The sequence below is a fragment of the Paroedura picta genome, unplaced genomic scaffold (genome assembly GCF_049243985.1).
Source record: "Paroedura picta isolate Pp20150507F unplaced genomic scaffold, Ppicta_v3.0 Ppicta_v3_sca21, whole genome shotgun sequence".
Taxonomy (NCBI): Eukaryota; Metazoa; Chordata; class Lepidosauria; order Squamata; family Gekkonidae; genus Paroedura; species Paroedura picta.
The window spans coordinates 3,559,368-3,699,637 of NW_027518618.1; the positions used below are offsets into that span (position 1 = coordinate 3,559,368).

The 140,270-nt window shown below is 55.3% G+C and overlaps 2 protein-coding genes across 3 annotated transcripts in view; one reads left to right on the forward strand and one right to left on the reverse strand.

The window, feature by feature from the left end:
• Positions 1–4,526: 4,526 nt before the first annotated feature.
• Positions 4,527–80,941, forward strand: LRFN1 (leucine rich repeat and fibronectin type III domain containing 1). The gene is made up of 3 exons (XM_077318509.1): positions 4,527–5,024; positions 67,875–69,275; positions 78,929–80,941. The coding sequence occupies exons 2-3, from the start codon at positions 67,900–67,902 to the stop codon at positions 79,806–79,808; spliced, it is 2,256 nt and encodes a 751-aa protein (XP_077174624.1). The 5' UTR covers positions 4,527–5,024; positions 67,875–67,899; the 3' UTR covers positions 79,809–80,941.
• Positions 80,942–129,453: 48,512 nt separating this feature from the next.
• Positions 129,454–140,270, reverse strand: part of LOC143828286 (leucine-rich repeat and fibronectin type III domain-containing protein 1-like protein) — a 30,955-nt gene continuing 20,138 nt past the window's right edge. The window contains exons 3-6 of one of the 2 annotated variants that reach the window (XM_077318602.1): positions 136,457–137,073; positions 134,428–134,554; positions 133,071–133,246; positions 129,454–129,759 (exon numbers count right to left, since the gene is read on the reverse strand). In XM_077318602.1, coding sequence (XP_077174717.1) covers positions 134,487–134,554; positions 136,457–137,073 — 685 coding nt within the window. In that variant the 3' untranslated portion in view covers positions 129,454–129,759; positions 133,071–133,246; positions 134,428–134,486. The remainder of the gene's footprint in view (positions 129,760–133,070; positions 133,247–134,427; positions 134,555–136,456; positions 137,074–140,270) is intronic. The other variant, XM_077318603.1, reaches the window with a different exon arrangement.

Below are 140,270 nucleotides of genomic sequence, written 5' to 3' on the forward strand. Positions count from 1 at the left end.
ATGTAACGCCATGAACAGCAGAATGTACCATAACATGGAATGGTGGACTGGAATGCAGGGGGGAGAACTCTCAATTGCCCCTCCGATGGAGAAGATGTTGTAAAGATGCTTCTGTGCTCGAGAGGAGACGGATGGAGCATCAAGGCAGGATCTCAGTTAATTACTCTCAGCATTCCAGTTAGGAGACATCTGCCCATTAATCTCCAATCTGGACCTAAGTATTTCCTTCACTATGCGCCCCCCCCCCCCCCATTTAACTCAAACAAACAGTCATCTTCTTGTAAAATAAGCTTGTTATTCCACTTTGGTTCCTGAACCTATTAAACACCTTCAGCATGCTGTATGCCAGGGGTAGTCAAACTGCGGCCCTCCAGCATTCGCTGGCAGGGGGCTCCTGGGAATTGTAGTCCATGGACGTCTGGAGGGCCGCAGTTTGACTACCCCTGCTGTATGCTAACTGACTGCTCCCTGCGGACTGGTAATTCCCACTTCATTGTATCTGAGGAAGTGTGCATACACGTAGCAGCTTACAACTTGAATAAGACGCAGACTTTGTTTCGCAAAAATCCGGTGGGCTTCTGAGCTGCTGCGGAACTCGAATCCAGCTCCTCTACTGCAGACTAACACGGCTGCCCTCCAAAACGGTCTTTGTGAAGCAGCACATTCTGGTGAGGCATGGAAGGGCTCCTGGCCGGGGGGCTGCCATTCATGAGCTGTGACTCTGAGATGATTTTTACAGCAGGAGGGGCCAATTGTACCCAGATGTTCTCTGGAAGAACAGGGCTACTCCTTTGTTCCACTGATTGGCCGTATGGCTTGGAGCCCTCCTCTCTACCCAAGGAAAACAGAAGAACCCTGCTGGTCCAAGCCAACAATCTAGCCCGCTCTCCTGTTTCCCACACACAGAAAGCTGCCTTTACTGAACTGGCTGATCCACCAAGATCAGTATTGCCTGCTCAGACTGGCAGCCGCTCTCCAGGGTCTCCGGCGGTGGTCTTTTAACTGGAGATGCCGGGGATTGAGCTGGGGACCTCCTGCCTGCCAAGCAGCAGCCCGACCACTCAGCCACGGCTCCTCTCACAAAGGACCACCAGATGCCCCATGAAGCACGGAGGCTGCTGCTTGGCTGCTGTGGCTGCACCCCCTTTGGTATTCAAAGACAGACTGCTCCTGTACATGGAGTCCCCACACTGTGGCTTTAAAACCATCAAAGCGACCGGTTTTCACGTGGCAGTGAGTCCTGCAGTTCAATCCTACATGGCACCAAGTACTTTATTATTTATTTGTTTACAGTTGTAGATAGCCCCTCTCGAACCTGTCGGTTGCTTGACATTTAATTGTCCCCCAAACTGGCTGCCCCTCCCTCAGGGTTTGCAGAGTTCCTCCTTCTGAAACCGGGGGGGGGGGGGGGGGGTTGTCCCCTAAGCCCTCCAGAGTGCAGCTGCCTTGGGGTGGGGGGCATTGTATTCCACTTCTCTCCCCCTTGCGATCTTCCTGCTTGGTTGCTTGTTGGCATTTCTGCCTGTTTGAATGGTTGCCTTTCTCAAGCTTCCTTCTCTCCAGGGATCCGTCCAGGGCAGGGGTAGTCAAACTGCGGCCCTCCAGATGTCCATGGACTACAATTCCCAGGAGCCCCTGCCAGCGAATGCTGGCAGGGGCTCCTGGGAATTGTAGTCCATGGACATCTGGAGGGCCGCAGTTTGACTACCCCTGGTCCAGGGTCTGATTGTTTGGGGTTGCCGGATGGTCAAAGCCAACCTCTCCGACAACTGCAGGAGCCTGAGCATTCTGCAGCTTTTCTGGGGGGAGTGCCGTCCCAGGGGGGCAGCGGCCTTCAAAGGTGACTTGCCTGCCGTTATTGATTGCCTAATGGAGGAACCCCCCCCCCCCCCGACTCCCGATAAGTTCTCGAGAAATCTCAGGATTCCCTGGAAGGCAGTTTGGAAGGAGCTGGGCCACACTGCAGGAGGGTTGTTAGAGGACCTGGGGGAACCGCTGGGGGGAAACGTCGCCTGGAGAACGAGGGGCCTGAAATGCTGCAGAGGAGCAGCCCGTGTCTGGCCACCCCGAGGGCGGCCTTCCTCAACCAGGGTTTCGTGGCTTTTCTCGATGGCCCTGGGAGGGTTTCCCAAAGGGGTGGGAGTAGAAGATTTAATATCTCTTCGAAAATGCGATAAACATTTCTCAAGTGATATGACCATATATGCTCATGCCAATCCACCTACCCCCTCTTCAAATGGCCTGCAGGGGGTGGGAAGGAGGGGCCCTGGGGAGGGAATGATACTGGCAGTCTTCAAGCAAAGGTTGGATGCACACTTTTCTTGGCTGCTTTAGGATGCTTAGGGCTGATCCCTGTGTTGAGCAGGGGGTTGGACTAGATGGCCTCTATGGCCCCTTCCAACTCTAGGATTCCATGAATGAACACAGCGATGCCTCCCAAGTACACCCTGCACAATCGCACCACTTCTGGGGCATCTCAGATCCTGAGGAATGTTTCTGGGGTTCCTCAAGGGTAAAAACGGTGAGGAAGGCTGCCCTGGGGTTTCCAGGCAAGAGATGGACGGAGGTGGTCGGCCCTGGCCTGCCTCTGCACAGCAACCCTCGGCTTCCTTGGCGGTCTCCCATCCAAATACTAATCAAAGCAAACCCTGCTTAGCTTCTGAGATCTGACAACAGGGGGCCAAGCAAGGCCACCCAGGAGAGGGAACACATTTTATACTGACTTTATAGTCCGCCTTTATCACAGGGACTCAAGGCAGATTACGCGGAGTGAGGCAGGCCACCCTGGTTAGCTTCTGAAATCTCATGAGACTGCCTGGTCCCAGGCAGCGAGGAGAGCCTTTCTCTGCCCAGCCCCACACTGACCAGCAGCTGGCCCCTGGGAGAAATGGGAGGCAGGACTGGATGGGCCCTCCCTGGTCTGACCCAGCAGGGCTCTTCTGAGGGTCTTCTCAAGGGAAGGCCTCGGCCTCTCTGCCCTGTGGCTGGCCCTGCAGAGGAACTGGCTGGCCCCTGGGTGAGACGGGAGGCTGGACCGGATGGGCCCTCCCTGGTCTGACCCATCAGGGCTCTTCTGAGGGTCTTCTCAGGGGAAGGCCTCGGCCTCTCTGCCCTGTGGCTGGCCCTGCAGAGGAACTGGCTGGCCCCTGGGTGAGACGGGAGGCTGGACTGGATGGGCCCTCCCTGGTCTGACCCAGCAGGGGTCCCCTGATGTCCTTAGGAAGGCCTCGGCCTCCCTGCCCTGTGGCTGGCCCTGCAGAGGAACTGGCTGGCCCCTGGGTGAGACGGGAGGCTGGACTGGATGGGCCCTCCCTGGTCTGACCCAGCAGGGCTCCTCTGATGTCCTTAGGAAGGCCTCAGCCTCCCTGCCCTGTGGCTGGCCCTGCAGAGGAACTGGCTGGCCCCTGGGTGAGACGGGAGGCTGGACTGGATGGGCCCTCCCTGGCCTGACCCAGCAGGGCTCTTCTGAGGGTCTTCTCAGGGGAAGGACTCGGCCTCTCTGCCCTGTGGCTGGCCCTGCAGAGGAACTGGCTGCCCCCTGGGTGAGACGGGAGGCTGGACTGGATGGGCCCTCCCTGGGCTGACCCAGCAGGGCTCTTCTGTGGGTCTTCTCAGGGGAAGGCCTCGGCCTCCCTGCCCTGTGGCTGGCCCTGCAGAGGAACTGGCTGGCCCCTGGGTGAGACGGGAGGCTGGACTGGATGGGCCCTCCCTGGGCTGACCCAGCAGGGCTCTTCTGTGGGTCTTCTCAGGGGAAGGCCTCGGCCTCCCTGCCCTGTGGCTGGCCCTGCAGAGGAACTGGCTGGCCCCTGGGTGAGACGGCAGGCTGGACTGGAGGGACCCTCCCTGGCCTGACCCAGCAGGGCTCTTCTGAGGGTCTTCTCAGGGGAAGGCCTCAGCCTCTCTGCCCTGTGGCTGGCCCTGCAGAGGAACTGGCTGGCCCCTGGGTGAGACGGGAGGATGGACTGGATGGGCCCTCCCTGGCCTGACCCAGCAGGGCTCCCCTGATGTCCTTAGGAAGGCCTCGGCCTCCCTGCCCTGTGGCTGGCCCTGCAGAGGAACTGGCTGGCCCCTGGGTGGGACCGGAGGCTGGACTGGATGGGCCCTCCATGGCCTGACCCAGCCCCCCCCCCCCACAGGGTCTCCTTGGAGGAGCATCCTGGGATCCGGCCGGTGGGGTGGGCAGTGGGGGCGATGGGTGGCCGCCGTGTGGCCTCTGCAGAGCGCTGACTCAGGCGGGCAGGCGCGGAGGCCTCCGTGGTGCTGTCCGTGGTGCCGTGCCGGGATCGTGGCCCTCTTGTCCTGCCTCCGGGGAGGGTCGAGGCCCCTTCCGCCGGCGGCGGCCTTGGCGAGGGAGGCCTTTGGGCCCTGGTGGTGGGGGTCGAGCTCTGGGGCCGCCGCCCTCGGCCGCCCGTCTCAGCCGCAGGAAGGAAGGAAGGAAGGAAGGAAGGGAGGACCCCCGCCGCTCCCCGCCCTCCTCCTCCTCCTCCTCGTCCGGTGGGGCTCGCGCGCTCGGAGGTGGGGGGGGGGGTCTCGTCCGGGGCGCTCCGGTGTGCCCGCCCCACTGCGGGCGGCGCTTGGCTCCGTCGCTCCGCCTCCCCCGGCCCAGCCCCGGTTCTGCGGGGCCGGGAGCAGCCAGAGCCAGGCGCGCCCCCTCCCTCTCCCCCTCCTCCCTCCCTCCCCTCCCTCCCTCTGCCCCGCTCTCGCCCGTTCGCTGCTGCCTGCCTGGCTGGCTGGCTGGCTGGCGCTGCACCGGCCCGGCCGCCCCCTCCCTCCCCCCCTCCCCATGGCCGAGGCGCCCAGCTAGGAGCCCCCGCCCCACCCCCCCGCGCTGCGGATCCCGCCGGTGGAGTCCGGGGAGGCGGCCGATGGGCGCCGCGGGGGGGAGCCGGGCGGGGCGGGGTCCCTGGAGAGGGGCCCGAGCGGCAGCCTGAGCCCGCGGGCACCTTGGCGCCCCCACCGCCCGCCCCCCGCCCCCCGCCACCATGAGCCCGCCCGTCGGCTGAGCGCCAGCTGCACCCCCGCAGGTAAGCCGGGAGGCGCGGGGGAAGGGGCCGCGAGGGGAGGGGAGGGGAGGGGGGGAGGGGCGGCCGGGCGCCGAGAGGGCTTTGCGCAGGGGGGGAGGGAGGGAGGGGGCGCCCGGGGCGGGAGGGCCACTCGCTGGGGGGCTCGGCCTGTCTGGGGGCGGGGGCCGGGGGGGCCCTCGGGGGCCGGGGGGTTCTGCGCCTCCTCCTGGGGCGGGGGGGGGCTCCTGCGGCGATGCTCGCCGGCCATTTGCGGGCAAGCGGGCTCTGCCGGGGCGGGCGGGGGGGAAGGCAGCGGCCCCTCTGCGCCAGGGGCTCTCCCGGCCGGGCTGGGCTGGGCTGTGCGGCTGGCCGCCCTTGGCCCCAAGAGCAGCGGACCGGGGTGTGTGTGTGGGGGGGGGGTTGGGGGTCTGGCGTGGAAGGAGGGAGGGGGCGGCGGAACACCCGGGCGGGGGGGGAGGATCTGTCGGCCAGGCTGGCGGCGCTTTTGGGGTCTCTCCCCTCCCGGCGGGGGGGGGGGAGGGGGTCGGTCTCCGAGGGCTTCCGGGCGCTGCGTGGCCGCGCCAGACTCGGGAGGGGGCGGCTGGTGGTTGGGGGGGGGGAGCCTCGGCGGCTGGACTCGCCTGGGGGCACCTGGGCTTCCCCCCCCCTCGCCGACGCCGCCCGCGCCTCCCTGTTGCTGGATCGCCCAGCGAGGGGCGGCTGTCGGACGGGCCGGCGGGAAAGCGGCGCCCCCGTATTGGGCTGAGCCCTGCCTGGCTGGGGAGGGGGGGGGAGGGAGGAAGCCCCCTTTCCCGCCACATCCTTGCTTGGGGGGACCTCGATGGGGCTGGGCACCAGACCAGCCCTGCCCCCAATCGCCTCCCCTCCCCTCACCTCCCCTCCCCCCCTCCCTCCCTGCCAGCGCCCGCGGCTTGCGCGGGGAATTGCGAGGGCCTCGGGGCAATTATGGGATTAATGTCGGGTCTCGATTGGGCGATTTACTCTCCCCCCCCCCTCCGCGCATCCGCAGGCGCGCACCCCGACGCCGGGCTCCCCCCGCCCCAGCCCCCCCCGCCCCGGTTCCAGTGGCTGCAGCGCGGAACTGCAGGCGGCGCGCGCCTCTCTCGCTCCCCCCTCCCGCCGCCGTTGGTCTCCCTCCGGCCCTCAAGGTTTGGGGACACGCGCTGCAGGAGGGCCAGCCCGGGCTCCCCGGGGAGTCGAGCCGGAGCCTGACATTGACACTTGGGCAAATGCGCACCCCCCCCCCCCAGGCCTCTGGAAAGAAAGAAGGGAGGGAGGGAGGGAGGGAGCACCCGCGGGTGCCGCCGCCGCCGCCAGCTGTGCGCCAAGACCTGCGTGTCGCCTGGGGCTGGGGGCTGCGGCCGGAAGCGCGCTTGGTGGGGGAGGGCGGCTGGTGCCCAGGCAGGAGGCTCCGGTGGGCCAAGGCTTGCGGTCCTTACAGGGAGGGAGGGAGGGAGGGAGGGAGGGGCATGGAGAATCCCCCAAGGGCCCCCTCTCAGCCAGGGTTATGGAGGCAGCTGCCCAAGGACAATCTCTCAGAGGAGAGCCAGGGGGGGGGGGCTTGTACACTGCCATCCCCACACTCACCTCCCTTACCATGACTGAGCTCAAAGCCTGAGCCCGTGTTCGGGCTGAGTAGCATCTTCAAGGCCCGTTCCCGCACACCCTACTAGGGGGGCTCACATGCCCCCTCCCCGCACATTACACGGACACATTTTGAGCAGCCCACTGATCAGGTATCTCCGTACTCTTTGACGACAGCCCAGGCGCCCGCGGGGACAGGCTGTGCCTCCGTGCCTTGACTCTGCTTGGCATGTCGGGGGGGCCGGGTCCAATTCGTGGCATCTCCTTCGAAGGAGGGAGGGAGGGAGGGTCCGGCAGCTTCAGGTGTCCCTGGAAGAGAGTCATGATGCAAGCACAGGAGAGGCAAACAGACCCGTCCTTTCCCCTGCAGGCCTGGCGAAGAGCTGACAGCTGAGAAAGACCCGTTCACAGCTCATGGTCTTGACCACGTATCGGTCATAGCCTCTCTTGCCGTTCTTCTAAGGAGCCCAGGATGGCCTGTGTGGTTCCTCCCCCTCCTCCGTGTTATCCTTACAACAACCCTACAAGGTAGGACAGGATAGGAGACTGGCTTCCTGGAGATTGGGACCTTGTTCTCTCTAACCAGGGGTGTTCAAACTGCGGCCTTCCAGATGTCCGTGGACTACAATGCCCATGAGCCCCTGCCAGCATTCGCTGGCAGGGGCTCATGGGCATTGTAGTCCACGGACATCTGGAGGGCCGCAGTTTGAACACCCCTGCCTCAAACCCTCGCCTGACAGTCCAGCCGCTGGATCTCACTGCTAAATCGCCAGCACCCATCTTGAATGTCCATCCACGCACCTCACCCTTTTGCGCTAGGAGACACCCCTCCCCCCCCCGAAGTACTCGAAATGTCAATCCCCGGCTTTCTCGAAAAGGTAGTGGAGTCCACAAGTGGCAGATCCGTGACCCGAGCACCATTCAAGCCACGTCGTCACTGGCAACGGGCCACGCTCTCCCGAAAGGCCAGGGGAGATATATGTCTGTGTGTCACAACAGTTTGCAAATCAGCTCAGCTATTTCCTTTCCTCCCGGGGAGCTCAGGGAGACATGGAGAGATGATTCCCACCCCCTTTCTCCTTCAGCATTCTCTGCACCTGCAGAGGGGCCAGGAAGCCGGGAGAAAGCGGCTGGCCCCAGTCAGGCTTCTGGGTGGGGTCTGGATTCGGGTCCAGCGTGTGCCCTGCTGCCACTCTAGACCTGGGTGGGGGAGGGGGTGGATGCTTGGGGGAGTGTCACCTGCCTTTGGAGGGTGAGCTTACGACGCCTGTGCGTCTGTAAGGCTAACACAACAGTCTGGAACAGCACAATCTGTTTGCATTTTGCTGTTGGAGGAGGGGGAAAGCAGCCAGGGGGGAGGGAGGGGGCTGTCACGCAAATCTCTAGTTTATTTGCCCATCCGTCCTCCCTTACTACCCAGTGGGGACCCAAAGCGGCTTCCCTCCTCCTCTCCTCCATTTACCTTCTCAACAACCCTGCGAGGAAGTGGAAAAGAATGAGAGTCCATGGTCACCTGCAAGAGGAAGAAAAGTTGTGGCGAAGTTGCTGTTTCTGTTTCCTTCTGCTGCAAAGCAAAGTTTCGCCCCGTGGCACCTTGAGGACAAACAAAGTTGTATTCATGGGATAAGCTTTTGGGCGCACATGAACATTGTTGGCCTTCAAGGTGCCACTGGGCTCAAACTCTGCTCTGTGTACCACACAGCCTCCCTAGCCACGCTCTGCTCTCATGTATGTATTCATTCAATCATGTCCGCCTTGCCTTGCCTTGCGGTTCACGGCAGCTGACGAGAAAATTTGGAATCATAGAATCGTAGAGTTGGAAGGGCCCTCCTGGGTCATCTAGTCCAACCCCCTGCACTGTGCAGGACACTCACATCCCAATTGCTCATCCACTGTAGCCTGACACCCCCTTGAGCCTTCACAGAATCAGCCTCTCCGTCAGGTGGCTCTCCAGCCTCTGTTTAAAAACTTCTAGAGAAGGAGAACCCACCACCTCTCGAGGAAGCCTGTTCCACTGAGAAACCGCTCTAACTGTCAGGAACTTCTTCCAGATGTTTAGATGGAATTCAAAGAGTTGGAAGGGACCTCCTGGGTCATCTAGTCCAACCCCCTGCACTGTGCAGGACACTCACATCCCAATCGCTCGTCCACTGTCACCTGCCACCCCTTGAGCCTTCACAGAATCAGCCTCTCTGTCAGATGGCTCTCCAGCCTCTGTTTAGAAATTTCCAAAGATGGAGAACCCACCACCTCCCGAGGAAGCCTGTTCCACTGAGAAACCGCTCTGACTGTCAGGAACTTCTTCCGGAGGTTTAGATGGAATTCAAAATCATAGAGTTGGAAGGGCCCTTCTGGGTCATCTAGTCCAACCCCCTGCACTATGCAGGACACTCCCGACCCTATCGCTCCTCCACTGTCACCTGCCACCCTCTTGAGCCTTCACAGAATCAGCCTCTCCATCAGATGGCTATCTAGACTCTGGTTAAAAATCTCCAAAGATCGAGAACCCACCACCTCCCGAGGAAGCCTCTTCCGCTGAGAAACTGCTCTGACTGTCAGGAACTTCTTCCGGAGGTTTACATGGAATTTCTTTTGAATTAATTTCATCCCATTCATTCTGGTCTGTCCCTCCAGGGCAAGAGAGAACAATTCTGCTCCATCCTCCATACGGCTCCCTTTCAAATACTTGATGGTTATCAGATCAGTTAAAGACGTGTTCCGTTCAAACCCAAAATAGAAGAGTTGGTTTTTATACCCCACTTTCCACTACCCAAAGGTAGTCTTAAAGCGGCATACAATAGCCTTCCCTTCCTCTCCTCACCACCGGTTGGTGGGCCTGAGAGAGCTGTGAAAGGGGTGCTCTGTGAGAACAGCTCTGACAAGACTGTGACTGGCCCAAGATCACCCAGCAGGGTGGGTGGGAGGAAGAGCAGGGATTCCAACCCAGATTGGAAACCGCCGCTTTTAACAATGGCACCAGGAGAACAGCACACTCCAAATCTCTCTCCTTTAAAAGAAGCCTGTTGTTCATACCCTCTCAAAGGCCCTGGCAAACAGGCTGGTCCTACAGCACATCCTGAAGATCTCCCCCCTAAGAAGCCCGTTCCCCAGAGCTGGATCCACCAGGGGAAAGGCCCCGGCTCTGGCTGATGCCTCAGGACAGGGGTAGTCCAACTGCGGCCCTCCAGATGTCCATGGACTACAATTCCCATGAGCCCCTGCCAGCGGATGCTGGCAGGGGCTCATGGGAATTGTGGTCCATGGACATCTGGAGGGCCGCAGTTGGACTACCCCTGCCTCAGAGGGTGGGACAGCTGTCGGACGGCTGTGGTTGACCCAGCGGGACATATCGAAGGAGCTGGCCGGGACTTCTAACTAACAACCGCACTGGCCTAGGACCGCCAGCTCACAGCTCGAGCGTCAGGAAATGCAATCCAATTTCTCAGTTCACCAGTTTCACGCTGGAGTCTCCCTTTGAAAGCTTCTCCCGTTGAAAAATGGGGACTTGGAGTTCAGGGAAGGAGCATCCTGGGGAAATCCCGCTGCATTCGACCAAATTGGCTGCTTCTCTCGGAGGACAGAAAGGTGGCTGCACATCTGGCAACCCCCTGCGTGGCTCGTGTGCTGGAGCAGGAGAGGTTGTGCGCCCGTCAGAAGCAGGAAGCCGCCTTAAGATCAGAATTGTCTACTCAGACTGGCAGCAGCCTCCAAGGGTCTCAGGTAGAGCAAGGTCTTTCCCATCAGCTGGTCCTTTTTACCTGGGGAGGCTGCCGGAGATTGAACCTGGGACCTTCTACATGCCAAGCAGAAGCTCAGCCACTGAGCCGCAGCCCCTCCCCAAACACAAACAACTCCCCAAACAAGAATCAAACCCTTGGACCCTCCAGGGATTGTCTTATTCTCTAGGGGTCTCAGGCTAAGGTCTTTCACACCATCTATTGCCTGTTCCTCAACTGGAGATGCCGGGGATTGAACCTAAGACCTTCTGTATGCCAAACAGGGGCTTTGCCACTGAGCTCCAGTCCCTCCCATGGCACTCCAGGGCCTCAGGCAGAGGTCTTTCCCATCACCCCCTGTCTGGTCCTTTTATCTGGAGATACCAGGGATTGAGCTTGGGACCTTCTGCATGCCAAGCAGAGAGCCAGTTAGGTGTAGAGGTTAGGAGTGTGGACTTCTAATCTGGCATGCCGGGTTCAATTCTGCACTCCCCCACATGCAGCCAGCTGGGTGACCTTGGGCTCACCACAGCACAGATAATGCTGTTCTGACCGAGCAGTGATATCAGGGCTCTCTCAGCCTCACCCACTCCACAGGGTGTCTGTTGTGGGGAGAGGAATGGGAAGGCGACTGTAAGCCCCTTTGAGCCTCCTTCGGCTAGGGAAAAGCGGTATATAAGAACCAACTCTTCTTCTTCTTTCTTCCCTCCAGGGGCAAAGGGCCCTTTGCAGGCCCACAGTCTGTCACTTGCTCCGTGTCTTGTTTTAGCGCCGTGTCCTCCACAGCGCATGGCTTTATCTGTGAGTTTCTGCCACAAGGTCTTCTGCTCAGGCCACAGCTGGCCAAGATTTGACCTTCAAGGACCTTGGGAGGATTGACTGGCCGGGTGTGGAGCCCTGGCATGTCACAAAGGATTCTGGGAAGGATGGTTTAATTTGTGGAACTCTGGCCAGGGTGTTTCTGCAGCAGGACTCCCAAATGAAATCTGTGCCCACAAATCTCTCTGGCCAGATGCCGCGTGTGAACTATTTTTCGGTGACCCTCGTCCACAGTTATGCACTACAGCCTTGTTCACATCTGGATCAGGGGCCTGCCTGTAGAGGCCCTTTGGGGTGGGGTGCCCTGGGAAGGATCTCTGGACCCAGACCCCCATGGGAGCGACTTGATCCTCCAGCAATGGATCCATTGCCCAAGTTCTCTCTGGTTCTTTTTGTTGGCAGAGTTTCCATTCGCAAAGAGGGTGCAGCAGAAAAACCTGTTTCGAAAGACACGTACAGTTGCCAGATCTGGGTTGAGAAATACCTGGAGACTTTGGGGGTGGAGCCGGGAGTGAGTGGGATTTGGGGCAGGGAAGGGCCTCAGTGGAGGATGAAGTGGTGGAGCCCGCCCTCCAAAGGGGAACTGAACTCCGTCAGCTGGAGATGAGCCCTCCTGCCCCCTCTCGGCCTCCTCTTCTCCAGGCGGAACATTCCCAAGGCCTTTGGCCTTTCCTCACAGGGCTTGGTCCCCATTATTTGAACAATATCAGGATGTCCCTATTCCCTCTATGCTAAAAGCACAGCTCCTCCTGCAGGACGTTCTTCATATGCCTCGGAATCGTGCACCAAAGTGCTGGTCTTGGCCTGGAAAGCCTTCAGTGGCTTGGCACCAGACTCAAGGGGCTCTGTGATTTTTGGTGGGGGGGATGAAATTGGGGTCACTGTGGGTGGGCAGGTAGTTGTGAGTTCCTGCACTGTGCAGGGGGTTGGACTAGATGACCCTGGAGGGCCCTTCCAACTCTATGATTCTACTTGCCTGGGATTGATACATTGATTTGATTCACTTGGACTCTGCCTTTCCTCCCAGGAAGCTTACCTTGTTTCTCCTCCCCTCTGTTTTATCCTCACAACAGCCCTGTGAGGTAGGTTAGGCTGAGAGAATGCACCTAACTCAAGGTCACAAGCAGGGATCTTCCAGATCTGAGATCCACTGTGTTGGAAATCAACCTGGTTGGATTACCACGAGGCCATGAAATGAGCAGACTGGGGACTTGAACTTGAGCCTCTACCGATCGACACGTGCCACGCCTACATTTGCCTAATGTTGTGGCCAGACTACTACAAGGTGTCTTGCCTGGGGCTGCCCTAGAAGACAGCTCGGAAGCAACAATAGATAGGAAACGCAGCCGCTGAGTCATTGAGACTGAGAGAAGTAGGTCTGGTTGCATAATGGGGATTTTGAAACATCGGCCTTGGCTGCCAGTCTGTTTCCAGGTTCATCTCAAAGTGCTGGGATTGTCGTTTGTGGTTTAGGACCTTGTACGGTGGACGGCCCAGTGAAGCGAAGCCCGTAATATCTTTGGCACTTTCTTTTGTCAAGGTGCCAAGCTGGCCTCTTTCGGGGAGATTTTGTCTGAAGGCCCAGGTGGCTCCATTCTGTTCTGAGCAACTCCTGTGTTTGTTGGTGAAGATGCTGTTTTTGCTGGGAGAGCGGGGTTAACAGTGGCGGAACAGACAGCGAGGAACCCAGTGGAGAACTGGGTTGGATTCCCCCCTCCTCATATGCAGCCAGCTGGGTGACCTGGTTCTCCTAGAGCTCTCTCACCCACACCTCCCTCACCAGGTGTCTGCTGTGGGGAGAGGAAGGGAAGGCGATTGTGTGCCATTTTGAGAGTCCTTTGGGTAGCAAAAATCAGGGTACAAAATCACCAGCTGTTGTTGTTGCTGTTGTTGTTGTTGTTGTTGTATTTGATGCTGTTTTAGTTGTGGAGCCTGTTTCAGGGACTGGATGCTTGAGCAAGGTGGAAAAAGGGTGTCAAAATATCTGAAATAAATCGGAGGAGGCCAGGGGTGGGGGTGATGAATGAACTCTCTTACGTGCTCCTTCGAAAGCAGAAAGGTGAAGTCCGTGTGATAAAATCACCAATAATCTCTTACAAGCCGCCGGGGAAACCCTTGGGTCTCACGAATGCTGCTGCGGGGGGGGGGGGGAGGGGGCTGTGGCCCAGTGGAAGAGCTTCTGCTCTGCACACAGAAGGTCCCAGGTTCAATCCCCGGCATCTCCAGGGAGAAAGGGCCAACCAGGCAGGAGGGGAGGGGAAAGACCTCCATGGAGAGCCCTGGAGAGGGGGGGGGGTGGCTCAGCGGCAGAGCCCCTGTTTAGCATGCAGAAGGTCCCGGGTAGAATCATACCATTGGAAAGGGCGATCCCGGCCATCTAGTCCACCCCCTCTGTAGAGCAGCTGCCAGCCTGAGCAGACAATGCTGCCTTGAGGGCCTGAGGGCCAGATTCAGCATAGGGCAGCTTCAGGGGTGTTTCTGGACAGCCTTCCCGTCCCGCTCTGCTCATCCAACCCGGCCTCAGCCTTCCCTAGAGAGCGTCCTGGGCCCAGCCTGGGGTTCTGGAGCCAGGGAAGGCGGGAGCTGCCTCTGTGAGGTTCTTTGCCAGCCCGTTTAGTGTTCTTTCTTCTGTGCCTTGGAACGGGGGCACTGTGAAGGCTGACAGCTTTCGGTGCCAGGAGTAGCTGCCGTGGCACGCTTTCAGTCGGGGTGGGTATCGAGCACGTATGGTCGCTGGCCAGCTCTGGATTTGACTGCAATTCGTGTTGTCCTACGGTTTGCTTGGGTTGCTTTTTTCCAGGTTGTGTCTGTGTGTGTGTGTGTGTGGGGGGGGGTGTCTCTGAATGAAAAGGCACATGTGCAGGAGGAAGAGTCTTCTTTTGTTTCTCCCCAGTAGATCCTCCTCCTGAGAATCGCTGCCCCCTAAAGAGGGAAGCCCTGACTTTTCTGCAGTAGAACATCTCAATTTGAGCTCAGTAACATCTTAGAGCAGGGGTAGTCACACTGTGGCCCTCCAGATGTCCATGGACTACAATTCCCATGAGCCCCCGCCAGCGAATGCTGGCAGGGGCTCATGGGAATTGTAGTCCATGGACATCTGGAGGGCCACAGTTTGACTACCCCTGCCTTAGAGACACAAACTTTGTCTGGTGACAAAGTGGGCTTTGACTCTCAAAAGCGTACACCCCCAAAATCGTATTGGTCTCCTAGGGGGCTGCTAGACTTAAATCTAGTGGTACCACCGCATAAAAACATCAGGAGAGACCCATTTGGTCCAGCCACAAGGACCAGCTAGTCCAGCAGCCTGTGACCTGCAGTGACCAGGTAGAAGGAGGGCAGTTCCCAATCTCCAGGCGGCAGCTGGAGATGGCCTGGGATTATAACTGACTTCGAGGTGACATGGATCAGTTTCCCGGGAGAAAATGGCTGCTGTGGAAGGTGGGCTCTCTCCCATTCGGAGTCCCCCCTCCCCAAACCCTGCCCTCCTTAGAACCCCCAACCCCCAAATCTCCAGGCAACTCCCAATCCAGAGATTCCAGCTCATTTCATCTGGCCCTTCGGCAGTGCTCTTAAGGAGGTGATGCTCCGGGATGCTGCACACCTTCGTATTTTAGTCCCTGGCAGCTGGAAGCAGTCTTTGTGCCTTTCATGCGAGACGCAGCCCCTCCCACCTTCCGGGCCTGCAAGAATTCCGAATCGAAATGGCTCTTGTCTTTCAAGCCACGCAAGGGGAAACCGTCAATCACGGAACGTTGACGGGGTACGAAACCTCTTTGGAAATGCCTGTGGAGTGACAGAGTAACACAAAACAGCCCTAAACACATTGCATAAGTCCGGGAGCACGACGGGAATATTTTCTGCAGCACCAGGGCGGTTCTCCCCTGCCCTGCACCAACAAATGCATCCGAGCCCTGACAAGTCTCTGGCACAGACAGGAGTCAGTTCCCATGCAGCCCCAAAGCCAGGAAAGTATTGCCAAGCCTCCTTTGGGGAATCTGACGTTGTTGCCATGCGGAATATGGGGGGTGAGGGGGTCACGCCAAGGAGCTGCACTTGGTTGACAATTTGTGGGTGATGCTTCCATCCAGTCCAGCCTCCCGTCTCACCCAGGGGCAAGCCAGTTCCTCTGGAGGGCCAATAACAGGGCAGGGAGGCTGAGGCCTTCATAAGAACCTCAGGAGAGCCCTGCTGGATGAATCATAGAATCATAGAATAATATAGTTGGATGGGGCTTCATGGGTCATCTAGTCCAACCCCTTGCACTATGCAGGACACTCACAACCCTCTCGCTCACCCACTGTCACCTGCCACCCCCTTGAGCCTTCACAGAATCAGCCTCTCTGTCAGATGGCTATCCAGCCTCTGTTTAAAAATCTCCAAAGATGGGAGAACCCACCACCTCCCGAGGAAGCCTGTTCCACTGAGAAATCGCTTTGACTGTCAGGAACTTCTTCTGGATGTTTTGATGGAATTTCTTTTGAATTAATTTCATCCCATTCATTCTGGTCTGTCCCTCCCGGGCAAGAGAGAACAACTCTGCTCCATCCTCCATATGGCACCCTTTTAAATAGGAAGATGGTTATCAGATCCCCTCTCAGTCGTCTCCTCTCCAAACTAAGCAGACCAAGCTCCCCCAACCTTTCTTCATACGTCTTGGTCTCCAAACCCCTCACCATCTTTGTTGCCCTCCTCTGGACACGTTCCAGTTTGTCAACATCCCTCTTCAACTGGGGTGCCCAAAACTGAACACAGTACTCCAAATGTGGCCGAAACAGAGCAGAGTAAAGCGGTACCATCCCCTCCCGTGATCTGGACACGATACTCCGTTTGATACAGCCCAAAATCCCATTTGCCTTTTTAGCCACTGAGTCACACTGCTGACTCATGTTCAATGTATTTATTTGTTTGTTTGTTGGGATTTTTATACCGCCCATTCTTTACAGTTCTGGGCGGTTACTACTAGGACTCCTAGATCCTTTTCGCACATGTTGCTGCAAAGACAAATCTCCCCCATCCTAATGGTGTATTTGGCTTTTCCTACCTAAATGCAGAACTTTACATTTGTCCCTATTGAACTTCATCTTATTCAGTTTAGCCCACTTCTCGAGCCTATCAAGATCATCCTGTACTCTGTTGCTGTCTTCAGTTGTGTTTACTACCCCTCCCAGTTTAGTATCGTCTGCAGATTTAATAAGAATCCCCTCTAATCACTCATCCAAATCATTTATGAATATGTTGGACAACCCAGGCCCCAGGACAGATCCTTGGGGGACTCCACTTGTCACTCTTCTCCAAGAAGATGCTGAACCATTAACAAGTACCCTCTGGGTAAGATTTGTCAACCAGTTATCGATCCACGTGACAGAATTAGGATCCATACCGCATTTTACCAACTTGTCAACAAGAACATCATGTGGAACCTTATCAAAAGCCCTACTGAAATCCAGCTAAACTATGTCCACGGCATTCCCCTGATCCAGCAAGGTAGTCACTTTCTCAAAAAAAGAGATAAGGTTGGTCTGACATGACTTGTTCTTGTGAAGTCCATGCGCAGACCTGTGAATCTTTATGCAGCGGTCATCGAGCCATTTTTGTGGAGTGGACATAACTCTGCCTAATCTGCCTTGAGTCCATGAGATAAAGGTGGAATATAATGATATATGGCCCGGGCTATGCTGATTCTAAGAGCCTCTTGTGGCGCAGAGTGGTAAGGCAGCCGTCTGAAAGCTTTGCCCATGAGGCTGGGAGTTCAGTCCCAGCAGCCAGCTCAAGGTTGACTCAGCCTTCCATCCTTCCGAGGTCGGTGAAATGAGGACCCAGCTTGCTGGGGGGTAAATGGTCATGACTGGGGAAGGCACTGGCAAACCACCCCGTATTGAGTCTGCCATGAAAACGCTGGAGGGCGTCACCCCAAGGGTCAGACATGACTCGGTGCTTGCACAGGGGATACCTTTACCTTTACCTTTTTATGCTGATTCTGTCAGATCTCGGAAGCGAATTGGGGGGAAACCTGGTGAGTACGTGGTCCGGAGCCCCCAAGGAGGTCTTGGGTCACTCTACAGAGGCAGGCTATGACCAACCACCTCTGAATGTCTCTGGCCTTGAACACCCCACACCTCCAAAAGTCAGCCGCAATGTGGTGAGACTTTAAGCACCCAGATATACCTACTCTTTGAAAATCCAATAGACACTGCCGTCGGATCTGAAGCGAAGCCTGACACAGGGAGAAACACGAGGCCTGAAGTGATTCCAGAGGAGGAATCTTGTTCCGGCAACTGACAGTACATGTTCACGGCCTGCGGCGGTGACCTCGATGGCCCAGGATCACCTGATCTTGTCAGATCCCGGAGGCTAAGCATGGTCGGCCCTGATCAGAATCTGGATGCGAGACCCCGAGGACAGCCCAGGGTCATGATGCCCCTGGGGCTCATGGGAATGGTAGTCCATGGACATCTGGAGAGCCACAGTCCGGTCACCCTAACTCAACTGTGTCTTGGTGGCCAAAAGCCCTGAGTGGTATACCAGAGAGTGTGTGGGGGGGATTTATACAAAGGGATTTATACAAAGGCCAGCCTACGGGGGTTTAGAAGGGGGTCCTGGGCTCTGAAATGGGAGCCCTCCGTAGGTGACGTCTGCTTGCCTCCCTCCTTCCACTGAGGCTCCCTCCTCGATGTCCCCGCGACCGTTCCAGCTCACACACTCCACTCCTCACTCTGTCCCTTCCCCAAACACGGCAGCAGGCAGCACAAGGGACGCTGGACAGGCGGAGTGGACAGGTGGTGCGTTCGGCAGGTGTCCGGATCCTTGTCCAAATGGCGCCACGGCCCCTCCAGGTTAGCTGGGGACAGGCTGCAGGCCTGTGGATGGCGGTTGGGACGCGGGGGGAGCTGGGGGGGGGGCGCCTGCTGCTTGAAGAAGGCCGGAGGAATAGGAAAAGAGAGGGAGACCCACCTTGGAGCCAGCCCACTCCCCCACTCCCCTCCCCCGTGAGAGCTGGAGCCACATTGGCAGCCTACGTTTGCCCTGCTTTTTGGTCTGCTGGTTTCCTGGCCTCGGACTCCTCCACAGTTCTCCTCTCCCCTTCCACAGCTCCTGATCCTCCCGGGAATTTCTGTAGTGACCATTTAGTCCCTCTGTCTGTAGAAGTGGCACCCAAGGTTCACGCCTCCCGCACTCCCACACAGCTGGAATGTTTGTGGATACCCCATAACATCACGGCCTCTTAGGCCACCCTCCTGCAGCTGGCTTAGTTAAGGAATCTGACCCAAGGATATCTGTTAGTCACAGGAGAGGGCGAGAGCCCATTTGGCTGCGCTGGAGCTGGGGTGGGAAAGTCCCAAGCTCCGGTCCGTGAAAGACAGGCTGCCCTGAGTGGTGGGAAAGAGAGCAGATGGATGCCTGAGAACTGTAGAAACTCCACATCCAGAGGCACTCAACCTCTGAATCCCAGAGCCAGGAGACAACACCAGGGGAAGGCCTCAGCCTCTAGGCTTCATTTCTAGACCCAGAGGAACTGCTTGGCCCCTTTGAAAGACAGGAGGCTGGACTAGAGGGCCCATAAGACTATTCCATCTGTGTCCTTACCATGTTCTTAGGAAGGCCTCCCTGCCCTGTGGCTGGCCCTCCAGGCAGGCCCCTGGGTGAGATGGGAGGCTGGACTGGATGGGCCCTCCCTGGTCTGACCCAGCAGGGCTAGCCTAGAATCATAGAATCCTAGAGTTGGAAGGGACCTCCAGTATCATCTAGTCCAGCCCCCTGCACAATGCAGGAACTCACAACTACCTGCCCACCCAATTTCATGCCCAAGTGATCCCTCCAGCAACAATCTCCAGAATCCAGCCTGGCCTGGAGGAAATTCACCTCCCATCACACAGAAGCAATTGGCAATTCCCTGGGCATGCAAGGAAGGGCCCCAAGAGACAAACCCTGGCACATCCCTTCCTGCCCACCACACACTCCCCATCTGCCTAAATTAATGAAATCAGCATTTCTGTCAGAGGACTCTCTAGTCTCTGCTTAAAAACTTCCAAAGAAAGAGAACCCACCACCTCCCGAGGAAGCCTGTTCCACTGAGGAACCGCTCTCACTGTCAGGAACTTTTTCCGGATGTTTAGATGGAACTTCTTTTGAATTAATTTCATCCCATTCGTTCTGGTCTGACCCTCTGGGGCAACAGAGAACAACTCTGCTCCATCTTCTGTATGACAGCCCTTCAGGTATTTGAAGATGGTTATCCTATCCCCTCTCGGTTGTCTTCTCTCCAGGCTAAACAGACTGAGCTCCCTCAACCTTTCCTCATAGGACTTGGGTCTCCAAACCCCTCCCCATCTTCATATCCCTCCTCTGGACATGCTCCCGTTTCTCTACATCTTTCTTCAGTTGTGGTGCCCAAAAACTGAACAAACTGAGGTCTAACCAGAGCAGAGTAAAACAGTAACATTACATTGCGTGATCTGGACACTTAATACAGCCCAAAATCCTGCTTGCCTTTTTAGGTAAAGTCACACTGCTGACTCATGTTCAGTGTCTGGTCTACTAAGACCCCCAGATCCTTTTCACACGTGCTTCTGCCAAGACAAGTTTCACCCATCCTATAGGGATGTATTTGATTTTTCCTACCTAAATTAACTTTGAATTTATCACTACTGAAATTCATTTTAGCCCAGTTTTCTAGCCTGTCAAGATCATTCGGTATCCTGATTATGTCTTCTGGTTTGTTTGCTACTCCTCCCAGTTTAATAAGCACCCCCTCTACTCTTTCGTCCAAATCATTTATGAATATCTCTGAGACATTCCACTTGTCACTCCTCTCCAAGAAGATGAGGAACCATTTCCAGCACCCTTTGGTTACAATACGTCAACCAGTTCTCGATCCACCTAACAGTAATAGGATCCATACCGCATTTTACCAATTTGCCAGTAAGAACATCATGGGGAAACTTATAAAAAACCTTACTTAAATCAAGACAAACTATGTCCACAGCATTCCCCTGATCTAGCAAGATAGTAACTTTCTCAAAAAAAGAGATACGGTTAGTCTGATATGGATTGTACTTGGAGAAAGTCATGCTGACTCTTAGTAATTACAGCCATCTGCTCTAGCTGCTCAAGGACTGTCTGATGATTTTTCTAAAATTTTGCCAGCTATAGACATCAAGCTGGGTCGGAAGTTACCCAGATCTTCCTTTTTTCCCTCCTTGGAGATGGAGACAACACTTGCCTGCCTGCAGTCTTCTAGCACTTAACCGGTTCTCCAAATATTGTCAAAAATAACAGACAGAGGCTGAGAAATTACATCTGTTAGTTCTTTTAGTACCCTTGGATGCAATTCATCTGGCCCAGAAGATTTGGGTTCATTCAAAGAATCTAGCAGACCCCCACCATAATACTATTATTTTGTACTCCTTTTATTTTTACCCAAAGACTCTCAACTGAACTCTCCTGTTCAGACACATATATTTCCTCATAAGTATATATTCTTAACATATAGTGCTACTCCTCCCGCCTTCTATATCTGTCTGTCCTTTTTAAATAAATTGTACCCCTCAATCCTATTATTCTGGTTGTGCAGAGTTCTCCCACCAGGTTTCTGTTATGCCTATTAGATCATGGTCCCCTTCCTTTATTGGGACTTCTAGATCTTCCTGCCTTTCCCCCATACTCTGTGCATTAGTGTAGACACCTCATAATCCTTCATAAGAGTACCCCAGGCTTTTAGTTTTTGAACTTTCCTCTCATCCACAGGAGGCTGTGAAACGTCTTCTGAGCTTGGGGGGAGTTGGGGGAACAGCCCCTGTTCCTGTGGTCGAGAGTCACTACCTACAGGCAGATCCTGGAAATGGTTTCTGAGTGTCAGAGGAGCAGAATATCTCCCTATTTTTCTTCCATGCATTGTCCTCTTGTATTGGGTTCTCCTCCAGTTGGTGAGGCACCTTTCCCGCCTCTCCCAGTTGCCCTCCAAAAAGTGCCCCATGAGTTCCTTCCAAGACCTATTCGCCCTCCTTTTGAGAACCAAGAGTGGACAGGCGTTCTTCTACCTTCTGTACCTTCTCCTCCAGGAGCGCTACTAACTTGCATTTGGTGCAGGTGTATTTAGGGTTACTCTGAGGTAAAAATGCAAACCTGCCACAGACAGTGCAAGTCAGGGCCTCGGGTCCATCTCCAGCTGCACCAATTCGATCCATTGTGGGAAGAACCAGACCCCTTTGGAAAACTCTGGAACACTTACAGAGTCCCCCAGCTTGATCCTAAAGGCCCCTTTAGGTTTTGTACTTTGACGATCAAGAGCCTTTTATAGCTCAAAGGCCCCCCCAGCAGAGGGTGGAGCTCGCCGACAGCCCCAGGCAGACCTGCCAACTCCTGTCCTTATGAAGGCCTCAACCTCTCTGCCCTCCAGAGGAACAGGACATTCTGGACCAGGTGTAGGTTCTGGGCCTGGAGTGCAGAGGTACAGAAGTGCGGTGCCCCCCTCCTCCCCTTAACCCCACCCCATTGCAGCCTTCAGCGCTGGCAGTGCCCTGGTGGACCTTCGTCTGAGCCCTGCCTTTGGAGCCAGCTTCTCCTGCTGCCATCCTGGTTCCTCCTGGCACAGACCGCAGGAGGCCTCTGAGCTGGTGGTCGGAAGGCCCCTCTCTGCTTCTCCGGCACTAGCCTGAAGCCACGGGGGTGGCCAAACTCCCTGCGTGCGCCTGAGCCAGCCAGCTTTCTTTGCCATTCAGGCAGCTTCCGACCCGCTCCTCTCCGCCTGCCACAGACGCGCTCCGTAGGGGCAGGCGAGCTTTTCCAAAACGGCTAATAAACCAGAAGGAGGTGTCTCTGCAAACAAAAAGCACCCTCCCCCCCCTCCTGCCTTATCTCCTCCTTGGCACACAGTCAAGGTGCGTCGCCCGAAGAAGCTACGTGAAACATGGCAGCCGAGCGAGAGGGAAGGAGCCGTCCGGGTGCTCCTCCGGCTCTCCCCTCCCGCGCCAAGGCCCTTGTGGAGACTTCGCCGATAAATATTAAAACAAGCCAGCACGAGGACGCCTGAAAGCTACTTGAGCGGCGCGTTTTGCTTGCAAGAGGGCTCTCCACTCGGCAGTCATTATGCCCTGCTTAATGTTTCTTGTTTTAAGCAACCGGCAGCCTGGCATCGAGGCTCCCGGCCTTCCCCCTCTCGTAGCGGAGAGCGCTTCCCTGCAGGAACCTGCAGCCGGGCCTCTGGCGCCTCCTTCCACGGGGAGGTTTGCCTTGGGAATGAGGCTTCCAGCTGCCCGGCTTGCAGGGGAAGCTTGGGATAAGAGCAAGTCCTCGGCCAGCCTAGTGATGCAGTGGACTCCTGCAGGGACGAGGTGGCCAGCTGGCCTGACGCTGCAGGAGGAGGTGGTCCCTGAGAAGACAGAGACCAGCCCTGAGTGGGCAGCAGAGGCCCCTGCGCTGGCCAGTTCACCACCAGAGCCAACAAGAGAAACCCGCAAGACAGAAGGTGCCCTGAGAAGGAGTCTCTGCAGGAGCAGGACTGAGGAGTCTGGCAGGAGCTTGGCCTGATAACTAAAAGCAGCAAGCCAGGAGACTGGCAGTGTGGAAGCAACGCAGCTTCTGACCTTGTGTCCTGGGTGGATTCTGTGGCCTCCGGCCTGTGCTCTGGAGCTCTGCTTTCGGATTTCCCGTTGGATGTGAAGCTGCAAGCGTGCTTGAACCAGGATCTGAACTTCAGAGTGATATTCTGACTATCTCGGTCAGCCTGTCATGTGCCTGCAATCAGGACACACGCCAGTGTCCAGCGACTGACCTTCTCGGGCCTTGCCGCCAACACGGACTGCTTCCACTGAGTTTTTAATATGCAACGTGCTTTGTCCTCCGTTCCGGACAAGGTTCTGGATCAGCCTGCCTGGATGGAGAGGAGTGCTTAGCCTGATCTTGGGGCAGGGGGAAAACACCTGAATGAAGGCGATAGTCCTGCAGATACATCTCCCCCACCCCCAGGTGGGCTTCTACAGCCTCAATTAGCCCTGGGGCTGTAAAAGGGCCTCCAGTCTTGTTGTGCAGTCCAAAACTGGTTCTGCTGTTAACAACAAAGCAAGACGGGGTGGAAATCAAAGAGTGAAGCCCTGTCTCTCTTCTCTGCAAGGATCCAAGGGAGTAGAGGCACATGAGCAAGCAAGGGGCCTGTTATGCACCAAACGTCCTGCCTGATCTCCAAAGGGTGAGTTCAAGGAGGAGAGAGGCAGGTCTTGCGCAGTAGGTTGAATCCTGGAGTGGGAAGGGGCCATGCAGGCCATCTAGTCCCACCCCCTGCTCAGTGCAGGATCAGCCTCCAGCATCCAGGAGAAGGATCTGTCCAGCCGCTGCTTGAAGACAGCCAGTGAGGGGGAGCTCCCCACCTCCTTAGGCAGCCCCTTCCCCTGCTGAACTAGACTCCTAGAATCCTAGAGTGGGAAGGGGCCATGCAGGCCATCTAGTCCCACCCCCTGCTCAGTGCAGGATCAGCCTCCAGCATCCAGGAGAAGGATCTGTCCAGCCGCTGCTTGAAGACGGCCACTGAGGGGGAGCTCCCCACCTCCTTAGGCAGCCCCTTCCCCTGCTGAACTAGACTCCTAGAATCCTAGAGTGGGAAGGGGCCATACAGGCCATCTAGTCCCACCCCCTGCTCAGTGCAGGATCAGCCTCCAGCATCCAGGAGAAGGATCTGTCCAGCCGCTGCTTGAAGACAGCCAGTGAGGGGGAGCTCCCCACCTCCTTAGGCAGCCCCTTCCCCTGCTGAACTAGACTCCTAGAATCCCAGAGTGGGAAGGGGCCATACAGGCCATCTAGTCCCACCCCCTGCTCAGTGCAGGATCAGCCTCCAGCATCCAGGAGAAGGATCTGTCCAGCCGCTGCTTGAAGACGGCCACTGAGGGGGAGCTCCCCACCTCCTTAGGCAGCCCCTTCCCCTGCTGAACTAGACTCCTAGAATCCTAGAGTGGGAAGGGGCCATGCAGGCCATCTAGTCCCACCCCCTGCTCAGTGCAGGATCAGCCTCCAGCATCCAGGAGAAGGATCTGTCCAGCCGCTGCTTGAAGACGGCCAGTGAGGGGGAGCTCCCCACCTCCTTAGACAGCCCCTTCCACTGCTGAACTAGACTCCTAGAATCCTAGAGTGGGAAGGGGCCATGCAGGCCATCTAGTCCCACCCCCTGCTCAATGCAGGATCAGCCTCAAGCATCCAGGAGAAGGATCTGTCCAGCCGCTGCTTGAAGACGGCCACTGAGGGGGAGCTCCCCACCTCCTTAGGCAGCCCCTTCCCCTGCTGAACTAGACTCCTAGAATCCTAGAGTGGGAAGGGGCCATGCAGGCCATCTAGTCCCACCCCCTGCTCAATGCAGGATCAGCCTCAAGCATCCAGGAGAAGGATCTGTCCAGCCGCTGCTTGAAGACGGCCAGTGAGGGGGAGCTCCCCACCTCCTTGGGCAGCCCCTTCCACTGCTGAACTAGACTCCTAGAATCCTAGAGTGGGAAGGGGCCATGCAGGCCATCTAGTCCACCCCCTGCTCAGTGCAGGATCAGCCTCAAGCAGCCAGGAGAAGGATCTGTCCAGCCACTGCTTGAAGACGGCCAGTGAGGGGGAGCTCCCCACCTCCTTAGGCAGCCCCTTCCACTGCTGAACTAGACTCATGGAATCCTAGAGTGGGAAGGGGTCATGCAGGCCATCTAGTCCACCCCCTGCTCAGTGCAGGATCAGCCTCAAGCAGCCAGGAGAAGGATCTGTCCAGCCGCTGCTTGAAGACGGCCAGTGAGGGGGAGCTCCCCACCTCCTTAGGCAGCCCATTCCATGGCTGAACTAGACTCCTAGAATCCTAGAGTGGGAAGGGGCCATCGAGGCCATCTAGTCCCACCCCCTGCTCAGTGCAGGATCAGCCTCCAGCATCCAGGAGAAGGATCTGTCCAGCCGCTGATTGAAGACAGCCAGTGAGGGGGAGCTCCCCACCTCCTTAGGCAGCCCATTCCATGGCTGAACTAGACTCCTAGAATCCTAGAGTGGGAAGGGGCCATCGAGGCCATCTAGTCCCACCCCCTGCTCAGTGCAGGATCAGCCTCCAGCATCCAGGAGAAGGATCTGTCCAGCCGCTGATTGAAGACAGCCAGTGAGGGGGAGCTCCCCACCTCCTTAGGCAGCCCATTCCATGGCTGAACTAGACTCCTAGAATCCTAGAGTGGGAAGGGGCCATGCAGGCCATCTAGTCCCACCCCCTGCTCAGTGCAGGACCAGCTTCAAGCATCCTTGCCCCAGAGACCTTCCAGTTTGACAGCAGAGTCGAACTGGTGTCAGGCCCAGCTGGCCCTGCCGAGCAGCAGGTCCAATTAAAGGTCTGGAGGCCGGTTTGCAAAGAAGACCCTTGGAAGGCTTGGCGTCCAGGAGGTTTCAGGGCTGGTGCCGAGTGCGAATCAGTTGCCAGGGCCCAGGGTACCACATACTCAAAGAAAGGAACGGGTCCAAATCTGTTCAGAAGAACCGAAATGGACAAACCCTTGCCATGAGGCTTGGCTTGCCAGTCCTAATTGTCAGTTTGCCAGCCTGGGGGGGGCAGGCCCCTTCCCTCCGGCCCTGCTGTGTGGGTTGGCGGGCTGGCAGAACTGCCTCGTGGGCCTAGGGGCAGGCGGCCTCCCCCCCCCCCAGCCCCGCCTCTCCCTGGCCACCCGCTGGAAGGATCGCATCTCAAATTTGGCAGCCCGCAAAGGGCTCCAAGAACAACAAGCGCCTTGGAGATGGATGGTGCGAGGGTGTTAAGTGGAAAGCTCTCGAGACGGCCTGCGGAGGCTCCGTTTCGGCTCCTTCATAGCATGATCCTTGCCAGGGAAGGTTGGCTGGGAAAAGCAGGGGGTCTGTGGGAGGGCCCTGGGGCAGGGCTCTGGCCGGGCATGTGCCCTGAAGACGCGTTCAAGGCAAGAGACGTTCGGAGGTGGCTGGCCTGGGCCTGCCTCTGCGTAGCCTCTGCGTAGCCCCCCTGGGCTTCTTCGGTGGTCTCCCCTCCAAGGACGAACCGAGCCTGCCCTGATTAACTTCCGTGTTCCATTGGGTTTAGGTCCGTCCAGGGCAGTGTGGCCAAGTCTGATGCCGGCCCTGCACTTCCACAACCTCCCAGCACCTCTGCGGGCCTGGCTGTGCCAGAAGTTGCCCCTGGGATCCAAACGGGCACGCCATGTGCTGCCTGAGAAAGGCCTGGTAGGAAACGCAGCTTTCCGAATGCAGCCTCCTTGCATGTGGAGCGGGGGTCCCTGGAGGAGCCCTTGCATCTGGGTCAGGAGGGGCAGGCTGCCTGCCCCTCTGGCCTCCCTGGCCCCCTCCTCCTGCCAGCTCTCCTGCCCGCCGTGACAGCCAAGAGTTCAGCCAGAGTGCCCTGGCCCAGCTGCCGCCTCCTCTTAGAAAAGAGATTTTCTGCTCTGTTTTCCTTGCTGCATAGTGCTGGGGGGTGGGGGTGGGGGTGGGGAGCTTGGGCTTCTGTGCTTGTTTGGCCTTCAGGTTGTGGCGGCAGAGGAGGGGGGGGCAAAAAAGACTGTGGATCTTGGGGAAAACATCCATTCTTCAAGGCAGGGATCCAGAGAGAAGTTTAATTTTTATCTTAGCCTTTCTGAGCTGGGCTTTTTGTTTTCTCAAACAAATAATTGTCTCCGGTTTGTGGCAGCGCTGTGGCACACCGGTGCGTGTTCCTTTGTGTTGGCCTCACCCGCAGTCTCCTAGCTCCAGCACCGTTCCTGCCTTATTGCCTGTTCTCCTTCCTCAGGAGCCACACCTAACAGAGTCCACCTGGAAGGAGAACAGGTGTCTGTGTGATCAGGGTCTTGGGTTCAAGAAGCGCCTGTGAGACCCCCCCTGGACTTTTCACTGGCTCTCAGCCACTTTCCACATCCCTTCCGCTTTTGTGTGACGGTTGGGTTGTGCAAATATTCTTTGCCCCTTTCCCTCCCGGAGTAAGGAGTGAGCACCTGGGAAGCTGAGATGCCCAGAACAGGTAGTGTCTATCTCTTTGAGAGCCGGCCCGGGGTTGTGGCTGAGAGTGGCAGCCTCTAATCGGGAGAACTGGGTTTCACACCCCTCTCCTCTTCCACATGCAGCCAGCTGGGGGACCCTGGGGCAGTCTCAGTTCTCTCAGAGCTCTCTCAGCCTCACCTACCTCCCAGGGTGCCTGTTGTGGGGACAGGAAGGGAAGGTGATGGTCAGCTGCCTTCAGGATCCCTCGGGTTGTGAAAAGTGGGGTCGAAAAAAAGAGGTCATTTCTACCTCTTCTTGGGCATTTACCCCTTTTTCTCTCTGTCCTGGTTTTGCCATCACCCCCTTCCCCTCTCCTCTCAGTTCGGGAGGAGTCCAGGAGGACTTTTGGAACCAATAAGTTTTCAAGAATCAAAGCTCCCTTCATAGAATCATAGAATCATAGAGTTGGAAGGGGCCACACAGGCCATCTAGTCCAACCCCCTGCTCAACGCAGGATCAGCCCTAAGCATCCTAAAGCATGCAAGAAAAGTGTGCATCCAGCCTTTGCCTGAAGACTGCCAGTGAGGGGGAGCTCACCACCTCCTTCGGCAGCCTATTCCACTGCTGAACTACTCTGACTGTGAAAAACTTTTTCCTGATATCTAGCCTATATCGTTGTACTTGAAGTTTAAACCCATTACTGCGTGTCCTCTCCTCTGCAGCCAGCAGAAACAGCATCCTGCCCTCCTCCAAGTGACAACCTTTCAAATACTTAAAGAGGGCTATCATGTCCCCTCTCAGCCTCCTTTTCTCCAGGCTGAACATTCCCAAGTCCCTCAACCTCCCTTCATAGGGCTTGGTCCCTTGGCCCCAGATCATCTTCGTCGCTCTCCTCTGTACCCTTTCAGTTGTATCCACGTCCTTCTTGAAGTGAGGCCTCCAGAACTGCACACAGTACTCCAGGTGTGGTCTGACCAGTGCCGTATAAAATGGGACTATGACATCTTCCTTTGACTCTCAAAAGCTTCTCTGAAACTCCTGTTGGCCTCTAAGGTACCACCAAGTTCAAATCTAGACCGCTGCAGCCCCCCATCAAAACGCTCCATCCCATGTTCCTGCTCTTCCCCTCCTCCTCTCCTCTCCTCTCCCCTCTCTGCAAGGCTATCTCTGCTGCTGATCGAAATGCCAGAGAATGTTGTGATGTCTGCAGGAACAGACGGGTTGAAAAGGGGATTCGATAGATCTGGGGAGGATAAGTCTTATCAAGTGCTGCTGGCCTTAATGACCATGTTGAATCACCACATTCAGAGGCACTCCGAATTCCAGAACTAGGGGGTCATCTCAGGGGAAGGTCTCCCTCTCTCTGCCCTGTTATTGGCCCTCCAGATGGACTGGCTGGCCCCTGGGTGAGACGGGAAGCTGGACTGGATGGGCCCTCCCTGGCCTGACCCAGCAGGGCTCTCCTGATGTCCTTAGGAAGGCCTCGGCCTCCCTGCCCTGTGGCTGGCCCTGCAGAGGAACTGGCTGGCCCCTGGGTGAGACGGGAGGCTGGACTGGATGGGCCCTCCCTGGTCTGACCCAGCAGGGCTCCCCTGATGTCCTTAGGAAGGCCTTGGCCTCCCTGCCCTGTGGCTGGCTCTGCAGAGGAACAGGCTGGCCCCTGGGTGAGACGGGAGGCTGGACTGGATGGGCCCTCCCTGGTCTGACCCAGCAGGGCTCCCCTGATGTCCTTAGGAAGGCCTCGGCCTCCCTGCCCTGTGGCTGGCCCTGCAGAGGAACTGGCTGGCCCCTGGGTGAGACGGGAGGCTGGACTGGATGGGCCCTCCCTGGTCTGACCCAGCAGGGCTCCCCTGATGTCCTTAGGAAGGCCTTGGCCTCCCTGCCCTGTGGCTGGCTCTGCAGAGGAACAGGCTGGCCCCTGGGTGAGACGGGAGGCTGGACTGGAGGGACCCTCCCTGGTCTGACCCAGAAAGGCTCCCCTGATGTCCTTAGGAAGGCCTCGGCCTCCCTGCCCTGTGGCTGGCCCTGCAGAGGAACTGGCTGGCCCCTGGGTGAGACGGGAGGCTGGACTGGATGGGCCCACCCTGGTCTGACCCAGCAGGGCTCCCCTGATGTCCTTAGGAAGGCCTCGGCCTCCCTGCCCTGTGGCTGGCCCTGCAGAGGAACTGGCTGGCCCCTGGGTGAGACGGGAGGCTGGACTGGATGGGCCCTCCCTGGTCTGACCCAGCAGGGCTCCCCTGATGTCCTTAGGAAGGCCTCGGCCTCCCTGCCCTGTGGCTGGCCCTCCAGAGCAACTGGCTGGCCCCTGGGTGAGACGGGAGGCTGGACTGGATGGGCCCTCCCTTACCTGACCCAGCAGGGCTCCCCTGAGATCCTTAGGAAGGCCTCAGCCTCTCTGCCCTGTGGCTGGCCCTCCAGAGCAACTGGCTGGCCCCTGGGTGAGACGGGAGGCTGGACTGGATGGGCCCTCCCTGGTCTGACCCAGCAGGGCTCCCCTGATGTCCTTAATAAAATCAGAGTCCAGTAGCACCTTTAAACAAAGACTTATTCAGGGCGTGAGCTCTCGAGTGCAAGCACTCTTTGTCAGATTATGAACTCCTTACATGACAGGGAATATATAACAAAAATCAATTCTGTTACATCAGTGTGCAAATACAGCCAATGATCATTCTTTGTCAAAACAGCCAATCAAACCCCTGACATTCAGTGTAGCTTACAAAAACACAAGGAGAAACCAAACTGTCTGTTGCCAGTCATCAAAGGCTCTCACCTCCCCATAGGCTGCTTGCCCCATCTGTCTCCATGCAAGGGTGAAGCATTCCTGCAAGGGAATTGCTGGTAACTCTTATCTCAAGGCCAGGGAGTCAAACTCAACATTCCATTCCATTGCCATTACATTACAGTCAAATTATCACAAATAAAATAAATTGTGAGGACAATGGATACAAGAGTTGAACAAGGTTGGCATGATTAGTGAGATAAAAAACCTAGGTCCTTGTTGAGTCCTGGTTATGTCATAGTTTTGAGCGTTGTAATAACTTGCATTTCTGCAATCTCCCTTTCTAGCCTATTCTTGTAGTTCCTTTGCAATCAAATACAGTATTTGCTGGTGTATAAGACTAGTTTCCCCCCTGAAAAACATGCCTCCAAGTGGGGGGGGGGGTCGTCCTATATGCCGGGTGCACTTCAGTTGGGATAGACATAGTGGCCCATAGTACTGTAATGTAATGTAACAAACTCTATATTTTGAGTGGAAATGTTGGGGGGTCGTCTTATACGCCCAGTCGTCTTATACGCTGGCAAATACGGTAGCTACTTTCAGGTCCCTTATTAACTGTCCTGGAAGGGAAGTGTTCCCCTACAGGTTTTTCTATTTTGATGTCAGACTTGTGCCCATTAATTCTTTTTTGTAGGGTTTGACCTGTTTGCCCTATGTAGAGAACAGGGGGACGTTGTTGGCACTTGATGGCATATGCTAAGTTTGAAGATGAGCAGGTGTATAAGCCTTTGATGGTAGAGGTGACGTTGTTAGGTCCAGTAACTGTAGCACTGGAGTGTATATGGCAGCAAAGTTGGCATCTGGGTTTGTTGCAAGCTCTAGTCCCAGTGTCCATGTTCACATTAGATGCTGCTTTGTTGTGGGTGAGGCGTTGTTTGAGATTGGGGGGCTGTCTGTGCGAAAGAAAAGGTTTACCCCCCCAGTGCTTGGGAAAGGGAACTGTCATTATCCAGTACAGGTTGTAAGTCACCTTGGTGATGCGTTGTACTGTCTTGAGCTGAGAGCTGTATGTAACCACTAGTGGTGTTCTGTAGTTTTCTCTTTGGGGTCTGTCTTCTAACAGGTTTTCTCTTGGTATCCTTCTGGCTTTCTTAATCTGTTCCTTGATCTCCCTGGCTGGGTACTTTAGTTCCAAAAAGGTTTGTTGTGGATCATTTAGGTGGGAATCTCTGTCCGTGGGATTGGAGCAGATGCGGTTGTAATGTAGAGCCTGGCCATATACAGTGGATTGTTTGGTATATTTAGAGACATGCAGGTATGTTTGTCGGTCAGTGGGTTTTCGGTATAAGGTGGTCTCTGGTCATCCATTGTTTATTCTTACCGTAGTGTCCATAAAATGTATTCCTTGCGTAGATCAGTTCATTGTCAGTTGATGGTGGGGTGAAAGTCCTTGTATGCCTGCTGGAAAGTATCCAGGGTTCATGTGTCCAGACAATAAAAATGTCATCGATGAATCGCAGGAGGTGTGAGTGGGTGAGCATTCAGGAAGCGTTGCTCCAGGTCTGCCATGAAGATGTTCGCGTACTGAGACGCCATGCGGGTGCCCATGGCTGTACCATTGATCTGAAGGAACAAGTCATCACCAGATCTGAAGTGGTTATGGGTGAGAACAAATCTGCACAGTTTGGTGGCTGGGTCAGCTCTGGTGCTGTTAGAAATTGTATTCCGAATGGCCTGCAATCCATCTTTGTGTGGGATGTTGGTATAAAGGGACTCCACACCCATGGTGGCTGAAATGGTGCTCTCTGGGAGGCTGTTCAAAGATTGTATTTTCCTCAGGAAGTCTGTGGTGTCTCGAACATAACTAGGAGCCTTGTTGGCCTAGGGCAGGGGTAGTCAAACTGCGGCCCTCCAGATGTCCATGGACTACAATTCCCATGAGCCCCTGCCAGCATTCGCTGTCTGTCTCAGTTTGACTACCCCTGGCCTAGGGCCTTAGAACAGAGTCCATATAGCCAGATTCCCCCGTGGTGACAGTGGGGAAGAAGATAAAAGGTACCTGGACGCGGTTCCTTTGGTGTGTCTGAAAGGATTTCTTCCTGTACTCCTCAGGACCCTTGCCTGGCCAGGGAATCCCAGATGACACATGCAGCATGAAGCCCGTTGTTTATTTTCATACCTAGGGCAGCTACACCACGAAAGTCAGTTTTCATCCATAAAGCTGTTCATGACTTGGGCCTTCCCAGTGGGCAGAGCTGTGCTAATTTAGCCATACCAGTGTAAACCCTGCCTCCTTCTCCCGCATCAGCGCTCTGTCTCTTAATGTCATGGTCCCTTCTCAGCTGTGGCCCTCTGGGAACCCAGGGGGCTAAAGAGCATTTATTTGAGGAGATCCAGCCCACATTCTGGTTGCGGCCCAAAGGGAAGAGCGAAGCCTGACCCACAAAGCCATTTCCCTCTCCTAAATGGCATGGTGGGGGGAGGAGACTCTTGTCTCCAAAGGAGAGACCACGGAAGGCCACGTGAAGCAAAGGAGAGGACCAAGGAGCTGGTCAGAAGGCAGCTTCCCAGTTAAGCCAGAGAGAGGCTTCCCACTCGGGGAGACACCGCCCATGTACTAGAGAGCGGGGTGACCAATCCGTGGGGTTCCAGAAATCCAAGGACTACAATTCCCATGAGCCAATGCTAGCAGGGGCCCATGGGAATTGTAGTCCATGGACACAGTTTGGCCATCCCTACCTCCTGGTGTCCAGACATGCTGAGTTGTTCATGGCAACAATAATTCCATCGGTCCCACTTTCAGTTCCTCCCAGGGGAATGTATCTCTTGTTCCTGAGAGATCAGTTGTAATCCCGGGAGATCTCCAGACACCACCTGGAGGTTGGGAACCTTAGTGGATGGCAGCTGTCAATCTGGCCCCTCCCGGCTGCCTCCTGTGCCTCAGGGAGAGGGGGGGCCCCAGGCTGAGCCCTGTAGCCCCTTGAGGGTCTGCCATCCTGCGGCAGCTGTTGCATCTGGGATTTGAACTCGTCACCCCAATGCCTTCTCCGCAGGCAGATTTCCAACAACTTTGGGCTGCTGCAGCTAACGAGACTGAAAAGGCAGAATGTCCGGCCTGTCCCCCTTCCTGCCTGAGCTGAAAGATCTCTGCCCATCGCTCCGGTTCCGGCCTCTGGTTTTGAGCTGTGTGAAGCTCCAGCCGGCTTGAGACTTCAAGGCTTTGAAGTGGCGTCATCATGGTGCCCGAACACCAGCTTGGCTTTCATCTGCGCTTCAAAGGCGCTTTCTGCGCATGTCCTCGCCTCGAGAGGGAGGCAGGTGGGGAGGGGGCCTTCTCAGTGGGCCCCCCCCAAGGGAGCCATGGATGGTGTGCCAGTCCCACCTGCCTGGCAGAAGAAAGCCAGCCTCGCACCCAGCTCCTTTCTCGGTCCGCAGCCTGGGGGGAATCGTGACGGTGGGCCGTAGGGGGCGGCTGGGAGGGCTGCAGCCAGAAAATGCACGCAGGGCTGAAACTGCTATAGGGTTTATTCGTTTTTCCCATCCAGCCACGGCAGACGCGTAGTGCCCCTGTGGGGCTTGGATGCAAGGGACATTCTGTGATTCCCTGCAGAGGCGGTTCCTCCTTGCCTGCCTCTGCGTGGCAACCCTGCGTTTCCTTGGGGGTCTTCCATCCAAATACTGACCAGGACTGACCCTGCTTCGCTTCCAAGTTTTGATGGGGCTACACTGGCCTGGGCTATCCCAGTCAGGGCCCTAGGGCAGAATGCTAATGATGATTAGTCATAATTGTGATGGTAGTTCATAACTGGAAGTTCTTTTTTAAATGTCCAGCATTTCTTCATTCAGCAAGATTGAAAAACACACGCCCCCCTCCCCCAATCTCTCTTTATCCCTATATTTGCTAGGCTGGTCCCTGCTTTCCAGCCTCAGTTTCCCTACCGCAGTCTGCCATTGTGGGCGTGGCTGTCATGGCCTGCCTAACAAGGGTGTCGTGAAGACTGCTGAGAAACACTCTGTGTAAATGAGCTGTCGTTATTGGCCTGGCATCAAACATTCGTATTCCGCTTCCTCTTTATCGTGAGATACGCGCTCCTCAAATATTCCCTCTCCGGCTCTGAGACAATCTTTAATTTTTATTTTTAATTGGATTTCTGCCTGTTTCTGACCTGGAGGGGGACGGGGGGGGGGGGAGGGAGAAGCAACCTGCAACACTGAACAGTGTCTTTCTGAAGGATCAGAACCAGCCGCCGTCTCTGGTTTCTCTTGGCACCTTTTCTTGTAACCGACACTAACACAATTGTAGGGGGATTAAACAGAAACCAGATTCCCTCTAATGCATTTCCGTAGCTCGGTTCGGCTTCCGTGGCCAGCCGCATCTGGGCAGTCTCCGTTGCGTTTAAGATTTTGGGGTCGTCTCTCCATCTCTCCTTGGCCTTTCCTTTCTGGAGCAGACCAGAGACCCTGCTCTCCTTGCCTGTATTTATTGACTTTAATCATCTCCTGCCACTGCGGTTTACCTCCTCCAAACAACCCTGCAAGGTAGGCAAGGCTGAGAGCTTGGGGACTGACCCGCAGCCCCCAGCAGGGCTCATGGACCTCCTGGATCCTGCCTCACCTGACCGAGATTCCTAATCCTCAGGACCAGGCAGGAGGTGATGGGGAAAACCTCCCTTGAGGCCCCGGAGAGTCTCTGTGACTCTGAGCAGACAATGTTGACCTGGAGGGGTTGAGGGCAGAGATGCCAGCCTCCAGGTGGGACCTGGGGACTCCCTGGAATGACCGCTCATCTCCATACTACAAAAATCCCTTGTCCTGGGGGAAGGGGGACCTCTTGGAAGGTGGACTCTATGCCACGGTGCCCCACGGAGGTCCCTGCCCTGCCCAGGCTCCACCCTCAAATTGGCAGAGTTTCCCAACCTGGATCTAGCAACCTGTCCCTCCCGTATCCTCCAGGGGCCGGAGGGGAGAGGCAGCCCTACTGAGAGGCAGCGCCAGGGGGGTCGCGTCCTGGGAGAAGTTGCGGCAGGGTCCCCGTAGGGAGGGCCTCGGAGAGCTCCCAGAGGCCCCACATTTTTATCCAGGGCAGCAAAGTTAGCACAAACAGTGGGGCCCTTCATTGGGCTGAAGAGCAATGGAGGGAAAGACACCAGAGACCAAGGGCAGTGGAAGAAGGTCCACAATTCGGCTAGCACAGTCCGAAAACGACATGGGGAATTGCAGCGTTCTGGGACACGAAGGACCGCCGTGTGAGGTGCTGTCTTGGAGGGCCCAGGCCAGAGCTGCCAATCCTGTCTCAAAAGCTAGGTCCCTCGAAGCTGCGGCCAAGGGGGCAGGAAGGAGCGCCAGAAATTAACACGGCATGGCTATGTCAATGGAAGTTGCTCCAGGGACTAGGACCAGTTCCTAACCGCAGAGGTTTTGCCCAGAAAACGGGACCCCCAATGTCCCCAGATCTCCAGGTTCTAAACACACATGGCATTAATTTCCAGCATTCTTCCCCGAGGGGGCTAATTGCAGGGGGAGGCCTGACCTGGAAGCAGAGCAGAGGAACGGAGGGAGCATCAGTATCAAAAATCCAAGCGCCAAGGGGACAGACAGAATGCAAGGCCAGGCAGTCCACTGAGTCCAGGGTTCATTCAGGCAGTCCAAGGGCATCGGCAGAAGGAGGAGGGCCACAAGCAGCTGCAAAACTGCATCCACGATCCAGGCCTTAATCTAGGTTGTCAGCAGCCTTTCTGGCCTCACTCTGCGATGACTCACAGGCTTCTGCAGTCAGCAGCTGTCTTGCTAAGCTTTAGCTGGAGCTCTCTTGAGCAGGTAGGGCACTGCTTAATTGGCTCAGGTGAGCCAGGTGGGCTGAGCAGGCAGAGAGCTGCAGGAGCTTCTGGGACCACTTTGGAGTCAGAGCCCCGGTTTGTCTGCAGCTCCATTCCCTCCTGCTGCTCAGAGCTCTCTGCCTGTTGAACATCTGCCTTGGCGAAGCTCTCACCCAAATGAGCCTCAGGTGAATCTGGGAGCTCTGGCAAAATTCTTCCACCAAAGAGTCCTCCCTAAAGGGACCTGGAGTCTAGGGGCTGAATAGCCTTCACCGGGATGGCCCAGCAGATCTCAGAAGATAAGCAGGTCAGGTCAATACTTGGGGGGGGGGGGGCTGGCAAGTAATCCCAGGGTTGCTCTGCAGAGGTGGGAAAGGGCCAACCACCTCTGTTTGTCTCTGCCTGGACCTGCATGGCCCAGGGGAGCCAGAGTTAGTCCCTGGATGGGGAGGCCAGGGGTTACCCACGCAGAGGTTGACAACAGCCAACCACCTCGGAACAGCTGCGGCCTGGAGACGCCTCCAAGGTCACCCTTTTTAGCAGGAACATGACAGCAGAAGAGGGGGTGGGGGGCAGATTCATTGCTTGTTTATTCGCCTGGCTCTTGATGTCGCTCCCTCTGCCCTTGACCCCCCAACGTCTGCCCCGCTCCCCAAGAGGGCAGTTCTGGGGGTGCCCCATGGCCGCCCTGGCAGTGCTGGAAGCGACGGCCTCCTCCTCCTCCTCCTCCTCCCTCTCGGCAGTGCTCACCTGAGCTGGGTGTTTCTGTTGGACCAGAAGGCCTGTTTGATTTGCCCAGCCTGCTCCTAATTAGCCAGCGATGGCTCCTGCCAGCCAACTTGGCAAGGCCAAGGCAAACTCTGGCCCAGTGACGGGGCAACAGCTGGGAAGCAGAAGAGGAGGCGATCCATCACTTTTGGGCAGCGAGCAAGGGAGCGCAGGTGCTGCAGACCTCACACGGAACCCGGAGGGGGAGGAAACGTCCCCCCCAGGGCTGTCCATCAGGGGCTCCTGGGGAAGGCTGTGTTTCACTTCCCTGGGCGACGCCTGAGCTTTTCAAAAAGTGGGTGGGCCAGTTGTAAGGAGGAGGCTCAAAGCAGCTTACGGTCGCTTCCCCTTCCTCTCCCCACAACAGACACCGAGTGAAGTAGGCAATGGGGCTGAGAGAGCTCTGAGAGAACTGTGATGGGCCCAAGGTCACCCAGCTGGCGGCAGGTGGAACAGCAGGGAATCAAACCTGGCTCACCAGATTAGAGGCCACCGTACCAATCTGGCTCTAGATCAGAACCAATCTGCACACAAACTAGGAAAGCTGCTTATGGGGCAAGGGGCAAGGTCCACTTTTTGGACCTCTGCTGCCTCGTCACCTCCCGGCAACTCCCGCGAAGGATCTTGCTGCTTGGGTGGACTAACTTGGGTGCTGCCCAGAGAGGCACCCCGACGAAAAATGCACTTAGGGGTGGATAATTCAGCACTCTCTCTTTGGGTCCGGAGGAAAGCTCTAATAGGATTAATCAGCCCCTCGATCAGCCATTAATTGCGGGTGAAAAGATATGGGTTTCTTAAAGCAGGGATTTTTATCTCCTGTCCCCGGGGAGGGGGGGGACGTGTTGTGCATGGGTGGCATGCGCTCTCAACAGTTTGCTGCTAGCCTCCGTGTCGTTAAAGGCCGTGGCAATAAGGCCTGTTCCCTGTTAATTAGCAGGATATTATGTCGGTCCAATCGCCTTGAGGTCGCGGACTGTTTTCGCTGTGTGGAATTCAGATCCGGCATCTGAAAAAGCCAAATTCCTGGCAACACGAGAGCATTATGCATGCCAAGCTGGTTTGCATATATTTGCTTATGTTGTATAATTTATTGTGCTTGGGCTGCCTGTGGGAGCTGACAGGCGCTGGGGAGGGGCCGTGGCTCCGCAGTAGAGACTCCGCTTAGCAGGCAGAAGTTCCCAAGATCAGCCCCCAGTTGAAAGGAGCAGGGGAGAAGTCCGCTGCTGGAGACCCTCGAGGGCAGCTGCCAGTCTGAGTAGACAAAACTCACCTTGATGGATTCAGGATCTGATTCTGGCTAAACCAGGGGTAGTCAAACTGCGGCCCTCCAGATGTCCATGGACTACAATTCAGGGTCTCATGGGAATTGTAGTCCATGGACATCTGGAGGGCCGCAGTTTGACTACCCCTGGCCTAAACGAACTGCTTATGTTCATCTCCTGTTTGGGAGGGAGCTGTGGTTCAGAGGGAGTGCTTCTGCTTTGCATGCGGAAGATCCCGCCTTCCATCTCAGTTGGAAAAGACGAGCAGTAGTCTTTACCTGAGACCCTGGAGAGCGGCTGCCAGTCTGAGCGGGCAATGAGTGCTGCTAGTTACGGGATGCGTTTCAAATATTTTAAATGTGTTTAAATGGCTTCATCGTGTTCATTACACCTCACTTACATCATTGTTGTTCACTGCCCTGTGCCAGGTTGCTGGGAGGGCAGAATACAAATAAAATTAATAAATAGTATCAATATTGGTAATATATAGTAATAACACTTTGAGAGGCCAGTGATCTGATTCAGAATAGATCAGCTTCATGTGTTTCCCTCGTGTGGCTCTCATGCTCTCTCTCTCTCACATGCCTGTACACCCTTTGTGCACACACTTTCCTTCCCTACAGTTTCCTAAATTTTGGCAGTAAGGTAGGCAAGAAAGTTAGCAAGAGCTGAGGAGTAGGGATGGGAGAGAGAACATGCCAAGCTGCTGGTCTGTTATGATCAGCTGCTTGGTGGGCATTATAAATGCCTCCTCCCAGACTTCTCAGGCAGCATCTCTGCTGATCAGATCAGCTGCTTAGTGCACACTCCTAAGAAGGAAGGGCGCAGGTATTTAAAGGGTATACTAAGGAACTGATTTGTCATAATCAGCTGCTTGGTGTACCCTTTAAATGCCACCCCCCAGCCTTCTCTAGCCAGACAGTGTCTCTGCTGGCTGAGAAGCCTGAGGAGGGGAGGCATTTTAAGGACCCACCAAACAACTGATCATGACAGATCTGCTGCTTGGCATGCTTTCTCCCTCGCCTTCCCAGGCAGTGCCTGAGGTGGGCAGGAGTCATTTAAAGGTTGCTCCTCACCAAGCAGCTGATCTGTCATGACCAACTGCTTGGCAAACCTTTCAAATGCCTCCCTGGTTACTCAGACAGGGAGGCATCTGCACAGAAAAAGAATTTGGACTGTTTCAGATTCAGCTGAATCTGAGCCAGTGAGGAGCGATTTGCAGTGATTGGGATTCAGTCGAATCAATAATGGCCAATACTGATTTTTTTTCCCCCTGTGCCCATGCCTATGGAGTAGCTAGGTCCATTCGGACCTCCTTGGAAGACTCTGCAGAACAAGCTAGCCAGGATCTGAATGGAGCCTGGAAGTTTTCTCCTACTTACTAGCTGGAGCTGCTCCAGAAAGGTCCCCGGTCTTCGGGAGGCTGTGGGAACCCTTGAAATCTTAAGGGAGGGTGGTGAGGACCACCCATAACCATATGGCGGGGCTTTACAGAATACCTTTTTCTTCATGCATCTTGTGAAGAAAGAAATTCCAAGGAGGAATGGAGCCACCAACTGATTTAGGAAAGGCCAGGTAATGATCAGTGCTCCTCATCCGCCAGTGGAAAACCCACTCAGCTGAGTGTGGGACGGCCATAACACTGGGCCCCTCCACCGGCTTAAAAGCTCAGCAGGGACCAGGTAAAGTGCAGGTGGGTGAGATGGCACCCACGGACCCACATCAGGAACCCGGCTTAAGCTTTTAAGAGCATGCGATTTCAATGTTAAGCTTTTGCGGGGTGGGGGTGGGCATTGTCTGATTGTTGTCTACAATGTGCCCAGAGTGTTGGGGGGGGGATGTTAAATGTTAGGGATTTTTCAAACGCAGAATATTATTATTAATAAAGTCCCGCAAGGAGTCCAGCTTAGCGACTTCCGGGCCGACTGAGACAGACTTCACACTCCCCCTCCGCCGCTGTTCCCCACCTTTTCAGCCCATTGTTAACCGGATGAAAACCTTTGCAGGGAACACTCCGAAGGGAGGGCGTTAAGCCCAGTTCAGTGGGAAAGCGGTGTTGTAATTACCTCTAACAGGAAAATAACAGGTATGGGAGCTAACATCAGCTCTCTGCCGTTGGTGAGCGAAGGTTGCCAGGACGGATCCTTCATAGCCCCGGCCCCAGGCCCTGAGCGGGATGGATGCTTTCCACATCAACCGTGTCGGATTCAGCCCAGCAGATCTGTGCCCTTTTTGTGGGCCCCGAAAGCCTGAACTTCGCTGGGTCATCAGCCTCCGCCTGGCACTCAATCAGGCCTCATGCAAGGTCCTCTCGGGGTCCAGCTGTCAGTGGGGCCAGCCCAGTGCGCAAATAGAAACCCATTTTTCTATTTTTTTGAAAAATGGAAGTCACTTTGGCAAGTTGGGTGACATTTCGATGCTCTTCCCTCAACGAGGAGTCAGAGGCAGCTCTGCCATATCAGAGAGAGGAATGGAGGAGATCCAAGCCCAGGCCCAGCATCCCACGTGACGGCCCTGATCTCCCGGCCTCCGTTTGCTATTGGCAAAAAGTTATTTTTTTAAATTACTCCCTGCAGTTTCTGTCCCCGCCCCAGCAGAACCAGCTCAGGAAGTGTTCAATGGATTGGTTTTTGTGGTACATTTATGTATTCCAAAATTACAAATATGTATCATGCTAATAATGTCTGTCTGTTGGTCACACATGAATTTTTTGCAACATGGCCTCCTGTCCTCGAGGGCAGGGGTAGTCAACCTGTGGTCCTCCAGATGTCCATGGACTACAATCCCCATGAGCCCTGCCAGCGAACGCTGGCAGGGGGCTCATGGGAATTGTAGTCCATGAACATCTGGAGGACCACACGTTGACTACCCCTGCTCTAGGGCACATGCCTGTCTGCTGGATGCCTCACGTGGACACTGGAGTTTATAGAGAAGGATCCTTTGGGTCTTACCCCCCACCCCCACCCCACACCACTGACCTCCCCTCTCTTTACTACGGAGTTGAGATTGGAGCTTCACTGGTGCATGGAGGGTAGAGCTCAGTTAATAATTTTTAATGCCAGGGCTTGGCCCCGGAACTGGCGAGTCCACAATAAAGGAAAGGGCCCCTGGGCATGTGCTGGGTGCCATTCCTTCAACGCTGGCTAAGCACGAGCTGTCCTCACCTCCGAGAGTCAAGGGCAGCGACACAAAGGCCACTGAAGGCACAAGGCAGAGGGTTTGAATAGCCTCCCCTGAAAGCTGGATGGGTGATCATGGACAAGTCAGGACCCCTTGGCCTGTGTGGCTAAAGCAAGATTTTTGTCACGTGCAAATGGTGGGGTAGGGCTTTTCCCCCCCTGCCAGTCACATGGACACTTGAAACTCCCTTCTCAGCAGAGAGAGGCCTTCCCCCTCCCCTCCTGCCTGGCCCTTTTGACTGGAGATGCTGCCTGGGATTGAACCGGGGACCTTCTGCATGCCAAGCAGAGGCTCCGCCACTGAGCCACAGCCCTTCTGCAGACATGAACACACAGGAAGCGCTTTACAGTGGCTCAGGCCCTCAGTCCATCAGGGTCAGTATTGCCTACTCAGACAGGCAGCAGCTCTCCCGAGGTCTCAGGCAGCGCTCTCCCGACCCCCTCCTGCCTGCCCTTTTCTCCTGGAGATGCCATCGAGGAGTGAGCCTGGGACCTTCTGCATGCCCAGCAGAGGCTGTGCCGTTGACCCGCAGTCCCTCAGGACAGACAAGACTGACCTTGCTCGATCAACACGCATCCCTGCCAGGAGGGGGTGCAGGGAGGGCCAGGGATGTGCCGTTCCAGGCAAGGCATCTGCCTCAGCTCCCCCCCCCCCTGCAGCGCCACCTGTGTGGCTGGCGGAGGCTGCGGGGAGGCATTAGCAGGCGGGAGGGTTTCTCCTGCAGCTGGCGGCTCTGTTTGTTGACAAGCGATCTTACTTTGATCAGGCGCCGATTTGGAGTCTGTGCATGTCTGGCCACACGCCGAGAGGAGCTGCCCTGCCGTCCCCAGAACTCCCCCAGGCTGAGGATCACCTGCCCCCCGTTTCCTTGGCCCAGGACAGGCAGGGAGGCTATCTGGATGCCCCCCCCCCCGGGTGCGGGTATTCAGCCAAGGCGGGAGGTTGCCTGTGTGAGGCCCCTGAAATTCTCTCTCTGCCTGGTGGGCCACAGATATTGACTGTAACAATTTCAGTGTGATCCAGTTTCTAGAAATTATTGGATTAATATTGCAGTATCTGGAGACAGTGGGGAAAGACAAGGCCCAACCCCCAACCGCCGAAGAAGGCCGTTTGGCTGGAACACGTTTGACATACTTGTATGATTTTAGTCTGACCTGAGGCTATTATTTGGGCCTACGTATTGTCAAAATACATGGACTTATCTGTAATAAATGCATGTATTTCCCTCTGTTTGATAAGCACCTTGAGTAGGAGGGTGGACTTCCAGGCCCCCACATGCAGCCAGCTGAATAACCTTCTGCACATCACAGCACTGATGAAGCTGTTCCCACCAAGCAGCAATCTCAGGGCTCTCTCAGCCTCACCCACCTCACAGGGTGCCTGTTGTGGGGAGAGGAAGGGAAGGCGACTGGAAGCCGCTTGGAGATTCCTCTCGGTAGAGAAAAGCGGCATCTAAGAACAACTTCTTCTTATATATTGAGTTGCAATGCTACTTGTCCCTTAAAGGTGGATTTCTTTAACCTGCTGGGCCTTAAGTTTCAGTTCAAAGGTCACCTGGGCTGGGGGAGGGGGAGAATTCCATAGAAGATCACACTTGATCATGTACAGAGTGCTAGTTTCTACAATGGGGAACTGTCACCCCCCCCCCAGAAACGCATACCAAACGGGTGGCTCACTGGAGATTTGGCTTCAGCTGCAGGGAAGAGAGGGGGCTTATTCCTTTGAATCCTCGCCTGTGGCCCAGGACATTCTGATCGGGTCAGGAGAGACTGGGGGTATGACCTGCAAGACCCTTCCTCTAATGCACCAAGCCCCACCCCCACAAATGCATCTCCCCCACCTCGCTCCGTCCCTTCTCTGAGTGGCTTCGGGGATAGAGGAGATGTGGTTCAAAATTGGGGGGGGGAGGCAGAAACAAGACACCTCTGAGGATGCTTTTAGCCCCCCCCCCCCCCTGAAATGGAATGGAAGGTGCCTGGCCCTGAAGCTTCAGAGCTCTTCCTGCCGATTAGAGCCATTAAAACCCCCTTCCTTCCTTCCTTCCTTCCTTCCTTCCTTCCTTCCTTCCTTCCTTCCTTCCTTCATTCCTTCCTTCCTTCCTTCCTTCCGTCCATCCGTCTGTCTTTCTTTTCCTTCCTTCCTTCCTTCCTTCCTTCCTTCCTTCCTTCCTTCCTTCCGTCTGTCTTTCTTTTCCTTCCTTCCTTCCTTCCTTCCTTCCTTCCGTCCGTCCGTCCGTCCGTCCGTCTTTCTTTTCCTTCCTTCCTTCCTTCCATCTGTCTTTCTTTTCCTTCCTTCCTTCCTTCCGTCCGTCTGTCTTTCTTTTCCTTCCTTCCTTCCTTCCTTCCTTCCTTCCTTCCTTCCTTCCGTCTGTCTTTCTTTTCCTTCCTTCCTTCCTTCCTTCCTTCCTTCCTTCCTTCCTTCCTTCCTTCCGTCCGTCCGTCCGTCCGTCTTTCTTTTCCTTCCTTCCTTCCTTCCTTCCTTCCTTCCTTCCTTCCTTCCTTCCTTCCTTCCTTCCGTCCGTCCGTCCGTCCGTCCGTCCGTCCGTCCGTCTGTCTTTCTTCTCCTTCCTTCCTTCCTTCCTTCCTTCCTTCCTTCCTTCCTTCCTTCCTTCCTTCCTTCCTTCCTTCCTTCCTTCCTTCCTTCAGCGGTTCTCTCTCCCCGGATGGCCACCCCATGATTTAGCTTGGAAATGGGGAGAGTGGGAAAGAGGGCAGGCCTCTGTGCACGTGCAGAGTGCTGTTCCTAAGGAACGGTGGAGTGGCCTTGCCAAAAGGATGCCAAGTAGGGTTGCCAGCCGCCTGGAGGTGCCTGGAGGTCTCCTGGGATCGCAGCTGAGCTTCAGGTGAATGTTCACCTGGACAAAATGGGGGCTTATGGAGGCGGGGCCTAGGGCATTGTACCCCACTTCCATAGGTATGGGAAGGGAAGTCTGGAAGGAAGACCCTGTCCCAGTGGGGGGGGGGCTGGCACGTGGCTGAGTGTGGGGGAGACTTTCCCTTTGGAGACAGACCATATTTATGGCCGGGTTTTGCAGGCCAAAATGCACATGTATGTGTGTGTGTGTGTGGGGGGGGGGTGTTTTGCAATTCAGGCCGATTCCCTGTCCTGTAGTTTAGTTGCAAAAAGCAGCTGGCAGCTGATTGCTGGATGGGAAACATCTGTAGGCTGCCTTTCTCCCTTCCGGACTCTGAGGCCCTCGCCCTGTCAATAGAACCATTATTCTAATAAACCACAATAAAAGTCATATAAATAATATGAATAAAACAGCTATGAAAACACACAAAGGGGCACAATATTAAACATTCCCACCGAGGACCATAAAAACAGACTCGGTCAAATGCAGTGACGTTGCCAGCCCCAAGTCAGGAAATAATTGGAGATTGGGGGGGGGGGGTGAGGAGCGCAGAGTTTGAGAAGCGGAGGGACTTCAGTGGGGTTTAAGAGTCCCCCTTCAGGGGGACGGATGTCTGTCGCCTGGCCATGAGTTGTCATCCCGGGAGATCTCCAGCCCTTCCCTTGAGGTTGGCAACCTTCCTGCAGCATGAAACACATTGGGACTGTGGCACTGGGGAGGGTGTAACTCTCCCCTCACATCATTTGGACAGTTGAAAACACAGGCCTGGTCACCAGATCCAGGTTGGGAAGATTCCCAGAGGTTTGGGGAGTGGAGCCTGGTAAGGGCAGAGTTTGGTAAGGTTGAGGGTCTCAATGGGGTCAAATGCTCGGGTCGGGGAGGGTTCCCCTAGCATTCTACTCCAATGAGGTCCTTCCCTGCCCCCAAAGTTTGGCCACTCCCAGCTCCACCCCAAAAGTCTCCAGGGATTTCCCAGCCCAGAGCTGGCAACCTCACCCTGTCTAGATTCCCTTTGGTTGCTTGTTGTGGGGCCTGAGGGGGAGATGCCGGGCCACTTTCCCGGTTGCCACGCCGCCTTCCCTGGTCTTGCCAAGGGCATGGCTTGTGCAGCCACCCTGCTCTAGGGCTGGCCCTCGATGACAAGGTGGCTCCGTTCCCAGCAGGAGGCCGCGGATCCAAAACCTGACAAGACCACAAAGCCACAAAAGGAAACCCGACCTCCCTGCCGCCCGCCCGCCGGGCCCGTTCTCTCCTGATGCCGGGCAGAAGGGCGGCCTGCAGAGGTCACAAGACGAGAGTCTTCCTCCCACGGAGCGGGAGACTGGTGGAATGGAGACCCAACCCTGCAGAGGAGCGTCGGAGCACCATGGGCTGCTTTTGGGATCAAGCAGGCAGCTTAGAGGCGCAAGAGCAGGATGCAGTCGTTTTCCTGGGCAGTTGGCAGCGTGTCCGGCAGGGCCCGCAGCTGTCCCAGGAGCTCATTTCACCAGGCCAGGGCCAGGGCTGAAAACCCCTCCCCCGGGTCAAGGCCGGGAAAACTTCCCTCTGGCCAGGGACGAGCGCGAGATCAAGCTTCATGCGCTGTAGGATTTCCTTGTTGGTGACTTTTGCTGTCCTTCCAGAGCACCAACATTCCAGGGAATCGATTCTTCTCCTGTCTGATTTTTCCACCGTCCAACTTTCACAGCCATAAGTGGCTCTTGGAAATATGACGGACCAAACTAATCTCCATCTGGTCCTCAGGCTTTTCCACGTTCGGTTCAAGCTCATCACGGCCGAGCCATTTGACACTTTATTTCCGTCCTGCAGTCGCCCCTCCCGTCAGTTTGTGATCCAGGAAAAATGGATTCTTGACCGCCTCCGATCTCTCTTCAGCATCCCTTGCAGGGCGGAGCTTTGAGGGCCGGAGCAGAGGGAAGAAACGGGTGGAGATGGATGGGAAGGTGCTTGGTGTGGCATGTTGCTGAATTTCAGCTCTGGGGAGAGCGCCGGGGGTGTTAAAATCCAACCGCTCTGGAATAAACTGGGCCTGAGGACTGCTGGGCACCGCTTGGGCCTGCAGAGACGGTGCTGGTTGGCGTAGATCAGGGTTAATCAAACTGCGGCCCTCCAGATGTCCATGGACTACAATTCCTAGGAGCCCCTGCCAGCATTCGCTGGCAGGGGCTCCTGGGAATTGAAGTCCATGGACATCTGGAGGGCCGCAGTTTGACTACCCCCTCCTGAAGGGCTAGCATCGCTCTGATCTGGCTTTGCTGCATCCTGTGGCCGAAATCGGACTGGAAGCCAACTCAGAGCAAGAGTGTCGTTTCCCGCTGGCGGAAGACATCTGATGCTCCCGCCACGGAGAGGATGGATGAATGATCTTGCCCCTCTTTACAGCCTCCCCACCCCATACCCCCCCACACACCCACATACCAAAAAGCTGGGAGGCGGGCCATTTCGGCTCGTCCTCTGTCACCGCCAAAGAGCTACTCACAGGGCGGCTTTCTGCTCACAAAACAAGTGGGAGGGGGGCCATTTCGGCTCGTCCTCTGCTAACAAATGCGGGTTTGTCTTGGGCAGAACGGCCCTGTGTAAATCTCCGCTCCGGCGTGTCACAGCAGGGCCCCCTGAGCTGAGCTGATAAGCCAGAGGCCGAGCGACGCTTCCCCTTCAGTCATGCCGGGCGCTGGCACAGCAGCAGCCCTCCTGGGCGAGAAGCGCCAGGCCAACGTGGCCTGCGGGCACAAGATAGTCTTGGCTCGGGCACCGCAGGCGGCCAGGAGGGGAGAGCCCCCGGGCAGAAGACAAATCCGAGCGGACGGTGCGCGAGATAAAAGAGTTCCCGGGGAGAGACGGGCCGCTTTCTCCGGGCTCACAGCAGCGGGAACGAAAGATCAGAGCACTTGGCTGGAAGCAGCCCACGTCTCGGCACAAGAGGAAAGGACAGCCAAAGCCGCCTGGGGGCATAGAGAGAGGCAGCGTGGTGGAGTGGTTGGAACGTTGCAATAGGATTTGGGAGTCCCGGGTTCGAATCAGGACTCTGACATGGACATTTGCTGGGGCACCTTGGGCCAGTCATGCGCTCTCAACTTGCCTTCCTCATGGGTCCCGGTCTTGTATGCATAAATCTCCGCTCCGCATAAATATCACAGAAAGTGCCTACTGAAGCCAACGTGGCAGGCAGCGTGGCCTAGGGGTTAGTGTCAGACTAGGAGCTCAGAGCCCTGGTTCGAATCTCTCCACCGCTGCCATGGAGGCCTGTTGGGTGGCCCCGGGCCAGTCTCACTCTTTTGGCGTAGCCAACATCACAGGGTTGTTTAGAGCAGTGGTCCCCAACCTTTTTATCACCGGGGACCACTCAACGCCTTTTACTGAGGCCCAGTGGGGCGGGGGTAGTTTACTCCTCTACTCTCAGCCACTGCCCTAACACTCTCTGATCGCTATGGTAATGTTTAAACATCCCTTCAAAATAAGATACAGACACGCCACAACAATGAAGTGTGTTGTAAAGGGCTGGGGGGGGGATGAAGTAAAGGGCCGGGGGGGGGGAGAAGGCATCCTTCGGGGCCCACCTCCAATTAGTCGAAGGACCACATGTGGTCCGTGGCCCACAGGTTAGGGATCGCTAGTTTAGAGGACAAACTGGAGGCGAAGAGGAGGACGTAAGTCCACTTGGAGCCCCACCAGGGAGAAAGGCAAGGTACTGGTGAAGGATATCAATAAAACAAACAGGATGCCCGTTGGGTGGCTATCATGCCCATCTGAGAGATCGTGCATCATGGTGGGCATCAGACTTTCATGCACAGCACCACAAGGAGTCTGTTTTTAAGAGCAGACTTCTGACTGACAGTAACACTATGAAGGAATGCTCTCTCTCCCCATGTCCTGACCTGAACAGCCATGGCTTCCTGGGTAGAGACCATCCCTCAACGCCTGATTCCCCACCCCTCCTCCTCCTCCACAGGCAGCCCTCTAGGGTGACCTTGGGCTAATTGCAGTTCTCTCAGAGCTCTCTCAGCTCTACTTCCCTCACAGGATGCCTGTTGCGGGGAGAAGAAGAGAAGGCGACTGTAAGCTGCTTTGAGACTCCTTCGGGTAGAGAAAAGCGGCATCTAAGAACCAACTCTTCTTCTTCTTCTGTAATCTCAGAGCTCTCTCAGTCCCTCACAGGGTGTCTGTTGTGGGGAGAGGAAGGGGATTGGAAGCTGCTTTGAGACTCCTTTGGGCAGTGAAAAGCGGGTCATAAAACCCAACTCCTTGTCTTCTTCTCATCCTCTCATGATGATAGCCCTGCGGTCTCCACAGGGTTCCTTGGCCTATCATGATGCAGCACAACAACACATCAGGCTGGAAAACTTTTTAATGAGCTTTTTGCTTTAGCTGCAGCAAAAAAAGAAAATCACAGGGGGACTAAGTGTCCAAAGTTCCTGTGCAGAGAATTAAGGCTAACGTGGGGTGTTTTACCTCTCCCTCCTAGGGCTGGCTCAGATGCCTGGATGGATATGATTCCCCTCCTCCAGTGTCACCTGGAGCCCCTGACATGGCCTGGGGTCAGCACTCACCCCTCCAGTTCGTGCTACACAGAGCACATCCCTCTGCCTCACTCCCCCCACAAGATCCAGGAGGTTTTCTCAAGGTGACCCCGATATTTCACGTTCTCTATATGGTGTCTTTGGCTCAGTGTTAACACTTAACCACATTCCAGAGGAGCAGCCCAACACTGGCTGTTCTTCCTGTTTACTGGCAGCTAAAGGTCAAAAGCAGGAGAAGAGGTGCATAGAATCCTAGAATCATAGAGCTGCAAGGGACCTCTTGGGTCATCTAGTCCAACCCCCTGCACTATGCAGGACACTCCCAACCCTCTTGCTCATCCACTGTCACCTGCCACCCCCTTGAGCCTTCACAAAATCAGCCTCTCTGTCAGAGGCTATCCAGCCTGTGCTTAAAAACCACCTCCTGAGGAAGCCTCTTCCGCTGAGAAACCGGTTCTTTCTCCTCCAGCAAACAACAGAATAACTAACAGAGAGGTAAAAGCAAACTAATATGCAAACTTGGAGTCAATTTCCAAGGAGCAAGTGAGACTTAAATAATAATAAATAATTATTAATAATAATAATTTCAGCAACCTGCTATCCCCACCCCCTCAGTCATGTGACCAGGGAACAATAGCTCCAATTCAGCCATCTTAGCTGCTGGAGGGCGTGGTCAGGAAGCCACTGCCCTCCTCTGGGCGCTCCACGGGAGCCTGTGCTGGAGATCAGGCAGCTAGCCCCTCACCAGCTAGCCCCGTTGTTCTGACTCAGGATGGGGGGCAGCTCCTGTCTCCCTCCTCACCCACAGGGAAGGTTTCGTGGGCCTGGAGCGTCCCCAGAGAGGCAGCCCTCCCTCCCTCCCTCCCGTCCACTTGCTGCCGTTTGGCATCCTGTGGAATTTGCTGCCGGCCACCCCTGCCTCCGTCTCTGATCTCCTTCGATAACGTTTATCGTCCTGCATTGGCCACCGGACAGGGCTGGACAGGCTGTTTTGGAGGTTTCGACGGGGCTGCAGATTTGACACCTGCTCCTTGAAGCCTGATGGGGGTTGGCATCTGGACAGGTTTCCCTCCGGCTCCGTTGCGTGCAGACGTCCTTTCTGCCTCGCCCCAGCCTGCATCTCCCGCCAGCGGCTCGGCCAGCGGCTGCTCCCTGCCTGCTTGCCTCCCCCCCCCCCAGCCTCCCGTTCTGCATCTCCCAGCCTGCTTGCGACCAGCTGGGGGATGGGCGCGCCAGACACCCGCAGTATCACGGCGTGTTCTTTGGCTCCGCTCCTGCAGCAGCTTTCCCCGGCCGCTGAGGGAGCAGAGCCGCTCCTGAACAGCACAGGAGCTGGTCTCTGCTGATGCAGGCAAGGCAGGGCTTGGAGGTAGAATTGTCAACCTCCAGGTGGGACCTGGGGACCTCCCTCCAGTTACTCCAGACCAATGAAGGTCAGTTCCCCTGGAGAAAATGGTTGCCTTGGAGAACAGGCTGACCTTCCTCCTCTAACACTACCTTCTACAGGCTCAGCGTCTCCAAATCGCCAGGAATTTGCAAGCCCGGAGCTGGGAAGTCTTGAGTGAGCAGGGCCACAGCCTGAGAACATGTAGGGCTGGATCCCTCCTGGCTGCAGAGGCCCGGCTGATCCTCCTCCTCCTCCTCCAGAATTCAAATGTACCTGCTTGCAGTTTCTAGAGAGGGGAGGGGAGGAGAGGGCTAAGTGGTTGAATGACAACTCTGCACTGTCTTCACTGTGGGTTTGGTTGCCCGCTTTTTACCATTAGAAGAGAGCTCTGGTAGAACTGGGACTGGTTCAAGGTCAACCAGGTGGCCGTGTGGGAAATTGAACCCAGTTCTCCGGATCAGAAATTGCCATTCTTAACCACAACTCTCAAGAAGCCGTGTTTATTTAATGTATGAGCCCAGCTTTCTCCCCGGTGGCAACCCAAAGTGGCTGACTTTGCTCTTCTCTCCTCCATTTGACTTTCACAATAACCTTGCGAGGTAGGTGAGCTGGAGAGAGTGTGCCTGGCCCAAGGTCACCGGGTGAGCTTCCATGGCAGAGAGGGGAACTGAACCTGGGTCTCCCGGATCCTAGTCCAAATCTCTAACCACCAGACCACCGTGGCTCTCCCGTGTGCCACTAAAAGTCGCCTCCTTAAGAATGTAGCTTTTTAACATCCCACCATGTTTCAGGTCCTGGCAGGGCTGACGGTTCGCCCACTTCAAATGTGTCCAAAGGGTGCTTGAAGAAAGAATTGAGAAATATCTCGAAAGAACCAGCTGGGGTTAATTGCGTTTTATTTCATTAAAATATTTATTGGGCATCTTTCTTCCTTATGAATCTAAGGCAGTATACTACATAAATAATGCGTTAATGAAAAACACAGTAAAAATATTAAAAGCTGAGTAAAAGTCGACAAAAAGTCCGGTTTAGAATTGCCAATATGGAAAGGCCCAGATTGGGAAAATGGGGTTTGATTTCATTTGCGGTGAGTGGTTGAATTGTCCCCAGTTCCTCAACTATGAACTTGTAGGCGCTAAACCAGGGGTAGTCAAACTGCGGCCCTCCAGAGGTCCATGGACTACAATTCCCATGAGCCCCTGCCAGCGAATGCTGGCAGGGGCTCATGGGGATTGTAGTCCATGGACCTCTGGAGGGCCGCAGTTTGACTACCCCTGTGCTAAACAAACTTGCCAAGGATCTCCAGGTGACTGTCCTCTACCTGCCCTCCAAGTTTGGTGAGGATTGGATTATGGGTGCCCAGAAGGAAAGTGCTTCCTGGGGATATGGCAGGCACAGGATCTGGAGTGTACAGAATGGACCCTGCGCAAGCTGGAGGCTGTTAGCAGGCTAAATAAGTCATAGATATGCACACACTGTATTTTAGGATAAAGGAGATAAAAGGATTCATTTATGGAACGACATATTGTGAAAGTGCAGAGGAAAGATAGGGACAGGTGTCTGTCTACATGGCTCCCTAAGAAGAGGGGGGGGGGGAGAAGCTTCCGAGATGAAGGAGGAAATGGCCCTAAGAGTAGCAATCTAGAGACAGACAAGAACTCTTTGACCTATCTAATGGTCTTCTTGCCCTTCAGGGTTTTCTTCTCTTCTTATCTTTGTACACGAGATATTGTCTATTCCAACAGAGGCATCAAACTCTCCTTGGGCTTCTCCCTGAAGGTGCCTGAGTTACGGCTCCCCGAAGAATTGTAGTCCGTGGACATCTGGAGGGCCGCAGTTTGACTACCCCTGCTTTACAGAGTAATGCTCCCCAAAGAAGGTGCCCCCAGGACGGTGGCTTGGGGAGTAATCTCAGGCGTGGGTTCAAAAGCACAAGTGCACAGGGAACCTGTTGCTCTGAAGTTGCTTTGTTGTTTTGAAGATTGGCAAACATTTTGATTGAGCGGAGACAGTCTGTCTGGAAATGTATCCATTCGTGAACCACCATGAACAGCTTGAAAGCTCCTGGAAAGTTCGTGCTGGTTGACCTGCCACAAAATTCATTCCGTGGACCGCAGACTGGCCAGAATTCGTCCTGAGCTTGCATTCATGACCTAGTTCACGCCTGTCCCTAATTGCCAATTAAAATTAAGTCAGACGCAGCCCTAGATAAAACGGTCTTCAGCTGCCTCCTGAAGACTGAAAGTTAGGGGGCCAGGCACACCTTCCTGGGGGAGTAGAACCATAATTTGGGGGCTGCCGCCGAAAAGGCCCTCTTGGGCATGCCCAGAAGATGAGCTTTGTTGATTGTTGGGATACTCAGGAGAGCCTCTCGTTTTAAAGGACAAAAACAATACGTTGGATTGAAGTTGGGAGCAGGTCAGTAGACAGCATAATGGCTGCAGGATGGGGGAACATATGTTCCCAGCAGCTGGCCCAACCAGCAGTATTCTGGTTTGAAGACGAAGTCTGACTCCTGATAGCCTTCCCGCGATCACAGTTGATCTTCGGATGACCAGGATTAGGCTCCACCCCCAAGCCAGAGCTGGCCACTGTCTCCAGCAGAAATGCAAGGGGGGGTATGCAGCAGGGTCCCCCAAGAACTAGCCTCAGGGGAAAAAATTTAACGCTGTTGTTGGGCTTGAGCAGTGCAAACCCAGAGCTTGTGAGCGGGGCCAAGTTACACATTGATTTACTTAATGATCTAACGTTCTGGCTGAAACTCCAGGCAGATCCCAGGATATGAAGCAGAGCATAACGCAACCCATGAGGAACGCAATCGGCCTAGGTTTACATCATGAGAGGAACACCAAAATACCCAGCTGCACGACCAACTGTGCAACGGGATCCGAATCCTCGGAGACCGAGGTCTGGGGAGGGCCAGTGTTCAAGGGTCAGGGGCTAAGGCAGGGGTAGTCAAACTGCAGCCCTCCAGATGTCCATGGACTACAATTCCCACGAGCCCCTGCCAGCGTTCGCCAGTTTGACTACCCCTGGGCTAAGGCATCTTTATCAGGCATTTGACAAAGGGAGCGTGGGCTCTCCAAAGCCCCCAATTCTGCTGTTATCTATTCTAAGGCGCTCTTGGATTCGAATTCAGTTGCAGTGCTCGTTCTCCTGCAGGCCCACCTGGCTGCCTTCTGCAACGACAAAATGGAAGTGGAATAAGATGGTGCAGGAAAAGGGCACCAAAGACCGTGGCCACAGACTGCAATTCTATTCCATTTTAAAGGCACCCACCTGGGGGTTCAGGGTTTGATCCTGCTACTCTTCTGATCTCTTGATGAAAGTGTCCTCCATGTGGTGGAGACCAAGACAGAGAGCTCTGAGAGGACCTCTTTGAACTGGGAAAGAGGGCATGGTGCAGCTCCTGAGTTCTGTGGAGCTACCGTAGGCGCATGATGTTGCAGGAAACGCCAGCTTTAAATCTACACTGCTGGGGGCTCAATTGACCGGAAGTGTCCAGGGAAGAGGACTTGGGGTGCAAGCGGACAGAGCATCCTAGGAATGTGGCACTTGAGCAGGGAGTGGCAGGAAATTCTGTGGGGGGAGGATTTCTGGGAAAGAAATGCAATTCAAACAGCCACTATTTTTATGAGCCCTTGTCTCCGTTTCTTGGCATGGGGCTGCATTTGGGTAGTTGCCAATTCCGGCTTGGGAAGTCCTGGAGATTTGAGGGGGGGAGAGTTGGAGAGGGGGAGACTTAAACATGTTCTAATGGCCTGCAGCCCACCTTCCAAAGCAGCTGTTTTCTCTGGGGGGCCGGATCTCTGCTGTCTGGAGGGCACTTGTAATTCTGGGAGATTTCTCAGCAGGCTTCGGAGGGGAAGAACTATCTATAGATCTTTTTAACAGCTCCACTGGGTGGGGTGTTTTTAAAGAGGGAGGGAGGAGGGAAACACTTCACTCGTTTTTTTAACAATTTTTTTAAAGGCATGCTTTTTAAAAAACACCCAAAACGGGTGGATTTATTTAGACAATAGGGCTGGTTTGCATGCCAGGAATCACGGTGCCTAGACTCTCCCTCTTGAGCAAAGCATGAATACAGGCCTTTTCTCTCTTTGTTGCACTCATTGGCTGAGCTGCTGTGATGTCACAGAGGGGGGGGATCAGCCTGGAAGATTCCCAGCTGCCATTTGCATCATTGCTCAATTCTAGAGGTGGGACCTGGCGGACTTCCAGAATGACTGCTGATATCCAGACTACACCAAAAAGAGAGAGGCTGCTCTGGAGGTGTTTTGCCCTGGGGGTGTCCCTTCCCTCCCCAGACCCCACGTTCCACAGGGCCCACTCCGAAATCCCCAGGCATTTCTAGATGACAGGCCACCCGACTCTGATCCTACAGAAATCTGCTGATGGGACAAGTGAGGTGGGAGTGAGTGGGCAACCGGGGGCCGGGGGAAGGAGGGTCCCCAAGAAAGAAGGGGAAGAGAAGGAATGCTGGGAGGGCAAAGGAATCAGTAGGGAAGGTGTGAGACAAGGAAAGGGGGACGGGGGGCTGGAGCAGTGCAGACGGGGGAAGCTCACAGGTTGCGCTCAAAAGGTGGGTCCTGAGGCTCGGTGGCAGAGCCCCTGCTTGGCCTGCAGAAGGTCCCCGGTTCAATCCCCGGCAGCATCTCCAGGATGGAGCAGGTGGTGGGAAAGACCTTTAAGGAGAAGGCGGTGGGAAAGACCTTTCTCTGCCTGAGCCCCTGGGAGTAGCTGCCGATCGGAGCCGATAGAGCTGACCTGGATGGACTGAGGGCCTGATCCAGGCAAGGGCAGCGTCATGTGCCTTCCACGTGCCCCACATTGAGAGCTAGTCCGAGGCAAGATTCTGCCCCAGACGCACACCCCTGGGGCTTTCTGGGTTGCGTCCATTTGGGGGAAGCTTTGAACTCGTTCCACACGGTTGCACGCAGCATGCCTCCCCACGAAAAGGAGGTGGGATGGGAGCCCCAGCACCCGCCAGTCTGCGCCTCCATGCCAGTTCAAAGTAGAAAGGGCTTTATTTTGGGATGGATTCATGCAGACACTAAGCAACGGGGTAGGTTGGCAGAATCCCTCCTCCCCAGCAGCGTCTGATGCCATCCACTTGCCATAATAAGGAAGATCACGTCGCTGGCTTCTCTTGTTTGCTCGCGAAGGCCCACCAGATGGTGGCCATGTGGCCGTGAAAACAGGCCGCAGCTGAAGGGGTGGACGCCGGCCAGGCCAGCTTCTCTTCCCAGCCGGCTCTCCCCCCCCCCGTCCCTCCCCCTTGCAGCCTCTTTCCCCAGGCCTCCCCCTTTGTTTGCTGCCTTCAGGTCTCCCAAGCACCCTCTTCTTCCCATTACCCTGTAAAGCAGAGGGAGTCAAACTGCGGCCCTCCAGATGTCCATGGACTACAATTCCCATGAGCCCCTGCCAGCATTCGCTGGCAGGGGCTCATGGGAATTGTAGTCCATGGACATCTGGAGGGCTGCAGTACCCCTGCTGTAAAGTGTTGACTGAAGGAGGCCTCAGTGGAAGGCAGGAGTTAGTACTGAGGGGGAAAGAGAGAGAAAGGAATGCTAATCTGAGGAAGGGCGTGTGCACGAGAGAACTCATACCTTGAATAAAAAATTGTTGGACTTGAAGGTGCCTGACTGGACTCTCGATTTGTTCTGTGGGATTTCCCCGGAGGAGGAAGAGTCAAGTTTCTGAGGAAGGTTCAGTCTGCAAAGGGATCCAGCTCCCAGAATTGCTACTTGCTGGCAGGGCTCTGACCAAGATCCTCCCTGTTTGGCCAGGCAGTTTAGATCTTCCTGAAGGGGGGAGAGGAGCAGAGGCACCAACATCCAGGTGGGGCCTGGGGATCCCCTGGAATTCCAGCTCATCTCCAGACAAGAGAGGTCAGTTCCCCGGGAGAAAAGGGCTGCTTCGGAGGGGGACTCTAGGACGTTATCGCCACTGACATCCCTCTCCCCCCAAAACACACCATCTTCCCGAAACCTCCAGGAATTTCCCGAGCTTGGGGCTGGCAACCCTAGAAAGGGCCATGCTAAGTGGGTGGAAATTTGGGAGGTTTCAAATGCCAAACATGCAGACCAAGAAGTCTGAGACACCTGTAATGGGCAACGTGAACTCAGAATATTCCGGCCAAGGGAACTGTGGGGGATGATTCTGTGGCAAGGTTTCCGGACAGCTGGAGAGGCCTATAAAATGGGGAGGGTGGTGTAAGATGGCCAACAGAGGCACTGATGGGTCTGTCTCACTATTTGCCCCAACAGCAGGGGTACTCAAACTGTGGCCCTCCGGATGCCCATGGACTACAATTCCCATGAGCCCCTGCCAGCATTCGCTGGCAGGGGCTCATGGGAATTGTAGTCCATGGGCATCCGGAGGGCCGCAGTTTGACTACCCCTGGTTTAGCTCCTTGGAGCAGGGCCTGCTGCCGGTAACCACCAGGAACAGGACCAAATCAGCCGGGGCCCATGCAGTGCCTTCCCTGTGTTGGCCCCTGCTTTATGGAACCGGCTGCCCAGGCAGGTCAGGAGCTTCCTGCTACCAATGCAACACTGGATTATTCCAGAGGGATCTTTGAGTCAGGCAATAGGTTAATTCCGTTAAAAAAAATGACTCACCGTGTGACTGAGATGAGTAATTAGAGACCGTGCCCTGTACTATTACATACCGTTTGCCGTAAGGCAAACCCTGCTCGGTAATTTTGCATCCCTGAATGTGTCACGTTAAGGCCTTACGCTGTGGCTCGGTTCTGGCTTCAGATCAAGGTGGGCTGCTGGGTCAGTCTCTAGCCGGAAAAAACAGCCGGAGTCCAGGGGGACCTTAGAGATTAATCAGATATGACGCAGGGGAGTTTTCGGGATGCATGGCTCATTTCTTCTGTTCTCATTCTGGTCGGTTCTGCAAACTCTCAACCTATTGTGTAGCTTCCCAAATGTACCCTTCTCTTGACAGGATTGGTTACCTGTGGAACCTGCCTATCTGACCCAGCAGGGCTCCCCTGATGTCCTTAGGAAGGCCTCAGCCTCTCTGCCCTGTGGCTGGCCCTCCAGAGGAACTGTCTGGTCCCTGGGAGAGACAGGAGGCTGGACTGGATGGGCCCTCCTTGGTCTGACCCAGCAGGGCTCTCCTGATGTCCTTAGGAAGGCCTCGGCCTCCCTGCCCTGTGGCTGGCCCTCCAGGGGAACTGGCTGGCCCCTGTGTGAGACGGGAGGCTGGACTGGATGGGCCCTCCCTGGTCTGACCCAGCAGGGCTCCCCTGATGTCCTTAGGAAGGCCTTGGCCTCCCTGCCCTGTGGCTGGCCCTGCAGAGGAACTGGCTGGCCCCTGGGTGAGACAGGAGGCTGGACTGGATGGGCCCTCCCTGGCCTGACCCAGCAGGGCTCCCCTGATGTCCTTAGGAAGGCCTCGGCCTCTCTGCCCTGTGGCTGGCCCTCCAGAGGAACTGGCTGGTCCCTGGGTGAGACAGGAGGCTGGACTGGATGGGCCCTCCCTGGTCAGACCCAGCAGGGCTCCCTTGATGTCCCTCCCTGCCCTGTGGCTGGCCCTGCAGAGGAACTGGCTGGCCCCTGGGTGAGATGGGAGGCTGGACTGGATGGGCTCTCCTGATGTCCTTAGGAAGGCCTCGGCCTCTCTGCCCTTCGGCTGGCCCTGCAGAGAAACTGGCTGGCCCCTGGGTGAGACGGGAGGCTGGACTGGATGGGCCCTCCCTGGTCTGACCCAGGAAGGCTCTTCTGAGGTCCTTAGGAAGGCCTCGGCCTCCCTGCCCTGTGGCTGGCCCTGCAGAGAAACTGGCTGGCCCCTGGGTGAGACGGGAGGCTGGACTGGATGGGCCCTCCCTGGTCTGACCCAGGAAGGCTCTTCTGAGGTCCTTAGGAAGTCCTCGGCCTCTCTGCCCTTTGGCTGGCCCTGCAGAGAAACTGGCTGGCCCCTGGGTGAGACGGGAGGCTGGACTGGATGGACCCTCCCTGGCCTGACCCAGCAAGGCTCTTCTGAGGGTCTTCTCAGGGGAAGGCATCAGCCTCCCTGCCCTGTGGCTGGCCCACCAGAGGAACTGGCTGGCCCCTGGGTGAGACGGGAGGCTGGATGGGCCCTCCCTGGTCTGACCCAGCAGGGCTCCCCTGATGTCCTTAGGAAGGCCTCGGCCTCCCTGCCCTGTGGCTGGCCCTCCAGAGGAACTGGCTGGCCCCTGGTTGAGATGGGAGGCTGGACTGGATGGGCCCTCCCTCATGTAACCCAGCAGGGCTCTTCTGATATTCTTATGTTCTCTTCATCAAAGGGGTGCATAGCTGCCTGCACACTCCCAGCTTCCAGCATAGACACCCCCCCCCCCACACACACACACCTTCCAACTTGATCTTGCCCTGCCAAATTATTTTTTTGAAATCTCCCTTCACTGAGAAAGCTAGCGCATCGGGGTTTTCAAATGAGACTGCGAAAAGCATGTCCACTGCAAAGGTCTCCCCCTAATGGTCTGGAAGGGTGCTGCAAAGGTTCTGCTGAGCTTGGGAAGCACATGAACACCAGTTTTGTGTTTGTTTGTGTGTCTGTCTGTGTACGCACGTGTCAGGTTGTGCATCTCCGCTTGCCTCCTCAATGGACCGCAACCATCCATCTCTGCTCTGTTTCCTGCAAGGATCTGGCCAGAGATATCCGGATGCACTCCCCTCCTCCACAACACACAGGCTCGCTCGCATGCGCGCGCACACCCCCACACAGACACAGTGCCTGGCGAAGCCAGCGTCTTGTGCCCGCCTGCCAAGGGCCCTCCTTGGGCATCCTCCCCATTGTGCCTGAGACAGCCCCCTCCATGACACAGCTGTGAAATCATCTCCATGGAGTCAGTCTGTTGGCTCCGTTGGAAGGTGTGAACGCCAGCCAGGCTGGCAGAAGCAGCGGGGGATGGGACAGAGAGCTAAAAATACGGAAGAACCCAGGAAGGGTTTCCTTCCAGCCAGCGAAGAGACAAGCGACAACTGGGCTACTTCCAGAAGGGGGACGCGGGGCTGCCGGATGTTAAGAGCCCCTTCCGACGCCTGGACCCAAATGGTCCTGATCCGAGAGGGGGAGCTGCAAGGGAGGGTGAAGCAGCAAGACCCGAGTAGCCACTGGGCCTCTGGCCTGCCTGCAAGACCGGAGGGCGGCTAGAGCAAGACCGGTCACTGGGTTCGTAGCCGCAGAAAAAAGCAGGAGTCCAGGAGCAAGATGCATGAAATTGGTGGCCAGGGAGGAGCTTTTGGGAGTCTGATGAAGGGAGTCAATTTGGACTCAATTTGGGGGGGGAGCTGGGAATGGGCAGCGCTTGGGGACCGGAGAGTCTGTGGGGGAGGGTCTAATACCATAGAGTTCGCCCCGCAGAACAGCTGTTTTCTCCAGGGGAACCAATTGCCCTTGTCTGCAGATCGGCTGTGGCCCCACCTGGAGGATGGCAACCCTCCAGAGTTGCCTCCTGGCTGCAGAGAGGCCACGCCCCTGGAACCTCAGCCTTGAGAGCCCCAGCTTGCCTCTGTCAGCAGAACATCTCAATGTGCCTCTGGCTTTTTCCCCCGAGTGCCTTTCTGTCAGGCTGCCAAAATTGGAGGCGCTTTGCATGAAGGCTGAGAGAGAGAAACCGGCTGGTCCCGGGGGGGGGGGCCTGCAGAGGAGGGGGCCGACACAGAGGGGGGGTGGGGACGGGGCAGCCCTGATGCTTATTCCCCGAACCCGGCAATTAAGAGGCCACCTCAGGCCTCCCGATCTGGGCCTGGCAGTCGGACTGACACAGCAAATTGGCAGGGCTGGCAGCGGTAATTTTGGAGAAGAGAAATAAGAACTATGCCGAGTGGGTGCAAAGAGGGCCCCCCCACCCCCACCCCTGGCAGAGAAGGGAAAAGCAATCAGCTGCTTCTGCAAGAGGCGGGTGCCCAACGGCTGATCCCAGGAATGTTTATTACCCGCCAAGTCAAGCTGAATTTCAGAGCAGCTCCAAGAAAGGAAGCTGAGCCTTGGAAGCTGGAACGGTTTCTCCCCACCCCCACCCCGTTCTTCCAAGACTGGGACCTCCAGCCTGGCAGGAGGGGCACCTTGGGTGGATTTCCTGGCGCCCCCTGAAACAAAACGGCATTTTGCACCATCCTACCCCAAAGCACCTCCTTTGGGCAGCCAGGTGGGGATCCTGCCCCTGGATGCTGGAGGCTGATCCTGCTTCTGAGCAGGGGATGGACTAGTTGGCCTGTGTGGCCCCTTCCCCCTCTAGGACTCTTATGATTCTATCCAAGAGTGGCTGTAAGAACTGGGAGAGGTTGGCAGCGTGGGCACATGAGCCAAATGGACAGAGAGGTGCCCCAACAGGGGTCAGTGAGAGAGGATACAAGAGGAGGGCGTGGGGAGGGGAGGGTCCTGGGTGGGCATGTCCACAGTTCTGATTTCCACCTACCTTCTGCAGGATCATGCAACCTCTGGCGTTTCTAGAGGACTGAAGACTGGTTCAGGGGTTTCTCACTGGTAAAAGCGTTCAGAAAGGCTGCCCTAAATGGTCATGTCTGCGGGACCACCTCTCTCCTTACGTCCCCCATAATCTGCTCCGGGTCTCCAGCCCCAAGGAGATTAAACTGGCCGCAACCAGACCCAGGGCTCTTTTCTTCCCGGCCCCGCCCTGGTGGAACTCTCAGTTCTATGGGGTTTGAGCTCTGCAGGACCTCGGACAGTTCCGCAGGGCTGGCACGGCTGTTCCGCCAGGCCTGCGGTTGAGGCCGGAAGGAACATCTGATACCGTTTCCCTACAAAACTGAAAACCCAAACTGTTGCTTCTGAGTGACCCCCCGTTCCCAGGCCCATTAGAAAATGTGCCATGGCCAATTTTAATATTTAATATTTAATTATTTTAATGTGCTATGATTTTAACGTACTATAGCCGTTGCTTTTAACCAGGGGTAGTCAAACTGCGGCCCTCCAGATGTCCATGCTGGCAGGGGCTCCTGGGAATTGTAGTCCATGGACATCTGGAGGGCCGCAGTTTGACTACCCCTGCTTTTAACTGTTAGTAATGTTGTTTTTATTACAGGGATTCTGTCTCTTGTGCCGTCTCGTAATCCCCCCCCGCGTTTGCAAAGGCAGGGGGGAATATGAATCCCAAAACAATAAAGAGAGCAAGGCGGGTCCCTACCAAATCATCCTTGGGCCCAGTTCGCCCTTTTTCTGCTGGCAGGGGCTCATGGGAAATGTAGTCCATGGAGGAGACGTTAATCTCAAAGGATTCCTCTCGGTATAGCGCAGGTTTAAGCCTGAAAATAAGGCAGGTGGACAACCTGCGTCTTAAACTCACCTTGCGAGCACCACATCTGGGAAGCTGGAATATGCATGATCAGTAGTTTGCATGATTGGGCAGCATAATAAGAATATTCTACAGGGGGGCAGGGAAGTGTGGAGTTGGCATATTTAGATTAGGAACTTCCTGGTATTTTCAAATAAATTCTGCCTGATTGGCTCCGTTGGAAGCGCCCTGCTCCTTTGAGCACATTTCCTGGCTGCCTTCCCTCCAGAAGAAGAATGTTGAGTCAGTTAGACAGTGGTAGTCAAACTGCGTCCCTCCAGATGTCCATGGACTACAATTCCCAGGAGCCCCTGCCAGCGAATGCTGGCAGGGGCTTCTGGGAATTGTAGTCCATGGACATCTGGAGGGACGCAGTTTGACTACCCCTGGTTAAGACGCTCTCCCGATCACCTAGTTGGTTTCTTTTCTCAATAAAACTATTTTGTTCTTTAAGGAGCTGGTACTTTGCTCCTCTGCATCAGGGGACTCGTGTTCTAAGTGATCAGGTCTGCAGCTTGGGTTGCCAGCTCTGGGTTGGGAAAAACCTGGAGCCTGGGGAGGGACTTCAGCGGGGCATGATGGCATATAGTCCACCCCCCAAGGGGCCATTTTCTCCAGATGAGCTAACCTCTGGCCGTTTTGGGCATGAATGGCTCTGAAGCGCACAAGCCTACGTATGCAGGGCTGCTTGCTTCAGACTGGTCAGGATGGGTGCCATTCATTGGGGGTCAGAGCAGAAGCAATGGGTCAGCCTGTTCCCATCCCCCCTAGGGATGCTAGCCTCCAGGTGAGACCTGGAGATCCCCCCAGAATTACAGTTAACTCCGGACTATAGAGATTAATTCCCATGGAGAAAACGGCACCTTTGGAAGGCATGCTATGCTGAGTCCCTTCCCAAACTCTGCCTTCATCAGCCCCCCTCCCCCCAGATCTCCAGGTATCCCCCAACCCAGAGCTGGCAACCTTATCTCCACCACTGCTAGGGTCTGCACCCTGTGGGTCACTCCCCGTGGACTACAGTGCCAATTGTTCTTTGCAGCTGCTGTCCACGGGAAGCTGCACATGGGCCTGCCCACCCCAGGGTGATGGGAAGGGATCTCCAGTGTCATCTAGTCCAACCCACAACTACCTGCCCACTCACAGTGACCCCAATTTAATGCCCAAGTGATTCCCCCCCCCACCATAAATCCCACATCCCCTCCTGCCCAGCCACTCACAATCTGCCTGAGTTCATAAAATCAGCATTACTGCCAGATGACTCTCCAGCCTCTGCTTAAAAACCTCCAAAGAAGGAGAACTCACCAGCTCCCGAGGAAGCCTGTTCCACTGAGGAACCGCTCTAATTGTCAGGAACTTCTTCCGGAGGTTTAGCCAAAAATTCTTTTGAATTAATTTCAGCCCACTGATTCTCACATGACTCTCTGGGGCGATAGAAAACAACTGTGCCCCATCTTCTCTAGGACAGCCCCTCAAGTATTTGAAGATGGTTCTCAGATCCCCTCTCAGTCGTCTCCTCTCCAGGCTAAACAGACTAAGCTCCCCCAACCTTTCTTCATAGGTCTTGGTCTCCAAACCCCTCCCCATCTTTGTTGCCCTCCTCTGGACAAGCTCCAGTTTGTCAACATCCCTCTTCAACTGGGGTGCCCAAAACTGAACCCAGGACTCCCAGTGAGGCCGAACCAGAGCGGAGTAAAGTTTATGCATGGATTGCCAGTTTTCTATTTTAGTCATTTATTTATTTTCTATACTGCCCTCCCTTGCAGCTCAGGGTGGTTTTCACTGGAACTATCATGAAAACAGTACAATATAAGAGACCTCTTCTTTTGAATCTATAACATTCTTAGCGATAGGAACTTGAGTCAGTTTGTTTGATTCATCTTTCTCTGTGTTGCTTCTTTTAAAAGAAGTTCCTAGTCCCTTAACATGTTGAGATTGGCCCAATCCCCACCCTTGGCTGTGGGTGGCCAGAGGAGGGGGAGAGGCTTGAGCAGGGTAGGGATGCCATCCTCCAGGTTGGACCTGGGGATCTCCTGGAATTACAGTACATCTCCGAACTACAGAGTTCAGTTTCTTTGGAGAAAACGGCTGCTTTGGAGGGGGGATTCTGTGGGGCCGGCCCCCACTAAGGTCCCTGTCCTCCACCCTCAAATCTCCAGGAGTTCCCGAACCTGGATCTGGCATCCTTACCCCCTGCCTACCTGACAGCCTGGTACAGCAGTGGCCAACCAGTGGCTCTCCAGATGTCCATGGACTACAATTCCCATGAGCCCTTGCCAGCATGGAGAGCCATAGTTTGGCCTGGTACAATGCCATCGAATTGTGGTTCTCAGCATGGACCATATGCCGTGGCTTATTTCAGGGAGGACAGAATCAGTTTCTGAGGGGGCCCCCAAACTGAATGGCCAGCTGTCCTGTCCCTGAGCCTAGACTAGGGAACCCTCATCCTCACTGTCAGAGAAACGTCAAATGGCTCCGAAATGTGTGTGTGTGTGAGCAGACGCTCTATAATGCAGCAGGCGTGCTTGCCAGTGAAGAGCTCTGGATTTTGCATCGGGAAGTTTACTCCGGCCCTGAACTCCACATCCACCTTTGGCTGCTGTCCCTGTGTGCTCAAAATTCAATGCATTGCTTAGCCAATAAGAGACCAGCGTTTAGGAACACGTGTTGACAATACTAAAGCAAATCCATCGTTTGCAGCCGTGTGTCGAGAGAGTTGCTCAGGCCTGGCCATTTATTGTATCTCTCCTTACTGGTTCTCTCTTGGTTTAAAGGGAGGCTGGCAAATCGAAGCCAAGCAGCTGCCTGTCACAAACTCTCCAGCGGTGGGTCTGACTCAGTCAAATGCAGAAAGCCAGGGAAGATACTTCCATGATTGCAGGGGACAGGAGGAGGAGAAGGCTGTTTTGCAACAACACAGAATTAACCTCTGGTGAAACACAGCAGCAGCTGCCTGCTTAGATCTCTTTGAAAGGGAACAAAGAATTCATGGAAGAGAAGTCTTACAAAGGCTGTCAGGGAGGGCGCCTAAATGGAACCTCCATCTTCAGGAGCAGTGTATCTCTGGGTGCCCTCTCAGGGGAGCGTGACCACACCACAGACTTGTGGGCCTAGATCTGATAGGGCTTTGGTCTGATCCGGAGAACAGGCTTTGTTGTTGTTGTTGTTGTTGTTGTTGTTGTTGTTGTTGTTGTTGTTATTATTATTTAATTTTTAGACCGCCCTTCTCCCAATAGGTCTCAGGGCGGTTTACAACATAAATAGTTAAAACACAATAAAATCCCCATAAAAACCCCAATTAAAAGTTTGGAGGAGGAAGTCCTTTGTTCAAATCTTTCCTCAGACCAAGACCATATTGTTGGTTCACTTGCTTACTGACAAACTTTATATCCCACCTTTTTGCCCTCACAGGGGCCACCAAGGCAGAGGCCTACCTCACAGTGCTGTCGTAAGGCTTTCTCAAAAATGGGCAATTTTTAATTTTTATATCTAAAACATCCATAGCAGTTGTCACTCCAAAGCCAGTGTCCCATCTGGTGTCCTTGGAGAAAGGATCTTCCTCTAACGGAGACCCTTGAGACCCTCCTGGCTCTGTTGGCTCGGTTTGTCCACATGTTCAAAGCTGAGGGTTCCCAACTTCTAGGTGGCGGCTGGAGACCTCGTGGGATTACAACTGATCTCCAGGCGACAGAGATCTCTCCCCATGGAGAAATTGGCTGCTTTGGGAGGTGAACTCTGGGGCATGGTAGCCCCCTGGAGACCCTCCCACCACAAACCCCAGACTCCTGAGGCTCCACCCCGCAAATCCCCAGGTATTTCTCAATCTAGAGCAGGCATCCCTATCAGGGCTGGTTGTCAGTGCAGAATAGTGGTGGAACTAAAGGTAAAAGGTAAAGGTATCCCCTGTGCAAGCACCGGGTCATGTCTGACCCCTGGGGTGACGCCCTGCAGCGTTTTCTTGGCAGACTCAATACGGGGTGGTTTGCCAGTGCCTTCCCCAGTCATGACCGTTTACCCCCCAGCAAGCTGGGTGCTCATTTTAGGATGGAAGGCCGAGTCAACCTTGAGCCGTCTGCTGGGATTGAACTCCTAGCCTCATGGTCAGAGCTTCAGACTGCGTGTCTGCTGCCTTACCACATTGTGCCACAAGAGGCTCTTCTAGTGGTGGAACTGGTGGTAGACTAATATCTGGGAGATCCTGCCCGTGTCAGAGAAGATCTCTGGGTGACCTGGGCTTGGCCTTCTCTCTCATCCGAACTGACTTCACAGGGCTGTAATGGAGAATAATATAGGATCTAGTTTTAGGGTGTTTGGCTTGATGTTCTTTCTGCATTTTATTCGCATTGTAAGCTGCCTTGAGCTCCGCGGGAAGGAAGGCAGCTGAGAAATGGTTAAAATGAATCACTAAGTCACATTGAGGGCTGTAACAGCGGGACCCATTGTGACCTGGGGTTGAACTAGTATGGGAGAGCTGAGTTCGAATCCCTGTTTGTGCTGTGGAAGCTCCCTGGGCAATCTGGGGGCAGATGCACTCTCTCAGCCTGACCTACCTCGCAAGGTTGTGATGAGGATAGAGAAGGGTCCAAGCTGCTTGGGACCCCATTGGGGAGAGAAGCAGGGTGCAGACACATAAAAATGGATACAAATGAAATCTCCAGGACGGCAGGGGGGCTGCACGGGGCCAGTGTGCCCCTAGGTGAGTGCCGTTCCCTACAGAAGCAGGACGGGAGGGCAACAGCCATTTCCTTCCACGCTCTGGTCCTCAGGGGTGTGCTGTCTGTGGCTGTGGAGGTTCCATTTGGCTCCCCTGCAAAGGAGCATGGAAAATATATGCGTGTTTGTTTTTAAGCTGGGTATGCTAATGGACTCCACCACAGCCTTGGGGCCAAGAATGTCATCAGTTAATTATGCCTTGCATAAAGGGAAAAAGCACTTCAGGAGTCCAGACTGTCCCTGGAACAGTGCCCTATCCCCCCCCCTCCCCATTTGTCTAGCAACTGGAGCCCACCCACCTTCGTAGCCTCCCCGCTTTCTTCGTGAGGGCCAGCTGCAAGGAACCGACAGCTCCCTGGCCACCTCCTGGGTGCCGCTTAATGTACTCACTTAATAGAGCCCCCACACGGCTTGTAATTTGAATCCCCCCACTCCCCCCCCCAAACGCTGGAAGGAGGAAACGGAATACAAGAGTCAGCAGTTTCCTTGCTGAATGGAGCCGGCTGGACTCCCATCAAGCGCTAAGCTCAGGGGAGGAAAGCAGAGATCCTGCACACAACGGGGGGGGGGGTCCCTTATCCAGGGCCCTTACGGGAGAGGCAAAGGTGCCCAGCAGACCAAGTGAGGTCTGGGTTCAAATCTTGGCTCTGCTAGGGAATCTGTTGGAGTTGGTGGGTGGGCAGCTGTATGGGTCTTCAGCCAGCAGGGTGGCACTGAGGAGGGCTGCTGATTCTCGGTTGGGAAATTTGGGGGGGTGAAGCTCTGGAGGGGAGGGGCCTCAGCAGTCTCTCCTCAAAGTGGTGGGCTTCTCATTCACATTCTCCTTCTGCTCAGCAGCCCTCTGGACCAGGGACCTCCTGCATGCCAAGCAGAGGCTCCGCCACTGAGCCACGACCCCTCTCCACGGCTCTGCAGGGTCTCAGGCAGAGGTCTTTCCCCTCACCTGCTACCTGGGTGGTCCTTTTTAATTGGAGTTGGCAGGAGGCGAGGGGGTGGGCAAGAAGGGGGGGCCCGATGCCTGGCCCCTTCCTGAGGCTCCTTCTCGCTTAGGGTAACGCTGATGGCCACTTTGGGGTCAGGAAGCTGTTTCCCCCCAGGCCAGACTGGCCCGGGGACCCTGGAGGGTTTCCCCCTTCCTCTGGGCCTAGAGGTGGGAGGGAGGTGTGGCTCTCCTGTGCTGTGCTGTGCAGGGGGTGGGCCAGATGACCCTCAGGGCCCCTCCCAGCTGCGCATTTCATTGTTTCAGCTGTGCCTGCTCTTCGGGAGGGCACTCTACGGGTCTCCCTCCCATCACAGGCCTTGAGTTCCAGGCGAGAAGCTCTCTCTTCCGGGCTCCCGCTGTCTCTCCCCATCGGCCCGGCCTTGGAGGGGTGCCCACCTGCCCACGGTCCTCTCCGCCAGCTGAAGGGCTCTCGAGGTGGCCTCGGAGGGGATGAGAGGCGCTTATTAATAGCTGAGCGGGTGGGAGGCACGAAGCCTCTGCCGCGCTGCCAGACGACTCCCCTCACCTGGCGGATGAAGACCGGGGGAGAAGCCGCGGGAGGAGAACTTGCCGGTGGGGGACTCAGACCTGGAGAACGGAGGCCTCTAATCTGGAGGGTTTGGATCCCCCCCCTCCTCCTCCTCCTTCACCGCAGCCAGCTGGGGGACCTTGGGCCAGATACGGTTTTCCTAGAGCTGTCCTCAGAGCAGTTCTCTCAGAGCTCTCACAGCGCCACCCCTGCCTCACAGGGTCTCTGTTTTGGAGAGAGGAAGGGATGGTGATTGGAAGCCGCTTGGAACTCCTCCTTGTATTAGTTAGACCCAGCAAAGGTTTCTCCCCGGCTCCGACTCCAGAAATTTCCCACCTGGGAGTCAGTCACCCTAGCAGAGGGACAGCTCTGAGGCCTGCCCCAGGTGGCTTTCCAGACGGCCCGGTCAGTTGGCATAAGAGCAGCAAAGATCCCAGGTTCCCCCATCTCCCCTGTAGGGTTGTTGTAGAGTGATTTGGCTGGGAGTGTGCGGTTGAGAATTGTACTACTACAATAAAATTAAAAATAAATATGGTAGGGATTTTGAGTTTCTGGAAGAGTATCGTCAGGGGACAGGGCGGCATCGTCTTGTCTGAGCCCTTCCCTGTTGAATCTCCTTTTCCTTCCTTGTGGGTAAACCTGGCAGGAGTTCCGTGCTCTCTCTGCCTCAGGGGAGGGCTAGTCCAGTACAGGTCTGGAGAGGCTCTGTGGGCGGTCAGGTGACGGGGCTAGGGGGTCATCCCCACCGAGCCCCTTGCAGGCTAACCCTCTCCTCTCCTCCCTCCAGGGCCTGGGAGGGGACGGCCAGTACCATGGAAAAACTCTTCCTGCCTCTCTTGATGCTTGGAAGCCTGGCCAGAGCGCAGCACTGCCCGGGCCGCTGCATCTGCCAGAACATCTCCCCGACGCTGACCATGCTGTGTGCCAAGACGGGCCTCCTCTTCGTCCCCCCCTCCATCGACCGGCGCACGGTGGAGCTGCGCCTGACCGACAACTTCATCACGGTCATCCGCCGCAAGGACTTCTCCAACATGACCAACCTGGTGCACCTCACCCTCTCGCGCAACACCATCAGCCAGATCCTGCCCTTCGCCTTCTCGGACCTGCGTGCCTTACGCGCCCTGCACATGGACAGCAACCGCCTGGCTGCCCTGAAGAACGAGCACTTCCAGGGGCTCGGCAACCTCCGGCACCTCATCCTCGGCAACAACCAGATCAGCCACATCGAGGCTTCGTCCTTCAACGAGTTCCTGGCCACCGTGGAAGACCTGGACCTCTCCTACAACAACCTGGAGACCCTGCCCTGGGAGGCCATTGGCCAGATGGCGAGCCTCAACACCCTCACCCTGGACCACAACCTCATCGACCACATCTCCGAGGGCACCTTCTCGCAACTCCACAAGCTGGTGCGGCTGGACATGACGTCCAACCGGCTGCAGAAGCTGCCCCCGGACAACCTCTTCCTGAGGGCCCAGGTCATGGCCAACGCCCGCGGGACGCACCCGTCCACCCTGACCATCAGCTTCGGGGGCAACCCCCTGCACTGCAACTGCGAGCTCCTCTGGCTGCGGAGGCTGACCAGGGAGGACGACCTGGAGACGTGCGCCTCCCCCGAGCACTTGATGGACAAGTACTTCTGGTCGATCCCCGAGGAGGAGTTCATCTGCGAGCCGCCCCTCATCACCCGCCAGTACTCCAGCAAGGCGTTCATCATGGAAGGCCAGGGGGTGAGCCTGAAGTGCAAGGCGGTGGGCGACCCGGAGCCCTCCATCCACTGGATCGCCCCCGACGGGAAGCTGATCCACAACACCACCCGCACGACGCTTTTCGACAACGGCACGCTGGAGGTGCTGATCACCACCCTGAAGGACAACGGCATCTTCACCTGCATCGCCTCCAACGCCGCCGGGGAGGCCACGGCCCCCGTGGAGATCTACATTGTGCCCCTGCCGCTCCTCGTGAACAACACCGGCCACATGAAAGAGCCCGACCCCGGCTCGTCCGACATCACGACCTCCGCCAAGTCTGGCGCCAACGACACCAAGAACCACCTGGACAGGAAGATCATCGCGGCCGATCTGACCGCCACCTCGGTGGTCATCCACTGGCCGTCTGAGCGGCACATCCCCGGCATCCGCATGTACCAGATTCAGTACAACAGCAGCCTGGATGACTCCCTGGTCTACAGGTGAGGAGGGAGGAGAAGGGGTGGGTGCTTCGTGCTCTCTGGCATGGGTGCGCCAAGGATATCAACAGCGGACGGGGACATTTTTGTGGGTGTACCAACAAGCACTTCCAGGTTCCAGCTCTGGAGAGTCAAAGCCCCTTCGTCAGACACAGTCTGCCTGGTGTGGTGGTTATGAGCGGTGGTCTCTAATCTGGAGAACCAGGTTTGATTCTCTTCTGCTGGGTGACCTTGGACCTGACCCAGTTTTCCGAGAGATGTTCTCACAGAACAGTTCTCTCAGAGCTTTCTCAGCCTCACCTGCCTCACAGGGTGTCTGCTGTGGGGAGAGGAGGGGAAAGGGGTTTGTAAGCCTGTGGTTTTAGAGCCAGCGGTGCATGTTGTGAGCCCATATCCTGTTAGTAAGGACTCCTTGGAAAAAGAGCTTTGCCAAGAGTTCCCAGCTTCACCCACGCCTCAACTGGAGGAGGGCTTAACCCAGCCAGATGTTCAACAGGCAGAGCGCTCTGACCAGCAGGAGAGAATGGAGCTGCAGACAAACCAGGGCTCAGGCTCCAAAGTGGTTGCAGAAGCTCCTCCTTCCTCTGCCCAGCTTCCAGCTGCAGCTCCCTATCTGGTCAGCCCACCTTGCTCACCTGAGCCAATTAAGCAATGCTCTACCTGCTTAGAGAGCATCCAGTCTAAAAGGTACCATACAAGGTTCACAAAACAGTGGCTGACTGCAGAAGCCTGTGAATCCTGACAGAGTGAGGACAAACAGGCTACTGAAAACCTAGATTAACTTGGGGTTAGGAAGCCTGGGCTGCAGTTGCAACTTTGCATCTACCTGTTTCTTCTGTCAATGCCCTTGGCCTGCCTGAACAAAGCCTTGACTCGCTGGACTGGACTGTCTGTCCCCTTGGAATTCTGTTTTTGGATACCTATTCTCTCTGTCTTCCTGACAGCTCATCTGTGCTTCCTTCCAGCAGAGAACTGAAATCTGAGACCAACACAGTGTAGTGGTTAAGAGCAGCAGGCTCCCATTTGGAGAGCTGGGTTTGATTCCCCACTCTTCCCCCACAGGCATCCAGTTGGGTGACCTTGGGCCAGTCACAGTTCTCTTAGGACTGTTCTCTCAGGATCCACTGCCTCACAGGGTCTGTGTTGTGGGGAGAGGATGAGAAGGGGATTTGAATTCGCTTTGGGGCTCCTTCAGTTATTGAAAAGCGGAGTATGGAAAGCCAGCTCTCCTTCATTTAAGGAGAAAGCTGCCAGATAGAATTCATGGCTGCAGAAGAAAGGTTTAGGGCATGTGGGTGAGTTCTCCATATTCAAAACATGCCACGGAATGACTTTGTGCATCATTTGGGTGTTCTGCTGACTTGGCATTCTGAACCTGCTGTTGCCTGTGCTGTCCATCCAAGCTGCGCACGTCTCCAGTCCGGTTGGCATCGGGCCAATTTCCCTGCAGCTCTTTATTGCTCGCTCGCTCCTGGCTTTAGCAGCTCTCCCTGGAACAGTTCAGCAGGGAAAGATTAGCGTTTGAGACGAAGGAACTGGGAAATCAGTGCTTTGGATGGAGAGGAGGAAAATCCAGGCGCCAGAAGGGGCAACTCATGTCCAGCTGCAGAACAGAGCAGGGGGGAGGCAGAAGGGGGTCCCAGAATCCCACTTTTCAGAGAAAGTTGCTCTGGGTAAGAGCCATGGATTTGGACATCTCTGACCACACCCGTTTTCCTCCTTAGTGTGAACCTAGGCCAAGGGGGACCACGGTAAGTCACTGGGGGGTCTCCCTTCCCAGGACTGACCCTGCTTAGCTTCCTACTTAGGGCCCCCCCAGCAAGGGGCTCCCAAAGCCAGGGAGGAGCAGAGAGGGTTGGCTCTCCCCTTCCTCTACAGAGCCTTCCTGGGGGTCTCCCATCCCAGGACTGACCCTGCTTAGCTTCCCACTCATGCCCCCCCCAGCAAGGGGCTCCCAAGGCCAGGGAGGAGCAGAGGGGGTTGGCTCTCCCCTTCCCCTGCAGAGCCTTCCTGGGGTCTCCCTCCCAAGGACTGACCCTGCTTAGCTTCCCACTTAGCCCCCCCCCCCAGCAAGGGGCTCCCAAGGCCAGGGAGGAGCAGAGGGGGTGGGCTCTCCCCTTCCTCTGCAGAGCCTTCCTAGAGTCTCCCTCCCAAGGACTGACCCTGCTTAGCTTCCCACTTAGGGCCCCCCCAGCAAGGGGCTCCCAAGGCCAGGGAGGAGCAGAGGGGGTGGGCTCTCCCCTTCCTCTGCAGAGCCTTCCTGGGGGTCTCCCTTCCCAGGACGGACCCTGCTTAGGCTGTGTTCCCAGTGGCAGACACCAAAATGGAGCTAAGGCTGGAACCCCTGTCCCTTCCCTACACAGCCCCAGGCAAACTGGGGCAGGCTGCCTGTTGCGGGGAGAGGAAGAGAAACCTGTTTGTAAGCCCCTTTTGGACTCCATCAGGTTGTAAAAAACGGCTCTTTTTCTTCTGTGTAAGATATGCTTCTATTGTTGCCCATAAAATTTATTTCTCTTGTTACCGCGGAAGTCAGGCCATCTTTGTAATTTGTTTGGGCAGCCTGGAGTTTCAGGGATCACGTGGAAAAGCCTCTGTTCTTCCGTGGGAAATGGATATGTTTTACATTTAGCCCCACAGAGCCCTTGGAAAACAGCCCCCAATTCCGCACGAGGGTCCCGTCACCTGAAGATCCGGCAGGGAGGCTGGGGGTGCCTCATTCTTGGGGAAGCTGCAGGGGCTTCTCCCTGGTGGCTCCATCGTCCCAGAACTCTCCCCTTCCCCCCCCCCAGTACAATCTGCCTCCTTTGCTGTGGTCCAGACACCTGTCCAAGGCGGCGGTTTTACCCCCATGCGTTTCAAATTTGGGCTTTCCAGGCAGCGAGAGGTTTTCTGCGGCTTCCGTCGTTAACATATCTAACCGTGTTAACGATATTAGCGATAATTGGGTTTATTTATGACGGCAAGAATAACTTGGGCTTAATTAAATCATGTCTGTTGTTGACGGCTGTTTGGGGGCCGTGGGACCAACCGAAGCACAGCAAAGAGAAACTTTAAATATAGACCCATGTAATGAGGCCGAGTTCTGGGGATGGAGGGTGCAGGGGGGGGGCGGGGATTGGAGGGCCTTGATTGACAGAACGGGGCGGCTGCTTCAGGTAACGCCGTTGGGTCCAGAGATGCACCGTTGGCTCAAGGCCAAGGGAAGAGCCAGGGCGGGGTAGTGGTTAGGGCAGGGCTGGTCAAACTGCGGCCCTCCAGATGTCCGTGGACTACAATTCCCAGGAGCCCCTGCCAGCGAATGCTAGTAGCCGAGCTTGGCGAAGATGGAAAAATGCCTGGCCGGCTACTTTCCTGACCTGCGCCTCCAAAGTCAGGGAGGCATCAATGGTCACACCCAAGTTTCTGGCCTGGGACGCGAAGGTAAGATGCGCCCCAGCCAGGGTGGGTAAACGCGCTTCCTGTTCCCGCCCCCTACTTCCCAGCCACAGGACCTCCGTCTTGGAGGGGTTGAGTTTCAGGCGACTCTGCTCGAACCATTCTGTCACCGCTTCCAAACATCTGGCAAATGGTTCCGGGGGAGAGTCCGGGCGGCCGTCCATGGGGAGATAGAGCTGGGTGTCGTCAGCGTACTGATGGCAGCCCAACCCAAAACTCCGTACCAGCTGGGCCAGAGGGCACATGAAGATGTTAAATAGTGTGGGGGAGAGAACCGCGCCCTGTGGGACCCCACAAGGGAGTCCATAAGGGCGCGAGAGCTCATCCCCCACTGCAACCCTCTGGGTCCGGTTCTGGAGGAAGGAGCGTATCCAGCGCAAGGCTGTGCCCCGTATCCCCGTACCGGCGAGGCGGTGGACCAAGATCTCATGGTCCACGGTGTCGAAAGCAGCCGACAGATCCAGAAGGACCAGCACGGCTGACCCACCTCTATCCAGCTGGCGACGGAGATCATCCAGCAGGGTGACCAACACCGTCTCCACCCCGTGGCCAGGGCGGAAGCCAGACTGATATGGATCGAGTGCCGAAGTTTCACCCAAGAAAGCCAGGAGCTGGTCCGCCGCAGCGGTTAAGATATTAACAGCGGCACTTTGCCATGGCCTGCCTCTGCGTAGCCACCCTCTGGGTTTTCTCGGTGGTCTCCAATCCAGGGCCGACCCCGCTTAGCCTCTGAGGTCTGATGAGATGAGGCTAGCCGGCCCCCCCCCCTCCCAGGTCAGAGCACAGAGGGCTTCTTTGATCAGGCAGGGTATCCGGTGCCACTAAATTGTCCTGGGGTGCCAGCCCTGGTCTTCAGCACTGTGCGCCTCCCCTCCCCCCATCCCTCAAACGGCTTGCATCTTTTACCCCCCAACGTGGTCAAGGATTGACATGACCGCCAGGAAGGAGGCGCAGGAGGGCAGAGGATGAAGTGGGGTCCATTTCAGATGTGCCGGGAGGGCCAGGCCCTTTCTGAAATTGCTGCCCTCGAATCCCAGAGGGGTGAGAACTGCGGTGGACACAATGCTCTGCACATGCTCAGAGCTGCAGTTGTCTCCCGTAGCCACGTCAGATGTTCATGGACTCATCCTTGGAGGCTAAGCCCTGGTTCAGCGTTGGGCAGCTGTGCTACCGGAGGCTGTTTCCTGTCTCGAAAAAGAGGGTGAGGAGGGGGCTTTTGCCCCCTGTGCATTGCTCTGTTTAGCCATGTTTTCATCATGGATCTTTATGTATTTGAGTCACATTCCATTTCTCTCCTAAGCTGCCTTGAGTTCTGCAGAGCAGGAAAGGGGCTAATAAATGTTTTAAAGAAAGACAGAATTCCTCCCCCAGGAAAATGCAGCTGTTTGCGATGCAGCTCTCGAATGCCCGGCTGTTTGCCTGCCGCTTCTCCGGCCTCTCGCCAGAGGATGTGGGTCCAGGCCAGGGATTCCCAACCAGGGAGCTCCCCAGGGGTTACGTGGCCCTGCCCAGAAGTTCCAGCAACCGCTGACATCACTAGATGTCCCTGGAGCCCCCTTCCCCTCCTGCTCTGCAGGCCTTGGGCTTATCTGCACTGGGCTTTTAAAGCTGATGGTGTTCTGTTAAACAAAAGCCATCTGCACCTGATACTGATTTCTGCTCCGATCCTCCTCGTTGGATTTCCCACCCACCCCAGTCTGCACAGCTGAGCATTGACTCTGGAGTCAAACTACTTATTCCCCAGCATATCCAGGATTGGATTTTCACCGCTTCATCAGAGAAACGCAAGCCCATGGTCCTCTATTCTGGGTTTTCCCCTCCCCACCCACTGCAGCTGCACCTCCAGCACTGACTTTGTGCTGATGTTTCTGCTGATTGGTTAGAATGCTAACAGAAAAAAGAGAGAACCTGTCCCAGGCTATGAAAATCTGTCTACAATATAATATTTATACAATACTCCATAAAAAGATATTGAATCCAACATCAAAATATGTCTTGTCTCTATTTTAATGACTAGTGAAGCAACCAAAACAGACTCTAGATTTGTGCCATTTTCAATGCTGAATCAGTGTTGGTTTCCTCTGTACAGAAAATTACAGTAAAGTTACACTCGGTGTAAATTCCATCACGGTAAATCAATTAACAAACCCAATTTGCAAAACAAGCATACCTCCTATGATTGTGAAACTTAACTAGCAAGTTTACAATATTTCAATATTCATCCTATAAGAAAATGTAATATAAAGAATGTTTTGACCAACTAGAAAACCGGGTTTGATTCCCCACTCCTCCTCCACATGCAGCCAGCTGGGTGACTTTGGGCCAGCCCCAGTTCTCGCAGAGCTCTCTCAGCCCCAGCGACCTACAAGGGTGTCTGTTGTGGGGAGGGGAAGGGAAGGTGATTGGAAAACACTTGGAGACTCCTTTGAATAGTCAAAAGCAGGGTATAAACATACTAGGTCTTCTGCCCCCATAAAATGAAAAAAACCTACAGGAGGTTTCCAATTTCCAATGAATGTAGAGCTTGACCTTTCTCTTGAGCCGTTTCCCCAGCCAATGATCCCCACTCAGCTTCCTTTAAAACCCTGTGGGGAAATACAGATGGCTATAATGGGAGGGGAACCTTAACCCCCCCCCCTTCCTGGGGATAAAATCATGCATACATGGCATTATGCATTCATTTATTTGTATGTATTTCCCGCCACAGCCGAGACTTGCCGTGGCTTAGACCAGCGGTCCCCAACCCCCGTCCGCAGACTGGTACCAGTTCATGGATCAGTGGGTACTCCCTGCTCCTCCACACTCTCACAACAACAGCCCTGTAAGGTTGGCCGGGCCGAGAGTTTGCAACAGGCCCAAAGGGCACCCAGTGAGCTTCTGTGATAGAAGGCAGAATTCGAACATGGGATCTCTCCACTACATCACACTGGCTGTAAGCACAGCCATTGGGGAAGGGGAAATCTCAGTTTGAGGATAAAACTAAATCTCTTCTTCCCCCGCATTGTGACTTAGGGCCTCAGTCCACCCATCCATCCATCCATCCCTCCCTCCATCCATCCAGCCATCCCTCCCTCCCTCCCTCCCTCCATCCATCCCTCCCTCCATCCATCCAGCCATCCCTCCCTCCCTCCCTCCCTCCATCCCTCCCTCCCTCTATCCATCCCTCCCTCCCTCCCTCCCTCCCTCCATCCCTCCCTCCATCCATCCTTCCCCAATGTTGCTTTTGAGGAGCAGAAAAACATATCAATAATTCCACTCCAGGGAGTCTGGCTTGCCCTCTTGGTGACTGCAAAGATTTGGAATAGAAAGGCATCATTTGCTCTATGAGGGAGCAAGAAGGGGCACTCTGTACGTGCTCAGAGGGACTTGCTCTGCCTTGCTGTTATTAGAGCATGGCCCCGGACAGGAGGGAGGGAGGGTCCGAAGTGGTTGTGGTTGGGACTGTGGAAAGGCACTCTGCCCATGCTCAGCGGTACTTTTCTCCATCTCTGTGTGTCCCCAGGGGTGACTCAAGGCATTAAATGGGTTCAGGGGCTCCACCCTGGCTCAGACTGAGCCTGGTTTTACATAGAGACGGGGCCTGGGTTCGAGTTTTCTTCTCGTCTCTTTCCCCTGGGGAGGATTTCTTACAAGGGCGCCCCAAGTGGCAGGGGCTGGAAATGACCACCTCTAAAGAAAGCTTGCTTCCCTGGGAAATGTTGGTTGTCAGAAACGACTCCCTGTAGGGAATCTATCCCATTGTACTAGTATTCTGATTATAAGAATACACTAGGGGCCAGGCCCATTGCATTCAGGATTGGGGTGTGTGTGGAAGAACTCTGTGGATGGCCTCCACCCCACCCCCCAGGACCTGGAAGGGCTGCAGGCAGCTGTTAGGGAACACACCAGCGGGGGCAGCTCTCACGCGGCAGGGATCTGCAGCCTCCGAGCCTCAGAGGGAAGTGGAAGGAGGAGGGGGTGGTCAGGGGTGGGGGACGGAAGGTGATTGGCTGGCCGTTGGACAGACAGGCAAGCCGGCCGGAGGAGGAAATACTCAGGGGCGGGACAGTTGCCCTGAGTGGGTGTTAAGCACTGAGTGGCACTTAAGCCATGAAACCAACTCCTCCTCCAAGGCCTTACCAGAAATATTAAGGTGAACAGATTATGTATTCTTGCTGACCTTGCCTGATTTCCTGTAGCAAGATCTGGTTCAATTCTCAATGAACTCCAGTCGCAGAAGGCATTTTGATCGTGGATTTACAGCCGTTACGGAAATATCAGCTCACCTGCCTTTGACTAGAGGTTAAGTCCTGCCTGCTCACCTTGCTTTAAAAAAGATCCCGAACGCCGTTAGGAGTGCGGACTTCTAATCTGGCATGCCGGGTTCGATTCTGCACTCCCCCACATGCAGCCAGCTGGGTGACCTTGGGCTCGCCACAGCACTGATAAAACTGTTCTGACCGGGCAGTGATATCAGCGCTCTCTCAGCCTCACCCACCCCACAGGGTGTCTGTTGTGGGGAGAGGAAAGGGAAGGCGATTGGAACCATTTGGAGACTCCGGGTAGAGAAAAGCAGCATATAAGAACCAACTCTTCTTCTTCTTCTTCTTCTTCTTCTTCTTCTTCTTCTTCTTCTTCTTCTTCTTCTTCTTCTTCTTCTTCTTCTTCTTCTTCTTCTTCTTCTTCTTCTTCTTCTTCTTCTTCTTCTTCTAATGAGAATGACACGGGGAAGCAAGAAGAGGCTTAGCAGAAGAGAAGGGTATGATTTTCCTATGCAAATCCAGAGGTGTGATTGGCAAACAATATTTCTCTGGGTGACGTTTCTCTCTGTGTGTATGTGAGACAGTTCATCGCAACAATTCCTAAAAGCAGTTTAAGGAAATAACCTGAAAGTTGATTTGCTTTAAATTTTGCTTAAGCTAATATGGTGGAGGAAAGTTAGGTGCTCCAATCAAGTTGGCCCCTTTGTTTATGCAGCCGGCCAAGGGATCATCACACACACACACACACTAGTTCCTGACGTCTTGCCTCATAAAGAGAATTCTTCTTCTTTTTTTCCGATGAAAGGAAAGTCTTTGAAGGTTCACAGTCCTTAGTTCAAAGAACAACACTCAGAATTAATTTCATCCGTACTGTCCAAAATTAAAGGTTGCCAGACAAACCATGTCATATCGATCCATGAGATCTCTGGGGCGGAATGTTTTAATAGATGAATTCTTAGGGAACTTAATCCGTCCCGATTCTCGGTTTGGTTGCGGAAGTAAAATATCTCGTCACCCCGTGACCCCACTGGGCAGGAAGGGATCTGCCAGGGACCTCCAATCAGCAACCTAATTTAAGTGCAACCTAATTGGGGCTCATTGCCAGGTCCTCAGTTCAATCTCCAGGATCTCCATGGAGAAAGGACCAGGCAGGAGGGTATGGGAAAGACCTCGGCCTGAGACCCTGGAGAGCCATAGCTCAGGAGCAGAGCCTGTGCTTGGCAGGCAGAAGGTCCCAGGTTCAATCTCTGGTGGCATCTCCAATTAAAGAGGAAAGGGCAGGAGGGGAGGGGAAAGACCTCGGCCTGAGACCCTGGAGAGCCCTGGAGATAGGCTACAGGTCAACGGAAGAGCCTGTGCTTGGCGTGCAGAAGGTCCCAGGTTCAATCTCTGGTGGCATCTCCAATTAAAGAGGAAAGGGCAGGAGGGGAGGGGAAAGACCTCGGCCTGAGACCCTGGAGAGCCCTGGAGATAGGCTACAGGTCAACGGAAGAGCCTGTGCTTGGCGTGCAGAAGGTCCCAGGTTCAATCTCTGGTGGCATCTCCAATTAAAGAGGAAAGGGCAGGAGGGGAGGGGAAAGACCTTTGTGTGAGACCTTGGAGAGCCATTGAGATAGGCTACAGGTCAATGGAAGAGCCTGTGCTTGGCGTGCAGAAGGTCCCAGGCTCAATCTCTGGTGGCATCTCCAATTAAAGAGGAAAGGGCAGGAGGGGAGGGGGAAGATCTTTGTGTGAGACCCTGGAGAGCCATGGAGATAGGCTACAGGTCAACGGAAGAGCCTGTGCTTGGCGTGCAGAAGGTCCCAGGTTCAATCTCTGGTGGCATCTCCAATTAAAAAGGACCTGGCAGGAGGGGATGGGAAAGGCCTCAGGCTGAGACCCTGGAGAGCAGCTGCCAGCCTGAGTTGGAAACAGTAACCTTGATGGACTGAACGTCTGAATACGTATCAGGCGGCTTCACGTGTGTCTTCTCTCTCCTAGGATGATCCCCTCGTCCAGCAAGACCTTCCTGGTCAATGACCTTGCAGCGGGGAGAGACTACGACCTCTGCGTCTTGGCTGTCTACGACGACGGGGTGACGTCCCTCACGGCCACCCGGGTGGTGGGCTGCGTCCAGTTCACCACCGAGGGGGAGAGCACCCAGTGCCACTCGCTGCACACCCAGTTCCTGGGGGGGACCATGATCATCATCATCGGGGGCATCATCGTGGCCTCCGTCCTGGTCTTCATCATCATCCTCATGATCCGCTACAAGGTCTACAGCGGGCAGGACGAGCACAAGAAGGCCAAGGTCAGCAACGTCTACTCCCAGACCAACGGGAGCCAGCCCCCCGCCGCCGCCGCCCCCGCCCCCTCGCCCCTCCCGGCCTCCAAGGTGGGGGAGGACAGATACGAAACCCTCCAAGAGGTCAGCTCCAAGGAAGTCACGGCGCTTGCGGGGGAAACCAAGGAAGACGCCGGCGATGGTCCGGACATCGCCTTGACGGAGCTGGAGAAGAGGGGCTCCCAGAGGCCTCCCAACCTCCAGACGGAGGCACTCCTGACTTCCGAGGAGCGGCCCCCCGGGAGCGGCTCGTCGGTTTCCTTGTGCCTCCTCAAGGACACCAGTGCGGGGGCCCAGCTCCGCCCCCGGTTGAGCAGCAGCGGTCTGGGGGCCTTCCCCCGCGAGCTGTCGAGGACTCACCACCACCGGCACTCCTTCGACGGGGACTACTCCCTGTTCCAGAGTCACAGCTACCCCCGCCGGGCACGGACAAAAAGACACCTGTCCACCTCGCAGTTGAACTCGGAGGACTGCCCCCTGGGACAGAGGCGGGTCATTTTTAGCAGCACAGAGTGGATGCTGGAAAGCACGGTGTGAGACGCGCAGGGCGGGAGGGTGGGCGGGGCGGGCGACGGCACTGCCGGAGGGGAGGAGGGGAGAAGGGAGCAGGCCGACTCGCGAGAAGACGGGGATGGATCCGGCCCGTCCCCCGATCTCTTTCCAAAACAACCGCTTCTTTCTCGGAGCTTCTGCAGCGGTGCCTTAGCCGAGCCACACAGGAGAAACAGACATGGGAAGAGGATGGCACAGACCCCGCAGGGCGTTTTTGGGAAAGAGAGCAGCGACCAGGCCGCCGGTCAGCGTGGCAAAGGGAGGGCAGGAGCAGGGTGGGGGCAGGACTGCCCAACGGTGCTGGGGTCGTGCTGGGGGCTGGGGGAGCGCTCGGGGGCGGGAGGCCAAGGAAGAGACACATATGCACAGATGACACGAAATTAAACAAAGATCCTTTTTTTCCCCCCCTCTTTATGCATTAATAACTGTTCCAATAAAAAGGAGACGCGTGCAGAGTTGTTTCGAGAGAGAACCGAGCAAAAAAAACACACAAAAAGAATAAAACCAGAATGCCCGGTGGAGCTGGGGGGGACGGGACCAAAAGGGGGGGGGCGTCCCTTCCTACACGCTGCCCCGCCCCCACTGAGACGATTCAGTTGCTCTATTTATTGTATCTGGCTGGTCTAGATAAACATTTCTGTGTCCCCTGTGTTCATTACCGGAGAAGTCATTCGACACCCCCCCCCGAACTCCCCCTTGTGGTGCTTGTCCCCAATCCCATCCCCCGACCACAGAAATCTAAGACCCCCCCCCCAATTTCTGCTGCCCTGCCCTCGACCCCAGTCTTTCAAACAGACCCCCTCCCACCCAGTTCTGTCCCTGAACCGGCTTCCTTCTCTGCCCCCCTGTACCCGCCCGATCCCCCGCCGCCACCCCCCCCAAAGAAAAACCTCACCTTAAAACCCCACATATTTCCTACCCAAACCAAGACTTTTAAAAAGACAATTCCCCACCCCACCCAACCCCATGAGTGTTGACCACAAGTTTTTACTTTAAAAACCTGTGTTGCTGTGGCCGCCCCCCCCCTCGGCCCCTCCCTTCCTCTCCCAGCCCCACCCAGCCCCCCTCCCTCCATAGCAGGGTTTCAAGAGGTGATTAAATCTTTTGTGTGTGAACTGGAGTTGGATCCGGCTGGTGTTTTTCCTGAGGGGCGGGGCACGGGTGCAGAGCTGTCATGGGAAGGGGTGACGTTCAGGGTGCTGCCAGGGAAATCAGACCCCTCGGAGGGGAATGGCAAACACAGGGGTAGGCAAACTGCGGCCCTCCAGATGTCCATGGACTACAATTCCCATGAGCCCCTGCCAGCGAATGCTGGCAGGGGCTCATGGGAATTGTGGTCCATGGACATCTGGAGGGCCACAGTTTGCCTACCCCTGGGCAAGCAGACCCCCATTCTGAGCCTGCACCTTGATTATATCCTTCAACGCGGTGATTTCTATTCATGGGAATTGGATTTATTTATCAAGATTTATACACTGCGTTGCCGGTTTCCACCAGGTCCTCAGAGTGACAAGCATTCGGCATACGGAGGCAGAGGGCTGTTAATTTGATTAGCGTTCATTGAAGCTGTCAATCAATCAAGCTGTTTTGCGCGTATTAATCATCTGCCTTTTAACTGACTGATTGATTCGAATCAATTTGCATATTACCAGAACCTCAACAGAGTTGTTTTTTTAAAAACAGGGGTGATTGAGGAGAATGAAGATTGCTTGCAGTTTGAACAGCAATAATAATAATATTCATAATTCCACTCCATGTCGAAAGGAAAACTGGTTCCCAAAGTTGGTTTATCCCCTTCTACAGTAACATACCAGACTCAAAGTAGCCCTCAAAGGCCCAGCTAAATTGGTTTCCCACTGATGAAGCAACTAGCCTGCCTGTTTAAAGTAATTAAATGTGCCTAACTATTTGGTGATCAGGAAGCCTTTCAATCATAGAATGATAAAATCATAGAGTTGGAAGGGGCCATGCAGGCCATCTAGTCCAACCCCCTGCTCAACGCAGGATCAGCCCCAAGCATCCTAAAGCATCCAAGAAAAGTGTGTATCCAGCCTTTGCTTGAAGACTGCCAGTGAGGGGGAGCTCACCACCTCCTTAGGCAGCCTATTCCGCTGCTGAACTACTCTGACTGTGAAAATTTAATGCCAACTGCTAGACTAAGTGAGCCAAGCTGGAGATCAGGGGCCTCTTTTAAGACCAACAAAGACATGAAAGCTCACAGGTTGAATTCAACTTTGTTTGTCTTGAAGGTGCCCCTTTGTTCTGCTACTTGGCAGCTGTTTGCACCTAGGAGAGCTCTGCTGGGCTTTTCTGACGCAGTGGGGGACTGGCTCCAGAACCACCCAAAGTCTTGGGCCTGGCAGCACTGACAGAGCCCCCCCCCCCCCCCCGCCAGCCTCTGACAGCTCAAGCCTCTGGCAGGGCAGGCCTGTCTCTGTGGCCACTCTGTGGTCTGGTGTGCCTCTTGCTCTCTGTGGCTTCCCTCACCAGCCTTCCCTTTCTTCCACACAACGAGGTGGCCAGCTCCAGGTCTGGAAATCTGAAGGGCGGGAGAGGAGCCCAAGGAGGGGAGGGATTGGGGAGAGAAGGGACTGCAAGAGAGTCCTAGAGAGGCTCGGTCCCCAGGCCCCAGACCCTTGTCATTGCTCTTCTCTGAACCTGCTCCGTTTTGTCCACGTCCTTTTTGAAGCGAGGCCTCCAGGACTGCCCACAGGATTCGGGGTCTGACCAATACAGGACTATGATACCTTGCGATTTCACCTCCACATTCCACTTCCTGCTCCTATTCTGCTTGCAGTGCATGGCATATAATCCATCTTTTATGGTAGCTGTTTTCTCCGGGTGAATTGTTCCCTGTTGCCTGGGTGTCAGTTGTAATCCCAGAAGATCGCCAGCCTGGAGGTTGGCAACCATCGTTAGCAATTGAATGGGGGCCGGGATTTGCTACTGCCATTTTGAGATCTCTGGAAGGAAGGCAAACAGTAAGACAGATCAAGAAGATGCATTTCAAAGACAGGAGTTTTGGAAACAAAGAGGACAACGTTTGAGGTGTCACAAGAAGCAGGGTGAGGGGCCTAGGGTCACAGATGTGATTGCCCAAAGTGATGGTGTTTTTAACGGGCGGGGGGAGGGAGGGGATTGTGAATCAGTCGTAAGAAGAAGAGCATAACTGAGGCCTTCATTCACCCCACACGGCTTTTGAGAAGCCAACTTCTCGGACCCACAGCGTGGTCACAAGTCCCTGCCTCGAGAGAACAAACCCAAAGACTGAACAATTATGGAGGATGTGAAAGTTCGGAGGTCTTTCTGTGGGAGGGGGGGCAGCTCTTCTTTCTCCCCAATATGCAAACTGACTCATGATTCCTTTTGTGCACCCCTAAGCCCCATTCAGGAGCATATCCCCCCTCCCACTCCCACTCCCACACACCCCACAGTGTCTGCATGGCTGGCACACATTCCCGGGAACCTCCTGTCCTTCAGCTCCCCGGACACCTTGGACTGTGCCCCGCTGGGGACTGTGCAGGGGCTGCTGGAAGGCGTGCGTTTTGTGCCTAGCGTGCCCAACGGGGCAGCCGTGCAGGGGCGGTTTGCATGAACGCAGACGCGTGGCAAAGGTGTCCATTGCCACAGAACCAGGTGCCTTGGAGTGAGTTGCTGCCCGCCTGCGCTGGGTCGTCCGGGCTGCATGGCCCTGGTGGGGCCGCTTGGTCCCCGGCGTTTGGCCACCAGCTGTGGCTGGCATCTTCAGAGGCAGGACATGGCGGGAGGGGCATCTCTCCATGACAGGAGTTTATGGACTGGCCCTTCAGTGATCCCAGGCCACAACTGCCCTCCCTGATCACGTTAAATGATTTAGCCAAGTTCTGAATGATTCCCCTCACAAGAGGAGACTGAGGGGAAGGAGGAATTGAGCAGTTCAGCCCTCTCTTCATCACCTGTTACAATGTCACTTTCTGGGCCCGTCAATGGTCCTACCATGATCCTATGCTTTTCCTTACTTTGGATATAACTAAAGAACCCTTTCTTATGGTTTTTTAGCATTTCTTGCTGGCCTAAGTTCTTACTGAGCTTTAGATTTTCTAACACTCTCCCTACAAGCCTTGATTATTTGTTTATATTCCTCCTTGGTTATAAGGTCCATTTCTTTCATGAGTCTTTTTTATTGCCCAATATTAATGTCCGTTTCTTTAGGTTCTTCGGTTTCTTTAGGTTCCTCCCAGTTTTCCTTCTCAGGGGGATTGTCTGTGATGGTGCCTTCAGCATTTCACTTCTGAGAAACTGCCAGCCTTCTTGGACTTCCATCTCCTTAAGTTTTCTTGACCATGGGATTCTACCCAGCATAACTAAGTTTGTTAAAATTTGCTCTCCTGAAGTCCAGCCTGTAGGCAGGACTATGTGCAGCTTTTCTCTTCCCCAAGATCGTAAAGTCCAAAATCACATGGTCACGACTACCAAGAACTTTTACCTCGTCAACCAGTTCTTCCCTACTGGTGAGAATCAAGTCTAAAAGACCACCCCACTCCCCCCCACCCCGTTGCCCCTTCCGCTTTCTGGGAAATGAAGTTGTCAGCAAGACAAGTCAAGAATGTATTGGCCTCTTCATTTTTAGCAGACATCATAATCCTTCATAAGAGTACCCCAGGTTTTTAGTTTTTGAACTTTCCTGTAAGCTAACAGTTCCCTGCTCATGTGCCATTCCCTTGAAATCTGCAGTGTTCCCATCTACAGTTAGCGTCATTGAACCAGGCTTTGAATGTACGTCTCGCTCCCCCTCTGGACTTGGTTTAAAGCCCTCCTCACCAGGCCCACAAGACTCTTCGCAAAGACATTTCCCCCCCGCCTCCATGAGGTGCAAACCATCTCCTGATAGAAGAGCCTCATCCCCGTAGTGTGATCCTTGGCCCAAAACCCCAGGACTTTCCCGATGTCACCAGTCATTAATCTGCATTATTTTTCTTTCCCTCTCTGTGCAAAAGGCTTCCTTTCCTCTGTCCTCAACCTCCTGCCCATCAGGCGCCTTGGGAGTGGGAGGAAAAGTTCTTTATGTCAACTCCGCCCCCCCCCCAAGGCATAATTTCATAAAACTCCATCGTGTTCCCCTCTTTAATAATGGGGAAATTATTTCCTGAATCAGAAGGGCTCCAACCATGGTTGGCGTTTTCTGTATTTTCCCCATTTCTTCCGTGTCCGTTCTGCAGGGGCTCATGGTAACTGTAGTCCATGGACATCTGGACAGCCACAGTTTGGCCACGCCGGTTTTGGGCCGACTGGAATTATGGGTCCATCTAACACACTGCAGTTCTCCTGAGGTGCTGCCTGTCCTAGCAAAACCTTTGCCCCTACCAAGCAGGCAGGGCGTGCACCCCCAACAGAGCAGAGCGGCATGCACAGATGCAGGAATGGTGCTTAAAGAAATAAGAACGGCCTCGTAGACTTGCTCTGACAGCACAGAGATTGACAGCTGAAAGGAAATGCCGGGCATGGAAACAGCCGTGGTGGCTGTCCCGTTCGGCTGGAAGACAAGATAACTGTTCTGGTTGGATGATCTCCCTGTCAAGTGTGTGGTGTGTGTGCTTGTGTCCCCCCCCCCCCGGCTGCTGCTTTCATTTCTCTGGGATGGAAAGCAAGACAGCAAAGGAGAGCGGAAGGAATCCAACTGGTCCTGAACAGAAATAATTCTGTTTTGAGCGGTCACCATCTTCAAGACCAGCTGTGCAGCCCAGCCAGTGATAAGGAATCCAGAGGCATCTTTAAGACCTTTAAACTTTCATGTGCAGGTATCTGAAGTACTGTGCATGCACACAAACATTTATACCCAGAGTTATACATTATTGATCTCCAAGGTACACTGGACTCAAACTTTGTTCTATAATTTGGTGACCATGCCTGTGAGGATTTACATCTAGGAGAAGACTTTGTTGGCCTTCAAGGTGCCCCTGGAACCAAAATTTGTCCTGCTGTTTGAGACCGACAGGGCCACCCCCCCTGAAGTTGGGTGTGTCTTTCCAAATGAACTGTAAACATCCAACGAGAGAGATGTGTGTGTGTCACTTGTCTGGAGAACACAAATGGTAAGGGGAAATATTAGCTGTGTCCAGGGCCCCTCCCCTCCTGGGTCCATGTTGCTGTCAGACTTGTAATATGCAAAGGTGGGGTAAAGCACCAGCTCCTTAAAGACTAGTTTTGCTGAGAAGAGAAACAAATTTGTGAGTGAGAGAGGAGAGAGATTATCCTAACAGTATAGCTGACTGTTGTTCTGGGCACAAGCAGGGAGGGAATATGCTCAAAAGAGCAGGAAGTCTCCAGCAGACCCAATCAGGACACTGGAAGAAATTATTTAAGGTACCAGAAAGTTCCAGATCTAAATATGCAAACTACATGGTCTCCAAAGAATATTCTTATGTTGTTAATTCATATACACTATAGACCTTGTATGTCTCCATACAGGTAGTGGGCCTATCCTGACAAGAGCAACCAAATCTCTTGAGCTGGCCTGCCAGGAAGACCACAAGTGGCTCCCTTTATGGGAGTGCAATTCAGATTCACTGTACCTGAATATGGAAGTTCTGGTAGGACAGGAGGGAGCTGAAGTTTTCACGGAGATTAGAGGGTCACAGGAGGAGGAGGAGGAGAAGAAGAAGAAGTAGAAGAAGAGTTGGTTCTTATATGCCGCATTTCTCTACCCGAAGTCGCCTTCCCATTCCTCTCCCCACAACAGACACCCTGTGGGGTGGGTGAGGCTGAGAGAGCCCTGATATCACTGCCCGGTCAGAACAGTTTTATCAGTGCCGTGGGAAGCCCAAGGTCACCCAGCTGGTTGCATGTGGGGAATCGAACCTGGCTTGCCAGATTAGAAGTCCACACTCCTAACCACTACACTAAACTGGCATACAGAGGCGTACAGAGTTTTGCTTGAGGGAACAGAATGTACAAAGCAGATTCCTCCAAATGCAGGCAGCTGAGGGACCTTGGGCCAGTCACAGTCCTGTCAGAGCTGTTCTCATAGAGCACATTCCCTCAAAGCTATTTCAGCCTCACCTCCCTCACAGGGTGTCTGTTCTGGGGAGAGGAAAGGGAAGGCAAAATGTAAGCCACTTTGAGACTCCTTTGGGTAGAGAAAAGTGGCATCTAAGAACCAACTCTTCTTCTTCAGTAATCTCAGGGCTCCCTCAGCTTCCCCTCCCTCACAGGGTGTCTGTTGTGGGGAGAGGAAAGGGAAGGCGACTGGAAGCCGCTTTGAGCCTCCTTCAGGCAGCGAAAAGCAGGGTATAAAAAACAACTCTTCTTCACACACAGACAGATTGAGCTCTGCCAGATTCAGCATCCTGTTTCTGACAGTGGTCAGCCAGACCCACCCCTGAGCCCCCCAGACAAGAGATGAAAGAGGAGCTCAATCCCTCCCTTGGTCACTCTGAGGACCTCGGACCTTGGCAGCTTGAGAGCCATTTCTTACTTGTTGTTGCTGTGGTGAGCAACTGGCCTGAGAGCCCAGGGGAAGGGATTGGGCCTGCCTGGATTTGACGAATCCTGCCTGAACCATCCCTGTGCTGCGGAGGCAGGACATTCGGCTGGGCACAGCTGGAAAAGCACGTAGAGACACAGAAGTTGACGGGAACCGCAAGGGTCCTCTAGTCTAGCCCACCCCCTGCACAACGCAGGAAATTCACAGCTACCCCCACACACAGCCCCAGTGAGCTGTAGTCCTAAAAGGTAAAGGTAAAGGTATCCCCTCCTGTGCAAGCACCGGGTCCTGTCTGACCCTTGGGGTGACGCCCTCCAGCGTTTTCATGGCAGACTCAATACGGGGTGGTTTGCCAGTGTCTTCCCCAGTCATGACCGTTTACCCCCCAGCAAGCTGGGTACTCATTTTACCGACCTCGGAAGGATGGAAGGCTGAGTCAACCTTGAGCCGGCTGCTGGGATCAAACTCCCAGCCTCATGGGCAGAGCTTTCAGACTGCATGGCTGCACAAGACGCTCTGCTGTAGTCCTAGAGGAAGGCAAAAAAAGAAGTCCTAGAGGAAGGCAAAAAGCCCTCCAGGATCCCTGGTCAATCTGGCCAGGAGTAAAATTCCTTCCTGACCCCAAAGTGGGGATCAGCATTACTCTGGGGACATGAGAAGGGGACATGAGAACACTGCATGGAACCCCCCCCCCCCTGTCAAGCGTTGCAAGAACTCACAACAAGCTTCTTTGATAAAGAAAGTGTTTATTGAGAAGTTACTTCATACACCTAAGCTAAAGAAGTCAAATCTGCCTGAGGACAGATTTGAGGCCTTCCCTTATCAAGGCAGTTCTCCCGCCTAAAACTTGAAAGTTCCCAAGGGAGGGGGAAAGGAGGCGGCAGGTGCCATAAAACACAGTGTTACAATTCGCACGTCCTTGGTCTTCTCCGGACAAGATAAGATGTTGTGGTTACAAAAGGCAGACCCGGCGAGAGGTTCAAAAGACAAATAATTCACAGCTCCCTGTGATAACAGGATGCACAACATAGTTTCAGTTTCAAGCAAGCATGCAAGCATAATATATGGGCCTGGGGCCTCAAGAACAAAGCAGGAAAGAAGGTTAAACAAATAATCATGGAGAGACTCATGCTAACTCATGGCAGGGTTCAGCAACAATCCTGACACCCCCTTGCCCTCCCTCTCACCATCTGCCTAAATTCACAGAATTAGTATAGCCATCTAGCCCAGGGGTAGTCAAACTGCGGCCCTCCAGATGTCCATGGACTACAATTCCCAGGAGCCCCTGCCAGCATTCGCTGGCAGGGGCTCATGGGAATTGTAGTCCATGGACATCTGGAGGGCCGCAGTTTGACTACCCCTGATCTTGCCTCTGCTTCAAAAGCCCCAAAGAAGGAGAGCCCACCACCTCGTGGGGAAGCCTGCTTCACGAGAGAAACGCTCTAACCGTCAGGAAGTTCTTCCCCACGTTTGGTCCCAAAGCCCTTTGATTCATGGGCAACAGAAAACAACTCCACTCAGCCCTCTGTAGGACGGCCCTTCCGATCCCTGAAGACAGCTTCCGTATCACCTCCCAGTCGTCTCCTCTCCGGGAAAAACACAACCACGTAGCTTGTGGGACTCCCTAACACCACATGTGATGAGCAGACGCTGGGGTCTTGTGGGATCAGAGGGACCCCAACTCTTTCACACAGCAAACCAGGGGAGGGGGGATACGAATCTCCCTGCAAAGAAGCCCTACAGGGAAATGGCCCTTTGCAAAAAGGTTAGGCCAGCAAATCATAGACTGGTAGAATCCTGGAGTGGGAAGGGGCCAGGAAGGCCATTTAGTCCCACCCCCTGCTCAGTGCAGGATCAGCGTCAAGCATCCAGGAGAAGGATCTGTCCAGCCGCTGCTTGAAGACGGCCAGTGAGGTGGAGCTCCCCACCTCCTTAGGCAGCCCCTTCCACTGCTGAACTAGACTCCTAGAATCCCAGAGTGGGAAGGGGCCATGCAAGCCATCTAGTCCACTCCCTGCTCAGTGTAGGATCAGCCTCCAGCATCCAGGAGAAGGATCTGTCCAGCCGCTGCTTGAAGACGGCCAGTGAGGGGGAGCTCCCCACCTCCTGAGGCAGCCCATTCCACTGCTGAACTACTAGGATTATGATTTCCACCCCCACCCCACCCCCCGATATCTGGCCAATATTGAATGAGGAGAGTCATCCATAGATGTTATCCACAAAGACCAGATGGAGCCTCCATGTCCAGAGGCAGTCTTCATCTTCACACCAGATCTTGAGGGGAGTTGAGTGGGAGGAGGCAGCCTACCTTCTTGCTTGTTTATTTAAAAGCATTTGGTGATGATAATTTTATGTCCTGCGTTCTCCAGAAAAATAACTTCCAAGGCACCTCCCATTACAGAGAGCGTGTGGTTATTCCTCGGGAATCCAGGCTCCCTGCGATTGGGGGGTGTAATAAAACACAACAAACGACAGATTAAAAGTTAAGTACAGCAGATGTTTCAAAGTCTATTGCTTTGGGAGCTGTTTTTGTTTCCAGGGGTGCCGTTTAAAGGGGAAGGCGCCCAGGAGCAGAACTTGTGCAGTTTGCCATGAGGTTCCCCAGTTCATTAGCCACTCTTCTGGATGGAGCCAGGTGCTCAGAAGGGGTCATTGAGGCCATCTAGTCTCACCCCCTGCTAGACTCCTAGTATCCTAGAGTGGGAAGGTGACCAGGAAGGCCATCTAGTACCACCCCCTGCACAGTGCAGGATCAGCCTCAAGCATCCAGGAGAGGGATCTGTCCAGCCGCTGCTTGGAGACGGCCACTGAGGGGGAGCTCCCCACCTCCTCAGGCAGCCCCTTCCACTGCTGAACTAGACTCATGGAATCCTAGAGTGGGAAGGGGCCATGAAGGCCATCTAGTCCCACCCCCTGCTCAGTGCAGGATCAGCCTCCAGCATCCAGGAGAAGGATCTGTCCAGCCGCTGCTTGAAGATGGCCAGTGAGGGGGAGCTCCCCACCTCCTTAGGCAGCCCCTTCCACTGCTGAACTAGACTCCTAGAATCCTAGAGTGGGAAGGGGCCATGAAGGCCATCTAGTCCCACCCCCTGCTCAGTGCAGGAATAGCCTCCAGCATCCAGGAGAAGGTTCTGTCCAGCCGCTGCTTGAAGATGGCCAGTGAGGGGGAGCTCCCCACCTCCTTAGGCAGCCCCTTCCACTGCTGAACTAGACTCCTAGAATCCTAGAGTGGGAAGGGGCCATGAAGGCCATCTAGTCCCACCCCCTGCTCAGTGCAGGATCAGCCTCCAGCATCCAGGAGAAGGATCTGTCCAGCCGCTGCTCGAAGGCTGCCAGTGAGGTGGATTCAGAGGCGTTCTTGCTTTCTTGGATGTTCCACAGAATACATGACGTGGGGCTCAGAGGCGGATCACCACCCTGTGGTTGTCAGGAAAAGAAAATTGGGGGGTACGAAGACACCGAGGGCTGATGTGGCCTTTGACATGCAAATAAGCTAACGGGTATGCTAATGAGACCCTATAATCAACTTGGTTGCGGTGCCAATTTCCTCATTGTTATTCTAATGAGCAGGCAATCCTCAGCGCCCCCTCCCCACCCCTTGTTATGGCAATTAGCTTGTTGTGGCAAGAGGCTCATTAATATGCTAATGATGCAATGTGGTAATTAACGCATTATGCTAACAAGCTTTTTTTTACCGTTAGATGATGAGGATTATGATGAGGATGATGATGAGGATTTTATTAGACTCACTTTGGCGGGGGCAATTGGGACGCTCATAAATTCACGGAGGGGGGGATTGGCGTTTGTGCCAAGGCGCGGCGAGAGGGGGGCAATCCAGGCTGGGGATCAGCTCTGGGACAGCGGTGGGGGGGTAGCCCTGGGTCCCTGCAGATGGGGCGAGGGAACATCAGTGGGGTGAAATGCCCCCCTCTCCACGTCCCCAAATGGCCGTTTTCTCCAGGGGAACTGATCCCTGATGCCTAAAGTTGGAACTCAGGGAGGTTTGCAACGCTAGCCTGTGGGGCGAGAAGAGTTCCTCTGCACATGTGCAGACAGCCACTCGTGCCTCCTAGGGTGGCCACAGCCCGTCCTCCCACAGCTGAGATGGGGGGCAACCAGCGAGAGTCCCACCCTGTCTTTCTCTTTCGCTAAGCTTGAAACCCAACTTGCAGGTCAGGTTTGCGACCCATAACTAGTGACTCCCACCCCATGGCCCCCCAGCACAGCGCCTGCAAGCCTTTGCCAGGGGCCTCCCCCTCACTGACGCGGTCAGGCACGCAGGAGCCCTGCCGGGGGAGAAATATGGCAACTCAGATTTGGGGGAGCAGATTTCGGTACACGAGGCAAACACTGCCTCCCCCCTACACCCCCCCCCAGGCACATCCCTCCCTAGGGCCTTCTGGATATTTTTGCACCACCTTGAGTTGCCAACCTCCCAACGGGACACGGCCATCTCCCTGCACGATGACATTTCTCCAGACTTCCGTTTCGTTGCCTTCCGTTTATCAGACTTTTAACCCACCGTCCCAGCGAGCTGGCTTAGGGCCCTGTACAAAAAATATAATGAAACACAATGACAACCGATAAAATTAAATGGAAAATCCGTTTAAATAAACAGCGACGGGTTAAAACAAGACCAATCAGCAACGCTGCGGCCGTAGAATTCTCCCACAAAATGAGGATGATTTGGGAGATGAACAGGTGGGTCGATATTAGCTTTGGCCCCAACCAAAACCCAGGCGGAGGAGCTTCACCTTACAGGTCCTAACTCCGGCAGCTCCCCTGGGGAAAACAGAGGGGGGACTGAATTGCCTTATACCCTCCTTGCTGTACCTCACCTACCCCCAATCTCCAGGGCTCTCCCAAACCGGAGGTGGCAACTGTACCATTCCTGCCTTTCCCTGCCTTCACCTTCTATTCTGCACACGTCAGGTGGGGGGGGGGGAGCGTGAAAGTCGTTTCCTTGGCAACTGTGGCTTTCCCACCTCCTCCTCCCTCTCCCTGGCTCGCCTTCCTGCTTTCTCTTGGAAGGGCCGTGCCCAAAACAGCTGGGGAGGGAGGGCTAGAGAGGGGCCACGATCATCTGGGGGGGGGCACAGCATTGCTGAGGAAAAGGCATTTGGCATCTCACCCACCCCCCGCCACCACCTAAAGGACGCTGGGCTGAACCCAAAGAGAGACCTCACTAAGGCACAGGAGGGCAGGAGAGACCAAAAACCCTCTGCTTTCCCTTTAGTGCAGGGGTGGCCAAACTGTGCCTCTCCAGATGTCCATGGACTACAATTCCCATGAGCCCAAGGGCCCTTGGGCTCATGGGAATTGTAGTCCATGGACATCTGGAGAGGCACAGTTTGGGCACCCCTGATTTAATGGTTGCTTCTGTGACAGAAGAGTTCCCTTGGACGCCATCTCAGCCGCACCAGGACAAAGTCTGAGTCCAAGGTCACCTTGAAGACCGACAAGGTTTTATGCTGGGCAGAAGCATTCGTGTGCCCACAGATTGGACACTGCTGGATCCAAAAAGGGGGTTCACAGCTGTGGAAGCTGCCGCTGCTGTTCACCATTTGGTTGCGTCTGACTTGTCAGTCAGCTGTGGCTCAACTGTGGCTACGTTTTCCATTCTTGGATCGCTTTGGTGAGTTGCATAATGCTCTGGCCGGTGTCCGTTTTGATCGTGTCTAACCTCCACGTTCTTGGTTGGCCTGCTTCCTTTCCCCACTGACCAGTCCTAGCACAAGGGGTCGCTCCACTGAGATTTGGCCAAAGTAAGTGAGCCGGGGTTTCGTGATTTCGCCTTCCAGTGACCTATCGGGCTTTATGTGCTCTCCTATTTCCTCGTTTGTGACTTTGGGGACCCGCAGAATCCTTCTGCAGCACCAGAGTTCAAACTAATGGATTCTCCACCTGCCCAATTTTTTCCTTGTCCAACTTTCACAGCCATCTTGGAAATATGAGCGATCAAACGGTGATGCCCAGAATCAAGCTTTGTTGATCTTCCAGGTGCCAGACTTTATTCCAGCACAACAAAGCCTGAGTCCAGGGGCACCTTGAAGGCCGACACAGTTTCCTTCTGGGTAGAAGCTTCCGTCCGTGTGCTGCCACCCTTCCCCTGCTGCAAGGAAGCACGATTTCCGCAGCCACTACGTAGGGTTGGCGATTGATTAAGGCTGCAGAGCCAACGGGAAATCTGGAAACAACTGGAGCAGTGCATAAGTACCAGCGCAATGCAATTAAATCCTACCCCTTTGAGTGCTGCTGAACAAACGTCATAAGCAGTCTGGTGAGAGCACGGGATCCAGGGACAGCAGAGACGTGCCAGATCTCCACTGGGCAGAATCCACCAGGAAGATTTCCTGTGAAGGAGGCTGCTGGGGAAGACCCTCCTCAGGGGACTGGGGCAGGCCTCTCTGGAGGGCCTGCTGTTGGACTGCGCCCTCCCCTTCCCCAAATACCTTGAGCCGGCTCTGGGGACAGATCTGCTGGGCTGACGCACAATTAAAATGCCGTCTCTCTCCTTCCCTGACGCCTCCTCTTGGCGGAATCAGAGGATTTATTGCAAATTATCCCGGACTTGAACGGATTTCCATTTTGAGTCAGCTGATGGTGTCAGGAAGGAAGGAAGAATAAAAACAAGAGATGGGGCGGGGAGGGGATGAGCAGGGGAGAGGAGGAAAGAACAAAGTCTTGCAAGGTTCCACAAGTGAAAGGTGTATCCAGGTATGCCTGTACCCCTTCCCAACCCCACCCTTCCCAGCAGAGAGTCTTTCCAACTGGGGTGGTAGGGACCATACCCTCTGCCAGCAGCCTCCTTTCCGATCATACTGGGAGCTGCACAGATCCATGGAATCCGCTGCTCACCACCATAGTGGAATGGACCCTCCATGTGCTAAGGCAGTATATCTTAACAGACACCAGGGCCAAACAAAAGAGGGAGGCCTTGATCATCACAATCTCTTTTTTTAGCTGCTCTTCAGGAGCAGCTGCTGCAATCTAGATGAGGGGGTGGAGGGACTACTCATCAAGTTCGCAGATGACACCAAATTGGGAGGACTGGCAAATACTCCAGAACAGTGGTCCCCAACCTTTTTGAGGCTGGGGACCGGCAGGGCAACTGCCCACCTGTGCATGCCGCGCATGCGCAGCCGCGCCCGCACATCGCACATGCGCAGCCCGGCCACGCATGCACACATACGCCGTGCACAGCTGAAATAGTGCTTGTGCTGCACTTCATGCATGCGCGCATGTGCTGTACTTCGTGCATGTGTGCATGTGCGAAAGTGCCACACATGCGCTCATGTGCGAAAGTGCCACGCATGCGCGATTTTGGCAGCGCATGGCGCATGTGCGCATGTGCTGCCCTTATTCCCTCTCCCCCCCTCCCACAGTAAGAAGCTTCCCGGGCCGCAAGCTTGCGGCCTGGGAAGTTTTTTACTGCGGGGGGGCAGGGAGAGGGAGCCGCGGCCCGGCACCATGGCCTGGGGACCACTGCTCCAGAAGATAGAGACAGAGTTCAATGAGATCTGAACACAATGGAAAAATGGGCAAATGAGAACAAGATGCAATTTAATAAAGATAAGTGTAAAGTTCTGCATCTGGGTCAGAAAAATGAAAAGCATGCCTACTGGATGGGGGATACGCTTCTAGGTAACACTGTGTGTGAACGAGACCTTGGGGTACTTGTGGATTGTAAACCAAACATGAGCAGGCAGTGTGATGCAGCGGTAAAAAAGGCAAATGCCATTTTGGGCTGTATCAACAGGAGCATCACATCAAAATCACAAGATGTCATAGTCCCATTGTATACGGCACTGGTCAGACCACATCTGGAGTACTGTGTGCAGTTCTGGAGGCCTCACTTCAAGAAGGACGTAGAAAAAATTGAAAGGGTACACAGGAGAGCGATGAGGATGATCTGGGGCCAAGGGACCAAGCCCTATGAAGATAGGTTGAGGGACTTGGGAATGTTCAGCCTGGAGAAAAGGAGGCTGAGAGGGGACATGATAGCCCTCTTTAAGTATTTGAAAGGTTGTCATTTGAGGAGGGCAGGATGCTGTTCCCATTGGCTGCAGAGGAAAGGACATGCAGTAATGGGTTTAAACTGCAAGTACAACGATATAGGCTAGATATCAGGAAAAAAAATTTCAGAGTAGTTCAGCAGTGGAATAGGCTGCCTAAGGAGGTGGTGAGCTCCCCCTCACTGGCAGTCTTCAAGCAAAGGTTGGAGACACACTTTTCTCGGATGCTTTAGAATGCTTTGGGCTGATCTTGCATTGAGCAGGGGGTTGGACTAGATGGCCTGTATGGCCCCTTCCAACTATGATTCTATGATCCTATAATCTCCACGGTATGACCAAAGGCCAGCAAATGTTTTGTAGAGTTTGGGGAGGGGAGGGGAGGGATTTCAGTGAGGCCCCTCCCCTCTTCTGTACTGTTGTTTCTCTTCTCAAAAAATAAAGCTATTTACTCATGAATAAGTGCTTTTTTTTGTACCCCACATTTCTCTACATTTCTCAAAGCGGCTTACCCCCGTTTTCCCTTCCTCTCCCCACAACAGAATCCTGTGAGAGGCTGAGGGAGCCCTGATGTTATGCTCGGTGAGAACAGTACTATCAGGGCAGTGACTAGGCTTGGCTGCATCTGGAGGAGCAGGGAATCAAACCTGGTTCACCAGAAGCCGCCACTCCTAACCATAACACCACGCTGGCTCTCCAAACAGCCGGTGTTGCATCCTCCTTTGCATATTTAAACTCTGCCAGCACCAAGTGGCCATTTTCTCCCAGGGAACTGACCTCTGTCATAGACTATCCTTGCAGTCCCAGCGGGAAGCTGCAGAGCATGTTAATGCCAGATAGAAAACCTTGCAGGGGGAAAGGAGCCACCGGATGAAGAAGGAGAAGGAGGCTATCCCAGGAGCGAAATGGGTCTGGGGAGGCAACTCACAGGGGCTTTTTGCACGGCTTCAAAATCGCACAATGGTTGCCAATTGGAAACGCTATTGATTTGCCATAACGCACGACATCGTAGACAATCTGCAACACTCCTGAAATCGATCAGCAAAAAGCGCTTCGTTGTAGCGCTTTCAGGGGAATCCCAAAAAGTGGATTCACCCTCCGGAAAGCGCTACACTCTTGCAAACAATCTGTAACACTAGCGATAAAGACCTGTGCGTTAACATTGTTGCGGTTTCTGCAAAGTCCCTCCTCCTGAGCCTGTCCTCCAAACTTCCGGCGAAGCGATCGCCATTTTTTTTTCTCCGAGCGAGCGGGGATAAACGCACCAGCGAGCCTCTTTCTGTTTAGAGGCTTCCCTGGCTTCAGTCCTTTACCTTTAGTCACTAAGCACAAACCACATAAAAGCCCGTTTGCTGAAATAAAGTCCCTTTATTTTTTACACATTAATTCAGCCGAAAATCGGGCCCGTGAGAGGGGGGGGGGATTTTTTTTTTATCACTCGAGGCAGCGTGGCAACGATCATACGATCAAACGACAGCTCACATTAGGCAGCTGGATGGGTCTCTCCGTTGCAACGAATCTACCTAGATTCGTTGCTATGGGTCTGTTTTTTTTTTTTTTTTAAACCTTTCTTAAAGGGAAAGGGGCTGTTTGGGAGCATGCTAACGGCTGCCCATTGGCTGCTTGACGGCCAGGGGTGGGACGAGCTTGGCAATAGCGCTTCCTTTCTAGCGATTTCTGCCGAGACCGGAAGCCTGTGGGAAACGCTAAAAAACGCAACTGATTCCACTACAAAGGCAGGTATGCATAACGACGAATTCCACTATTTTAAATGGCGATTTTTCATTCCGCAAACAATTTGCAACAAAGATCCCCGTGCGTAAAGGCCCACAGAGTTCCTCCTCCTTTGCCAGCCAGCCTGGAGGGGAGAACGGGGGCAAGGTCGCCCTCAGGGAAGCCTCGGGTGGAATGTTGCAGCCTGGTGCTGATCAAAGAGGCACATCGATTGGGCTCTAGGCGGGGAGGGGGAATGCACAATCTGAAAACAAGAAACAAGGAATTAACCCCAGCATCGGATTAAGAACCAGGTGGTTAACGAAACCCAAATTCAAAGGCCCAGTAATGCTGGAACTCCATATATAACAAATGTATTGCCCAACACAGGAAGATTTTGTATATTGTTAGCCACCTGAGTGTTGCTGAAGGATGTGATGTAAATAAAAACATATTATTATTATTAGTAATACAGCTGTTTATTACAAATAAATTTAAAACGCTTGTCGAATAGCTGTGTTTTTTAGGCCTCAATTTTTATTACCCAAAGGAACCTCAGAGGGGCCTTCCCAAAGTAGCTTCCATTCGCCTTCCCTTCCTCTCCCCACAACAGACACCCCATGAGGGAGGTGAGGGTGAGAGAGCTCTGACAGAACTGTGACTGGCCCAAGGTCATCCAGCTTGCTGCTCATGGAGGAGGAGTGGGGAATCGAACCCGGGTCTCCAGAACAGAGGCTGCTGCTCTTAACCATGATGCCACACTGGCCCAAAAAACAGCCTCGCATCAGAATAATATCATCAAACAATTATATATACAATTATTCTGCATTATAATGTACTTATCTTCTGGTTTCCTATGTTCTACATCTACCGCCCTGATCTGCAAGGAGTGGGTGGTGTATAAATATAAGGAATACAAGAAACAAACAAACTATAAAATATCATCCTGATGCAAACCTAGCCAAACACGTTTCAGCCGAAGGGGGGGTCAAGCGTCATGATGACCCCCTGGCTCCAGCCACCGCAATATTAAGACAATTGTCTCTAAAAACCGGACCCAGCTGAACTGGTTCTAATCCACAGCCGTAACACAGGGCAGAGAGAGCATGGCGTAGGCCTCCTGCAATTAGACTTCTGCCCCGCTTAAGTATCGGAGTCCGGAATGGCGTTCTGCTAGCATCCCTTCCTATCCCAGTCCAAGGAAATACATGGCAGATGTAGTCTGGAGCCTGCGTTTTGTGGTTGTGTGACGCATAAACCTGGCTTGCTCCTTTGGAATTTGACGGTCTGCAGGTCTACGGCTGCCAGCCTCGGGGGGGGGGGGGGGGGTTGGAGATCTCCTGGAATTCCAACTTGTCTCCAGACTGCAGGGGTCGGTTCCACTGGTGAAAATTGATGCCACGGAGGGTGGCCCCCCTAGCTTCCCCAACCCTCCTTCTAGGATTCTAGGAACAGGGCCCCTCCCACCCTGCAGAAGTCCGGCTCTGGCCACATCCCCGGGGGCTTCAGGCACAGAGCAGCCCGTGCCCTCTGTCCACGGCTGGCCAACCCTGCCGGGCTTGGGTGAATGACGCTCACGCCTCGCCAAGCTCTCTGGGAAACGTTGCCATCCAGCCGCCATATGGGAGGGGGGGGGGCTGTGCAGAAAAGGCCTCCAAGGAGCGCTGCTGAGGCTAGTTCAGAGAAGAAAGATGAGCGCTTTCCGCTTCCATGCTAAACGGCTGATGGCCCGAGAGATCTGGAGGCATCCGATGTGCTGATGGAGAAATTCTAACACAGAGAGGTGCCTTAGCCTGGATCAGGCCCTCAGTCCGAGACGGCCCGTCTGGCGGAGGATCCCCGTGGTTTCCATCAGAGAACGGTCTGCCGCATCACCTCCTGCTTCGGCCTGCCAACTGGGGAGGCATTGAACCCGGGACCTCCTGCATGCCAAGTAGGGTCTCTGCCACTGACCCACAGCCCCTCCCCATAGCCCTCCAGGGTCTCAGACGGAGGTCTTCTCCATCCCCTCCTGCCTGGTCCTGCTAACTGGACATGCCGGGGACTGAACCTGGGACCTCCTGCCTGCCAAGCAGAGGCTCTGCCACAGAGCCACAGCAACCAGGCCCAAATTGATGGGTGCTTTCCCAGTGCGAGGCCACTCTGAGTAGGGGTGCCATCCTCCTGGCACAGCCTGGGGACCGCTTGCAATGGAGCCTGGCCTCCAGACCACAAAGGTCTGTTCCCAGGGAGACGGCAGCTGCTTTGCAAGGTGTTACACCCTGCTGAAATCCCCTCGGAAGAGAGCTCCCTGCAAGCAAAAAACTAGCATGGCAGGGCAGCCAGCACCGTGGAGGCACAGCTTGTTCCGGGCTGCCACTGGCCCTGCAGGGAAGGTTCCAGGGGAACCGGCCTCCTCCCCACCCCTCCATTCAGGCTAATTGAGATTTCCCAGCCAAGCTTCCTCAAGGAGGGGATAAAGGGGAAGAGAGCAGTTGGAGTGCGGGAGAGGAGAGCAGAGGGTCCCCAGAGCCCCTTCGCCTGCCAGGAAATCTTTGACTTTTCATTATGAGGGAGAAGGAGAGCAGGAGGGCTTCTTTGAGCCTTCATTTACTCTTGGAAAAGGAGCCGTCTCTGCAGCCAGCCCTGCTCCACCCCCTCCGCGGCTCTGTCTGGCTCCTCGCTTGGGTTTATTTGTTCTGGTGTTTTAATACATTTAAACACCAGACTTCTCACCTGAAAAATGTTCCCAGGGCTGTTTTCCGTGATAATATAATAATGCAAACATCTTTTAAAAATAATAATAATAAAGCAACACAATGCAGAAACAGGAGACGATTAAAAAAAAAAAAACCAAACTCAATCCAGCCACCTTAGAGTAATTAGAAAGTAAACATATTTGTTTTGCAAATAAGCACTCATTTTATTAACAAATAATATTAGAATATCCTTCCCTTGTTTTGCAAATAAGAGCCAATTGATACACAAACTGCTCATTTGGAGGGGGGAGGGGAGGAGAAGCTGGGAACCTTGTCTAGCAATGATGCAGTGGTTTGGAACATTTGCTGCTCAACAACAAACTTGTGAGGTAGGCCAGCGGTGTTATTGCAGATGGGAAAGAGATGAGACCGGTGGCACAAGGAGAGATTTGGACTTCCCAGCTCAGACTCTGAACTACTAAAAACAGCTCCTGCTTCCACGTTGACCCTGGACCAATGAGGGGGCAGCTTTTATCAAGCTCTTAGCCTCAGACCATCCTCCAGGCAAGTGGGGCTGGGAAAGCGGCCTACCTCACAGGGTTCTTCTCACACAGATCTTTGCTCACAAAATGGCAACCAAAACTTCTACAGACGAAGGACAAGAACATTTGTGTCGGCCTCATCTCCAGTTAGCAGCCTCTTTCTTCTCCCCCCTCCCCGTTCTGTCCCAAAGTTGGCCTTGTGCTCATGATGTCTCATTCAGCAGAGGGACATGGTGGGAAATCTGTGCTGCCAGCCAGCAGGGTACTCCCGGGAACCCTGCCCACATGGTGCCGTAGTCAAAGAGTCTGGAGAGCCTCTAATCTGGAGAGTCGAGTACAGTTCCCCACTTTTCCTCCACATGTTTCCAGCTGAGTGTCCTTGGGCCAGTCACAGTTCTCTTTGAGCTGTTCTCACGTAGCAGTTCTGTCAGAAGGAAGAAGAATTGTTTTCATATCCTGTTTTCCACTGCCCGAAGGAGCCTCAAAGCCGCTTACAATCGCCTTCCCTTCCTCTCCCCAACAAAGTGAGGGAGGGGAGACTGAGAGAGCTCTGAGAGACGTGCTTCGTGAGAACAGCTCTGACAGGACTGTGACTCGCCCAAGGTTACCCAGCTGGCTGCATGTGGAGGAGTGGGGAATCAAACCCAGCTCTCCAAATTAGAAGCTGCTGCTCTTAACCACGCCACGCTGGCTCACGAGGTGTCTTTCAGCCGCTTTGGGACTCCTTGGATTGTGAAAAGTGGAGCATACAAAGAAGAAGAAGAAGAAGAAGAAGAAGAAGAAGAGTTGGTTCTTATATGCCGCTTTTCCCTACCCAAAGGAGTCTCAAAGGGGCTTACATTCACCATCCCTTTCCTCTCCCCACAACAGACACCCTGTGAGGTGGGTGAGGCTGAGAGAGCCCTGATATTACTGCTCGGTCAGAACAGTTTTATCAGTGCTGTGGCGAGCCCAAGGTCACCCAGCTGGCTGCATGTGGGGGAGCGCAGAATCGAACCTGGCATGCCAGATTAGAAGTCTGCACTCCTAACCACTACACCAAACTGGCTCTCTTCTTCTTCTTCTTCTTCTTCTTCTTCTTCTTCTTCTTCTTCTTCTTCTTCTTCTTCTTCTTCTTCTTCTTCAGGGGGGTTCTTTTGAGCTCTGGGATGCAATGGAATCCTCAAGGCTAAAGGAGAGTTTCCAGTGCTTAAATTTCCGGGTTCTTTTCTTGACACGCCAGTGTTTGTTTTCCACCATGTTCCCAGGAGAAGACGGAGCCAGTTCTTCCTGCTGACATCCCCCATCCCCGTTTGATGCCATTAGGGCAGCCCCTCCGAAGGGCTGGCCGCTTCCAGAATACCCAGAAGCCATGGGCCTCCCTTCCCCACGGCCTTCTCTCCCCCATGGCCTCAGAATGATTCGTTTCCCCTCCTGGGGGCCGTGACAATCTCTGTGGGGCAGACGCAGGTCGGAGGCAGCTGCAGTCACGCCAGGCCTGGCCTCCCTCTGCCCTCGTGCAGTCATGCGCCGGCCTCACACGATGCCGCCTGTCGCCCGCAGACCCTCATTAGGGACGCACGGCCAGCTGGAACTGCATCCTCGGGAAAGGAAGCGGACCCAATCTGGTAGCTGAAGAGCGATGGAAGATGGACGCTGTGCGGCCTCCGTGCTGCCTGAGACGCCCTTGGGAGGGATGGAGTTTAGTTATTTATTTGATTTATATACTGCTGCTCTCCAAGACTCGCAGCGGTTTGAGCTGGAAGTGGCCGTTTCATGGCTTGACAAGGAGGCCGCAACTGCAGCCTGTCCCTGTGTAACGTAGGGAGATCCAAGGTCCCTGGACGCTCAGCTGTGGGGCTGGAAGAAGAAGAAGAAGAAGAAGAAGAAGAAGAAGAAGAAGAAGAAGAAGAAGAAGAAGAAGAAGAAGAAGAGGAGGAGGAGGAGGAGGAGGAGGAGGAGGAGGAAGAGGAGGAGGAGGAGGAAGAGGAAGAAGAAGAAGAAGAAGAAGGGGAAGAAGGAGAAGGAGAAGGAGAAGGAGAAGGAGAAGGAGAAGGAGAAGGAGAAGGAGAAGAAGAAGAAGAAGAAGAAGAGGAGGAGGAGGAGGAGGAGGAGGAGGAAGAGGAGGAGGAGGAGGAAGAGGAAGAAGAAGAAGAAGGAGAAGGAGAAGGAGAAGGAGAAGGAGAAGGAGAAGGAGAAGAGGAGGAGGAGGAGGAGGAGGAGGAGGAGGAAGAGGAGGAGGAGGAGGAAGAGGAAGAAGAAGAAGAAGAAGAAGGGGAAGAAGGAGAAGGAGAAGGAGAAGGAGAAGGAGAAGGAGAAGGAGAAGGAGAAGAAGAAGAAGAAGAAGACAGACAGACAGTTCATGGGTAACTCATTTCATGTGCACATCCACAATGATATGCAAAATAAATTATTTTCAAGCTGGCAGGAGCAAATAACAGTTTATTCCACTGTTAAACAATTTCTCAAACTTTCCAAATCATCAAAATGAACTCCTAGGTATTTTTTTCATTTTCGGTGTCTTCGTCAGGGATGTGCGATATACTCTTAATATTTTATCCATTAATCCTCTTTAAATGAATTCGTATCAATGATGAACATGTGTCAGGAGAATATAAACTTAATCCTGGGGCAATATTTTAGTGTAGATCAGGGGCAGTCAAACTGCGGCCCTCCAGATGTCCATGGACTACAATTCCCAGAAGCCCCTGCCAGCATTTGCTGGCAGGGGCTCCTGGGAATTGTAGTCCATGGACATCTGGAGGGCCGCAGTTTGACTACCCCTGGTGTAGATGGTTCACTCTCCCGATGGTTCTGTAGTATCCAATATTCAGAGGTCTACAAGTATTAGCATCAAAAAATGTAGATGCTCTATAGCAAAGTATGGAGTCAGCCACTAGAATATGAATAGGATTTGGGGGCTGGCCAGACCTGCTGTTTCAATGGGGCAGAATACCAGGTTCCAAATGGGATTGTGCAGCCAGCCAAACTATTTCCAATCTGTCACAGGAATGTGAGCATTGTGCTTTCCAAGGAGATGTGATGGAGCTTTTTCAACTCTCCCCAGCTGTGACTGAATTGATTGAACATTTGGATGTTAGCATTTAAAGTAAAGACTCCCTTGAATCATTGGGGGAGGCTGCCCAGGGAAATGCCGATTCCCACTTTGGGATCAGGAAGTGAATTTCTTCCAGGCCAGACTGGCCAGGGATTCTGGGGTTTTATTGGAGGGGGGGCATCATTTGAGCATGGAATTGGGGTCACTGTGGGTGGGTGGGCAGGTAGTTTTGAGTTTCTGGCATTCTGCAGGGGGTTGGACTAGATGACCCCGGAGGTTCCTTCCCTCTCAAGGATTCCATGATTCTACTCCCAGCCCCCAGCCCAAACTGGCTGCTTTTTAGAGGCTCTTTGGGTTCTGCCGTTCTCGTTCCTTGTACCGCGCTGTTCTTCCTTTAACTTGTGCCCTGAAGGGAGGCTGCAAGATAAAGCCAACAGAAAAGGGCCAGGAGAGAGATCTTGGCGTCGTGGTAGATAATTCACAGAAGATGTTGACTCCGTGCAGAGCGGAAATAAAAGAACGCAACAGCTGAGCTGGGGAGTATTTGGAAAGGGCTTGAAAACAAATCAGCCAGTCTCAGCACTCTCCCGTATAAATCTACGGCGTGGTCTCATTCGGCTTGGAATAATGTGTACAGTTCTGGTCACCCCACCCTGAAAAAGAGTCGGAAAGGGCAGCAAAAATGATTACGGGGATGGAACCGCTTCCCTGTGCGGAAAGGGTAAAGAGGCAAGGGCCCTTCAGCTCGGAGAAAGGGCAACTGAGGGGAGACGGGAGGAGGGATGGACAGAATGGGAGAGGGAAGACAGAGAAAGGTCCTCTCCTCCCTTCCTCACAAGACAAGAACTGGTGGTCACGCCCTGAAATTAAAGAGCAGCAGGCTTAAAAAAGCGGAAGCCCTTCTTCTCCCCCCCCCCCCAAAGTCATGAACCTGTGGGATCCCCTGCTGCAGGAAGTGGGGGGCAGCAACAAGCAAGATGGCTTCAGGAGGGGACTGGATGGACATATGGGGCAGAAGCCCATGAACGGCTATTAGTCACAAGGCCTAGAAGGAACACCCTGCTGGAGCATCAATGCTCTGTCCATTGGCGCTTGGGGGGCAAGAGGGGGAGGGCTTCAGGAGTTCTGGCCCTGCTGGAGCTAGCCCCCACCCTACCCCCACCCCCGAGAGACAAGCCCCAGATGGACCTTCAGGTAGAAAACTGGTACCCAAGTCAGAGGGAGGTCAAAGGCAGGTATGATTCCAGGTGAATATGAGAGCCCCAATTAGAGCAAAAGAACCTCAGGAGAGCCCTGCTGGTCAGACCAGGGAGGGCCCATCCAGTCCAGCCTCCCTAGGCTGCAGAGGTTGACTGCCTCTGTACATGGAGGTTCCCTTCAGTCATCATCACTAATAGCGCCTGAAGGATCTCTCCCCTATGAATCTGTCTGATCCCCTTTTCAAGCTGTCTGTGCCTGTGGCCATCATTACACCCTCTGGCAGGGAATTCCGCCTTCTATTAGCTTGCTGAGTAGAAAAGCTGGAGGGCTCTTCTGCGTTCCCGACAAGGAGTTCGGATCTCAGGTACTCAAGCAAGGGCACCAGCAATCCTCCGGGGTGCAGCCTGGAGACCCTCCTCCTGCCCGTTTGTGTCCATGCGGAGGGCAATCCAGTTTTTTGGGGTACTGGCTGCCGACAGACCTCACAACAATCTCTGGGCTCAGACCCATGGCTGGCGCAGCGATAGCTTTAACGTCTGTGCTTTTCCACCGCCGAAGCCCAACGTGTCATATCTGCTGATGCGGAGAAGTACCTCAGAAAACCAATATGTTTGCAGATAGTGTCATAAGAGCTACAGGGAAAGAGAGCATTGATTCTTTGCCTGAGATATTACGTGGACAAGCAAGTGTGCAGGCAGTTTCGGGAGAGGGAGCTGTGCCACGCTGTCTCAACAGAACCAAACAGGCACCTTGGGACCCCTTAGAGACTCAGAGTTTTACATGACAATAAACTATAGGGCAGAGGCCCCCAACACGGCGCCCAGGAGCACTGGAGCTCACCGACACCTCTCTTGGTGTCTGCCAAGTGTTTTAAGCGGTGACAGCGCTGAAATATGTGACGGAGAGGAAGACCAGCTGCTTAAAGAATAAACAGCTTTTCTGAGAATATAAATGACTTAGTAAAAAGAGAGGGGAGAGAGAGAGAGAGTCCTAACTGCCTAACTGACTAATGCGGAGGGAATGTTGAGAGGTGGTGTGCTGAAAGGAACAGGAAATCTCCCATTAAGCCAATCAGGACGCAGAGGAGACTGTCTGGATGATATTAGGAAGTTCCTGGTCTAACTATGCCCCAGGCACATCTCCTCCGCTGCCCCCTGCAGGATTTCCTTCGTACTCCAATGTTTAGAAAGTGGGAGGAATCAGGAGGGGCTTCTGATTGGCCCCTAGAGATTTGATTGGCTGCTCAGATTTTTTAAAAATATGTTGCTTTGGCAGCTGTTGCCATCCTCTTTACTGCAGAACTGAAGGTAAACTGTGGCAGCCATTTTTGCGGTGGCCCCGCCTCCTGAGGCAGACATTTTGGGCTGGGCCCACCACTCTGTGCCAGAACCCCAAAGGGGCCCACAGGCTCAAAAGGGTGGCAGACAGGGCAGTGGAGAGCAGCTGAGTTTACTCATGGGTTGGAGGAGCTTTCTCACGAGGAAAGGCTAAAGAGACCAGGAACTTCTCTATTTGGGAAAAAAAAATAAAGCCAAGTGAGAGGAGGAAGGGCTCAGTTGGAGATTTCCATCTTCTCAGCACGCTTGTCCTCCCTGCTTGCCTCCAGAACAGCAGTTGAACAGACAGAATGTTTGCAGACAAGGCTAGAACAGTCAGTTAGGTCTCTCTCTCTCTCTCTCTCCCCTTTCGACACGGGGTTTTTTCTCTTCAGCATAAAACTATTTTATTCTTTTAAGCAGCCTGGTGCTTCGCGACTCTTGCGCATTCAAGCCCCGCTAACTTCCACCAGGCACTGGGCCCAGCATGTCCCTCATCCCAGTACATTGCTTTAGGATGCTCTGGGCTGATCCTGCGTTGAGCAGGGGGTTGGACTAGATGGCCTTCATGGCCCCTTCCCACTCTATGATTCTGTGATTCTACTTTACACTGCTGCTCATGCACCCCTCTTCTTCCCGCTCGGATTCCAACCGCTGCAAAGGTTTAGAGGCCCCTGCCAGTTCTCCTTTCTCTCCCCATAGCCGTCCTTTGGAACCCCCCTCGAACACAGACCCCCCCCCCGCCCCCGAACATCTGCAGAAAAAGCCCCGGGCGGGACAGGATCCCACCCTCAGACAAGTCCAGCCTGCCTCCACCCTAATCTGATGCGACACCCACTTGCCCGCCTGAACTTCTGTGCCTCACAGCTGGGGCCGGGGGCCTGGGAAGGAACTGGTTCGACATAATGTGATTTAATTGGGCCGGGGCGGCGCCAGCCTCCGCCAAGGGGCTCCGCAGCACTGGCCGTGGCGCGGAGGTGCAAAGGCCTCCTTCCGAGTTGCTGGAGAAGTGGAGCCGTCCAAAGCGATCAGGATCACGACCGGGGCGAGGGGGGCCGGGTCCCCCTTGGAGGGCGGCGGCACCAAGAGCGGCTGCAGAGGCCAGGAAGGGGGGTGGGCATCCCGGGCAGGCGTGCTTGAGCCGAAGCGACGGGGCATGTGGAGACAGCCTGGCCAGCTGCCGAATGCTGTTGGATGACGGAGGCATTTTGTTTTATTTTGACGATTTCATCCGTGCGGCCTCCCTTCTCCCCCCCCCCCACCCCCAAATTGTGCCCACCTTTCAGCGGCTGCCCAGGGAAATCAATCCAGCACGGAGGGTTCTTGAAAGAATTCAGCTGTGAAATTGGGCAGACTCTTCCTCTTCTTTTTAACTAAAGCCTGGAAACTGTCACCAGGGCAGGGGTGGGCAAACCGCGGCCCTCCAGATGTCCATGGACTACAATTCCCATGAGCCCCTGCCTGCAGGCAGGGGCTCATGGGAATTGTAGTCCATGGACATCTGGAGGGCCACGGTTTGCCCACCCCTGCACTGGGGTCTCTCCGGAGACACTCCGGAAGGGAGCTTGAAAAACAAGCACAAGTCTCTGCCAAGCATTTTCTGGGAGAACAGATCTTTGTGATCAGGGAGATCTCCAGAAACTACGGAGAAAAATCCATGCCGCTTCTCAGAAGCATCGCTCCAGAAAGCCTCTGTCCAGAAGAAGAAGTCCTGGGATTGTGTACCCTGCTTTTAAGGCATACAAAGTGTCCTCTCCCCGTAACAGACACCCTGGGGCGCAGGTGGGGCTGAGAGAGCCCTGAAAGAACTGCTCTGAGAGAACAGCTCTGAGAGAACTGTGCCTGGCCCAAAGTCAGCCAGAGGGCTGCACGTGGGGGAGGGGTGGGGAATCTAACCTGGTTCTCCAGATCGGAGGCTGCTGTTCTCAACCACGACGTCCCTCTATCTGTCACATTAGATGGGCCCTTGGTCTGGTCCAACCAAGCTCTGAGCCTCCAGATAGCAAAATTTTATTTAAATAAAAGATTCAAATTAATAGAAAATCGGTATTCAAGAGAAAGGAGGCAATTTCCAGACCTGCTCGGACCAATGTTTGCCCTTCGGGAAACCTGCAAGCGGCAAGGAAGGAACGGAGGAGCCGCAGTTTGCACCACTTTAATCTTTCTTTCTGTTCATGCGCCGCGTTCGTGGTTAAACTGCAGCTGCTTTTTATAGTTTGCAGCTTTTGGAGGAGGCGAGATGGTTTCCGTTTTTAATGCCAGTCATTTTAATACCTTTCAAAAACGTGCCGTGTTACGGTTTCTAACTGATCTTTAGCGAGCTACCAAGAGAGCCTTTAGGACCCAGCCGAGGAATGATTTAAAGGCAGGAAGGAGAGGAAGCAGCTTTCTGGAGGAAGGAAAGCACTCCAGAGGCCTCAGAAGAATCAACAGTCCGTGCTGTTGCCAGCCTCCAGCTGAGACCTGGAGACCTCCTGGCATTCCAGCTCCTCTCCAGGCCACAGAGGTCCTGCCCCCTGCAGAAAATGGCCACGATGGAGGGGGCATTCTGTGGCACTTGACCTCCCCAAACATGCCCCAACTCCAAATTCCCAGGAATTTCTCAACCAGGGCCTGGCACTCTGGCCAGCCATTCCCTCTCTCTCTTTTCCCCTCCCTCTTGGCTTGGATCATTGCACCTGCTCAGTGCTAGGAGTTCCCTTGGCTGCTTGGGAGGGGGGACTACGTGCTGAGGCCCCTCCCCTCCAAAGACCCCACCCTCAAATCCACAGGAAATGGGTGGCAGGCACTTGGGGGAGGGGCTCAGATCCCCCCAGAGCCATGCCTCTGGGTGGAGGGCAGGAGACTGCAGGTTCACACCCACCAGTCCCACCCATCTGGGCTGTGTTCAAATCCGCTCATGAAGACCCGCATGCAAAGAAATGCATTTACAGAGATGCTGGGACATCCCTGAGATTTAACGGAGCGCACTCTGGAAATGGGGCTGAATTTTATATCCGAGCTTCAATCATAACATTTGAGCTTGCAAAATGGTGACGCTTCAGGTAGGCCCGAAGTTGGGTTAATAAAATTCACGCGGACCCCGAACCAAGGAAGAACCGACTGCTGCCCAGGGGGGTCCTGGCTCTCCTGCCCTCTCCTCCCCAGGAGTGACAGCAACAAATGTCTACTCTTTGTTTATTTATTCGGTTCCTAGACAGACTCAGGGCAGTCTGCAGCATAAAACAGACCCAGTCAATAAAACATTGACTAGAAACAATGCAACAATGGTGAATAAATCAACCACAAACCCACCCTGGGCTCTGTTCGCCATCCAAGTTATCTAGTGTGGAGGGGGGGGACAGCGGAAATGCAGGATGGAACAGAAAAGGAAAGAAAGGAAAAGCTGCCTAATTCTGAATCAGACCGGCAGTCTATCCATGTCAATATTGCCTACTCAGGCAGGCAGCTGCTCTCCAGGGATCTCAGACGGAAGTCTTCCACACCACCTCCTGCTTGGCCTTTTTACCTGTTGATGCTCAGGGATCAAACCTGGGACCTTCTGCATGCCATGCATGAAGTTGCCTAATACTGCATCAGTATTTCCTACTCAGGCTGGCAGCCACTGCCCAAAGTCTTTCACATCACTTCTAACTGGAGGTGCCAGGGATTGAACCCGGGACCTTCTGCGCATCAGAAGCCGCCTCCTACTGAATCAGGCCAGTCTTGTCTGCTCAGACCGGCAGCTGCTCTTCAGGCAGAGAAAGGTCTTTCACACCACCTGCTGCCGCCAGCTCTCTTTCAACGGGCAATGCCGGGGATAGAACCGGGGACCTTCCGCGCGCCAAGCAGCCGCTCTGCCACGGAGCCACGGCCCCTGGCCTGCTCAGCCCCCTCCCCGACTGCCTCCCCCTCCCCGCCTCGAGGCGTCTCCTCCTCACTCTCTTTTTCGCTCATTAATTCTAACAAGCTCTCCAGCGTGGCGCTCCAGGGACAGAGCTGAATCACTCCGTGTCTCTTAACACTCTATTTAAAAATTACTCCACTGTCAACACAGCCCGAACCCTGAAACATTTCCTGAGCCCAGGGAATTACTCAGAAGAGGAGGCCGAGGCTCTTCGGCAGGCGCCCGAGCCCCGGCAGGGGAGTGGCAGGGAAGCGCCGGCAGACTCCAAATATTTGAACGTCACCCGCCTGGCCCATCCCTGCCTGCCTCTCCGGGGGGACCTGCGGCTGGCTCTCCAGGACTCTCAGAGGCTCAATGGCTTTCCGTTGGGGAAGGAGCCCTGCGGCTCCTGCAAAGAGGCACCTTGGTGGCTCCGGCAAAGCAAACATTCATCGGCAGGCAGAGGCCGACTGGGACCGGCAAAGAGCCCCAGAGCTGTCGGGAAGAGCTGGCTGGGCTACCGGGGCTGGATCCGCCAGGCGCCCGTCAGGAAGGGGATATGAAGCCACCAGCCTCCAGGAGGGGCTTCTCCTCAGGCGCTGTGAGGAAGACAGGCGGGTAATGAACACCTTAGACAAATAAAAGAGAGAGAAAGAGTATTTTGGTCTGATCCAGCAGAGCTGCTCTGAAGTGCTTCTGAGCTACGGAACCTCCATAGACAGAGGCACTATACCTCTCAAGGCCTACAGCCAGGAGACCAGACAGAAGAGAGCTGACTCGGTGGCCATGGCAGGAGACAGGAGGCAAGAACAAAGAGCCTCTTCTGGCCAAATGGGTACGGATGCCAGCCTCCTGGTGGGGCCTGGAGAGCCCCTGCAATAACAGTTCCTCTTTGGACTGCAGGGATCAGTTCCCCCTGGGAAAAGGGATGCTTTGGAGGGGGGACTCTGTGGCATTTCACCCAACTGAGCTCCCCGCCCCCCGCAGCCTCCAGGAGCTTCCCAACTGGGAGCTGGCAACCCTCTCCCCGTCCCCCGTCAGTGGCCAGGGGGGCGTGGCAGCCCTCCTCAGGCCCCTCCTCCATCACTATCCGGGCTCTCTGGGGGTCTCTGACTGATTGTGGACATGGACACACACACGCGTCTTCCTTGGGAACCTCCTCAGGGCCACAGGCCAGCCCGACCTGGCAGGGAAGTCCTTCCTGGCACCAAGCAGGATTCTCAAGAAAAAAGTCCATGGACTACAATTCCCATGAGCCCCTGCCAGCATTTGCTGGCAGGGGCTCATGGGAATTGTAGTCCATGAACACCTGGAGGACCACAGGTTGACTACCCCTGCCCTAGGGCACCTCGTGGCAGAGAGGGCCATGACAGCCATCTCTGGATGCTCCATCCTTTTGCCACAATTCAGGGGAGATGATTTCTAAACATGCAGACTGAATGTGGCATTGTAGTTAATTAGCAAGTAGGGGTTCAGGCTTTCCTTGAAGCAGCCCCCCCTCCCAGTCCCCTCCCCCAATTGCCATCTCCGGGGCTAATTAGTTATTGATTTGTTCCCGCTTAAATATCCCCTTCATCGATTGGATGAGAAGCAGGGAAATTAAAAAATTTAACTTCCTTTTCCTCTTTCTCTTTGTAATTTCTACAATTAATTTCTAAAGTGTTAGGAAAATCACAATAAATTTGTGGGCCGTGGGCCAAGGATGTGGTAAGTCACCCACCTCTGGGATGCGTTTGGCTCAGGGGAGCAGTTTGAGTCTGGGGGAGCCTTGAAGACCAAGAATGTCCAAGTCAAGATATCAGATTTCATGTGCAAGCACACTTCTTCAGATACATCAATGTGTCTACCCAGAAATAAACTTTCGCTGGACTTAAGGGTGGCCCAGACTCAAATTTCATTATGTGGCTTCAGATCACCCGAATCTATAGCATGTGATTTTGTTCAGCAATCCACCCCTCCTGAAGTGGACACAAAGCATTTCCGGTGAACCATAACATCTCTTCAGGGCTTTTCATATATGTGCCAGGCCCCTCGCATTCTGCCCCCCCTCACCAGAACGCTTCACAACAACCCTAAAGGGTAGCCTGCCAGATGTTGCCAGGTTCATCTGACAGCAGGCTAATGCTGAGACAGGCCAGCTGTGTTGTACTTATTCGTCAGTTCTATGTAAACCACCGTGAGCTGCAAGGGAGGACGGCATATAAATATAACAAACAAATGAGCAAACAAACAAGCCACTCCATGGGACAGCTCTTCGAATGACTCATCACCCCTCAAGCGGCTCCTCTTGGCTCAGGAGACTTGGGGTCCAGACCCCCCACCCTCTCCCTTGCCCCCCCCCCAGGACATGTTCCGACTTGGGGACGTTCGCCTTAAACTAGGGTGCCCCAAATGGAACCTGGGGCTCCAGGTGAGGTCTAGCCAGAGCAGAAGGAAAAGATATTTCCCGCGGTCTTCCTAGGAAAGATTTTAAAACCGCCTCCCTGGAGATGGGGAAGGAGCCTGGGGGGGCTGACTCTTCCACTTTCCCCTCTGCCCCTCTCCCCCGCGCCTTCTTCTCAAGCGCCGAGAAGGGAGACTGGGAGGCCAGCCCCTTTGGCTCTGATGTCAGCAGAGGCATAAGTCTGAACGCAGTTTCCTCCTGCTGCTCTGGCTGGGCCCAGGTTGGCTGGACAAGGGTCTCCCAGGGGCAGTTGCTTATGAGAAAGACCCCCGCCCAGCCTGTGGGCCAGGAGCGGAAGCCCACTTCGGAGAAATGGGGACGTCGGAATTAAAAGCCATCATTTTTATTTCTTTGCTTGAAAAAAATGAATTAACCTCTGACATTAACGGAGGGAGAAATCACCTGGGCCTGGATTTAATTTGAAAGAAAGCTCCAAAACATCCATGGGAAAGGATGGCACAGGATCCGGCGCAGGGATGCCAAAAGAGCTGCATGCGGAAGAGGAGGAGGAGGGGGGACCCGGGTCTATCAGGAGGTCAAGGGGTGGTAGGGTTACCAACCTCCAGATGGGGCCTGGGGTTCTGCCAGATCTCCAGAGATCAGCTCCCCTGGAGAAAACGGAAGCTTCACAAGAGTTAAGAATGGGATAGAAGCCCTGCTGGATCAGGCCAGAGGCCCCTCCAGTCCGGCACTCTGTGTCACATGGGGGCCAAACCCAGGAGCCACCAGCAGGGCCCCTTCTTTCTCTCCCACCCCTCCAAAATCTCTAGGCTTTTTAAAAGCTGGAATGGGCAGCTCCCCAGGGGGAGGGGGTGCACTCTGCATAGGGTCAAGTTCACTCTTCCTTCTGTCGTTCCGTGTTCGGTGAGCAAGCTCTGTGGGTGCCTCCCAGTGCCAGGAGAAGGGCCCTGGGGCCTAGATGATGGTGAGGAGGTTTTTCTGTGCATGTTTTGCCGTGTGAATGCAGACAGCTTTTGAAAGAGCAACAAAAGTTGTCCAATGTCTGAAGAGCGCCTTGAATAAATGTTTGTTGGACTTCAAGGTGCTTTTGGGCTCTATTTTTGTTGAGATGCTTCAGACCGGCACAGCGGCCCACTTGAATTTAGCTGCTGAAAGAACATGCTATTTGCAGCCCAGGCAGACGCTTCTGTTGCTTCTCCCGGGACTGGGAAAAGCAGGAGACAACCCTGAAATGCCCACGCTGAGATTTCTGCGGTCTCCCTCCAATACCCCCTCCCAACTTATGCAGACACAACCTCCTCCCCCCCAAAAAAATAGTTTGTAAAATTTCCTGTGCCACAGCTCCCTCTGGTGTAAAGCGCTGGAATTACAGGGATCTGAAAAGTGAGCCTGCGCATGAAATTACAGTCTTAATTCTGGATTACTGGACCCAAACACAAAAGCTAAAACCCAGAATGGAACCTTTTTGGTCAGCATAGTGTAGTGCTTAAAGAAAAGCAGCCTCTAGCCTGGAGAGCCAGGTTCAGTTCCTGCTCCTCCTCCTCCAGAGGCAGCCAGCTGGGTGACCAAGGGCCAGTCACAGTTCTCTTGGGGCTGCTCTCACAGGGCAGATCTCTTAGAGCTTTCTCAGCCCTACCTAACCCACAGGGTGTCTGTTGCGGGAAGAGGAAGGGAAAGGTTGTCTGTAAGCCACTTCGGGGTTCCTTCAGGTAAAGAAAAGCAGAGTAATAACAGGCTAGATATCAAGAGGGGGATTCACAGTCTGAGTAGTTCAGCAGAGGAAGGGGCTGCCTCAGGAGGTGGGGAGCTCCCCCTGACTGGTGGTCTCCAAGCAGTGGCTGAACAGATCCTTCCCCTGGATGCTGGAGGCTGATCCTGCACTGAGCAGGGGGTGGACTAGATGGCCTCCATGGCTCCTTCCCACTCTAGGATCCTATGGGTCCAGTTCAGCCATGGAACCAGCTCTTAAAGGCGCCCCTAGACTCAGACTTTGTTCTGTTGCTTCAGACCAAGGTGGGGTCCACCTGGAATTCCACTGAGAGTTAATTGCTAGAAGCCACTCAGGGAGGAGAGTTCAAAAGATCTGCACAAACCCCTCCACCAAACTTGAATCGTAGACCAGGGTTGTCTGGTCTAACCCCGTGCACAATGCAGGAACTCACAACTACCTGCCCACCCACTCAATTCCATAGTCAGATGATGCCCCCCACTGCCCCGAACAAAACAAAAAAAACCTAGAATCCTTGGTCAATCTGGCCTGAAGGAAATTTGGCTCCCAGCCCGAAATTGGTGACCAGCATTTCCCTGGACATGCAAGAGAGGGCCACAAGAGCCCAGCTCAGATGCAATCCTTCTCCCCACCCACTCACTATTTACCCAAGTTCATAAAATCATCATTTCTGTCAGATGGCTCTCCAGCCTCTGCTTCAAAACTTCGAAAGGAGAACTCACCGCCTCCCGAGGAAGCCTGTCCCACTGAGGAAGCGCTCTGTCAAATTCAAATTTATATTGTCCTACTTTGTCTTTCTAAAAATTATTCCCCTTCCCGGATGGTGGCGGATCCAGGTGCTGCATAAACTTGGGTGTGCTGAGTAGCCCGGCAGACGGCGATTCCCCTCCAGGGGCTTAAAATATAGCAATAAGATTTATTACCAGCAGTAATTATTTTTAAGTATTACTGCCTTTCTGCATGTCCATTAACTTACCGGAGTCCTGACCCCAGCCCCTGCAAGCTAGGCCAATATTCTCCTTGCACAGGGAGTTCAAAGGATTTCCAGAACACTCTCCAGAGTCAATTCCAGTCCATCTTCAAATGGTCCCCTGCGAAAGATCCATCTCTACATCTCTCGCTGGAAGAACGGGCACCCCCCAGCATAGAGTAATCCTGCTGGAACCTACCGCACTGCTGTGACAGTTGCAAAACACAGTCAGGCTCGGGCTACAGTGGAGAGCTCTCTCAGGGGTGGGGAATTGATTCCTGAAGCAAGAGGGAGATGGCAGGCGCCTTCCACCATGGAGCTCCAAGGGGAGCTCCCACAACAGCCCTGTGAAGTAGGTGAAGCTGACTGGCCCAGGATCACATGAGCTTTGTGTGAACCTGACTTCCAGTCCATCAATGGTGTGGACTTACTGGGAAGATTGCAGAAGCCACACCCTAACTGGGAGGGTGTAAGTGAGAGCTCCTACTTCCGAGGAAGCCCCATTAAACATAGCTGCTCCAGCAGTCCCTTGCCTTGAAATCAAAGAGCCCAATCCAGAGCCAAAGAAAGGCCTGCTAAAAAAGATTCATACGCAGCAAAGGTCTGGGGAGATGCTGCTGGGACAGGCAAGAGCCACTGCTGGGGGGGGGGGTGTGAGGGAGGGACACGTGGCTAAAAGCAGGAACAAAAAAAGGGCGGGGGTCTTCTCAAATCAACAATTCACACAACTCGCTGCCTCTTGAAACACAGATGTCCCTCCCGAGGATCCCCACTAGAGGGCGGTGCTGCCCTGCCGGTGCCCCTTTGCTGCCTTTATGAGAGACCTTGACACTGGCCAGGAGAGAACTGGGCAAAAGCTTCCAGGCGCTTGCAGGGATCTGAGGCTCTGGGTAAAGAACAGTCTTGATGGCCCCGCACAGCCGGGAGGAAATCAGCTGCGGCACCACCCAGTCCAGCCTCACCCAGTTACTCTGGAGGGCAGGGAGGCCGAGGCCTTCCTAAGGACATCAGGGGAGCCCTGCTGGGTCAGACCAGGGAGGGCCCATCCAGTCCAGCCTCCCGTCTCACCCAGGGGCCAGCCAGTTCCTCTGGAGGGCCAGCCACAGGGCAGGGAGGCCGAGGCCTTCCTAAGGACATCAGGGGAGCCCTGCTGGGTCAGGCCAGGGAGGGCCCATCCAGTCCAGCCTCCCGTCTCACCCAGGGGCCAGCCAGTTCCTCTGGAGGGCCAGCCACAGGGCAGGGAGGCCGAGGCCTTCCTAAGGACATCAGGGGAGCCCTGCTGGTCAGACCAGGGAGGGCCCATCCAGTCCAGCCTCCCGTCTCACCCAGGGGCCAGCCAGTTCCTCTGGAGGGCCAGCCACAGGGCAGGGAGGCCGAGGCCTTCCTAAGGACATCAGGGGAGCCCTGCTGATCAGACCAGGGAGGGCCCATCCAGTCCAGCCTCCTGTCTCACCCAGGGGCCAGCCAGTTCCTCTGCAGGGCCAGCCACAGGGCAGGGAGGCCGAGGCCTTCCTAAGGACATGAGGGGAGCCCTGCTGGGTCAGACCAGGGAGGGCCCATCCAGTCCAGCCTCCCGTCTCACCCAGGGGCCAGCCAGTTCCTCTGCAGGGCCAGCCACAGGGCAGGGAGGCCGAGGCCTTCCTAAGGACATGAGGGGATCCCTGCTGGGTCAGAGCATGGAGGGCCCATCCAGTCCAGCCTCCCGTCTCACCCAGGGGCCAGCCAGTTCCTCCTCAGGGCCAGCCACAGGGCAGGGAGGCCGAGGCCTTCCTAAGGACATGAGGGGAGCCCTGCTGGGTCAGACCAGGGAGGGCCCATCCAGTCCAGCCTCCCGTCTCACCCAGGGGCCAGCCAGTTCCTCTGCAGGGCCAGCCACAGGGCAGGGAGGCCGAGGCCTTCCTAAGGACATGAGGGGATCCCTGCTGGGTCAGAGCATGGAGGGCCCATGCAGTCCAGCCTCCCGTCTCACCCAGGGGCCAGCCAGTTCCTCCTCAGGGCCAGTCACAGGGCAGAGAGGCAGAGGCCTTCCTAAGGACATCAGGGGAGCCCTGCTGGGTCAGACCAGGGAGGGCCCATCCAGTCTAGCCTCCCGTCTCACCCAGGGGCCAGCCAGTTCCTCTGGAGGGCCAGCCACAGGGCAGGGAGGCCGAGGCCCTCCTAAGGACATCAGGGGAGCCCTGCTGGGTCAGACCAGGGAGGGCCCATCCAGTCCAGCCTCCCGTCTCACCCAGGGGCCAGCCAGTTCCTCTGCAGGGCCAGCCACAGGGCAGGGAGGCCGAGGCCTTCCTAAGGACATCAGGGGAGCCCTGCTGGTCAGACCAGGGAGGGCCCATCCAGTCCAGCCTCCTGTCTCACCCAGGGGCCAGCCAGTTCCTCTGGAGAGCCAGCCACAGGGCAGGGAGGCCGAGGCCTTCCTAAGGACATGAGGGGAGCCCTGCTGGGTCAGACCAGGGAGGGCCCATCCAGTCCAGCCTCCCGTCTCACCCAGGGGCCAGCCAGTTCCTCTGCAGGGCCAGCCACAGGGCAGGGAGGCCGAGGCCTTCCTAAGGACATGAGGGGAGCCCTGCTGGGTCAGACCAGGGAGGGCCCATCCAGTCCAGCCTCCCGTCTCACCCAGGGGCCAGCCAGTTCCTCCTCAGGGCCAGCCACAGGGCAGGGAGGCCGAGGCCTTCCTAAGGACATGAGGGGAGCCCTGCTGGGTCAGACCAGGGAGGGCCCATCCAGTCCAGCCTCCCGTCTCACCCAGGGGCCAGCCAGTTCCTCTGCAGGGCCAGCCACAGGGCAGGGAGGCCGAGGCCTTCCTAAGGACATGAGGGGAGCCCTGCTGGGTCAGAGCATGGAGGGCCCATCCAGTCCAGCCTCCCGTCTCACCCAGGGGCCAGCCAGTTCCTCTGGAGGTCCAGCCACAGGGCAGGGAGGCTGAGGCCTTCCTAAGGACATCAGGAGAGCCCTGCTGGGTCAGGCCAGGGAGGGCCCATCCAGTCCAGCCTTCCCTCTCACCCAGGGGCCAGCCAGTTCCCCTGGAGGGCCAGCCACAGGGCTGGGGGGCTCAGAAGCACCGAGGTTCAACCCGCAGCCTCTGTAGTTTCCAGGCCCAGATTATGGGAGAGACCCTCCACTTCAGGCTCAGCAGAGCAGCTGCCGTCTGAGTCGGCAGGATGGAGGGCCTGGTTCTGTTTTGGCAGCTCTTAGAAGGGCCAGCCCCATTTTGACACACCATTGCCTCTCAAGGCCCTTGGCCTCCCTGTTCAGGGAAATGGAGAAAAGCACCCCGGGGACCTCTCAAGGCCTCCACAAACTCCGAGCAGACGGGCCCCTTTCGCGGCAGGCCCAAATGAGGGCAGACAGGCCGGGGCTCCAGGGACGCAGTTTCCGGCGGCCACCAATCAATCGGCCTGTGGATTCTCCCCGCTCGAGGCGCCCCCCCCCCCTTCCGATCGATGGCCCCCTAATTAAGACGCCGGATCATCCATCTCCATTGCCCGCCACACTGTCCAGCAGGCGCACTCCCTGGTGGTGCTAAATGCTCCTCGCCAGCAAGACTTCACTGGGCTGCGGGAGACCAGCAGGGACCCGGGTGGGCCTCACTGGTTCCGTCCCCCCCCCCCCGCATGTGGCCTGTCAATCATCTGATGCCCACGGAATCCTCTCCAACGTTATGGGAATGAAAACGGGGGGGGAGGGGGCTTCATTTCCCTTAGGACCCTGTGATGAAGACGAGGAGGAGGAGGAAGAGGAAGAGCAGGCTGTTCTGTACCCAGCTTTTCACCACTTGAAGGTGCCCCAAATCGGCTTCCAATCGCCTTCCCTTCCTCTCCGCACCAGAGGCACCCTGTGGGGGAGGTGGGGCTGAGAGAGCCCTGAGAGAACTGCTCTGTGAGGACAGCTCTAAGAGAACTGTGACCAACCCACGGTCACCCAGCTGGGTGGGCGCGGAGAAGGAGTGGGGAATCCAAGCTGGTTCTCCAGATCAGAGGCTGCTGCTCTTGAGCACGGAAAGGGGGAAGGAGGCAGGAAAAGAACCCAACCGGAGATGGACCAAGGCCGCCAAGCCCTGAGCAAGCCTGTCGGATGCAGGACCTTGGAAGCCGTGTCCACACAGCATGCAGCATGCCTCAGTCCTGCTCCGGTTCCTGAGCACAGCTCTCCCTCTGCTCCCCGAGTTCCAGGAGGTCCCCAGTTCAAACCACACCTTCCCGAGGCAGCCTGAAGTGAGCTCCTCCTCCTCAAACTCAGTCACCTCCCACCCCCACCATGAGAGGCTTATGATGCTGGTCTACCGTGCAGGGCAGTTGTGAAAGCCCGCATGGTGGTTACCAAGTGCAACTGGAGATTTGGTTCAAGGGTGTTGTTGTTGTTATGTGCGAAGTCGTGTCCGACCCATCGCGACCCCATGGACAATGATCCTCCAGGCCTTCCTGTCCTCTACCATCATTCCCCGGAGTCCATTTAAGTTTGCAGGTTCAAGGGTACAGGGTTCGAATTCCAATGGCAAAGGGGGTCGGGCTCCAGCTGCTGCAGAGATGCAGCAACACCAGCATATTCTGCATGCTGCATGCAACAGGTGCATAAAGGTTGCAGCTGCTCTCTGTGGATGCAGGCCAGAAAGATTTGAAGGGGACTGTCTCCTCCCTCCCTCCCTCCCTCCCTCCCTCCCTCCCTCCACTCACCCCAAACTCCTCCATCTGCAGCCATGCAGGGCAGGCAGCAAGAAGCCTGGGGGGGGGGAGAGACAGGAGGCCTTGGAGGCAGGGGTGCCAACCTCCAGGTGTGGACTGGAGTTCTCCCAGAATTGCAGGCTAGAGCCAGGGCAGTGTCACAGTTAAGTGTCCAACTCAGCCTGGGAGACCCAGATTCAAATCCCCACTCGAGCCAGCAAAGCTTGGGGCTGCCGCACTCTCTCAGCCTATCCTACCTCTCAAGGTTGTTGTTGCAAGGGTAAAAGGGAGGAGATAAATAAGTTAAACAAATGAACCTGTTGCACACACGTTTCATGACCTGTGTAACGGATGTTCTCCCCCCCCACAAAAGGCTAGGCAGAAGGCAGGGGCCTCGCAGGCCCCAGAGGAGGGCTGCCCTGCCCCACACAGCGCGCCAGAGTCCCTACAGGCTGGGCCAAGGCCCATCTCCCAGGTCAGCTTCAAGCCCTGGCTAACAAGCCATCCTACAAGAAGAGCAAGGTGGGTCGCCAGGTGAGCCTGCCAGCAGCTGCGGGAAAGATCCGAATCCCCAGAGCATCTGCAAGACTCTCAAAATTGGGGGGAGGGGAGGTGATTTCGGGAGCCCTGGCTCCCGAAATCACCTCCCCTCCCCCCAATTTTGAGAGCCTTGAAGGACTCCTGCCGTGCCAGCGTGTACTGCAACAAAACAGCCTGCATTCTTCCGAGCCAGAAAGCAGAGTTGTTTTCCCTGATTCTCCTCCCTTTCTGGCAAGGGGCTACCCTTCAGGAGACGCTCTACGCCAACGCACGCCGGCATCCTGAGCATGGGGGGGGGGCTCGGACGCTGCCCGGGTTGGATCCCTGCCTGAATGGCAGCCAGCAGGGAAGCCCCGCCAAGCCCCCCCCCCCCGCTGGACGCCTCTTCTCTCTTTCCTCTGGGGCTCAGCCCCAGGCTGGTTGCCTGTTCCCAAGGAGGGTCGTGGCAGTCCCCGATGCAGGGAACAGGGGGCTGTTGCCTAGCAACCGCAGGGCCTGCGGGGCCCGGAGAAATGTGGGTCAGCTCAGAGTGGATGTGGGAACACATCTTGGGGTTGCTAGGAGACCGGCACGTGCTTCCTCCCTGGTGCGACCAGCAGAAAGACCTCCCGGGCGGAAATCCAGAGGATGCAAAGAGGGGCGGGGAAACAGGGGGCCGCTGCTTCCCCAGGACCGGAACTCAGTGCCGAGAAGTTAAAAGGACCTCTGAGCATGTGCAGAGGACTCTCCTTCCCAAATTAAGGGGAATGGTTCCAAGGCAGAGAAAATCTTTAGATGAACGCTCAAAACTGGTCCTCGTCTGAGGCAGGGCTAGGCCCAGCCCCCATTCCTCAGCCCTCAGGCTAAGGGGAAAGGCAAGGGCTCCTCTGAGCATGTACCGAGTGACCCTCTTCAAGATGCATCACACACTCAGGGCTTGTGACCCCCCCCCCCCCCCAGAGGCCCCGGCTGCGCATGTGCTGCTCTCCAGGCAGGCGCTGAACTCTCGGTCTGGATCCGACTGCCGCGTCTCCTTCTCCCTCCGAGCAAAGAGCGTGTCAGGCACCTTAATAGATATTTTTATCGGAATCTCCATGGTAACCACCACTCTCATCTCTCCAAATGACATTGCGTTTCCCTTTCCCTCCGTCCTTCTCTTTGGAAGCAGCATCCTAAGGGGGGGGGGAGAGAGCAGGCTGCCAACTCCAGGGCCCAGACGTCCTGGAGATCGGGGGGGAGGGGAGTGACCTCCCTGGGTCCCCCTGCCCAAAGAGTCCCCCCTCCAAAGCCGCCACTTTCTCCAGGAGGGGAAGTAATTCCAGGAGATTTCCAGCCCCCCTCCCCCGGGGGGGACCAGGAGAAGCCGGCCATTTGGACAAGGCAAAGGAGCCAAACAACATCCCAAGTGAGTCTCCCTTCTTGGTTTTGCTTTCTGCAGGGAGCGCCTCACACTCCAGAAGGCCTGAAGCGGGCAGGATCCATTCCCCAGCCTCCCTGGGCAGTCTGTGTGAGCAGCCCTGAACTGACCCCCCCGCCATGTGCACCAGCAGAGAGTCCCCCTCTGCGAGGGGTGGGTTTCCTCAACTGAGGCTCCCCAGACAGCTGGAAGAAAGAAAAATGTCAAGGAGCCTATGAAAATGCCAGCTGCGAACTCCTTCCCGGCAGTGCAGCAGGAGCAGGGATCTGGAGTAGGGGTCTTCAAGCCCCTCTCCCCCCCATGAATGCAGACAGGACCCAGAAGGCCTCCCCTCATCAGATCTGGGCAAACAAAGCAGGGCCAGCCCAGGTCGCGACCTGGGGAAGAGACCACCAAGACAAAACACTCAACTAGGCCTCTTGCCTTCCAAGCCCTACAGGGTTGTTGTAAGAACATAAGAACAACAGGAGAGCCCTGCTGGGCCAAATCAGTGGTGCATCCAGGGCAGCATCCTGCCTCACCCAGGGGCCAGCCAGGTCCTCTGCAGAGAGGCTGAGGCCTTCCCGCTGTGTTTCCTCCTGGTTCCGGGATCCAGAGGTTGACTGCCCCTGAATGTGGAGGATCCGCTCGGTGACTGTGGCCAGCAGCCACTGACAGACCTCTCCTCCGTGAACCTGCCTCATCCCCTTTTAACGCTGCTGACGCCTGTGGCCGTCAATGCCACCTCTGGCAGGAATTCCACCTCATAACCCTGTCCATCCTGGGCCTCCTGCCCACCAGCTTCACTGGATGCCTCTTTGCTGGAGGGAGAGGGGAGGAGAATTCCTCTTGGTCCTTGACTTCTCCACCTGAGGCGTAATCTTATGCACGTCCATCACGTTCTCCCTCCCACTTGTCCCCCAAGCCAGAGCTCCCTCACAAGCCGTTTCCTCCTCCATTTTCGCCCTGGCCTAGCCTGGCTCCCTCCCTCCTGGTCTCAGAGGGGACGCAGGGCCCCCCTGACCCTTATTTAGAGGGAGACCACCAGGGACGTCCAGAGTGGCTTCACGGGGGCAGGCAGCGTTCAGCCACCTCCGTTCTTCCTTCTCTTGCAATCCCCACGAAGGGTCCCTCGTAAATTGACTGGCGGCTCTTCAGACCCCCACGAAATAAAGAAAGGTCAAGGAAGCCTTTCCGTGCAGGGCCAGGGCCACACCTGTCTCCGGGGCTCCGTCTGCCGGGCCAAGCGGTGCTTTGATTTGTTCAGACGCCGATCGATTAGGGGACACGCTGTTGCCAGAGACAGAGCCCACGCGAAACAGGGAAGCGTTCCCGACGCAGATCCATTTGCTCAGCCTGTTCGGGGTGATCTATTAGGACGCTTCCGACGTCCGCGAAGAGATGAACGGCCCTGCGGAGCAGCACGCGTTGGTTCGGAAGCGAGCCACGCCAGAAGATGGAGCGGAAGGGAAAGCGGGCCTGTCAGCGGCCGCTGGGCAGGAGGCAAATGAAGAAAAAGGAGGCGGCTTCCCAGCAGCCCGGAAGAGTCTGGCTTCCCTCCAAGGCGGGATCTTCTGGCCCGGAGATCTCCAAAGTGTTGCCCGGGGGCACCGTAACTCATTTCCTGGCGCCCACCACGGGATCTTAAGAATTGGGTGGGACCATGGGGGTCTTTTGCCCCGCGAGGCTTCCAAATGGCGACTGGGGATTTGATTGGCTGTTTTTGGAAATTTGGCTTCGGTTGTGCCCTGTGTGACTGAAGGAGATCCGTAGCAGCCTTCTGGGACTGGCTACTCCTCCCACGGCAGCCGTTTTGGGGGATGTACCCGCCACATGGTGTAAGAATTCAAAAAGGGGCCATGAACTCAAAAGGGCCAGGGACCCAACCCCCCCCTCCCCCCGGTGGACTCCAACTTCCCCTTTCCTGAAGTGGCTCAAAAGAAGGCCTGCAAGAGACAGTGGCCACCTCTTCCTGTTCTGAGGTACACTGCCCCTGAAGATGGAGGTTCTGCAGAGGAGGAGGGCTTCATTTTGTCAGACCTCCCTCCAGATCCTAGCATTTTGGGAGCAGAAGGCACAGTCCCCCTTCTCTTTGCTTTCTCCATGTACAGCAGGATTTTTATTAACTTCTCTCACACAAACACCGTTATATCTCTCAGTTCCTAAAATGAAAACCTCTGAACACTTTAATCTTCCCTCACTGACTCAGGAGGGGAGATGCTGCCAGGTGTTTACGAGCATCCCAGTGGCCTTGAGGTTTAAATTTTGAAAAAGGCGAAGGACAGGAGGCTAAGAGCCGCTGGGGCAGAGGGACCCAGGCCATGTGAAGGGCAACCTCCACAAACAGGAGTCCTGGAAGGGCTGAAAGATACCCCTGGTCCTGAGGGGGGGGGTCAGAACAGAGAATCGCACCCCCCTCTCACACCTCCCACCACCCCACACACTGACCTCTGCATTTCTGGAACATTTTATTGCGCCAGGAGGCATCTTGGAATCTCTTACCAAGGCGGCCAAGCCAGTGCAGGATCCTTCCAGTGTCTTTTGAAAATGACCACCTCCCTCCACCTTTGGGCTTCCCCTGTCTGTGTAGCTCAGCCTCCTGCAGCATCCGTTTGTGGCTGGCTCCGCCTCCCGCCGCCGCCATTTTGTTTGCGCATCCATCTCTTGGGGTCAGAATTCCAACGTTCCCCTGGGGCTCGAAAGGGCAGGGAACCCCGCCGACCCCCTTCCCATGCACTTCAGCAGGGCTTGTGGAGGAGATACACCTGGCCGGTGGCAGGTGCCCCCTCCCAGAAACCCACCACCTCCTTCCCCTTCTAAGAGAGAAATGCAGCTGCAATTTATCGCCCGCCAGCCACCAGGAAATATACAGGCTTCCAATACCAAAAGAAACGGCTGTAAATTTCCCTCCAGGTCTCGGCAGGGGGAGGGGGCACTTAAAATGACTGAGTAAATTTTAGCAGCTCTCCCTCCCTTCCCCCCCCCCTCTCTATTGATGCTCACCTTTCTCCTTTCAGAGGAAATCAATCAAATTGAGGAGAGAAATAACACGCAGATGGGGTGTTCCAGAGGCAGGATACTAATTATTCAGGACTGAAAATATATATATATATATATACCTCTCAAATTTGTTTGTCATCTAAAAAAATAAATAAAAAGGACAGGGAGGGGGCAGAGCCATCTCTTGTATTTCCTTCTCCTGAGAAATAAGGGGGGGCAGATTGCTCCTCCGTTTTGTGGCTGGGAGTTGAAAAGGAGAGCTACCCGGGAGGCTAGACTGACCTTGCGGGAAGGAAAGGAGGTGGCAAAGAGGAGGGACAATAAGGCAGCGTTTAAAGCAGGGGTAGTCGAACTGCGGCCCTCCAGATGTCATGGACTACAAGTCCCATGAGCCCCTGCCAGCATTCGCTGGCAGGGGCTCATGGGAATTGTAGTCCATGACATCTGGAGGGCCGCAGTTCGACTACCCCTGCTTTAAAGGGTGGGCTCCGGATTTCCTCAGGCCCGGGGGGCAGCACATCCAGGGGCCTTGCTGTGGGTCTGCTTTCTCCCCACTTGGATCGCCAGCATGCAAAACCCTCTGGCCACACCATCAACGTCAAACGCTAGCAATCAAAAAGGGCCAATCTGGCGGGCCGCGGTTTGGGAATCCTCGCTGAGGATTCGTTCCAAAAGTTCAAACTGTCCCCAAAAAATAACTGGGGCTCTGAGAGTCACATTCAGGTGTGCTTTTCTGTGCGTGAGAAAGAAGGCAGCCCCGAGAACCCAGCCTGGCTCACTGACTGGTGCCATCTCAACCTACTGATTCTGCCCCTGTCACCATGCATGGGGGGCTCAAGGCCCTGTCCCAAGGGCCGTCTTGCCCCTAAAGCCACAGCCACTTGCTTGCTGATCCGGCCTGTGGTGTCACACCTTCCCTCCTTCCCTTCCGCCTTTTGGTCTTTGCAAAGCCCTTTCCCTCCCTCCAAGCAGGAGAGAGGAGACAGATGAAAAAGGGAAGATGCATTTCTCTTGTCAAGAGAGTCGTGCGAGGCAATGACCGGGAGGACGCCGCTGCGGGGAGAGAAGCCGTGGTCCCTTTGGCAGGAGGGCCGTGAATCAGTTGCCAGGCTGCGGGGCACCACTGGCCTCGGCGCTGAGCACAAAGAAGGGGCCGGGCTGACGGAGGCGGCCTCCTTGGCACGGCAAAAGGAAGGATTTGCGCAGTCTTCTTCTTCTTCTCTTTTTTTAATTTGCACTGGCTCTGCTCCAGAGCATTTGACTTCATACACGGCAGACGTAAGAACATCTGAGGAGCCCTGATGGATTAGATCAGCATTCCCCTCCTTCCAGCCTCCTGCCTCACACAGCGGCCCAACGGTTCCTCCAGAGGGCTGGCAAACAGGCAGTTTGAGGTGGACTGCCTCTGAATGCAGAGGCTCTCTTTTTCACCAAGGCTAACAGCCACTGATACCTTTCCTTGTAGGGCTTATTTCCTAGGCTACCTAATACCTGGGGTGCCCCCTCTTAGGAACGTGGGTCAGACCAACGAGGGTCCATCTAGTCCAGCATCTTGTCTCACACAGAGGCTGACCAGTTTGGTGTAGTGGTTAGGAGGGAGGACTTCTAATCTGGCAAGCCAGGTTCGATTCTGCACTCCCCCACATGCAGCCAGCTGGGTGACCTTGGGCTCCCCACGGCACTGATAAAGCTGTTCTGACCGAGCAGTGATATCAGGGCTCTCTCAGCCTCACCCACCCCACAGGGTGTCTGTTGTGGGGAGAGGAAAGGGAAGGCGACTGTAAGCCGCTTTGAGACTCCTTTGGGTAGGGAAAAGCAGTATCTAAGAACCAACTCTTCTTCTTCTTCTTCATCAGTAATCTCAGGGCTCTCTCAGCCTCTCCTCCCTCACAGGGTGTCTCCTTTTCCTCCTCCTCCTCCTCCGGAGAGCCAGCCACATGGCAGAGAGGCTAAGGCCTTCCCTGGCGCTGCCTCCTGGCACTGTTCTTCCGAGGTTGACTGCCTCTGAACATGGAGGTTCCCTCCCTATTAGCTCCTAGGAATGAATCACCCCCGAGTCCATCTTCTGTAACCAGATTGGGGTTTTTCAAGGCCAGGGTGCTCAGCTGGGGGATGAACCAGTCTGCCACTCAAGCGGGGAAATTCCCGGAGGGCCGTCGCAGCGGTGCCCGTGGCAGTCCTGGTCCCCGCCTGGCACTTAACGCCTCTCGTCTTCGGGGGAAGGAGGAAGCTGCCCGGAGGGGGGAGCGAATGCCGGCCGCCGGGGCCTCTGGCAGCTTGCATGTCAGCTGCGGTTTGGTGAAAGCAGGTCAGGAACCCGTGCGGCTGGACGCCCCTGGCAGACGCCGTCTGGCGCTCGCTGACCTGAATTCCAACGAGAGGTGCTACGGCAAAGCAAGCAGGGGGCAATGTCAAGGCGAGGGACCGGGGAGGAGGGAGGAAGGGGGTGACGAGCTGGCCCCTGCCCAAAGGCCGAGCCAGGAAGCCCCGAGGGAGAGGAAAGAAGGATGCCTGCTGGGAGCAGGGGCCATTCATCCCACTTCCGCCTCTGCCCGTGGCAGCCTGTGGCTTTATTTCCCAAACTGGCTTGGCAGAGGGCAGCACAGGGCAGGGAGGCGGGTTCGAGGGAGGGAGGTACAGGAGGAGCAACCCCAGCCTGCCCCAGGGCCAACCTCAGGATCCGAGACTGGACCGTCACCAGGCCTCCCTCAAGCACAGCAGAAGGGGTCATGCCCCACGGAAGGAAGAGCCCAGATCAGGAGGCCCCCCAGTGGGCCAGCTGGCCAGCCTGCAGCCGGGCACTTGAAACATGGGCTGGAATGAGGAATGCCGGGTCTCCCTTCAGGGGCCAAACTGCCAGACCCAGCTTGTTAAGCTCCTGGAGATTTGGGGGAGGGGGAGGGCAGGGTCCTCAGTGGGGTGCATCAGCACAGAGCCCACCCTCCAAAGCAGCCCTTTTCTCTGGGGGGGGGTGATCCTTGTCATCTGGAGAGGTGTAACCCCAGGTCCCTCCTGGAGGCTGGCAGCCCTTGTTCGAGGACTCAAGCTCCCCCCCCCCCACCACCTCCAGTCAGCCAAGCTCAGGAAACAATCTAAGTGTAAGCTCAGGACCACTGCCGGAGAATCCGACTTTCCCCCTTCTGCTGCTGGCCAGTGGGCCAGCGGGGTAGTCAAACTGTGGCCTTCCAGATGTCCATGGACTACAATGCCCATGAGCCCTCCACGCCTTGCCCCGATTTGTGGGGAGGGGCCTTCCCCTTGTCCTTGGGCTTCAGCAATGTCTGCGGCAGCAAAGAGCCCTTCAGAGCATCTTGCTTTCCCTGTCGGCTTTCATATCATTCTGCCTCCCCCCCCCCAGCAGTTTGATCACAGGCTACCTGGTGGGCGTGGGGGGAGGGAAGGTGCTTCAAAGAGAGGGGGGCTTTGATACCTTTTCAAAACGGATCCCTGACAGCTCTTTCGGGGCTGTTCCAGCTCTTCTGCTGCTGCTCCCAGCAGCTGGCTTGCAAACCGACGAGGTTTGCAGGGAGCCTGCCCCTAACTTGTGGGGCGGCAACGTCGGCTTCCCCATTTCCGTTCCAACTCCAGGATGGGCTGGAGCCCCAAATTAACAAGAGCCAGATTGAGCGGGTGGTGCCAAGAAGGGGAAACTAGCCCCGGACCCAACAGGCGGGCAACCAAGACGCCCTGGGGCCAAATTGAGCGACCCAGCGGCATTTCAAAGTCTCCCGGAAACCTGAGAGCAGAAGCCCCGGGAGAACATCTGGAGAGCCAGCGGGGAGGAGCGGTGAAGAGCGGAAGACACTAAGCTAAGCCGGGCTCGATCCTCCCTCTCCTCCTCCACGTGCAGCCAGCTGGGTGACTTTTGCCCCGTTTCAGGGGGGGCCTCTGGGAAGCCCCCAAGACGCCCAGCATCTCAGACTGGCCGCCTTTGCCTTCCACTCTGGTCAAGACCTAGGAAGAAACCTCTGCTGCAGGGGTAGTCAACCTGTGGTCCTCCAGATGTCCATGGACTACAATTCCCATGAGCCCCTGCCAGCATTCGCTGGCAGGGGCTCATGGGGATTGTAGTCCATGGACATCTGGAGGACCACAGGTTGACTCCCCCTGCTCTGCTGGATCCACCAGAGAGGGGGCCACCTAGGCCAGCCCCCAACTCAAGTGGGAATGTACTTGGAGAGCCCCTTTGGTATCCACGTTCCTCCGACGAAGGAAGAGAGGCCGGAAGGTGCCCTTGGCTCGTGATCAGACGCAGATTGCTTTAAGCCCTTTTCCGGTCACCTCCAGGGCTCCGTTTTAGGATTCTACAGACACTGCAGGCCTGGAAACATCCTCCCCTCCCTCCCCAATCTCTTTCTTAATTGTCTTTTAAAACCTCCCAGCTGCTGGAGGGATTCTGGAGGAAAAAAAAGGTTCACACGCAGTCCTGATTTTTTTTTTAAGAACACTCCATCCATAACAGGGTTTCAAAATATTTCTCGGGATTGACCCCCCCCCTCCCCCCCACCTTGTGTCTATTCAGGCTCGGAGGAGACAGTCCCAGTTAGCCGAAACAGGCCTCTGAAACCAGAAACGTGCATGGAAGGAAACGACGGCGCAGCAAGAGTCAGACGCTAACTGTGGCACCATGTAAACAGGATCAGGCCCAGGACACTGTATGGTTGCCAACCTCCAGGTGACAGAGACGGTCCTGCCCAGGGGCGGTCTGTGTGGCACCGTGCCATGATGAGGCCTCTCCCATTACCCACCCCTAGCCCCAGGAATTCTCAACCAGGCGTAGCAACTAGGGTTGAGCGTTTCGGTGGTCAAAGCGGCCGTTCTGGAATGGCCACCTTGGCCGTTGAAACGCAACAGGCCTGGCACCAACCCTAGCAAAGGCCACTCTGCACCAGTGACCCTGGAGCACAATGAAGGTGTTGTGATCTGCACACAGTTCCGGGCCAGCGGCTTCCCCACAATGTCCCAAAACACATGAAATGCGGATTCTCCGAAAACACAAGCCAGCTGCGCACCCACGGGGAGAAGCCATGCTCTTTGGGCACAAGCGCTCACAGCCGGCGCCCCCTCGCACTTGGCGACCCCATCCTCCGTTAAAATATCCACGCCACACACACACACACAGCCTGGTGTCTTGTCCCCATTTGGCCACCTGCTGGTTTCCAACCGAGTTTATTAGAAAATTTGCAGACATGATTTAGAAAAACAAAAAAAAGGTTAATAAAAAACAGGAGCCAGGGAGTGGAGCCCAGTAGAAACGGAGCCGTCTGGGAGTGAGCGGCAGTGAGCCCAGGAAACGTAGAGCCCCCTCCCCACAAAAAACACACACACACCACGTGTGAATGGGAGTCTGGGGGGGTGCCTGCCCACCCTGCCCCATGATCAGCAGCACCCGTAGGGTGGAAGAGTGGAGAAATGGTGCAAAAACCAGATTCAGCCTGAAAAACAGAAAGAGAGACAGAGAAAGGGGGTTTAGGATCTCTGGAACCCTAAAAGGCAGGAATCGTTTCATAGAATCACAGAATCAAAAAGCTTGGGGGGGAGGGGTTTGAAGGGACCAGAAGGATGATCTCAAGCAGTCCCAGCCAATAAGCGCCCAATCTCCCTTTCAGCACCTCCAAGGCAAGAGAACCCACCCACCCCCTGGGCAGCCCCGGTGGCTAACAGGTTTGTCCTAATAACCCATCAAAATTAATACATATTAAAATTTGGGATTAGCAGCCAGAGGGGTTGGGATGGCCGCAGGAAGAAACAGCTTTAAAAGAGGATTAGACAGATTCATGGAGGATATGTTTATCAGTGACTACTAGCCATAGTGGCTGTGGGGAACCTCCACATTCAGAGGCACTAAACCTCTGAATCCCAGAGCCAGGAGGCAACCTCAGGGGAAGGCCTCATCCTCTCTGCACTCTTATGGGCTGTCCAGAAACTGGCTGGCCCCAGGGTGAAACGAGAGCTGTACTGGATGGGCCCTCCCTGGTCTGACCCAGCAGAGCCCCCCGGATGTCCTTAGGAAGGCCTCGGCCTCCCTGCCCTGTGGCTGGCCCTGCAGAGGAACTGGTTGTCCCCTGTGAAAGACAGGAGGCTGGACTGGATGGGCCCTCCCTGGTCTGACCAAGCAGGGCTCCCCTGATGTCCTTAGGAAGGCCTCGGCCTCCCTGCCCTGTGGCTGGCCCTCCAGGGGAACTGGCTGGCCCCTGGGTGAGACGGGAGGCTGGACTGGAGGGACCCTCACTGGTCTGACCCAGCAGGGCTCCCCTGATGTCCTTAGGAAGGCCTCGGCCTCCCTGCCCTGTGGCTGGCCCTCCAAAGGAACTGGCTGGCCCCTGGGTGAGACGGGAGGCTGGACTGGATGGGCCCTCCCTGGTCTGACCCAGCAGGGCTCCCCTGATGTCCTTAGGAAGGCCTCGGCCTCCCTGCCCTGTGGCTGGCCCTGCAGAGGAACTGGATGGCCCCTGGGTGAGACGGGAGGCTGGACTGGATGGGCCCTCCCTGGTCTGACCCAGCAGGGCTCCCCTGATGTCCTTAGGAAGGCCTCGGCCTCCCTGCCCTGTGGCTGGCCCTCCAGAGGAACTGGCTGGCCCCTGGGTGAGATGGGAGGCTGGACTGGATGGGCCCTCCCTGGTCTGACCCAGCAGGGCTCCCCTGATGTCCTTAGGAAGGCCTCGGCCTCCCTGCCCTGTGGCTGGCCCTCTAGGGGAACTGGGTGGCCCCTGGGTGAGACGGGAGGCTGGACTGGATGGGCCCTCCCTGGTCTGACCCAGCAGGGCTCCCCTGATGCCCTTAGGAAGGCCTCGGCCTCCCTGCCCTGTGGCTGGCCCTGCAGAGGAACTGGCTGGCCCCTGTGTGAGATGGGAGGCTGGACTGGATGGGCCCTCCCTGGTCTGACCCAGCAGGGCTCCCCTGATGTCCTTAGGAAGGCCTCGGCCTCTCTGCCCTGTGGCTGCCCTCCAGAGGAACTGGCTGGCCCCTGGGTGAGACGGGAGGCTGGACTGGATGGGCCCTCCCTGGTCTGACCCAGCAGGGCTCCCCTGATGCCCTTAGGAAGGCCTCGGCCTCCCTGCCCTGTGGCTGGCCCTGCAGAGGAACTGGCTGGCCCCTGTGTGAGATGGGAGGCTGGACTGGATGGGCCCTCCCTGGTCTGACCCAGCAGGGCTCTCCTAATGTCCTTAGGAAGGCCTCGGCCTCCCTGCCCTGTGGCTGGCCCTCCAGAGGAACTGGCTGACCCCTGGGTGAGACAGGAGGCTGGACTGGATGGGCCCTCCCTGGTCTGACCCAGCAGGGCTCCCCTGATGTCCTTAGGAAGGCCTCGGCCTCCCTGCCCTGTGGCTGGCCCTGCAGAGGAACTGGCTGGCCCCTGGGTGAGACGGGAGGCTGGACTGGATGGGCCCTCCCTGGTCTGACCCAGCAGGGCTCCCCTGATGTCCTTAGGAAGGCCTCGGCCTCCCTGCCCTGTGGCTGGCCCTGCAGAGGAACTGGCTGGCCCCTGGGTGAGACGGGAGGCTGGACTGGATGGGCCCTCCCTGGTCTGACCCAGCAGGGCTCTCCTAATGTCCTTAGGAAGGCCTCGGCCTCCCTGCCCTGTGGCTGGCCCTCCAGAGGAACTGGCTGACCCCTGGGTGAGAGGGGAGGCTGGACTGGATGGGCCCTCCCTGGACTGACCCAGCAGGGCTCCCCTGATGTCCTTAAGAAGGCCTCGGCCTCCCTGCCCTGTGGCTGGCTCTGCAGAGGAACTGTTGCCCGGTATTATTGACAAAAGTGGAGAAAGGATGGGTTTCTTTAATTAGATTTTTTCTAATGTCGATCCCTCTGCCTCAACTTAACTGACTCCTTAAAGTTGTGACTGCAGCATTCAGGGATCAGGGACTGTGTTGAATGCTTTAACACATAGTTTGCTCTAATCTGCCCAGGCTAGCCTGATGGTCTCATCTCCGAAGCTAAGCAGGGTCGGCCCTGGTTACCCTTTGGATGAGAGACCCCCCCACCCGCCAGGAAGTCCAGGGTTGCCGGGCAGAGGCTGGGAATAGCAAACCTCCTCTGACTGCCTCTTGTCTCGACCCAGGTGGGCCAGGCTCTCCCGGTCCTGAGAGATCTTTACAGGTAAGCAGGGCTGGTCCTTGTGCCTGGTGGGATGGGAGACCACAATGGAAGCCCACATCCTGATGGGGAAGAGGTCCAGGGTCAAACCCCCCCCCCCTTGTTATAAGGCGGCTCCAGGCTTCAATTCTGCTTTTTGTTTCGGTTATTAGATTTCTGGACGGTTCCAGATTGCTACAGTCCTAACCCCATTCATCTGCCAGCCACTCCAGCTCACTCTGCGCCATCCCCAACCCCCCCAAGTCCCAGAGAAAAAGGCGGACCCAAAGCAACAGAACAGATGCAATTTTGAAAGGTAGAAGCTACTCCAGATTGCTGGGAAAAGGAAAGCTCAGTTGCTCAGATGCTGCCTGCGAGGGTCGGCTTTCTTGCGTGTAAACCTGCGCAGGCTTTGAAGGCACACGAAAGCCTTCCCCTGGCGCTATTACAGACGTCTGGGATGGAGAAACACACCTGGCTCAAAGGGAGAAGGGGGGGAGCCAGAGGCCCAACGCGAAACTCACACGCAGCGTGACCAAAGAGGCAGCCCGCTTCCCAACGGCACCCTCAGCAACCTCACAAGGAGGGCGTTGGCCTACTGGGGCCGTGTCCAGAGTCCAGAGCAGAGCCCCAAGCGCAGCATAGATCGGTGCCAGGGCATTCCTCAACTCACCTCCTGGCTTCTCGGTGTGGCCCCTCCTGGCAAGCCCCGTCTCAGCCCCCCTGGGTGGACCCGGTTCCAGCGCGGCAGGTGGGTGCGGATCCTGCTGCGAATCCATCACCGTTCAAGGCCAGGAGGTCGGAGGGATGCCCAGGAGGGGTTACTGCAGCCACTGGCAAGGCGCAAATCTGAAGAGATGGGGGGGGGGGAGGGAAAGGGGTAGAGAATTTTAGGCTCCAGAAACATTGAGGCGCTTGTGGAGAGAAGGTCTGAGAGCCAAAGGGTGGGCGGGTGCTGTCGTTAGGGTTTTAATGTCATGGCTGGGGTTTTAGGAGTGTTTTATGGGGATTTCTATGTGGGGAGAGTCTGTGTGGTGAGCTGCCAGGAGCTATTCGGGAGTGGCCGTCTAGAAGTCAAAACATAAACAAAATAGAATAAATAAGGCGGATTGGGGCCAGGTTTCACATCTGTGTGTTGTCAGTGGAGGCACCACTGCAATCACACCAGCCCCACCTGCCCTAAATTTCCAAGGAAGGGTTGGGTGTTTCGGGCGCAGAGGAGGCCATTCCAGGCCTGGGCCGCAGCCAGGGCAGGGGTTCAGGTAGGCAGGGCCTCTGGAATGGCAGCTCTGCCTTGTGTCACGGATATTGATGGGAACAATTTCAATGTCCTGCCGCTTTCAGAAATTATTGTGTTAATACTGCAAGGCCTGGAGCCAGCAGGTGATTACAACGCTTGACCGCTGAAGAAAGCCGTGTGGCCGAAACGTGCACGGTCAGGGTGGCGTGAGGAGAAGAGCTGGGCTTTTGGTACCCTGCTTTTCACGACCGGAAGGAGTCCCCAAGGGGGCCTACAAACCCCTTCCCCTTTCTCTTCCCACAACAGGCACGCTGTGATGTAGGTGGGGCTGAGAGAGCTCTGAGAGAACTGCTCTGTGAGAACAGCTCTAAGAGAACTGTGATTGGCCCAAGGTCACCCTGTTAGCTGCATGTGGAGGAGGAGGATCAAGCCCAGCTCTTCAGATTAGAGTCCACTGTTCTTGCTGGCATTAGATCTATGTTTGATGTAATTATATGACTTTATTCTGATTTTATTCTGATTTGAGGCTATCGTTTGGGCCTGTGTCTTTAATTCATTCCTAATAAATAAATTATTCCTAATAATAAATGAATTTTCCTATATTTGATAACACAACTGAAATGCATTCTGCACATGCCCAGAGGCAGGGCTGAGGCTTCGAACCAGTTTTTCTCTTTGTCAGAAGCCCTTCTGGTCAGCCATGAAGGACAGGAGCCCTTTCCTTGGCTGCCAAAAATCAGGGTTTCCTCTCCCTGGGGGCTCTGTTAAGGGGGTTGGGGTCACGCCATACCTGGGGGGTTCCAGATAGCCAGGCCTTGCTCCCACTGCAGGGAGGGGGGCCAACCGAGCTCAGATCTTCACGTCGGTCCACTCGCCGCCGTTCTTCCTCTCGCCAGCCAGCGGCATCAGCTGGGAATCTGCGCAGAGCCAAGAGAGGAAAGTCAGGGCAGGGCAGAGGCCAGGGATGCATGTCAGGCAAAAGTCCCACTGGTGCAGCCTCTCCCTTCCCTTCTGCATAGAGGCTGCAACCAACAGGCCTCTCCTGGCAGACAAATCTGGTCTGTAGGCCCCAAACAGAGCCCCTCCCCTGCTTCCCAGCCCTCCCTTCTGCCGTGTCCATAAGGCTGTCTTTGCAAGATGCTCCCAATTCGGTTCTTGTGGGATCCGCCGTCAGCTGCTGCCCTCTGCCTCCCTCCCCGCCTCTCAAATTTTCTGTGCCAAACTTAATTATTCAGGAGGGCATGTCAGCACAGGAAGAGGCCCTCGCTGAACAAAAGGTTCACCTCCCTACTCGGATAAACAATTAGGAACTGCGGCCCAGAAGGCGGCTTTGGCCGGCTGTAAGCAGAATCCTATTACGTCCCGTTAGCGGGCTAAATGTCATCAGGCTTTGCCCAAGCTCTGGTGGGTTCCACAACCCTCATCCTATCTACCTGCCTAGTTACGGCCCCACCCACCCCTCTGTTAATGATCTGCCCCTCTGTTTATGTATGGATCCACTCCCAAATCCCAAAAGGAACTTCAGGGAGAATTGCAACATCTGTAACAGACATTTTAGGGCAGCATCGTTGCTGTTTTGTTTCAAGCTGTCACTCCTCGTTTAACTTTATTTCAAATTTAATCTTACCTGCAGCAATTGGGTATTTTGTGTTTCCTGCACACTGCCCTGAGACAGTGGCTAAAAATCCAATAATCTAAACCAGGGGTAGTCAAACTGCAGCCCTCCAGATGTCCATGGACTACAATTCCCAGGAGCCCCTGCCAGCGAATGCTGGCAGGGGCTCATGGGAATTGTAGTCCATGGACATCTGGAGGGCCGCAGTTTGACTACCCCTGATCTAAACCAAACCACTGCACCGCTCACTGCACGTCCCCATCCCATCGACTGCACTGACTCACTCGACATAATCCCCCTCAAGCCCCAGAGGCAATAAAACGAATAAAATAAACATTTCGACGTCATCCCCAGAATCCCAAAGGAGGGAAAGCAAAATTAAGCAGGTAACAAACCCATGGCCATGACTGGAAACGTCAGCTGAAATTCAGCGTGGCCAGGCTTTTGCAGGCCCCTCTGTGACCTTGGCAGACGGCAGGGAGGCCCAGGCTGGCCCAATTTTGGCAGATCTCAGAAGCTAAGCAGGCTAGCCCCGGATGGAGCTGAGAGAGAAGAGCACCAAGGAAGGACAAGGCTGTTGTGTTGCTCTTGAGCTCTGACCTGGATGGCCCGGGCAAACTCGATCTCACGCAATCCCGGAAGCTAAGCAGGGTCCGCTCTGGCGACACCTGGGTGGGAGATCATCTAAGACAGCGGTTCTCAACCTGGGGCCACGACCCCTAGGGGGTGTGGATTGACCCTTTTCCCAAGGGTCCCCACTGCTGCGATGACGCCAACGCCTTCCTAATAGTTAAAAGGTTGACGTGGCCGCTTCAGCGATCACGGAAGCCTGAGGCAGCCAGTGCTTGGGCTCCCGTGATCGCCAAAACAGCCCCATGCAACCCTACAACTCCCTTTGTCACTGCACTGCTGCCATGCTGCTACAGCAGCGGCCTGGCCAAGCCAAAGGGGGTCGCGCCATCAGGTACGTTGAGAGCCACTCATCTAAGAAGTCTGCAGGCTCTCCAAAACCTTTCTAACTCCACCTTCCCAGGGGCTGCCTGCCAGGAGCGCCTGGTGAGAGCCGAAAGCCGGCTGACCCCCCGGGGAAGGAAGGAAGGCACCAAGGACCCCCGCACAGAGGGGCTGGCACACAGAACGCAAGCCTCATTCGGAAAGGCCTGGCAACAGGCCCAGGGCTTTGGGCCCGAACCCACACACTTACCCTGCTCCCCTGCTCGGGAGGCCTCCGGGCCAGAGCTGTTGCTGTGCAGGTCCACGTTGGTGCGGGACCACCTCGTCCTCCTGTGCGGAGAGGGCACCTCCTCCGCCCCCGCCTCCGAGGGGTGGGCCCGGGGACCTTTCTCGCCTTCCTTGCCCAGCGCCATCCCGCTGCAGTCTCTCCTCCCCCTGCCTGCCCCGGCGGGGTCTGCCCCCCACTCCTCGGGCTTGGAGGCCGGGAGGGGCGAGGGGGCGGGGGCGGCGGGGGCGGGGGGCTGGCTCCCGTTGGTCTGGGAGTAGACGTTGCTGACCTTCGCCTTCTTGTGCTCGTCCTGCCCGCTGTAGACCTTGTAGCGGATCATGAGGATGATGATGAAGACCAGGACGGAGGCCACGATGATGCCCCCGATGATGATGATCATGGTCCCCCCCAGGAACTGGGTGTGCAGCGAGTGGCACTGGGGGGCATCCTGCGGGGTGCTGAACTGGACGCACCCCAGGCTCCGGGTGGCCGTCAGAGAGGTCACCCCGTCACTGTAGACGGCCAAGATGCACAGGTTGTAGTCTCGGCCGGAGGCCAGGTCCTTCACCAGAAAGGCCTTGCTGGACGAGGGGATCATCCTGGCGGGAGAGGGAGGAAGAGAGAGCGTCAGGCTGGGGAGGGGACATCCCAGCCCCCTACCTCCTCAGCTTCCTCCCTGCCTGGCGCCCAAGGTCAGGGGCTGGCTGAGGTCCAGCCCCACAGGACACAAGAGTTGGGGGGGGGTTGAGGGACCCTCCAAGGGGCTTCTCTGGTCCCAAGCTGGTGGCCCCAGAAATGCCACTTTCCCCCAAAATAGACGGGATGACATGTACCAAAGTGACCGTCTCCATCTGTCTCCACCCAGGGCCACACTGGCCCTTAAAATAACTGGTTAAGTTTGCATCAGGCCGCCTCCCCCCAAATTGCCTCTGTCTCCAGCTGGACCTCTCCAAAAGTCAACAGAGGTCTGGCCAAGGCTAGGGGGGTACCTTTCCGGACATCCCTCTGCGTGCCCACGCTGGCCATTTGGCACCTGTGGGCTGGCTCTCCTGCCACATACTGTGGTCCATTTGGCACCAACCAGAGCCCAGATCTTCCCCATCAAGGATTGCATTCTGCAGAGCAGCCTCTCGGGAGATGGGGAGAGGGAGGGACCCTCCATGGAGATCTTCCGGAGGTGGCAAGCAGGGCTGGTTGGTTCAGGGCAGATAACTTGACTCAGGGAGTGGAATGATACAACAAGGGGATTCCCTGGCAGAGGATGTCATGATGGCCACTGAATTGGACAGTTGGACAGGGAGGTTAAGTCTGTCTGAGGCCACCAGCCCTAGTGGTTGAGGCGAACCTCCACTTTCAGGAGCACAAATCCTCATGCGAAAGCCTCAGCCTCCATACCCTGGCTCCAGGGGAACTGGCTGGCCCCTGGGTGAGACGGGAGGCTGGACTGGATGGGCCCTCCCTGGCCTGACCCAGCAGGGTTCTCCTCATGTGCTTATGAATGGCGAGCAGTTTGGGGGGGATTTTAGGTTTCCAACTGGACTGTTACTTTTTTTCCCAAAATGCTTTTAACTATTATTGTAAGCTGCCTCAAACCACAAGGAAAGGCAGGATATGAATGCTTTAATAAAACAGTACGAAAACCACCCAGCTGAAAAGATTGACTCTAAAATCCTTTCCCTTGAGTAAAAATCAAAGCGTGCTGGATAGATTTATACAGTGCTGTATCAAAAATATATGGTGGGGCTCGGAAGGATAAACAATCCCTCTTTCCCCAAGGGGCACGAAATCCAGAGGCAGACACCCACTGCTCAAACCCTACTCATTGCTTATCCGGGGAGTAAATCTGCCTGGGTTCAGTGAGGCTCGGCTTCCTCCAGGCGAGAGAGAAATGGAGCCTTAGCCGTATCTCTGCCACAGCTGCTCATTTACTAAAATATCCATGCGAGGCAAAGTTTCCGCTTGGGAGTAAACTGACCCTTCAGTTAGACAAGAACCGCGGCTAATCCCGCTATTCAGAATGCCAAAGCTGCTTCGGAGCCGTCTCCCTGGCCCTCCTGCAAAAAACTCCTCCGGGAACGACATTTCAAAGGCTGCGGGAGACAGTCCAGACAATCGAAAGCGTCCAGCTCCTTCGGATCACCCACGGATCACCCAAGGATCCGAGACGGCTAAACTCATTGCAAATATTGACGAATTCCGTGTCTGTAATAAGGGATGCCGGGAAGGAAACGCAGATTACGGACATCTACGGCCCATCTTCTTGGAACGGCCGTTTTAAAGTACTCTGGATAATATTTTCCTTCGCTGCCAAATTAATTTCATTTATAGGAATGGCCAGAGTTTTAGGCCATATATCCCACCCTCGCAAACGTCAACTCCACGAGAGTCATAAAGGTTCCGCTCTGCCATAACATTTTTATTTTCGAAAAAGCACGTTTTTGGCTCTTCCCGCTGCGTCAATAAGGAAAGGCCTTCTGCAAAGCAAAACTTACTTCTTACTGAATTTGCACCGGATGATCACACCTGAAACCCACCCCGGCTCCAGGTAGAAAAGATTTTGTCTTTTGCCCCAGATCTGGATCTGTCCCATTTGCCGGCCTGCACTGCATTTCGGATCATGTAAAAAAAAAAATAAATGCGAGCAAGGAGTGCTGACAACAGAAATCTACTAAATCAGCCTCCCAAATAAATAGCCCACGTTATTTGCACGTTATCTGATCATATTTAGTGATCTCATGGTCATAAAGAATCTCCTTGCCCTTCCAAAGTCTCCCGAGCTCCTCACCTGGGGAGCAGGTGGCTGGCCCTGGCCGGCCTCTGCAGAACAACCCAGAACTTGCCCATCCAAGCACTAACCAGGGCCGACCATGCTGAGCTTCCAAAATCTGATGAAATGGAGCTTAGGTCAAGCCTAGCTATCACACTTTTGATCCTGGCCTAGATATGTCTCCCCTCCGTTCCTCACAACGACCCCACAAGGTAGTGCAAGCTCAGAGCTCCCAGGTCAGCCAGAGTGAGGATTCACTCCCAGGTCCAACCAGTCCCAGAGGGACACCCTGTCCACTCAGCCCTGAAGTAAGACGAACACAGAGGCCCAGGTTTACTCCACGTTCGATGGAAGGGGATTTCTTGGCTCGCCCCTCAACTCGCTCCCCCTCCACTTCCTCTGCTGCGCATCACACACTCCGGAGTTTGCATTCTCCTGCCTGCAGCACACACACGCACAAGAGGGAGAGGCTGAAGTCCCACTTTTTGAAAGTAGGTCACTGCACATCGGTGGGTTCTTTTTCGGCCAGGCTAGTTCTGGGCCAGCAGCCGGGGGGGGGGGGGTGACCGGGGGGACTCTTTCCGACAGCCTCCCAGCGCCTTGACAAGTCAGGACAGCAATTCAGCAGAGATGGGGAAGGAAAGTGAGCAGCGCAGAGGAAGGAGATGGGAGGGAGGGGGACTGCCATCGCCCCCAAAATCTGGGCACAGGTTCATGCCTCCTCCTTTCAGCCCCTTCTCCTTCCCACCCCCACCCTCCCCTGCTGTGCTCAGTCAAGGGAAACTGCAAAGTACTTGGGGCAGGGATCTAGTCCACTCTCCATCCAACCAGCCTTGAATGCTGAGTGGCCTTGAGCCAGCCCCCCCCTCTCTCTGATTCCCCTCCCCCACATGCAGCCAGCTGGGTGGCCTTGGGCCAGTCAGTCCTGTTAGAACAGTTCTCACAGATCAGTTCTATCACAGCTCTCTCAGCCCCCACTTACCTCCCAGGGCGTCTGTGGTGGGGAGAGGAAGGTGATTGTAAGCTACT

Excerpts from the sequence above, each read along its gene's own strand:
- LRFN1 (XM_077318509.1), top strand. The coding sequence starts at position 67,900 with ATGGAAAAACTCTTCCTGCCTCTCTTGATGCTTGGAAGCCTGGCCAGA. Across the intron at positions 69,276-78,928 it reads GATGACTCCCTGGTCTACAG|GATGATCCCCTCGTCCAGCA; the intron begins GTGAGGAGGGAG and ends TCTCTCTCCTAG.